Source organism: Malus domestica, chromosome 10 (assembly GCF_042453785.1).
Source record: "Malus domestica chromosome 10, GDT2T_hap1".
Lineage (NCBI taxonomy): Eukaryota > Viridiplantae > Streptophyta > Magnoliopsida > Rosales > Rosaceae > Malus > Malus domestica.
In genome coordinates this window covers 35,942,564-36,065,683 of record NC_091670.1, presented here as the reverse complement: position 1 = coordinate 36,065,683, position 123,120 = coordinate 35,942,564, and the positions used below count along the sequence as shown (strand labels likewise).

At 38.6% G+C, this 123,120-nt stretch overlaps 13 protein-coding genes and 1 pseudogene across 21 annotated transcripts; 8 read left to right on the top strand and 6 right to left on the bottom strand.

Annotated features, from left to right (window-relative positions):
- Nucleotides 1–21,475: 21,475 nt before the first annotated feature.
- On the bottom strand, nt 21,476–23,173 carry LOC103446162 (protein ALTERED PHOSPHATE STARVATION RESPONSE 1-like). Its single transcript, XM_008385235.3, has one exon. It carries the CDS (start codon nt 23,171–23,173, stop codon nt 21,476–21,478), a length of 1,698 nt encoding a protein of 565 aa, XP_008383457.1.
- Nucleotides 23,174–35,610: 12,437 nt separating this feature from the next.
- Nucleotides 35,611–36,722, bottom strand: LOC139188846 (putative germin-like protein 2-1). The gene is made up of 2 exons (XM_070806802.1): nt 36,482–36,722; nt 35,611–36,357 (listed from the first exon to the last, which is right to left on the bottom strand). Exons 1-2 carry the CDS (start codon nt 36,591–36,593, stop codon nt 35,822–35,824), a joined length of 648 nt encoding a protein of 215 aa, XP_070662903.1. The 5' UTR covers nt 36,594–36,722; the 3' UTR covers nt 35,611–35,821.
- A 2,514-nt stretch (nt 36,723–39,236) lies between these two features.
- On the top strand, nt 39,237–41,502 carry LOC139189003 (uncharacterized). Its single transcript, XM_070807190.1, has one exon. The coding sequence runs from the start codon at nt 39,447–39,449 to the stop codon at nt 39,759–39,761; it is 315 nt and encodes a 104-aa protein (XP_070663291.1). The 5' UTR covers nt 39,237–39,446; the 3' UTR covers nt 39,762–41,502.
- A 5,773-nt stretch (nt 41,503–47,275) lies between these two features.
- Nucleotides 47,276–48,047, bottom strand: LOC103446098 (putative germin-like protein 2-1; annotated as a pseudogene).
- Nucleotides 48,048–59,662: 11,615 nt separating this feature from the next.
- Nucleotides 59,663–61,589, top strand: LOC114827751 (uncharacterized). The gene has a single exon (XM_029110215.2). The coding sequence runs from the start codon at nt 59,950–59,952 to the stop codon at nt 61,447–61,449; it is 1,500 nt and encodes a 499-aa protein (XP_028966048.1). The 5' UTR covers nt 59,663–59,949; the 3' UTR covers nt 61,450–61,589.
- Nucleotides 61,590–70,835: 9,246 nt separating this feature from the next.
- Nucleotides 70,836–71,620, bottom strand: LOC103446094 (putative germin-like protein 2-1). Its single transcript, XM_070807050.1, has 2 exons — nt 71,502–71,620; nt 70,836–71,367 (listed from the first exon to the last, which is right to left on the bottom strand). The coding sequence occupies exons 1-2, from the start codon at nt 71,618–71,620 to the stop codon at nt 70,836–70,838; spliced, it is 651 nt and encodes a 216-aa protein (XP_070663151.1).
- Nucleotides 71,621–73,457: 1,837 nt separating this feature from the next.
- LOC103446097 (putative germin-like protein 2-1) lies at nt 73,458–74,484 on the top strand. Its single transcript, XM_029110213.2, has 2 exons — nt 73,458–73,621; nt 73,745–74,484. The coding sequence occupies exons 1-2, from the start codon at nt 73,510–73,512 to the stop codon at nt 74,278–74,280; spliced, it is 648 nt and encodes a 215-aa protein (XP_028966046.1). The 5' UTR covers nt 73,458–73,509; the 3' UTR covers nt 74,281–74,484.
- A 1,556-nt stretch (nt 74,485–76,040) lies between these two features.
- On the top strand, nt 76,041–82,237 carry LOC103446158 (retrovirus-related Pol polyprotein from transposon RE1). The gene is given in 11 exon segments (XM_070806378.1): nt 76,041–76,362; nt 76,686–76,716; nt 77,170–79,498; nt 80,648–80,731; nt 80,809–80,901; nt 81,165–81,315; nt 81,318–81,360; nt 81,453–81,514; nt 81,517–81,557; nt 81,855–82,001; nt 82,121–82,237. Coding segments are annotated over 11 exon segments (3,420 nt in total).
- Nucleotides 82,238–84,574: 2,337 nt separating this feature from the next.
- Nucleotides 84,575–87,753, top strand: LOC103446090 (V-type proton ATPase 16 kDa proteolipid subunit-like). Of its 7 annotated transcripts, none has more exons than XR_011572429.1 (6): nt 84,596–84,737; nt 84,826–84,941; nt 85,824–85,856; nt 86,199–86,276; nt 87,371–87,476; nt 87,619–87,753. XR_011572429.1 is itself a non-coding variant. In XM_070807147.1 (4 exons), exons 1-3 carry the CDS (start codon nt 84,827–84,829, stop codon nt 87,412–87,414), a joined length of 237 nt encoding a protein of 78 aa, XP_070663248.1. In that variant the 5' UTR covers nt 84,575–84,826; the 3' UTR covers nt 87,415–87,476; nt 87,619–87,753. The 7 variants fall into 7 exon arrangements, 3 of the variants coding, with proteins under 3 accessions (XP_070663248.1, XP_028966045.1, XP_017190765.1); XR_011572427.1 differs by lacking the exon at nt 84,596–84,737 and adding an exon at nt 86,368–86,493 and having other exon boundaries at nt 84,757–84,941; XR_011572426.1 differs by lacking the exons at nt 87,371–87,476; nt 87,619–87,753 and adding an exon at nt 86,368–86,812.
- A 1,042-nt stretch (nt 87,754–88,795) lies between these two features.
- On the top strand, nt 88,796–92,961 carry LOC103446091 (dihydroceramide fatty acyl 2-hydroxylase FAH1-like). 2 transcript variants are annotated; one of them, XM_029110210.2, is made up of 7 exons: nt 88,796–89,844; nt 90,811–90,880; nt 91,285–91,377; nt 91,518–91,714; nt 91,822–91,927; nt 92,257–92,403; nt 92,572–92,961. In XM_029110210.2, exons 2-7 carry the CDS (start codon nt 90,830–90,832, stop codon nt 92,689–92,691), a joined length of 714 nt encoding a protein of 237 aa, XP_028966043.1. In that variant the 5' UTR covers nt 88,796–89,844; nt 90,811–90,829; the 3' UTR covers nt 92,692–92,961. The 2 variants fall into 2 exon arrangements, with proteins under 2 accessions (XP_028966043.1, XP_028966044.1); XM_029110211.2 differs by having other exon boundaries at nt 89,425–89,844; nt 90,814–90,880.
- Nucleotides 92,962–94,026: 1,065 nt separating this feature from the next.
- On the top strand, nt 94,027–101,554 carry LOC103446093 (uncharacterized). Of its 2 annotated transcripts, none has more exons than XM_008385151.4 (9): nt 94,027–94,260; nt 94,363–94,418; nt 94,530–94,644; nt 95,123–96,627; nt 98,137–99,500; nt 99,693–99,820; nt 99,928–100,568; nt 100,696–100,808; nt 100,965–101,554. In XM_008385151.4, exons 2-9 carry the CDS (start codon nt 94,365–94,367, stop codon nt 101,272–101,274), a joined length of 4,230 nt encoding a protein of 1,409 aa, XP_008383373.2. In that variant the 5' UTR covers nt 94,027–94,260; nt 94,363–94,364; the 3' UTR covers nt 101,275–101,554. The 2 variants fall into 2 exon arrangements, with proteins under 2 accessions (XP_008383373.2, XP_017190687.2); XM_017335198.3 differs by having other exon boundaries at nt 94,039–94,260; nt 94,335–94,418.
- Nucleotides 101,555–110,295: 8,741 nt separating this feature from the next.
- LOC103446157 (probable protein phosphatase 2C 62) lies at nt 110,296–111,164 on the top strand. The gene is made up of 4 exons (XM_029109288.2): nt 110,296–110,301; nt 110,476–110,551; nt 110,795–110,949; nt 111,063–111,164. Exons 1-4 carry the CDS (start codon nt 110,296–110,298, stop codon nt 111,162–111,164), a joined length of 339 nt encoding a protein of 112 aa, XP_028965121.2.
- Nucleotides 111,165–111,899: 735 nt separating this feature from the next.
- LOC103446156 (berberine bridge enzyme-like 22) lies at nt 111,900–113,483 on the bottom strand. Its single transcript, XM_008385231.3, has one exon. The coding sequence runs from the start codon at nt 113,481–113,483 to the stop codon at nt 111,900–111,902; it is 1,584 nt and encodes a 527-aa protein (XP_008383453.1).
- Nucleotides 113,484–114,845: 1,362 nt separating this feature from the next.
- On the bottom strand, nt 114,846–116,153 carry LOC103446155 (berberine bridge enzyme-like 22). Its single transcript, XM_029109287.2, has one exon. The coding sequence runs from the start codon at nt 116,145–116,147 to the stop codon at nt 114,846–114,848; it is 1,302 nt and encodes a 433-aa protein (XP_028965120.2). The 5' UTR covers nt 116,148–116,153.
- Nucleotides 116,154–123,120: the final 6,967 nt, after the last annotated feature.

Sequence of the window (123,120 nt, the reverse complement as noted above, 5' to 3'; positions counted from 1 at the left end):
TTAGAGCAATGGCAGACTTGTTGTCACAATAGATCACAGGGGAAGAATTGAATACCACAACCATATCTTTTAACAAATGTCTTATCCAAGCTATATTAGCAGCTGTATGAGCTAAGGCGTTATACCCAGCTTCTGTAGAGCTTCTTGACACAAAGTTCTGTTTCTTTGATTGCCAAGAAATTGGATTGCTTCCAATGTAAACTACATATCCAGTGACAGACCTTCTTGTATTTAAGTCTGCAGCCCAATTTGCATCACTAAATGCATTAATCCCAACTTCTGTATTAGCTGAAAATGTGATTCCATGCTGCATAGTTCCTTTTAAAAATCTTAATATCCTTTTAACTGCCCCAAAATGAACCTTAGTTGGTTTAGCCATGAATTAACACACTTTTATATAAACTGGGATCTAACGATGTATCTCCTTCAGTATGACAATATCATTTTCACACTGTTTGACAAATAAACTGGAATCTGATGTTGAAGATTTAAATCCCATTGCAAGTAAATAGCTTGTGAACTTAGAGTTCCAAGCTCTTGGAGCCTGTTTAAGCCCATAGAGAGATTTAATCAGTTTGCAGACATGTTTTAGCTTAGTTATATCCACAAAACCCTGAGGTTGTTTCATGTAGATATCTTATTGCAATTCACCATGTAGGAATGCATTTTTAATATCAAGTTGTCTCAAATCTCAATGGTTAATTGCAGCCAATGCTAAGACAATTCTAACTGTGGTATGTCTCACCACTGGACTAAAGGTTTCTAAATAATCAACACCTTGCTCCTGGGAAAAACCTTGTGCCACCAGCCTTGTTTTATACCTTGAAACAGTGCCATCTGGATTCTTTTTTATTTTGTATACCCATTTGCTGCCAATAATAGACCTATCACTAGGTGGTGGAACTAATTCCCAAGTTCCTTGAGCCCTAAGAGAGTCATACTTTTCTTGCATTGCACTTTGCCATTGTGGCATTGTAGTAGCTTTCCTAAACGTTGATGGTTCATCAGCATCACTGTTAACAACCAAAAAGGAAAAACCTCCACTAGAGTGTCTTCAGTTAATTAAAGTGACTGAAGTTCAGGCAAGGTAGCTAAATATCCCTTATAAGTCCTATGTGGTATTATACCACTCTTCAATCTAGTGACCATTGGATGAACAGAAACATTACTTGATTCACCAAGAGTAGATGATATGGAAGATGAGAAGGGTAAAATTATCTCAAGTTGTGTGTCATTATGGACATGCAACATTTTTGATACATCATGAGAGCTAGGAGTGATGGGATGAAGATCTTGAGTTGATGAAGCACCCTGTGATAGTGATGGATGTTCTGAAATAGATACTGAATCCAATGAGTTCAATTTACCAACAGAATAAGCATTATTTTTAGATAAAGACAATGACATATCATGGGCAACCTCACTATGATTGTCTCTATGAATACCTAGAGCTTCTATAACATTCTGGATAGGAACTTGAATCACAATGGGTCTCTGATTGCTACATGAGAACTGTGAATCTTTACTGAACTTGGTACTAACCAGAACTTTATAGGGAAACACTGATTCATCATGAATGACATGCCTTGATAAAATCATTTTCCTTGTTTCAATGTTGTAACATATAACTCCCTTATACCCTAGAGCATAACCAAGGAAAACACACTAAACAAACCTTGCTTGTAGCTTATTTGCATTATAAGGCCTGAGAAATGGATACACAGCTGTCCCAAACACTTTTAAATTATGAATGTCAGGGATCTTACCAAACAGCATTTGATATGGAGACTGCATTTGTAACACTTTACTTGGCATTTTATTAATAAAAAAGGTTGCATATGAACAAGCATGAAACCAGAAAGATGGAGACAAGTTTGCTTCAGAAATTAAAGTCAATGCAGTCTCTATCAAATGTCTATGTTTCCTCTCAGAAATGCCATTTTGTTAAGGAGTATATGAACATGATATTCTATGAACAATCCCCTTTGATTCCAAAAATTTGACAAACACTTTACTCATATACTCACTTCCTCCATCAGTTTGCAAACATTTAATCTTAGTGTTGAATTGATTTAATACAAACACATGGAACTTTATAAATGCAGAGACTACTTTAGATTTATTAACCAAAGGAAATATCCACAAGAACATTGAATGTTCATCAATAAAACTGATGTCATATCTATATCCTTCAATTGATATCTTTGGAGAAGACCCCCATACATCTGAATGTAATGTTTCAAACATAAAGGTAGCATTACTTTGTTTTACAGGAAAAGATTGCCTACACATTTTACTTGAAATACATGAAGTGCATATTGACTGAGAAGAATCTATACTAACTGGTACTTTTGCTGGTTTCAACATAGCTGTCAATACATCTTCAGAAGGATGACCTAGCCTCTTATGCCAAATTGCAGTCTTTATCTTCTTTCCCATAAAGCCAACTTTCACATCTTTTGTCTTCTCATTCGCAGACCAAGATCTTGAAAACATTGTCACAGGTATTGTAAAAAGATCCCCATCACTCATTCCTTGGTAGTGTATCACATTGGTTGCCTTGTCCTGTATGAAAAACACATTATCATCATATAAACTAGCAGCCATTATCATAACACAATTTCTTAACTGACAGAAGATTCACAGTGATATGTGGTACATGTAAAACATTTTACAAGAATAAGCAGTGATCTTGAGTAATGAGTTTAGTGGAACCAATATGTTTCACATCCAAACCTTGACCATTTCCAATGATTATCTTCTCATCACCGTTGTATGCAGTGACTTGATTCATATTGTTGACATTTGTTGTCATATGATGTGTAGCACCAGTATCTAGGACCCATGTATCAGTAGCAGAAAACCCATGTGGATGAGACTCATTTGGTACTTGAGAGAAACTCTGTGGACCTTGTGCAGACATGGCAGTGAGTGTTGGAGATGGTGGAGCCCCTTGATAGACATAAGTGTTCCTATGAAAACACTCCAATGCATTGTGACCTTTCTTTCCATAGATCTGACATACCAAGAGTTGATATTGATTGTTATTAGTAGTACTCCTAAAATGACAATTAGGCGTAGTGTGACCTCTTCTTGAGCATATTTGACATTCAGGAGTAATAGATGATCTATAGGTAGTATTCCCATTCCAACTCTACCAATTTGAACCATTCTTTGATCCACCAATAGATGACTGACCATTGAAACTTGACTGTGAACTCTTGGCTTGATCAGAAAAACTGCCATTTTATCCCTTATTTTTGTTGCCAAAGTAAGGTTTTGAAAGGTTATGTCTATAGGAATTCCTGTTAGAACCGAATGCCCCTCGATTCTGAGTATTGAAAGGCCTTTGATTACTGCCAGTAAAACCATATCCTCCTTGATAGCCATGTGCCCCCACATTAGAACTTTCACCTCCTTGATAACCATTTGCCCCCATGGTTGAACTTTCACCTTGATAACTACCATTTGCTTGATAGGAACCAGTGTGACCATTGCTATTATCATCACTCATATATATTGCAAACATTGAACCTGTAAGAGCTGTGACTCTGGATTTTATGGTAAGTTCATCACTGAGAAGTGTGCACGAAAGTCTTTCAAAGAGATTGGTGTTTCCCTTGCCAATATCACAGTTTTGATCATATCAAATTCCTATGGTAATCCAGTTCAAACAGTAATAACCAGATCATTTTCAGATACCCTTTCTCCAACAGAGATTAATTAATCTCTTATAGCCTTTAATTTCAATAGAAATTTGTCAATCGAATCCCTTTCTTTTTGTGCAGTATGGAACTCAGTCTTCAACTGATTAATCCTGGATATTGAGACAGAAGAAAAACGATTTTGTAAAGCACTCCATGCTTCCTGTGAGGTTTTACATCTAATAACATGCTGCATAGCATCATCAGATAAGATAACAATAAGCAAACTAAGTAAAGCCACATCCTTTTTCACCCAATTCTTATAGGCAGTAGTTATCTCTTTTTTTCACACCAGTCTCAGTATGTATCACATATTTAGGTGGACATGGATTATCTCCCGTAAAGAAATCCAACAAATCATAACCACGCAAGACTGATTGAAACTGAAAATTCCATTTAACAAAATTATCATCTTGCAACTTCACAGTAAGAATTCCCAAAAGATTTTCAATCTTCTCAGATTATGTAATATTCTCAGACATGGTGACAATTAACACAAGAATTCGACTATTCCCAACAAAGTTCAAGAAACTATCAATCAAGATTTGTATACAACTTGCAATTAAGAGCAACTCACAAAACCCTCTCTGGCAATTGGCCTTTAACAAAGAGGATATAGCAGAAAGACTTCAAGATTCAACACTCCGGCATTTGGCCTTCAAGGAGTAGAAATTATACAAACCAAGAAAAAGATGGCAATCGGCCTTTGCAAACATTCATATCTTCGAAAAACACTTCAACTAGCTATCGGCCTTGTAAAAAACAAAGAAAAGAGTAACAAAGAACTCACTGACACAAAACAACGAACAGCTAGAGGGCACAAAACTTTCTCGGCAAAAAACCCACCATTGACGAGCACCAAGAACATCAAATCTTCATCTACCTTTCGCATAAAACAGTAGTTGGTCAGAAATAGTGCAGCAGAAAACAGACGATCACCACTGGCTATGATACCATATTAACACTATACTATGAATCGAAGAAGAAGAGCAAAGTAAGACAAGATTGCAGAGAAATGTAGAGAGAGAAGAAGAGAGAGAATGAAATAATGCTTTGTATATTGCAGAATGAAATCAGATACAAGTCACAGAGAGAAGTTCTTTATTTATACATGCTCTTTGCTTTCGTAGTAAGTTTCTAACAAACTAATAACCACCTTATAGCTTCCTACAATCCTAACTGTCTGACTAACTGACTCGCTGATGTGGATAACAACCTTGATGATGTGGTACGTTGCTTATGTGTATATCAATCAACATAAACAACCATAAGTCACAAGTTTTGATTATTATTTTACTAATTTGCTATTTTTTAAATATAATCACACCATCCATGTTGATATGAACAGTCCATGATCAGGGCCGGTCCTGAGGGTAGTCCAAGTAGGCACCCGCCTAGGGCCGCCACTTTGGAAGGGCCCCCAAAAAAAATACTATATCCTGTAATTAACTTATAAATACAAAAAAAAAGTAAGAAATATCATAATTCATGGATGAAGTGGAAGAGTGCATCCGGCGAGTTGTGTGACCGCTGTATGCCACTGAAGCTCAAGGGAAAATTTTATAGGACGGTAATAAGGCCGGCGATGCTGTATGGCACAGAATGTTGGGCGGTGAAGCATCAACACGTACACAAAATGGGTGTAGCGGAGATGAGGATGCTTCGTTGGATATGTGGGCTCACAAGAAAGGATAAGATTAGGAATGAGGATATCCGAGGTAAAGTAGGAGTAGCCGAAATTGAAGGAAAGATGAGAGAAAATCGGTTACGGTGGTTTGGACATGTGCAAAGAAGGCCTACTGAAGCTCCGATTAGAAGATGCGACTATGGGACAGAGGTTCAGGGCCGAAGGGGTAGAGGAAGACCTAGGAAAACTTTGGAAGAGACTATAAGAAAAGACTTAAAGTACTTGGATCTAACGGAGGACATGACACAGGACCGAGCACAATGGCGTTCAAAGATTCATATAGCCGATCCCACTCAGTGACTTGGATTTTCCAAGTCTCCAACCGAGAAGTTTTCCTCACTCGGGAAATTAAGGGAATACTACCTCAACCTACATGCTCCACTCACAAAGCTTCAACATACAAGCTTCAACAAAAGAAAATTCAGAGAACTTAGCGAAGAAGACTTTGGTGTATTCAACACAATACGTTGAAATGAAGGAAAGCTATTTATTGATATCCCCGATAAGTCACAAATATGTACATATACATGAGTCAAAATAAACAAACAAGAGGGAGCCTTCACAAAGGTTACTTAGGAGAAGTCTCAGCAGTCGGTAGAGCCCCAGAAAGAGCAGGCACTGGAGGGGGATCATTTGGAGCCTCAGTACTGGACAGAACCCTAGAAGGAGGAGGCAGCAGAGGTTGATCATTTGGAGCTTCATTACGCGGTACAGCCCCAGAAGACGAAGGCAATAAATGCCTTTGGAACAAACCCACAAATCTCTGATGATCAAGTAAAACCTGACCAGCAGATTCCTTCATCTGGTCAAGCTTCCTCTTCATGTTTGTAGCATAGTCATGTGCGAGCCGGTGCAACTGTTTATTCTCATGCTTGAGCCCTCTAATCTCCTGTTTGAGACTCATCACTTCAGCCGCCAATGATTCAACTTGGCGGGTTCGAGCAAATAGGCGTTGGGCCATGTTAGACACAGAACCTGCACACTGAACACTGAGAGCCAGAGAATCCTTAACAGCCAACTCATCAGACCGTTTGGAAAGTAGTCTGTTATCTTTGGGAGTGAGAAGGTTCCTGGCCACTACCGCAGCGGTCATATCATTCTTCATCACGGAATCCCCAACAGTAAGAGGACCAGTAGGGAGACGAAGGATGGGCGCCATATGTTGTCTGGAAAAGGCGTGGCTGCCTCTTCAACAAGGTTCAAGTCAAAACGACGGTCGGAGGGGCCAGACATTTTCAAAGGTGTTGAAGAGAGAAGAGGTCGGACAAATCAAGATCTTAGAAGTGCAAGAATTGAGCTTCTACTGGTGGAGATTCAAGTGTGCTTTGGAACTTAATGCCAGCCTCTATAAAAATCTGCACTCGACGGAACTTCAGAAATCGAAGAGGCGTTTGCTTTCTCAAAAGCTGGGCTGCTCAGAGACCACGAGACGTTTGCTTTCTCAAAAGTTGGGCTGCTCAAAGACCACGAAGGCCGATCTCAGAAATCGAAGAGGCGCTTGCTTTCTCAAAAGCTGGGCTCCTCAGAGACCACGAGGGCCGATCTCAGAAATCGAAGAGCCACCTACTTTTCCAGCCTTGTCAGCACCTGTCAGCTTTGCGGAAATTATGGGCATTATGTCGAAGATTTCTGGTGAAGTAGAAAGCACATGAATCTTACTGTTCAATCACCCACTTCCCACACGCAACATTAGCTCATGGGTACCACAGATAACTTTGCCAAAGTTCTTTGACAAAGTTGAGACACGTGAAGCTTGCAGCTCCCACTACACCACTCTGACCAAGAAGGGTAAAAGAATAGCAAAGAAACAGCACTAACAAAGTTTAGACACATAAATTTTGAAGGTCTAGCTACCATATTATTACCCACAAGGGTAAAGGAGCAGTACCACTGCTGGATAATTGGAAAGTCCCTGTGTGTCAACCTCTGTGCTTCGTGGCATGATAGACTAGCAAACATGCCCAACCTTTTCTCACATTCGAGAAAACACTCCCAACAAGATTACTTGCTCCAAAATCGAAGAGGCACCGCCCTTCGAATCTCGAGAGCCAGACTCCCAACATGATTACTTTCTCAAAAATCGAAGAGACACCGCTCTCCGAATCTCGAGAGTCAGACCCCTAGCAGGATTGTTTTCTCAAAAATCGAAAAGGCATCGTTCTCCGAATCTCGAGAGCCAGATCTCCGACAGGATTTCTTGTTCGAAAATCGAAGAGGCACCACTTTCCCAACTTCAAGAGCCGGATCTCCTTGGATAAAGCTTGTCTGTAATCTTTACACGCAACATCAGCTTTCCAGATACCACAGACCACTTTTTCAAAGTGCTTTGACAAAGTTAAAACATGTGAAGCTGGCAGCTCCCACTACCGTGTTATGACCAAGCAGGGTAAAGGAATAACATTACTACTTGTTGTTAGGGAGACTCCTATATATGTTGACCTCTATCCCCAACAGACAGGCAGACCTGCAAAAATGCTCAACCCTTCCTCATATCTGAGAGGGCACTCTCAAAGAAGCCTTTCGAAATATTCAGCTTTCTTTCCCCCCGATAATACCTCTGCAAACAAGCTATACTAGAGCAAGAATATCTCATATCATCAGGGTTAAAAGCAAGAGTATCCCATATCATGTTTTTTTCCCTGTCTTTTCCTTTGACCTTGTTCTTACCTGCAAGACAAGGAGAAAGAGAGCAATTAGTCAGCACTTGGAATCAAGCTTCCAGTCAGGAACTGACTGCCTGGAACCCCTTACTTGATTACTTACCTGGCATTTCTCTCGAGTACTCATCTTCAACATCTTATGCTTCCAGAGAAGATACCGCATTTGCCTGAGGAACATATAGGGAAAGTGAGAAGGATACAAGGAAGCATGTGGAGACAAGCGTAATAGCACACGTGCCGATACATCCACTACTCTGTCAAAAGCAAAAGTATCCCATATCAGTAGGGTCGAACGTACTATAGATTTGATGGACTTGTTTTGACCCTCAAATTCTTCAGTCGACCTTATACTCTGGAGGAAACCAGAAAACCCTCCAGCCCAGTTCAAGAATAAGCCTGTGGAAAGTTACTTCTTCAAAAGCAAAAGTATCCCATATCATCTCTTCTTATTTTTCTTCTCTTTATCCTTCATGCTGCCTGCAAGATAGGGAGAATGTGAACAATCAGCCGAAACTCGAAATCAAAGTTCTGATCTGGGACTGATTGCTTGGAGCTCTGATTGCTTACCTTGTCTGTCACCTCTTTCAGCAGATCCCCTAGCTCAGCGACTTGGAGGACTCCTACTACATGGTTTGTATCGCGCTTGACCAAGCCTGAAACTACAAGTAAGCTTCAAGTGAAATTGATACATTACCTTGTGCATCTCCACCAGTTAAAGATACCACCCCTGGATGGAGGAAGAGTACTTCCAGAGAAGATGCCACATCTACCTACGAGACAGATAAGGCAAGTCAAGACGATACCACACTCCAGAACTTAGAAGTTTCGTGATTACGAGATCATTCTCCCACAATATTTCCTAATGTCATTTGTACTAAATCATTCACTTGTACTCACTAAAAGAGAGCTTGAACCTATGTACTTGTGTAAACCCTTCACAATTAATGAGAACTCCTCTATTTCGTGGACGTAGCCAATATGGGTGAACCACGTACATCTGGTGTTTGCTTTCCTATCTCTATCCATTTATATACTTATCCACACTAATGACCGGAGCAATCTAGCGACGATCACAAAAAGCGACTGTTTTCGCTACCTAGGATCTATCTTGCAAGAGAACGGAGAATTAGATAGAGATCTCAACCATAGAATACAAGCTGGATGGATGAAGTGTAAGAGTGCATCCGGCGTGTTGTGTGATCGTCGTAGGTCACTTAAGCTCAAGGGAAAATTTTATAGGACGGCAATAAGGCCAGCGATGTTATATGGCACAGAATGTTGGGCGGTGAAGCATCAACACGTACACAAAATGGGTGTAGCGGAGATAAGGATGCTTCGTGGGATGCTTCGTAGGATGTGTGGGCACACGAGAAAGGAGAAGATTGTGAATGAGGATATCCGAGGTAAAGTAGGAGTAGCCGAAGTTGAAGGAAAGATGAGAGAAAATCGGTTATGGTGGTTTGGACATGTGCAAAGAAGGCCTACTGACGCTCCGGTTCGAAGATGTGACTACGGAACAGAGGTTCGGGGCCGAAGGGGTAGAGGAAGACCTAGGAAAACTTTGGAAGAGACCCTAAAAAAAGACTTAAAGTACTTGGATCTAACGGAGGACATGACACAAAACCGAGCGCAATGGTGTTCTAGGATTCATATAGCCGACCCCACTTAGTGGGAAAAGGCTTTGTTGTTGTTGTTGTTGTTGAGTTTGAAACAAGAAGCTGCCTTTTAGTCACTAGATTTTTCTTGTTTTTCAAATTTACTGCCAATATATATGTCCAACTACCAATCCATCTGTCCAAATGCATATAAAGTTATAAAACTCAAGTCTCTTTGCAATCTTTTTTCTTTCAACTTCTCATTTTCTCCATTTCTATCGAATGTTTAAACCAACTTCCCATTCTCTCAATTTCTATTGAATGTTTAAACCATCATATGGTCTTAAAGATTGTACTTTAAGGTAATCAAAACTTTGAATTTATATTTTTCTTTTCAATAACTTTTTATTCAATGGATTATTTTAATATTCAATTCGTTAGTGTGATGTTGATTTTAGAAGAAAAAAAAAACACGAGAAACAATTGGTGTTGAATTTATTATACTTGTCAATCAAGTTTTATTGTTCTTCACTCTCAATCTTAGACACTTCACTGCAAACATTTAGTACATTTGTGTCTAAAAACATGAATCGTGTAATGTTTAAATAATATTTGTATATTTATCTTCTTTTGATATTAATTTTTAAATAATATTTGATGTGAAAATAAAACTTTTTATGTATTTAGCGAATTTTTTTTAATACAAATCAATATATAAAGAATCGGAGATCAAAGAATTTTAGGACCCCACTTCGAAGGCTCGCCTAGGGCCCATAAATTCTCAGGGCCGGCCCTGTCCATGATGTGTTTAATGTGTTGAAAGATGTGAAAAAAAATGGAAAAATTGGGGTGACTTTGTTGTGTTTTGGTTTAATCGTTTGGGGGATGTGCATGGATTACTTCAAAATTGAAATTGAATGGTAGTTTATTGGTATAAATTACATTACTCTCAATAATTTTTCTGTTGTTTTTTACAATGCCTTTTTTTTGGTTGTTGCTTAGCTTAGATAAAGATTGAGGCTTTGAGTATAGAGTGAGCTTAATTATTGTTCAGTGTTTATTCTGTTTGGTGCATTTATGGTCTTTGTGGCTAACGGAATCGCTTCTGAAGTCGCATGTGAGGATTGTAAGGTTTTTTCGTTTCTCTGGTATTGATTCATCGAGTTTGCATGTGGCTGAAAATGGTGTTTCAGTTGCGAGGAACAACACATTTACAAAGTATATTCAAGAATGCGTGGTCGGTTGTTTATGATGTTATGATTTTGTTATCAATTTAAAAAATGTGGTTTGTATTTTTTAGTATTATTTTGGCATTTTGGTGCAATGGGTTTTTTTTTGTACCTAATTGCATACCTTTCGTTTGCTCATGATTCAGTAGTTGACTAAGTATCCATGTTTATACATACGTTAATCTTTTTTTTGGCAACATGTTCATTTGGCTAAAATTTTGTGATTAGTTTTCTTCCCTGAAAATTTTCCAATATGTTTAATTCTATTTAATTATGTATTATTTCTTTGTTCAACATAGATTTGTTGGTGAGGCATTTCGAGTGTTTATCAGTTATGTTTGTACCCTACTTGACCAGCCCCGAAACTACTAAGCACCGTCAACATTATACCGCCAAGGACCCACAAGAGTCTCCCTCCAACCAGGAGGTCAATCACAACGCGACACATGTCAACATCAGAGGCCAATCATAACGCGACACGTGTCGACATCAGAGGCCAATCATAGCATGACACGTGTCAATGTCAGAATGAAACTAGAAAATCTCTTCTATAAATAGAGATCATTCTCCCACAATATTCCCTAATGTCATTTGTATTAAATCATTCACTAGTACTCACAAAATGAGAGCTTGAACTTATGTATTTGTGTAAACCCTTCACAACTAATGAGAACTCCTCTACTCCGTGGACGTAGCCATTTTGGGTGAACCATGTACATCTTGTGTTTGCTTCCCTGTCTCTATCCATTTACATACTTATCCACACCAGTGTCCGGAGCAATCTAGCGAAGGTCACAAACTTAACACTTTCTGTTGTACCAAAATCCTCGCTGATTTTGTGCATCAACAAGTTATTTACTAAAGGTGGTTTTATTGGAACTATTTGAACTTCTTGGGATGCCTGTCTTAAAAGCAAATGGATAGGGTGTAGCACTGTGTATGCAGTTAAATGACGATGTTGTATCTCATATGCACGAAATGATTTCATCAATTGTGTTGTATCTACTATATATGCTAAATATATTGCTAGCTAATCTTATTGTTATTAACTCTTCCTTCTACCTTTCGATTTTTGTTATGATGTGCATGCTATTGAATTTGGGAGAAAGCTTGCATGCAAACTCTTTTTTGCATAATGTTCTTGAGTGAGTCCCTTGAACTTTGCCTTGAAGTTTCTTTATATTCTCATTCACTTTGTTTTATTGCTAGGAAATTCTGAGTGGAAAGAAGTTCAAAGAAAAATACTCTAAGCAAAATGACATTTGATCTACAAATGGTTGGACTGACATATTTCTTAAACAATGAAGGTGTGAAATATAAGTGGACAATTACAATTATTGTTTTCATGTCAAACCAACTTGTGTCACATATATTATGCCATTGCTGACATATTTTCTTCAGTTGTTTTCAACAATGCTTTTATGTTGCACCAGGAAAAATCTATTTGAGGATGGTAACCACATGTATTGGTTCTCGGATGATGATCCAATTGTATCTTTCAGAATAGGAAGGGATACCGAGTTGAGTTCATCTATTAGAGTAGGTCGGGTTAATTATGCTTTAGTAGATGCTTTCTTTGACGTAATGTCAATTAATTGACGTTTATCCTAGTGTGCATGTGCAGATGTTTTTTATTTTTTCAACTGATGCTTTAGTAGTTTCTATTATCTACTTTTTGGGGTATAAATCGTATCTATAATTTCAAAATACATGTTAGAGTAATTTTTTTTCCCTTTCTCTTCACTGTAATCCCGGCGAAAAGCAGTTGCAGACTTGCAGCAGATGCACTATGCACGTAAGTAAAACATTTTACTATCATGTCTTTCTTGGTTAGTAATTCTGGTATAGCTGATTGATGTGAATGTCAATTGTGTGGTTTTTGTTCCTGGCTTTATGCTTAGTGCAGTGTATTTTCTATATATACAATTTTCTCCTTCAGTTTCTATTGTTTTTTGTTTTTTTTTTCCGAGTTATGTATACTATTGATGTTTTTATTGTAGCTTGAGAAGCTGAGCGATATGGAGTGCCAACTTGAGTCACATCTGAAGTTCATTACAGAGGCCTGGCTATAGTTACACCACAAATTACCACACTTTTCTACCAAGAGTATTGCCTTTTTTTTTTTAAAATTAAATTCTCTATCTCCAGATAGTTGAATGTAGGCGAGTACTAAAATTGACATACGTGTTGTGCTAGGATAGCACCAAACCCGTTGGAACCAACTCAAGCTAACCCACAGGAAATTTATCAAATGAAAATGCAAGAACAAAATATAAAAGACACCAAGATTTTAACGAGGTTCCTCAACAGTCAGTGTAACTGGAGTACGTCCTCGGAGCAGTAGGAGCTCACCCAATAATCCACTATCAACCAAATGGGAGTTTACAAAGTGTTGGCAATCTCACAACCCAAAACTCCAATACAACCAATAGCTTTCACACACCAAAGAAACAAATAGAGAAAGAAATATAGTGATTAATTTCTTCTCTATACAAAGCTCAAAGCTATTACAACAACAACTGCCTTGGTGAGTGATTACTAACCAAAGAGAAGAGCACCTTCTTCTTCTTTTCTGCTCTCAGTTTTCTGCTCACTCCAGCTCACTTTGCTCTCTCAAAGATAGGCTACTCAAACAGAAAATGGTGCACTCTACCTCTCTCTTGCTTCCGTATGCATACATTCATCCATTCTAAACACCCAATAAACAAAACCAAAGTAAAGACATAATGATTACTTTACAAACATCATCATGACGTCTCCTCATCATGATGTTCCCTCATCATTTTGTCTTTCACCTTTTTTTTTCTTTTGGTTTGTTTATTAGGAAAGGTGATGGCCACTTGGCCACAATTCAACAATATCCACCTTGGCCAAGTTCCCAAAACGCCATGATAAGCCAACCAACACAATTGACCCAAAAAATCACTCCCAAACACTAGCAAGAGAACAATTCATGCCGAGCCAAATGCTCCAAAACTCATACTGCTCAATGTCTTCTTTATATAGGCATAATGTGAGCCAAGTTCAAGCAATGAACAAACTTGGCTACACCAACAACCTTAGTCAACATATCAGCGGGATTGTCTTTAGTTGGAATCTTCTGGAGAATGATTTCTCCTTCACCAACGATTTCACGAACAAAGTGATAGCGCACATCTATGTGCTTGGTCCTCGCATGATGAACCTGATACTTAGCCAAATAAATGGCACTCTGACTATCACAATGTACCTCCACCTGCTTCTGATCAACCCCCAAATCTCTAATCAGCCCATGTATCCAAATGGCCTCCTTTATAGCTTCAGCAACTGCCATATATTCAGCATCTGTAGTAGACAAGGCAACAGACGACTGCAAAATGGACCTCCAACAAACTGGTCATTTAGCCATAGTAAACACATAGCCTGTAGTAGACTTCCTTCCATCCAGATCACCTGCATAATCTGAATCAACATAACCAACTGCAAAATGACCAATACCAGAGTCATCCCTCTCAAAGCATAAACCAACATCTCGAGTACCATGGAGATACCTCAATATCCACTTAGCTGCTTGCCAATGCTCTTTACCTGGATTATGCATATATCGACTCACCATGCCAACTGCATGAGCAATATCCGGTCTAGAGCATACCATTGCATACATCAAACTACCAACCAAATTTGCATATGGTATATTTTTCATTTGCAGCTTCTCTTTATCAATTTTAGGACATTGTAGAGAACTCAATTTAAAATGAGAAGCCAAAGGGGTACTAACCGGTTTGGTTGAATCATGAACTCCAAACTTCTGAATCAATTTCTCAAGGTATTGTCTTTGATTCAAACTGACCAAACCCTTCTCTCTATCTCTAGTGATCTCCATGCCAAGGATCTTCTTTGCTTCACCAAGATCCTTCATCTCAAACTCATTCTTCATTTGTTTCTTCAATTTCTCAATCTCTTCAACATTCTTTGAGGCAATCAACGTATCATCAACATATATCAATAAATAAATGAAAGACCCATCTTGCAACTTCTTGAAGTACACACAATGATCATATTGACTTCTAGAATAATTTTGGCCTCTCATAAATTTATCAAACCTCAAATACCATTGCCTTGGAAATTGCTTCAAGCCATAAAGTGATTTCTTCAATTTGCAAAACAAATTTTCCTTCCCTTTCACTATATACCCATCCGGTTGACACATATAGATCTCTTCATTCAAATCACCATGTAGGAAAACCGTATTCACATCGAGTTGCACAAGCTCAAGATCATATTGTGCAACAAGAGCTAACATAATACGAATTGAGGAGTGCTTCACAACCGGAGAAAATATTTCATTGTAGTCAATGCCCTCCTTTTGTGCATACCCTTTAGCAACTAATCTTGCTTTAAATCTCACATTGCTTTTCTCATCAGCATCTTCCTTCTTGGCATACACCCATTTGCAACCGATAGCTTTCTTGCCCTTAGGCAATTTAGCTAATTCCCAAGTCTTGTTCTTCAAGAGAGAATTCATCTCATCACCCATGGCATTGCACCACCTATTCTTCTCCTCACTCTCAATAGCTTTCTCAAAATTGGATGGAATCTCTTCAGTGATAATAGGAAGAGCAAAAGCAACATAATCACTATACCGAGCTGGCTTGGTAATTTGTCTCTTTCCTCTGTTCTTGGCAATAGACTCTTGAGGTGAAACTTGCTCTTCAACATGAATAGAATCTTCAAGTTCAACTTCTTCAACATCCTTATGGTCTCCAACTTCTTCACTTGTAATGGCTTCGACATCAGCGGAAATAGGATTTGAAGTACCAGAGGCAACTTTCTCAAGTTCCACCTGTTGGACATCTTTCACATTCTTCTCAGAGACTTTGTACATACTTTCTTCATCAAATGTCACATCTCTGCTGATTACAAGTTTTTTCATTTCTGGGCACCACAACCTGTAACCTTTGACACCACTACTAAAACCAAGAAAGATAGCCTTTTTGGCTCTAGGATCAAGTTTATTTTCAGTCACATGAAAATAAGCAGGTGAACCAAAAATACGGATATAGTCATAATCAGAAGAAGGTTTTCCAGTCCATACCTCCATTGGTGTCTTACCCTGAACAGCAGCTGAGGGTAAACGGTTGGTGATGTGACATGCATAATTAACTGCTTTTGCCCAAAATGACTTGCTTAAACCCGACTAAGACAACATACATCTAACCTTCTCAAGCAAGGTTTGATTCAATCTTTCTGCAACTCCATTTTGTTGTGGAGTTCCCCAAACACTAAAATGTCTTACAATCCCTTCTTTGCAAACTTTCAAGAAAGGGTCGGATGTGTATTCACCACCATTATCCGATCTCAAAATCTTAATCTTTCTCCCAGTCTGGTTCTCAACCATTTTCTTCCAACCCAAGAAAATGCTTAATACCTCACTCTTGTGCTTCATAGTGTAGACCCAAGACCTTCTTGAATAATCATCAGCAAAGGTCACGAACCAATGTCTACCACTCAAAGAGGGAGTCTTTGTAGGACCCCAAACATCTGAATGCACATAATCAAGAATGTCATTCGTCTGATGTACAGCAGTACCAAACTTCACTCTAGTTTGCTTCCCCAAGACACAATGCTCGCAAAAATCAAGCTTACAAGTCGTGGCACCTTTTAGAAGACATTGTTTCACAAGCCCTTGTAGAGCTTTCTCACCGGCATGGCCTAATCTCATATGCCACAATCTAGTAGTATCTGAATCAGATGTGCCCATATTTTCAGAGACTACAGATGCTTCACCTGTCACAGTGCTTCCCTGCAATAAATACAAATGGCCACATCGAGGAGCTTCCATCACAATAAGTGCACCATAAGTAACTTTCAATGTCTGTCCATCTGAATGAAACCTGAAGCCCTTGGATTCCAAAGTACCCAAAGAAATAAGATTTTTCTTCAAATTCGGTACATACCAAACACCTGTCAACTCTTTAACCATGCCATCATGCAACTTCAAACGAACTGTACCAATCCCTTTTGTTGTGCAAGGATTGTCATCTCCCATGAACACAACGCCACCATCAAACTCTTTCAAGCTTGAAAACCAATCCTTGTGAGGAGTCATATGATGAGTACAAGCCGTATCCAACACCCACTTAGTAGCACAATCAAATGATGAGGAAGTGGTTAAAGCAAAATCAGAAAAAATCTGTTTCAACCTCATCAACATTAGCTTCAGAATTTTCTTTACCTTTGGTCTTCAATGTAGGACAATCTTTCTTCCAATGGCCCTTATTACGACAAAAGGCACATTCATCCATTTCCAAAGGTTTTCTACCTTTAGAGTTTCCTCTAAGTCGAGACTGTGATTTTTTCCTACTAGAAGATGATATTCTCTCTGATGATCTACCTCTAACAAATAAAGCTTCAGAGGTACTATCATGATTTTTATCTCTATGCCTCATTTCATAATTCATCAAGGCATTTGACACATCTTCAAATTTCACAGTTTCTTTACCATGCATAATAGTGGTAACAAAATGCTCATAAGAGTCCGGCAAGGAATTCAACAATATTAAGGCCTTATCTTCATCCTTAATATCCTCATCTAAATTTAATAAGTCGGTAATCAACTTATTAAATGCATCAGGTGTCTAATCATTTTTGTACCTTCTTTGTATTGGAAGCGGTAGAGCTTTTTCTTCAAGTGTAGCCAATTCTCTGCACTCTTTGTCATATACTTGTCTTCCAATTTTTGCCACAACACACTTGCTAATGTCTCCCGCATCACAAAATACTTCTGAGTTTTTGCAAGGCACAACTGAATTGAAGAGCAAGCCCACAAATTTAATTTCTCCCATTCCGGCTTCGACATAGCTTCCGGCTTCTCTCCCAAAGCGACAAGTAGATCTTGTTGAGCCAACACATCTTTGACCTCACATTGCCACATCCCGAAGTTGTTTGTGCCATCAAACGTTTCCACTTCGAATTTTGCATTTTGCACCATAGTTCTTGCAAACCCAGAGCTGCTTCCAAAAGGATTTTCATCTTGCCCGTCTGACATCTTTGGCAACTAGACAGTACCCAAGAGCAACCAATACTCTGATACCAATTGTTGTGCTAGGATAGCACCAAACCCGTTGGAACCAACTCAAGCTAACCCATAGAAATTTTATCAAATGAAAATGCAAGAACAAAATATAAAAGACACCAAGATTTTAACGAGGTTCCTCAACAGTCAGTGTAACTGGAGTACGTCCTCGGAGCAGTAGGAGCTCACCCAATAATCCACTATCAACCAAATGGGAGTTTACAAAGTGTTGGCAATCTCACAACCCAAAACTCCAATACAACCAATAGCTTTCACACACCAAAGAAACAAATAGAGAAAGAAATATAGTGATTAATTTCTTCTCTATACAAAGCTCAAAGCTATTACAACAACAACTGCCTTGGTGAGTGATTACTAACCAAAGAGAAGAGCACCTTCTTCTTCTTTTCTGCTCTCAGTTTTCTGCTCTCTGCAGCTCACTTTGCTCTCTCAAAGATAGGCTACTCAAACAGAAAATGGTGCACTCTACCTCTCTCTTGCTTCCGTATGCACACATTCATCCATTCTAAACACCCAATAAACAAAACCAAAGTAAAGACATAATGATTACTTTACAAACATCATCATGACGTCTCCTCATCATGATGTTCCCTCATCATTTTGTCTTTCACCTTTTTTTTTTCTTTTGGTTTGTTTATTAGGAAAGGTGATGGCCACTTGGCCACAATTCAACAATATGCTGATGGATGTTATGTGGTGGAGCATGAACATGCCAATTTGTTTTGAGTACTTGCAGGGTATGTCATTTTCTCAAGCTCAAAGAGAGACAATGCATCATATTGCTTTGTCCTAGTTTACTTCTGTTTCTGCAGGTGAAGCTGAGTTTGGGTTGGAACGACTTCATCAATGTGCAGAAAATGAGCTACAAGTTTACCTCAATGATAAGGACATCAAAAGATTTCAATGAGTTTCGCACAAAACTTGTTGGATTGACCAGGTTATATTCCACTAAAGATATTACACTACTTTTCTGATTGGATTAGTTGACTCGGGTTACAATGATATAGCTTTTCAGTTTATTCATACTAAGATTAGTTTTGCTAAGTGGGAATGCCATGCTTGAAATTTTATAGAAATGATGAATGGGCCAATCTGAAATACCAAATTTCAGCTGATGAACTCACTCTTATATGACTGTTACTGCATATACTCCTTTTTTATTTAGTTGGGTTTTATTTTGGTTTCGCAAAGAACTGAATTTTATCTTATCTATAGCTCTACACGCATGTAGTTTTTCTCTTTTTTGGTCTCAAGTATTTGGTTGGTTTTATTTAACAATCTTTTGGAATATAGAGAATCTTTGCACCAATGTCTTATTCCTGGATTTCCTGATGTTTGGCATTGAGATGTTAAGCAAAGGTAGACATGGGAACCGCAGATTGCTCGAAACTATCTCAAAGAAGTGGAGAGATTTGTTACGTAGCTCCAAACTATGCCAATTATGAAGCTCTAGAAAAATGGTGCGGAAATTGGCTGTTTGTCATTGACGAGGTATAATCCAATAGCTAATAAGTATGCTCCTATATTCGACACTTCAAATATGTCTAGAACTGATGTTATTATTTACTATTTTCATTTTTATAGAAGGAAAGGTTTTTCGTTCTTCATTTCTTGCTAAATCATCTTGGGTTGTGCAAACTATTCATTATAGGGGATCCCTTCATACATATAGTTAATTCTTGCTAAGATTTTTGCAAACTGTTTTTGTTATGTCGAAGTTGAAACCTTTTTTTTGGGGTTGGGTTTGTAAATAGATTTCAGATGTATGTAAATAGAATATATACACATTATAACCTTCTATATATTTTTATACGATTTTAAAACCCGCAGCACCGCGTGGGCACTTTTGCTAGTCCTTTCTAAACAAAAACAACAAAGCCTTATCATACTAAGTGGGATCAAATATATGAATCTTAAAACGTCATTGCGCTCAGTTTTGTGTCATGTATTCTGTTAGATTTAGGTAGTAGAAATCTTTTCATAGAATCTTTGTCCAAGTCTTCTTAGGTCTTCCTCTATCCCTTGGGCCCTGAGCCTCTGTCTTGTAATCGCAACTTCTTATCGGAGCGTCGTAGGTTTTCATTTCACATGTCCAAACCATCTTAACTGATTTTCTCTCATCTTACTTTCAACTTTAGCTATTCCTAATTTACCTCAGATATCCTCATTCTTAATCTTGTCATTTATCGTGTGCCTATACATCCAACGAACCTTTCTAAAGATTAAAAAATAAATAAAAATCAACTATAAATTTGAAACAAACCAAAAACCCATGATTAACGTGAACTAATGGGATTTGCCAAAAAAATATGAAGTAAGGGAAAACTTTGACCTTCACTAAATTAATATTTTATCTAACAATATAAAATTTGCAAGGAACACCGTCGCATCATCTGAATGTGAGATCTTCCCAAATTATTAAGTAAAAGCATTCTCACCCTTGGTCGTTTCATCCGAATTGGTCATTTTAATAGATTATTTCAGTAAAAATTTGTCTAAATCGGAAGTTATTTATCTATTTGATTGTTATTGTGAACATTTCATTTTGTTTTTAGCAACACTATGCTTGTCTAGTTTTACTGTCAAAATTTTTTTTCAATAGAACAATAATGTCAAATTTACTCCAATATTATTATCATGGAAAGACATTATTGTGAATATATTGATAAAATAAAAATCTTAAGGTATATTAAGTTAGGGAAGCAAAAAATCCAACCATCACTATCAAAAAACCATTAGAAACAACAATAAATGAAAATGGTAGAGCTGGAAACATGATCGACCACTCATAACTAAGCATAAGAAAATCATTACAACAACTCCTAAGAGAAGGCTGAAGTTCGGAAGCCTCTAAAGATCATGAACAATAGGTCCCGCACACGGAGGACAAGAATACCACCAATTAATCCCAACATTATCTACACAAAAGTTGGCTAAACAATTAGCCAACTAAATAGATCTATTGAAAAGATATGCACTGTCAAAGCAGAATCACACTCAATCCAAAAAATGAACACATATTAAGGATAAATTTTTGTAAGAATGATTTATGAATGAGAATCTAAGAAATGAACGATTTTGGTCATGAAAAAATATTGTGAAATGAGACCAAAGATGTGGTTAACGCGGTATCGAGTACTACTAGCTGGTTGCGATTGAATGCACACCTTCTCAAAACAGGAGCGACACAAAATTTTATGCAGCAAAAACGAAAATATCCAAATTACAGCACAACATAAAGCAAAGCATATATGTGAATGTTATCAGAATATAGGTAAACCAATATAAGAGGTAGATTTTCAGTGTGAGAATTGAGAAAAGAAAACTTGCCCTTGTAAATTATAATACCACCAGCAACAATTAGTTTATCTTCATATCACAAATCGAAAATTTCAGTACAAGCAGAGCAATTTTAATTGTAAATGTTCCATATGTAATATACTTTAAATTAAGACAAACAAACAAACAAAAATTACATATTATTCATCACCAAAAGGAATAAAAATAAAAGATTCTGAACGCCTATCATATGAAATTGCCTGTAACATGTTCTGATGAGTTGCTGTTACTTTCGTCATCAATCCCCACGCATGCATCTCCGTCGAATGCTATAAGGCCATCATACATTTCCGTAGCACCACTTGAATAATTAGCCAGGTATTCGAAAACCTTGGAGAATCCTTCCTGAAATCCACTCTCAGCGAAATGACGCGTTTTCAACTTTTCTGCCTTTAGCTTCTTTTCCACTTGCCTCTTCTCCTCAATCAACTGCTCCTTCTTCCCTTCATCTACCTTCTTTTTCAAATGCTCCTTCTTTGAGTTTTCATGTATTTTTCTGGAAAGTTTGTCAACCGTTTTCTGTAGCTTATGCTCCTCGCCTTGTTGAATCATCAGCTCTCGGACATCATTCCCAAACTCTGTCATGGCAGACGTCACATCTTTATATGGAAGTTTATTCAAACAAACTAACCAATGATGATATAGCGAAGGCTTGTCGTTGTTAGCAGCAGCAAACTTGAATAGCCCGTCATTAAGAGATTCAACATAGGCCTTCAATGAAGAGACATATGATGTAAAGCAAGCACACCATTTTGGAATTTCTGCTTCAAGCTTAGAGTAGGTAGTAAGCTGGTGTGAGTCACTGCAGAACACTCCGTCGGGCACTTTTACTGTCTTCATGATTCTGGTTTGGGCATCATGATATTCCGACACGATTCTCATATTTCTCATTAGGCAGTGAAACAAGGCAACAAGTTGTGGCTTCATCTCTTTATCTGTTAGCCTATGAATTTCAGAGTACTGTACTTCTTCTTCTTTTTCAAAAACCTTGATTCTGGCCTCCAACTTCGCAATTCCAGCTCCTGTACTATCCCTAGTACCCTTGAGCACACCTTCTCTTTTCTTTTCCTTTTGCAATTCCTTCAATTCTTTCCTGGATTCCTCTGTAGCCATCATCGTTTTATGAAGTATTTTAACTTGCTCATGCAGTTCCCTCAGCGTGAACGAATGGCCCATGAATGTCTTTGCTCCATTGCCTTCAGAAATACCACTGTTGAAATAATATTTTGAAGAAGCTCTGGAGCTTGATTTGTGGACGCTTTTGGAGGAACATCTATATGAGGTGGAGCGTTTTAGTGGAAGTGAACGCATAAGCTTGTTTGGGTGGTTTCGTGTCGTCAATGAACGCTCGAGCTTGTTTGATTTTTCTTCAATTTCCTCCACAGAAGATTGTATTTGATCCATATTGGCATCAAGCATCTTAGAAACCTCCAAACCAGATTCATAGGCTTTAATGAAATATTCCTCAACATCTTTCAATGCTTCCACCAATTCCCTCCCTTGACCCACATCATAATCACTCAAATTTCCCTCTCTTTTTTCACTACTCTCATCACCAGAACGCCTTTGAGTCTCAACATTGCCTTCTTCTTCTTTGAGATGTCGGGTTTCTTCTCCTACTTTCTCTCTATTTACCTTTGCAGAGCTCATCGAACTTATGGAATCCGAAGACGAGCAATCTTTGGTTTGAGAATGGACGTTTGCAATCCTTAGAGCGATTGCTACTTCATAAAGCGATCGGTTATACTTGCATAATGCATCCACAAACAGAGACCTTCTCTTTATGGCCAATTCCAGCGCGTCTTTTCTCTGTCCACAAAGCCATAGCGGATCGTTTTGTTCGCTAACACCCGTTACCTTGGATGTGGAGGCAGTACCACCCATGTCTCCAAAATCTAACGCCAAAAATCTGTGTGGGAGGCTTGCAACAAGGTTTGTACGGGTTAGAGCTCTCAAAAGTATAATTGTTTTCTTCTGTTTTTTGTGATTCGTTCATGGGGAGGGCATATATTATATACTGGTACACAAGTCCCTGTTTGAATGGGTAATGTAAACTTACTCGTTTGTATTAATCCCATGAGTACGAGGAATATTGGTTTAGGCAGGCCGCAGGTCCCTCTTGTGTTAGCCGTTTCGTCCATGTTCGAACCTTCCTCTCCTTGTAAGCATAGGAGAGGTTCGAACTTTCCTCTCTTTGGAATACCGAGGAATATTGGTTTAGGCAGGCCGCAGGTCCCTCTTGTTATTAGCCGTTTCGTCCCTGTTCGGACCTTCCTGATCTCCCTGTAAGCATAGGAGAGATTTGAATCTTCCTCTCCTTGGAATAGTGGTCTGGGGGTCGAAGCAGGAAACCTCTTTCCATGTTCAAAGTGGATATTTTGTTTCCTTTTTCCCAGTGATTGAGCATTGGAATTGAGGATGGATGCTTGGGAGTCTGATAAGAATGTAACAAAGAAGATAGTTATGCAACGGAGCTGCGAATGCGATGGCATCATCACTATGTGGCATCGTAAGTGTACGAAGACCTATTTTCGAGTACCGAATTCTTCATGGAGTATGTACGATCATCACACAATCATGTCCGAAAATTCAAAAGGAAAGCTGGGACTCCAATTGCACGACCCCGATGCTGGAGGCAGCCATACGGGTTTTGTATAAGTCTTCTCCGAGTCAATTATTCCTAGTGTTGGTGAGTTGTACGATTTATCTTGATTTATAGTTGTTTTTTTTCTTTCTAAGTTTGGTTTATGTTCTGATACTGTTGTTTATTTTGGTTTAGTAATTTGTTTTATATCTTTGGTGTAGGTTTCTTAATTACTATCTTCTGTGGTTTGGAGTTAACCTTGAACATATTGTTACTAAAGTGTCGCGGTTATGGAAATGATGGAGGTGGTGAACGCCATATATATACAGAAGTTGGTCTATGTTGAAGTTGGTTTTCTTCAAGAAGGTTTTTACCAAGGCCCACATCATTCGAGCACACATTTTAGCTTCGTGTCCTTGTTTTTGGCAGAATTCTGTACTTTATAGTTAATTACATTGGAATTTGTTAGACTTTTTTATTTTATGCTCCGTGATGTTAATTAGGCATGCGTGTCTTTTAATTAAAACGCAATTTTAGTTCCTGATCTTCACGTTTGAATTTTGATAGATTTGTTACCCTATTACTATCTTATGGTGTTTAATAAAACATCTAATTCAAAAAATAAATCACATCTTAGTATACAACCCAATGTAGTTTTGTGCATATTCACATGATCAATGTGTACTGGGCCTAGCTGGTAGAATTATTTCTTTGTCAGGGCCTCCGTGTAGGTTTGGTGTGAAACCCACCCCTAATTTTAAATTGTAATTTCACTTTATCCCTAACAGTTTTTGAAATGTACAATTTGGTCCCCTTATCCTTAGCCAATTCGAACTTCCCCTTTTAGTTTTCCTTTCTCTCTCCGTTTACCACGTGGCACCACCCTAACTCATTCCCTATCTCTCTCTCTTTCCCCGAGTCTCTCGGCTCACTCACTTTTCTCTCTCTCACACCTTTCTTACCCTCCCTCGGATCTCCCTCTTCAGCGACACACATACACACCCACCCTCACACTCACGACACCACCATCACCTCTGGAACCTCATCCTTTCTCTCCCCTATCTCTGCAAAGCTCTGGGACACCTAGAGGAAACCCAAATCTCTCCGGTGAGCCCGTGCCTCTCAAGTAGGATTCCGACCAACTCCGACCACCCCACGACGTGAAATAGGTATGAAACTCTTCCCCTTGTCTCACTTGTCATTTTGGTTCCTAGATCGGAGTCTAGGGTGATGTTTTGCCGTTGATCGGAGCACAGAAGGCTCCGACCTCCTTCCTCGGTGAGAAACCAACCTAGGCTTTCAGGCCTTCCTTTGGGCTGGGCTTCCAAGCCCAAGGCCAGTGAAATCCCAAAACCTAAACCCCTTTGATTATAGGCTCTTCGGGCCGTGACCAACCTTGGGCCCTTGGCCTGCAAAACCCTCAACGCAAACCCTTTTTATTTTTAGTTAGTCAAAACCCCAAAACCCTTTTAGTTTGGGACGGGCCTTCAAGCCTAGAGGCATAATACCTTTAAGCCCAAAGACCCAAGAGCCCAAGCCCAAGAACCCAAAGCCCAACCCGGTCTAACCCTAACCGGTTGACCTGTTGGCCTTATTTAACCAAACTCGGTTTGACCGACCCGTTGACCGTCAGCGTTGACTTTGATCGTTGATCGTCCGAGACCCCTTCTAGGCTAATTTTGACGTCCTTGATCCGTTTATGATGTCCGTTTCCAAAATTCAATTGTTTTAATAGAGTTTTTTTAATTGGTACCTTTATATGCTTAGGTGCAATTATTTGTGGTGTTTCGACTTCGCTAGTTTGCATGGCTCTTCGGCGGTGAAGTATCTATGAGTAGACCCCTTCTAAAATGCATGTTTAAATAGTAGAAATCCATACATGAAAAACATGATTTAATGAGCACGCTTTATGAAACGTTTGATTTAGTACATTGGATTTGCCTTATATGATTATCATGCTTACTTAGAATATTTTGGAATACGATATTTTCTATCGAACCCATGTTCTTTGTAGGATATCTAATGAATGACGATATACTATTTAGAACATGTTTTTACACACTTCTTTATAGTACAGATGATGGATGACTTTATACTATGAAGATGTTTTTGAGATATATGTACCTATGTTTGGAAAGCTTATATTCAATGTTTTTGTGCATATCTAGTGGTCACTATTATGCCTACAGGCGATGATACTTATATTGGCTTCAGCCGGGTGTAGGTTGGTGGCTTCGGTCGGAAAATACTTATATTGGCTCCGGCCGAGCGTAGGTTGGTGGCTTCGGCCATATGATACTGATACTGATATTGATACTGATACCACTAGCTAGCACACTATATACGAGATATGTTTTATGAAGGTTTTATGGTATGCTAAGGTTTTCGGAAAACCTACTACATATTATACTATTGAATTTCCATAAAAGTTTGGGGGTTAGTATGTTGATAACTGTTTTTATTATATATATCAACTTGGTACACTCATGTCTGTTTTCCGTCCCTTTAGGATCTAGATTCGAGGCGTACAATTCCAGCATCAAGACACTTCCGCATCGGCATCTTTGTGTCCTCTCTGTGTAGGACCCATCCTTTCATTCATTCAATTTTATATTATTTCTTTTTAGTGTTTTAAATTAGTTGTATACTCTGGACACGTTCCTCTTTCATATATTAATTATATTTAAATTTAGGGGTGTGATATCCACACACTCCAATTTACTTCTCACATACCTTTTTAATTTTCGACCGTCGGATCGGATGAATTGAAGAAGATCAACGGATAGAAATTATCAAAGGGTGTGTGAGAAGTAAAATGGGTTGTGTGGATAGCACACCCCTGAATTTATAAGTCATATTTATTCTTGTTCTCATGTTTTCAATAAATGACTTTCGTCACCCTCGGGTGTCGGTCAGCACGTACCTACCCTAGTGTTCGAGAACATCAGGATCGGAGCGTGTCATTTGGGCACCGACAGTAACCATCAATATATGCTGCAGCATTGCAGCCCCAACGGCCAAGAACTTGTTTTTGGAATCGGATATGGTGAAAGGATTGGGCAGGGAGAGTCTACTTTCCTTCCAATTTTTGTTACCACATTTACGGGCTATAGGTTGCAAAATGTGCAACTCACCATCAAGAGATATGTTAGTAACCCTCACTAGACTGTCTTTAGCCCTGATCAGAGGTATTGGCCCTATTGAGGGTTCGTGGACATTAACATTAATGTCGGCAGGAGTAGTAGAAGTACAATTGATAAAGAATTCTGGTCCGCGGTAACAACCTTCAGCCATGCCAAATGGATAGGGAATTGTGACATTACCGCAGTGGTCGGAGCAGCCAGGCAGGGCTTGAGGAGGCAGGAGGAATTGACGATGATCTCCTCCTGATGTTGTTGTTGATGTAGTTGATAATACAAACACCAGTTCCAGTACTAGCAATGAGATTAGACTCAGATTTAGCATTCCATATTGTAAGAGTTGAAAGGATTGAAAGCAAACCCCTTCCATATCTTGTATGGTACTTTTGTTTTGGCTGTGGGAGTAGAATTGGAAGTTGAGTTTTAAAACCTAGGGAGCTGTTGGGGAAGGAAGACTGACAAAAGAAAAAAAATTAGGGCAAAAAAATGAAGAAAATGCGGTGAGAATGAAAGGGACTTTATGTCAGCCCCTAATTTATCTCCTATTTGACGGAAGAGTAACTCTTTCTTCATCTGGTTCTAAGACTGACCAGATAAATCACAGATCTTTTATGCATGTATGGCAACTTTAATCATCTTAATTAGTAATTTAAGAAAAAGATCTTTACCATTTGAAGACCTTGAAATCTCAATCAAATTGCAATTCCATTGGCATGGGCTTTCCTTGAAGATCTTAATTTAACCAATAAACACATGGTTTATTTTTCCTTCTCAATTTAGCCCAATTATTCCTTTATTTCAAACCACGTAACATTAGAGAGTAGGCATATAATTGAGTTAGGCTAATTGGTCATGGCAGTACCCGCTTCCTTGCAACCAAATTCAATCTCCCTCCTTGTAAGTTAGAGACTATTTTGAAATTTGAATAAAATAAAAGTATCATACAAGGTAAATTCACCTAATTTTTAATTCACCAAGGTAAATTGGGCTATTCTCACATTGTGAATTGGTTTTATGGTAAAATCTCAGCTTTGTTTATGGTACCAGAGCATGTTGTCTCATGTGTGAAGCCCAACGGCCACACAGGCTTTACATCACCCAATTTGTCTAGTCCGCTTGTTAAGCTAGAAAATTTATCACATTGAGGGGGCGTGTTAAGAGCATAAATCTCACATCGGGGAAGAAGGGACCTTGCATGTGTTTATAAGTAATTGAACTATTCTCCACATTGCCAATTAATTTTGTGATAGAACCTCAATTTTCTTCAATCAGTATCTTGCATGTTTCTCTTCTTGATCACGGTACAAAATAATTTAATAGCGGGGAAGAATTTAAAATATTTAGAATACGGGAATGGAGGTAATTGACAACACCTTTATCAACATAATACCTTCACAAGAATGTCATTGACAATGCTAGGACTGGGCCCAAAAACAGAACCGGCAAGTATCACCACACCAGGATTTTGGCTGCTGAGAGCTGCAATAGCCACAGCATTACCAGAACCTACATTTCTCTGATAGTGCACAAGTCCAATTCGAAAAACAAACACATCACCCTTCTGCAACACTGGGAGCAAAAAATTACTCATATAAGGAGTGGAGCTACAATCAAGCAATATAATGCCAACCCTTCCGGATGGGTAAAATACCCGCGGTTACCCGCTCATTTAAACTTCACGGTTACGGTTATGGGTAACCATTTATAAAAATAAACGGTTATGGGTATAACCGTTTACCCGTGAAATTTAAATGGGTGGTTATGGGTATTAACCGCGGTTATAAACGGGTAACCGTTTACCTATTTATTTTATATATGTAATGTTGAATATTTTAAAAATTATTTATTTATATATATGCAGCTGTTTAACAGGGGATGGGAAGTTGTGTTATTAACCCAACGATCACATCTCTTCAATTTGAATGTTGCATCTTTTGATTGTTGCCGAAAAGACATGATTCATGGTCAACAAGTGTAATCCTTCTCCTAACCATGTTCTCTATCGGACAAAACTTAGATCAATGCTATTGACTATAGTGCATGGTTTATATAGCTAATTATAATATAATGTAGCTCATTATATGTATTATGTTAATACTTTACATTATGGGTTAAATAACTCAATAATACTATCTTCTAAACAGTTTTTGTAACCCAAGAATACTTAGCAAATATTATATTACCTTCATTGGTAACAGTTAAAAATATCGTCCGTAAACTATTATTTCAATTATTGGAATGGTATAAGGACTTAAAAAATTAAAATACGGAAATGTATGATGAATGTACCTATAACGGTGTTTAATTGTCCAAAAAAAAATTATGACAATTTTTTTTTTTAATTTTCAAGTTGTTAAAAAACATCTAGACGGGTGAAAAATGGATAATGGTAAAAAATAAAAGATAAACGGGTTAAAAAGGGTAAATGGGTAAATGGGTATTAAACGGTTACAGTTAAATGGGTATGCGGTTATGGGTATGGTTAACCGTTTATAAACGGGTATGGGTATGGGTATAACCGTTTAGGCAATTACCCAACGGGTAAATGGTTATGCCGGTATGAGCATAAACGGTTATGGGTAAATAACCGCGGTTATCCACCCGCTCTAGCCATTGCCCATCCCTGGTCAACCCCATGGAACATGTAAAAATAGAAGGAAAGTGGGACTTGAAGCCCAAAACTTGAATGCCAAGGCCTAGAATCCCACCCTAACGGGGGGAAAGAAGAGCTATCGTTCTATATTTTACAAGCGTCTTGAACAAATACTGACTTGATGGTCAAAGTGTTTTCTTGCAAGAGCGCTCCCATTGAATATCCCACCGTAACGGGGAAAGAAGAGGGAGGTATGAGATCGTTCTATATTTTACAAGCGTCTTGAACCAATACTGACTTGACAGTCAGAGTGTTTTCTTGCAGGTCCCCCCTACACGCTCTCATTGAAGACAAGCGAAGATGGTATTTAAAGCTTCTGAATGTATCCAAAATTACTTGTTCGTGGAGAATTGGAATACCTGAAACTTTCCGTTCCAATAGTCATTGAGTTGACTTATATTATTGTTCTTATTTTTCCTTTTGGAGAATAGCAAATCGAAGCAATGCAGAGTTGAATCCCAAGCGTAGCAGGCTGGCAGCTAGTGTTATTGGGGACTTGATGTTGATACAGAAATGAACAATGAACGAAGGAAAGGGTAAAAAAAGAAGAATACAACATAGAAAAGGCCTAAAATAGCAGTAAAAAGTTCAACACTACAAGACCAGGCCACAAAATGTAAGGAAACTAATCAAACAAAACAACATATCAACTTGGAGTACAACGCTAATTGGGCATGAATAAATTATCATGTAACAAGTCAAGCAAATTAAACTAAATAATTTATCTGGTTACATATACGTCATAACATTATAGTTGGTTCTGTTGGAAATTCAAATAAAACCAGGTTGTAAATGGTTGCTGCTAGCTGTTAGTTGCTTTACAGGTTATATTCACATTTCCAGTAACTACAAACATGCTTGCTGCCATGTGATGGCCAAAATGTGGTGATTGCAAGCTGGAAGGATGCAAAGCATGTGTGTGAAAGTGTCTAGTAGCTGGTGCATGTGTGAAATGGTGTAAAGATGGTGAACACCATCATTCATTGCATGTTGTTGTATTGTTAATCAATTTCTGTTTTGTATAAATAGGCCTTCTTGCTAGGCTTTAGTATATCATTCCAATTCCCATTCCATTTCAGCAATTGAGTTTGGAAACTCTTTGAAATATATCAAAGTGCATTGTTTGCCGAAGCTTGTTGCTTCCCTCCTTTCTTTTTTCTTTTTGTCCAATTTTTTTTAGAGTGCAAAGTGAGAGGTGTGATAGAGTTTGTAAACTTATCACCCACATATTTTGGTATTGAGTTAGTAAACTTTGAATACCAACAATTGGTATTAGAGCCAAAATACCATTCTGGCAGGTGCAGCAGTTATGGCATCCAACTTAGTGCAGCTTCAGGTTCCCACATTGAAGAAAGAAAATTATGAAAGATGGTGCATCCAATTCAAGGCATTGTTTGGATCACAAGAGCTATGGGAAGTTGTCGGTAGTGGGTATGTTGTACCCACTACCGAGAAAGAAGCCACATATACTGCAGATCAAAGGAACACTCTCAAGGATTTACGAAAAAATGACCAGAAGGCGCTGTATCTTCTCTATCAAGGATTAGAAGATTCAACGTTCGAGAAGGTTGCAGAAGCAACAACCAGCAAACAAGTTTGGGACACTCTGAGCATAATTTACCAAAGAGTATATCGAGTAAAAAGAGTCCGGCTTCAATCATTAAGAGCAGATTTTGAAGCTGCTCATATGAAAGAATGAGAAAACACTTCAGACTACTATTCTCTACTACTTATAATTATGAATCAAATGAAAATGAATGGCGAGAGGCTTGACTATGTTTGTATCATGGAGAAAATCCTTCGATCACTCACATGCAACTTTGAGCATGTGGTGACTGCCATTGAGGAATCTAAGGATTTGGAGAAAATGAGCGCAGATGAACTGCTAGGATCCCTCAGGGTTCATGAGCAACGCATTCAGAATAATGCAAGACCCACAATGCTAGAGCAAGCTTTGGAGTCAAAGTTGAATTTTGACAAACTAAATGGAGGTCGTGGGCAGTGGAACTCACGTCGTGGGAGTTCATCCAACCATAGCCGAGGACAAGCTCGAGGAAGAGGTCGAGGCTATGCACAAAACCGAGGTCAATCTCAAGAGTGGAGATCTACTTGAGGAAAGGCGCATATCCAATGTCACAGTTGCAAGCAATATGGACATTATGCCAATGAATGTTCATATAAAAATGGTGAGCATGTCAACATGGAAAAATCAAGTGGAAATGCTGTGAGGAATTTACAGTCTTACTAGCACACCATGATATCAGTAGCCAACAAGATGTTTGGTATTTGGACTCTGGTGCAAGCAATCACATGTGTGGAAAGAAAGAGTTTTTTGCCGAACTCAAATATGGGCCTTATGGATCTGTGAGTCTTGGTGACTCCTCAAAGTTGTCAGTTGAAGGCAAAGGAAAGATCAAAATCATCCAGAAGGATGGTAGAGAAGAATACATCTCCGATACTTATTACATACCAGGTATGAAGAGCAACATTCTGAGCATTGGTCAACTACTCCAGAAAGGGTATGTTATACATATGGAGGATATGTTTCTCACTCTCAGGAATGCAAGGAGAAAGCTTATTGCACGTGTTCAAATGTAAAAAAACCGAATGTTCCCGTTGAAGTTGAACACAAAGATTAGGAGTTGCAACATCGGTGTAATGGAAGATGAGTCATGGAAATGGCATCTTCAGTTTGGCCATCTTCATTTCAATGGCCTAAAGTTGCTATCAAGTGGAGGAATGGTTCGTGGTCTACCCCAGATTGAAGCCACACGCCAAGTATGTGAAGGTTGTGTGCTTGGCAAGCAAGCACGACTATCATTTCCTGTTGGTGATACATGGAGAGCAAAGGCACCAATGCAGTTGGTACACACGGATATATGTGGTTCATTGGATCCTATGTCTTATGGAGGTAATAGGTATTTTATTACTTTCATTGATGATTTTAGTAGGAAGACTTGGGTTTATTTTCTCAAGGAGAAGTCGGTTGCCCTAAGAATCTTCAGGGAGTTCAAGGCACTCACAGAGGCTAAAAGCAACCATAAGCTTCTGGCTGTGAAATCAGACAGAAGTGGAGAGTACACCTCTAATGCTTTCCAAGCGTACTGCAAGGAGTAAGGAATTAGGCATCAACTGACTGCTGTATATACCCCATAACAAAATGGGATAGCCGAAAGAAAGAATCTAACCATCCTTGACATGACAAGGTCTATGCTTAAAGAGAAGAATTTGCCAAAAGAATTATGGGCAGAAGCTGTAGCTTGTTCAATTTATTTGTTAAATCGATGTCTAACAAAGAGTGTCAAGAGGATGACACCACAAGAGGCTTAGAGCAGATACAAGTCGAATGTTGCACACCTAAAAGTTTTTAGGTGTGTTGCATATGCTCAAGTTCCAGAAGCCAAGAGGAGGAAACTCGATGATCAAGGTGAGAAGTGAGTGTTTGTGGGCTATAGTGAAGAGTCCAAGGCATACAAGCTCTACAACCCTCTAACTGGCAAACTAGTGGTTAGTAAAGATGTCATCTTCAGTGAGGAAGAGGCATAAAAGTGGAACAACAAATAAGTCAGTAAAGAGAATATTGTCTCCACTGATTTTGAAGAACCAGAAGTTGTACCACCTGTTGAGCAACAACTTGCTCAAACAAACACAACAACTCCATTACACATAACTGCAAGGAGTGGTCATACATCCAGTGAAAAAAGCAGCTCTTCAACTCCAGTGAGGCTAAGAATTCTCATCGAGATATATGGACAAGAAGAGGAAGAAGAAACCAACCTTTTATGCTTGTATGCAGACCACGAGCCTCTCTCATTCAATAAAGTTGTGGAAGAAGATCGTTGGAGAATAGCCATGGAGGAAGAAATCCATGCCATCGAGAAGAATGACACTTGAGAGTTGACAAAGCTCCCACCAAATCAGAAGGCTATTGGTGTCAAGTGGGTGTATAAGATCAAACGCACTGCAGATGGGAGTGTGGATCGATACAAATCAAGGCTTGTAGCAAAGGGCTACAAACAGAAGTATGGAATGGACTATGATGAAGTCTATGCTCCAGTTGCAAGACTTGACACGGTAAGATTGCTAATCTCTCTTGCTGCTCATCATAAATGGAAAATTTATCAACTAGATGTCAAGTCAACCTTCCTTAATGGAGTTCTTGAGGAAGACGTGTACGTGAAACAACCGGAAGGCTTCCAAGTACAAGAAGAAGAAGATAAGGTGTATCGTTTGAATAAGGCTTTGTATGGCCTCAAGCAAGTACCACGAGCTTGGAACTCAAGGATTGATAACTACCTTCACCAAAATGGATTTTAGAAATGTCCATACAAGCATTCAGTTTACATGAAGAACGGTGAAAATGGGAGTTCTTAATTATTTGTCTCTATGTAGATGACTTGTTGTTTACTAGAAACAATGAAGCAATGTTCTGTGAGTTCAAGTAATCCATGTTCAGTGAATTCAAGATGACTGACAATGGATTAATGTCATACTTTCTTGGCGTAGGGTGAAGCAAGAAAGTGACGGTATCTACATCTTTCAACAAAAGTATATGAGAGATATATTGGAGAAATTCAATATGGACAAGTGCAATATTGTCAACACTTCAGTTGCAAATGGATTGAAGCTGTCCAAGGAAGGAGAATGTGAGTTTGTAAACTCAACCGTGTACAAAAGCTTGGTTGGAAACCTAAGGTACCTTACAATCACAATACCTAATATAGTTTATGGTGTTGGACTCGTGAGTCGATACATGGAAACACCAAGGGAGTCTCATTGGCTGGCCGCCAAGAGAATTTTGAGGTACATAAGAGGTACTTTAAACTATGGTCTGTTTTATAATTTTGGTGAAGATGCAAAATTATTTGGTTATTCAAATAGTGATTGGGGAGGTGACCAAGATGAAAGGAAAAGCACAACTGGCTATGTGTTTTTTCTAGGATCAACAGCATCTCATGGACTTCAAAGAAGCAATCAATTGTTGCTTTGTCATCGTGTGAAGCCAAATACGTTGGTGTAGCCTTAACTGTGTGTGAGCCAATTTGGTTAAGAAATCTGTTGAAGTCAATATGTCATCCATAAGTGGAATCGACTGTGATTTATGTGGATAACATCTCAGCTATCAAGCTTGCTAGGAATCCAATCCAACATGGAAGGAGCAAGCATATTGATACCAGGTTCCATTTTCTGAGGGACCATGTGAAACAAAAGACAATTGAACTTGTATATTGTCACACCAAGGAACAAGTGGCTGACATCTTCACAAAGCCCCTGCCAGTTGAATCATTCCGGCTACTACGTGAAATGCTAGGAATGAAGACGTTTTGATTTGAGGAGTTGTGTTGGAAATTCAAATAAAACCAGGTTGTAAATGGTTGCTGCTAGCTGTTAGTTGCTTTACAGGTTGTATTCACATTTCCAGCAACTACAAACAAGCTTGATGCCATGTGATGGCCAAAATGTGGTGATTGCAAGTTGGAAGGATGCAAAGCATGTGTGTGAAAGTGTCTAGCAGTTGGTGCATGTGTGAAAGGGTGTAAAGATGGTGAACACCACCATTCATTGCATGTTGTTGTATTGTTAATCAATTTCTGTTTTGTATAAATAGGCCTTCTTGCTAGGCTTTAGTATATCATTCCAATTCCCATTCCATTTCAGCAATTGAGTTTGGAAACTCTTTGAAATATATCAAAGTGCATTGTTTGCCGAAGCTTGTTGCTTCCCTCCTTTCTTTTTTCTTTTTGTCCAATTTTATTGAGAGTGCAAAGTGAGAGGTGTGATAGAGTTTGTAAACTTATCACCCACATATTTTGGTATTGAGTTAGTAAACTTTGAATACCAACAGGTTCAAGATTATGGAGTCCAAAATTTAGACTGGAAAGTGTAGATTATGAAGATAGAAAAAGTTTCCCAAACTCAAAGCACTGATGTTTTACTCAACATATGGAACTTCCACTTTTATAATAGAATAATGAAACAAAGTAACAACTTGATCACGTTTCCAATGAACATAGACATATTATCTTCTGAATCAAACAAAACAATAGATCAACATGACATGCGATGAAAAACAAACTGTAACAATTTTCTAAAGACACTTCAAATGAACTATGAAATTCTTTGATTGAACCAGAAGTTCCAAATCGGAATCTATTCTAAAACTTTGACTGAAGACCGTAGATTGCGTTCGTATCCACTTGGAAAGCCTTTGCAAGAATATCAGCAGGGATATCAGGGTTTGATCCAAATACAGCATTTGCAATGGCAATCACACCTGGATTTTGGCCGCTGAGAGCTACAATGGCAACTGCATTTCCGTGTCCAACATTTTGTTGGAAATGCACAAGGCCTACTGGGAAAACAAACACATCACCTTTCTGAAGCACCTTGCTGATGAGGCGGTTTTCAGGGTTGGAGGTGACAAAACCAACTTTGAGGCTCCCTTCCAGGACTGTCAAAATTTCAGTAGCTCTAGGGTGTGTATGTGGAGGGTTAAGACCCCATGGGGCAAAATCAATACGCGCAACGGAGATGCCAAGGGTATTAAGTCCTCCAATTTGGGCTACACTAACAGGAGTCACACGTGAACCAACTGCATTTGATGTGTTGCCTGCTAGGTGAAGCCCACTGAAGAAGAAATCGTTGCCTTCAACAAGCTTAGGGTCCTTGCAAACACGACCATTCACCAGTACTGAAACCATGATGAGAAAAATTAATATCAGCATATATAATTATTAATTGATACGGTGCATGTATTTGGTTTTTTGGAAACACGTACTACGGAAAAAAAAAACAAAAAAAACGATTCTTGGCACCTGAGCTCGTTGCATCAGCCACGCAGAAGTCCTGAAGAGAACTCGGGTCAGATGCCAAAGCAATGGAAGAAGTTACGGCAAGGAATGCGAAAAATAGAAGCTGAGAGGCCATCTGATAAGGCAGTAAACAGAGAGAGATTGGCCAACTTGGTTTAAACTTTGCAAGCGAGGATGAGTTTGAATTGTGGATTGAAACCCTACCTATGTCTCTGCTTTTATAGAGAGAAGTATCTCTGCATGTGTTGTTTCCCATGAACTGAAAAAGTCCAGTCTTAATTTGTAACCGCGTATTGTACAAATTTTTCATGGGAAGGTGCTGCTTGTGTATATGTCATCACGTATCTGATAACTTTATTTTTCAGGTGCCGGCGTTGGTGCTGGGCCTGCTGGCATCGAGGAATGTTTCCTTTCTCTAGAATTTGAATTGGATTTCTAGGAATAAAATGTACTATTACTAATTAACACCTATTTCTCTGCTCGTTCTCTAACAAAAAGAATATATATTTCAAACAATTATATACATGTATTTTACTCAGACAATCTTATTTTATCAATATGGTTAATGTATTCTATTATTCTATATGCAGCTGGAAGCATTAAATAGAATATTATGGACGATTCATATATTGGAGGTTTATTTTTGTTTTCAAGCAAATTTTGGTTTAAAAGTTAGTTGTCTTGCTTTGACTAAAACAAATTAAGAGTTTTAGAGAATACATTGTATGGTTTATAAAATATGGTATAAATAAATAGTCTAATATTATTCTAAAATAAAATTTGGAGTAGATGGAGACATGTAATTTGCATACAAAAGTAAACCTTAAAAAAATGTTAAACTTAGATTACTATTATTTTATGATGATATTTTGGAACCACCTAGTACTTAGATTACTATTCTTTTTGTTATTAAATGAAAGGGGTTTTTGAACTTTAATCCTTAAAGAAGATTAAAATTTAATAACAACTTGGTGTTAGATTGGATATTGATTTTAGTCCCTTAATGTGTACTTAATTCAAGTTCATATTATATTTTTGTTTTAATATTTAATAATATCTTATTTAATGTCATTACATTAAATTTTAAATTTATTATTATATACACTTTAATTCATTAATTTTATTAACTTCCTCTAATTAGTATACCTAAACGTCCATATCATAATATATTTTACCAAATTAGTGCACCGAAATGTCCGTACCTAAATATATTGTGGTGAATTAGTGGTACATAAGAAAATATGCAAAAACATAACTGTACTGAAAATTACGTACCTAAATATATGATACTAGCTAGTGTACCGAAATGTCGGTACCTAAATATATTATACAAAACTAGTGTACCAAAATATCCATACCTAAACTTATTATACTAACCTAGTGTATCGAAATGTTTATACCTAAATATATTGTAATGGATTAGTGGCACATAATAAAATATGCAAAAACATAAGTGTACCGAAAAATTTCTACGAAAATATTTTCTTATATAAGATACTTACCATAATGTGAATTAAAATTTATAATATTTTCATGGAATTTAATTTATGAACATCATAAAATTATAAATAAAAAAAGAGAGATATTAATAGAGTCTAGGGACTAAAATCAATTTTTAATCTTGTATGAGACATAATGCCCACTCCATGGAACATGGAGAAATAGAAGGAAAGTGGGACTTGGAGCCCAAGACTTAATGCCTATAAAAGGCCTAGAATTCCACCATAACGGGGGAAGAAGAGGGAGGTATGAGATTGTTCTATATTTTACAAGCGTCTTGAACGAACACTAACTTGAGCGTTAAAGTGTTTTCTTGCAGGTCCCCCGCCCCCATGCTCTCACTAAAGACAAGTGAAGATGATGTCTAAAACTTCTCAATGTGTTCAAAATTACTTGTTGGTGGAGAATGGAAACACCCAAAATTTTCCGCTCCAACGGTCATTGAGTTGGCTTATATTATTGTTATTGTTTTTTCTTTTGGAGAATACTAAATCGAAGCAATATAGAGTTGAATCTCAAGCGTAGCAGGCTGGCAGCTACTGTTATTTGGGACTTGGACGTTGAGTATTGAACTGAACAATGAACGAGGGAAAGGCTAAAAAAAGCAGAATACAACAGAGCAAATGCCTAAAATAGCAGCAAAAAGTTCAACACTACAAGACCAGGCCACAAAATGTAAGGAAAATAATCAAACAAAACAACATATCAACTTGGAGTACAACGCTAATTGGGCATGAATAAATTATCATGTAACAGGTCAAGCAAATTAAACTAAATAATTTATCTGGTTACATATACCTCATAACTTTATATTTGGTTCAAGATTATGGAGTCTAAAATTAAGACAGATTATGAAGATAGAAAAAATTTCCCAAACTCAACAGTGATGTTTTACACAACATGTGGAACTTCCACTTTTATAATAGAATTATGAAACAAGTAACAACTTGATCACGTTTTCAGTGAACATAGTGTTGAATTATAATCTTGTCTTGGCCCAAAGATAATGGATCTAGCCCATGCACAAAGAAAGATTCATGCACATGCTAGAGAATTCTAGCAAAGTCCAAGTTGGTGGAAGAGTCTAGAAGAATGGTGAGGATTCCACCAACATACAAGATTAGTGTAGATAATTCTAGCATAGGAAGGTAGTGGAATTATCTAGATATATCTAGCATGATGTCTCCAAGGTTCCATCCATGCCTATAAAAGGAGAAGGCATCCACACCATTTGCAACAACCAAGAGAGCAAGTAGTGAGAAGTGAGATGAAGCAACAAAGCTTCTAAGAGTGTTTGAGTGTTTCCTCTTGTACTAAGTTTGTGAGTGAATAAAAATCTTGTGTAATACATTGAGTGTTCTTTCTTTCTCTTGCCTATCAATTCCGCTGCATTACATTCTTCTTTGTGAGATAAGCATATCCAAAGTAGTGAAGTCTTTTTAAGCCCCAACAAAGTGGTATTAGAGCTATGGCTAGCAACGCTATGGCAGCTTTCCAAGTTCCAGTGCTCGACAACAACAATTTCGATAATTGGAGTATCAAAATGAAGGCCCTTTTGGGAGCACACGATGTATGGGAAGTCGTGGAGAAAGGCTACACTGAGCCAGAAGATGAAGCTACTATGTCCCAACCCCAGAATGAGAGTTTGAAAGATTCAAGAAAGAGAGACAAGAAGGCTCTCTACCTCATCTACCAAGCATTAGATGACAATGGCTTTGAGAAGGTCTCGAGTGCAACCTCTGCCAAGCAAGCATGGGAGAAGCTTCAAACCTCTTACAAATGAGCCAAACAAGTGAAAAAGGTTTGTCTTCAAGTATTAAGAGGTGAGTTCGAATCTCTACATATGAAAGGGTCTGAATCAATCTTTGATTATTTCTCAAGAGTCCTAGCTGTTTCTAATCAATTAAAAAGAAATGGTGAAAAGTTGGATGATATTAGAATTATGGAGAAGATACTACGCTTGTTGGACCCCAAGTTTGAGCACATTGTCGTGACGATTGAAGAAACTAAAAACTTGGAAGAAATTAGTATAGAGCAATTAATGGGTTCGCTACAAGCATATGAAGAGAAACATAAGAAGAGGCAAGGGAATGATGAGCAGCTCCTCAAGACGCATGTTCAGCCAAAGAAGAAAGAAGAAAGCTTTGATAACGAGAGAATCTAGTATGGAAGAAGTCGTGGTCGAGGTCGCGGACGTGGATGTGGTTGGAACTTCAACAACCATAGCAACTACGAAAGAGGAGAAAGCTCAACAAAAGGTCGTGGAAGAGGACGCTCAAACTTGAGGTATGAAAAATCTCAAGTTCAATGCTACCACTGTCAAAAGTTTGGGCATTATGCTTGGGAATGTAGAGCTCCAAGCAACAGGCTTGATGAGAAGGTCAATTATGTGAAAGAAGAGAAAGAAGGTAATGGCATTGCATTACTAGCATGCAAGAACAATGATGGAGACCAAGACTATACATGGTACCTTGACACCGGCGCCAGCAACCACATGTGCGGAAGAAGAAGCATATTCGTAGAGCTCAATGAATCGGTGAGTGGCAACGTTTCTTTTGGAGACGAATCCAAAATACCCATCAAAGGAAAAGGTAACATCCTAATTCCCCTGAAAAATGGCGGTCACCAATTAATTTCAAATGTCTACCACGTGCCCAATATGAAAAGCAACATTTTATGCTTGGGACAACTTTTAGAAAAAGGTTATGATATTCACATGAAAAATTATAGCCTTTTTCTTAGAGATGACAAAGGAAGATTAATTGCCAAGATGAAAATGTCAAAGAATAGGATGTTTCCCATGAACATTCAAAACAATGTTGCAAAGTGTCTCAAGATATGTTACAAAGACACACCCTGGCTTTGGCATCTTCATTTTGGGCATCTTAACTTTAGGGGACTAGAGTTATTGTCTAAGAAGGAGATGGTGAGAGGCTTACCATGCATCAGTTGCCCTAATCAAGCTTGCAAATGATGTTTACTTGGGAAAACAGTTCAGGAAAAGCTTTCCAAAGGAGTCGACCACAAGAGCCTAGAAGCCACTCGAGCTCATTCACATTGTATGTGCGGTTCAATAAAACCAAGCTCTTTGGGTAAAAATAATTATTTCCTTCTCTTCATTGATGATTTTTCAAGGAAAACCTGGGTGTATTTCTTAAAGCAGAAATCAGAGGTATTTGGAGCATTCAAGAAGTTCAAAGTCGCCGTAGAAAAAGAAAGTGGTTGCAAGATCAAAGCCATGGGATCTGATTAAGGAGAAGAATTCACTTCGAAGGAATTTCAAGAATTTTGTGAAGCCAATGGAATTCGTCGACCTTTGACAGTTCCAAGATCCCCTCAACAAAATGGTGTGGAGGAAAGAAAAAATCGAACCATCATCGACATGGCTCGAAGCATGCTCAAAAGTAAGAGATTGCCTAAGGAGCTGTGGGCAGAAGCTGTAGCATGTGCTATCTACCTATCAAATCGGTCTCCAATAAGGAGTGTGTGGGGAAAGACTCCGCAAGAAGCATGGAGTGGAAGAAAGCCAGGTATCTCTCATCTAAGAGTTTTTTTAAGCATAGCCCATGTACATGTACCAGACGAGAGGAGAATCAAACTCGACGATAAAAGTGAAAAGTTCATCTTTATCGGCTATGACTCAAATTCAAAAGGTTATAAACTGTATAATCCAAACAATGGGAAGACGTGACGTGACGTTCGATGAAGAAGGAGAATGGGATTTTGGCTCTCATGCAGGTGATCTTCACTTCTTTCCTTAGTTTGAAGAAGAGAATGAACAAGGGATGATGGAGCAAGCAAGAGAGGTTCAACAAGAATCTACTACTTCACCTGCTTCACCAACATCAATCAATCATGGTAATTCACAAGCATCAGCATCATCAAGTGGGAGTCTAAATGAAAGAGAAGTACCATGCACAAGAAGTCTACGAGATCTCTATGAGGTAGCTGAAAGACTTGATAATCCTACATTTTTCTGTCTCTTTGCTGATTGTGAACCAGTTGACTTCCAAGAAGCAATGCAAAATACTAAGTGGAGGAAAGCAATGGATGAAGAAATTGAAGCAATCCAGAAGAACGATACATGGGAACTCGTTATTCTTCCAAAAAGACACAAAGCCATCAGAGTCAAGTGGGTGTATAAGACAAAGAAGAATGCCAACGAAGAGGTTGAAAGATACAAGGCAAGACTAGTGGCGAAGGGCTATAGTCAAAGAGCTGGAATCGACTATGATGAGGTATTTGCACCCGTTGCTCGGTTGGAAACTAAACGATTACTAATTTCTTTGGCAGCTCAAAACAAATGGAAGATTCAACAAATGGATGTGAAGTCCGCTTTCCTAAATGGAGTCCTTGAAGAAGAAGTCTACATTCAGCAACCGACAGGCTATGAAATCAAAGGGCATGAAGACAAAGTTCTGAAGCTGAAGAAAGCCCTCTTGAATTGTATGAGTTCTCTCCCTCTAAAAGTATGAGAGCTTTGAGCCTTGTAGGATGGCTTGGCTATTTGCCTCCTTTAGAATGAGGGGAGGAGTCCCCTTTTATAGAATAAGGGGTTCCTCCTCTTTTACAAAGTATGGGCTTTAGTGTGAGGCCCAAATATACGAGGCCCAATATATGGTACCAACAGGAGTCCCCCAAGTCTTCAGTCAAAGGAGTCTTTTGGCTGGAGACTTCAAATCCAATCCATGTACGGGCCGAAGTGGCTAGATGTCTTGAACCAGTATCAACCCAAGGTAATGCTCAACATAAAGCAATACTCGGCTAGAGGTATCACACGTTACGAGACTGCTCGGCTGGAGGCGATATTCGTTGCGAGGCTGCTCGGCTAGAGGCTATGCTCGTTGCGAGACGGCTCGGCTCGTGGTATTCCTCATTGCAAGTATCTACTTTATGTCGACATGCACTCAGTATGAGTTGATTCTCGACATGACTCGGGTCTGCTTGTCGGGTTCGCATATTGGGTCTATGTGTCGGATCCGCGGATCGGGTCCGCAAGTCGGATCTTTGAATCGGGGCCATACGTAGGGGCATCGAGTTGGGACTATCTGTAGGGTCATCGAGTTGGGTCCAGGCACATAGGTGTCCCAATAAGCGAATGTCCGAGCAAGTGGGTGTCCGGTCAGACAAGAGATCACCACAAGCACGTGGCTCATCAGTCTATAAGTTGGTAGACCTCGTTAATCAGCAACAATGTTGATCAGTGGACCTAGTTGCTCAATAATTCCTGACAATAAATGACAGTATAATCATGAGCGTATAATGAATAAATATAATAAATACGTAAAAGAAATATGGTAACAACAATTATTTAATATGTATATTTCTTATAAGTGTAAAACCTTGCCATGCGTATTATAGCATAGTTTTAGGTTATAAAAGTGGATTAGTTCTTTTGGATTTGAGCTGATAATTTCAACATAATTTAAAATGCATGGGTGTGGCAACCCACATCCACTTTCAGCATCTGTTGTAAACCCACCATCAGTTAGTGGAAAACATTCAAAAAATAAAATAAAGATATCATCATTGTTCCACCATCACACAATAACCTGTACCATTTGATAAATATTAAATAATAAAAAGATATCATCATTGTTCCACCATCACACAATAACCTGTACCATTTGATAAATATTAAATAATAAAAAGATATCATCATTGTTCCACCATCACACAATAACCTGTACCATTTGATAAATATTAAATAATAAAAACAATTGAATTAGGTGAATGACTTATCTTTTTTCACGTGTGGATCTGACCGACAGGGCTCTTCCCTTATCTTATCTTTTTCAAAATTATCATGAGTGGAAAAACACAGATGGGTATGGAAATGATGTTGTTGGAGACTTTCTTCCCCACTGAGTCAAAAGATAAACAGCATGCCTGGCTCTTTCGGCCATTTTCTTCCCCGAGAGCTTGCTACCCTTACTCCGGTTGCATCCGTATTATTCCATCTGCCTGGAAAACCATGGTCAGAGTGTCGGAGGGCAAAACGGGAACTGAAATGGGCTGCTCCGGCTGCTCGCTGCTGAAGAGCACTCATGTCACGGTGCTGATGGCTGACTGTTCCCGTTGGATGGTCTGTGTCTGGAGCAACCAATGCTCTGGGCATATATGGTTTAAGAAGTTTGGTTTCCAAGTCACTCCTGACTCTCCTCTAAAAAATGACAGGAGCATATGGAGCTTGTGTGGTCAGTGCTTCATTCTCCGTCACAGCACTCGCAGCCATAATTGATACGGTTTTCTGCGATATTCTCTGACCTTCTTGCTCTCTCTCTCTCTCTCTTTAGACGAGGGGTGGATGAGAGAGAAACTGTGGTGCTCGATCTTGGTGACGGTGTTGTTTCAGGTGAGCACAGTGAGCTCCAGAGAATGATCAGACGGCGGAGAGTCTTGAGGTGGGTACTCCACTTCTGTCGAGAACCGTCTCGCCAAAATTGTGTGAGGATGGTGGTTGTCTTTTGGGAAAAGTGGAATTGGACAAGTGTGCCAGTCGGCGGTCGAGACGGTACTCTCCGGAGACGGTCTTTTGGGTTTTGCCGACGTGTCGCAAGGACCACGACGCTCACTGAAGCACTTGGGTATGGCGGCAAGTTTACATTGATGCACTTAGGAGTCTTAACCAGGTACATAATCTCCAGATCCAAGCAATTGGAGATGGTGGCGAATCTTTTACCTCTCGCTCATCTTATCCGATTCCTCTGCGTCGATTTTTTCAGATTGTACGAAAAAATTATCGTTCAAGAGATATGTGCAGATCGGACAAGTTATTCTCGTCACCCACGGCAGGCTCGTCGTCATCGTCGATGAATAGACCAAAACAGGGCTCTGGTTGATGCACCTGGTAGCTTCTGAAGTGATCTTGAAGTGAAAAGAGGGCCTGAATCCGACGGGCCTTCGTCAGTCTCGTGGATCGTGCTACTGCTTCTGGCGGTGCATGCTTGCTGCTGAGGAAGAGAGCAAGGGACTGACCTCCAACTTTCAGTCTCATCAGTCTTGTTGAGAGACGCTTGTTTTCTAACAGAGTGGAATTCATTTGATGAAACATGGTCAGAGAGAGAGAGAACTCTGTGTCTGTTTGAGATTTAGATCTTTTCAGTTTCTGGATTTTTGCAGATTCACGACGGAGATGAAAAAATGATAGAGAACCGACACAACTTTTCGTATCGTTTCCCACAGACGGCGCCAAATGTTGATGCACAAAACCGGATGGTCTTGGAACAACGTAAATCCGACCGTGAATCTGCACAAACGCTCAAGAACACGAAGAACACAAAGAACACAAGGATTTTATCGTGGTTCACCCCAATGTTTGGGCTACGTCCACACTGTAGTTGATTGTGTTTCTCTGTATGTGTATGGATACAAGTGTTTGGGGGAAGTCCCCCGGAGAAAGGAGGGTGAGGGAGAAGGAAGGAGAGCCTCTTGAATTGTATGAGTTCTCTCCCTCTAAAAGTATGAGAGCTTTGAGCCTTGTAGGATGGCTTGGCTATTTGCCTCCTTTAGAATGAGGGGAGGAGTCCCCTTTTATAGAATAAGGGGTTCCTCCTCTTTTACAAAGTATGGGCTTTAGTGTGAGGCCCAAATATACGAGGCCCAATATATGGTACCAACAGACAAGTACTTCCAAGAAAACAACTTCACCAAGTGCCCTCATGAACATGCTCTCTACGTCAAAGTCAAAGATGGAGATATTCTAATTGTGTGCATATATGTGGATGATCTAATCTTCACCGGAAGTAATCCAAGCATGTATGAAGAGTTCAAGAGAGTGATGACAAAGAATTCGAGATGACCGACATCGGGTTGATGGCATACTACCTAGGCATTGAAGTCAAGTAGATCGAGAAGGCATTTTCATCTCCCAAGAAAGCTACACAAAGGAGATACTAGAAAAGTTCAAAATGGATGACTGCAAGCTCATAGGCACGCCAGTGGAGTGTGGAGTCAAATTAACCAAGCATGACAAAGGAGAAAGTGTAGATCCAACATTTTTCAAGAGTTTAGTTGGAAGCTTGCGTTACTTAACTTGCACAAGACCAGACATTCTCTATGCCGTCAGATTAGTCAGTCGCTACATGGAGAATCCCACAACTACACATTTGAAAACAGCCAAAAGAATTCTTCGATACCTTAAAGGTACTGTTAACTTTGGCTTGTTCTATTCAAGTTCTGATGACTAAAAACTTGTTGGGTATAGCGACAGTGATTGGGCAGGAGATTCCGACGACAGAAAAAACACTATTGGATTTGTGTTCTTCATGGGAGACACTGCATTCACATAGATGTCGAAGGAGCAACCAATTGTCACTCTCTCTACCTGCAAAGCTGAATACGTAGCTGCTACCTCATGCAATCTGGCTGAGAAACTTGCTAAAAGAATTAAGCATGCCACAAGAAGAGCCAACAGAGATCTATGTCGACAACAAGTCTGCAATAGCTCTAGCAAAGAATCCAATATTCCATGACAGGAGCAAACACATAGATACCCGCTATCATTACATAAGAGATTATATTGCAAGAAAGGATGTGCAAGTGGAATACGTGAAGTCACAAGACCAAGTCGCCGACATATTCACCAAACCACTCAGGCAAGAAGACTTTGTCAGATTGAGGAACGCAATCGGCATCACAAGACAAGATTAAGGGGGGATGTTGAATTGTAATCTTGTCTTGGCCCAAAGATAATGGATCTAGCCAATGCACAAAGAAAGATCCATGCACATGCTAGAGAATTCTAGCAAAGTCCAAGTTGGTGGAAGAGTCTAGAAGAATGGTGAGGATTCCACCAACATACAAGATTAGTGTAGATAATTCTAGCATAGGAAGGTAGTGGAATTATCTAAATATATCTAGCATGATGTTTCCATGCTTCTCCAAGGTTCCATCCATGTCTATAAAAGGAGAAGGCATCCACACCATTTGCAACAACCAAGAGAGCAAGTAGTGGGAAGTGAGAAGAAGCAACAAAGCTTCTAAGAGTGTTTGAGTGTTTCCTCTTATACTAAGTTTGTGAGTGAATAAAAATCTTGTGTAATACATTGAGTGTTCTTTCTTTCTCTTGCCTATCAATTCCGCTGCATTACATTCTTCTTTGTGAGATAAACATCTCCAAAGTAGTGATGTCTTTTTAAGCCCCAACACATAGACATATTATCTTCTGAATCAAACAAAACAATAGATCAACATGACATGCGATGAAAAACAAACTGTAACAATTTTCTAAAGACACTTCAAATGAACTATGAATCTGTCTTTGATTGAATCAGAAGTTCCAAATCGGAACCTATTCTAAAATTTGGACTGAAGACCGTAGATTGCGTTTGTATCCACTTGGAAAGCCTTGGCAAGAATATCAGCAGGGATATCAGGGTTTGATCCAAATACAGCATTTGCAATGGCAATCACACCTGGATTTTGGCTGCTGAGAGCTACAATGGCAACTGCATTTCCGTGTCCAACATTTTGTTGGAAATGCACAAGGCCTACTGGGAAAACAAACACATCACCCTTCTGAAGTACCTTGCTGATGAGGCGGTTTTCGGGATTGGAGGTGACAAAACCAACTTTGAGGCTCCCTTCCAGGACTGTCAAAATTTCAGTAGCTCTAGGGTGTGTATGTGGAGGGTTAAGACCCCATGGGACAAAATCAATACGCGCAACGGAGATGCCAAGGGTATTAAGTCCTCCAATTTGGGCTACACTAACAGGAGTCACACGTGAACCAACTGCATTTGATGTGTTGCCTGCTAGGTGAAGCCCACTGAAGAAAAAATCGTTGGCTTCAACAAGCTTAGGGTCCTTGCAAACACGACCATTCACCAGTACTGAAACCATGATGAGAAAAATTATTATCAGCATATATGATTATTAATATATACGATGCATGTATTTGTTCTTTTGGAAATACGTACTATGAAAAATAAACAAAAGAAAAAAAAAAAAAAAACGATTCTAGGTACCTGAGCTCGTTGCATCAGCCACGAAGAGAACTCGGGTCAGATGCCAAAGCAATGGAAGAAGTTACAGCAAGGAATGCGAAAAGCGGAAGCTGAGAGGCCATTTAATCAAGGCTGTAAGCAGAGGGAGATTAGCGAACTTGGTTTAAACTTTGTGAGCGAGGATAAGTTTGAATTGTGGATTGAAACCCTATACCTATGTGTCTGCTTTTATAGAGAGAAGTATCTCTGCATGTGTTGTTTCCTATGAACTGAAAAAGTCTAGTCTTAATTTGTAATCGCGTATTGTACAAATTTTCCATGGGAAGGTGCTGCTTGTGTATATGTCATCACGTATCTATTAACTTTAATTTTCAGGTGCCGGCATTGGTCCTGGGCCTGCTGGCATTGAGGAATGTTTCCATTCTCTAGAATTTGAATTGGATTTCTGGGAAAAAAAAATGTACTACTACTAATTAACACCTATTTCTTTACACGTTCTCTAACGAAAAGAATATATATTTTGTTGATGCACAAAATCTGGAGGATCTTGAACCAACGTAAATCCGACCGTGAATCACACAAACGCACAAGAACACAAAGATGTATTGTGGTTCACCTCAATGTTTAGGCTACGTCCACACTGATGTTAATTCCATTTCACTGTATGCTGTATGGATTACAATAGATCGGAAAGGGAACTCTCTGTGGATGCAGCCTTTGCCATTTTGCTCTCTGTTTGGCTGAGAGGGTATTGCCCTCTATTGTTGTGAGGCTCTCTTGTTCTTCCTCCCTTAGTGAAGGTGGGGAGGATCCCTTTTATAGAGTAAAGGTTTCCTCCTCTTACATGGGTTATGGGCTTAGTCATGAGGCCCAAAGACGAGGCCCAATATATAGTGCCAACATATTTCAAACAATTATATACATGTATTGTACTCAGACAATCTTATTTTATCAATATGGTTAATATATTCTATTATTTAATATGCAGCTGGAAGCATTAAATAGAATATTATGGACGACTCATATATTGGAGGTTTCATTTTGTTTTCAAGCAAATCTTGGTTTAAAAGTTGGTAGTCTTGCTTTGAATAAAGCGTTTTTAGAGAAACACGTCGTATGATTTACAAAATATGGTTTAAATAGATAGTCTATTTAGCATTATCTTAAAATAAAATCTGGAGTAGATGGAGATATGTAATTTGCATACAAAAGTAAACCTTATAAAAATGTTAAACTTAGGTTACTATTATTTTATGATCATGTTTTGGAACCACCTGGTACTTACATTACTATTCTTTTTGTTCTTAAATGAAATCATATATACATCATTCAGCCATGCAGATAAACCCTAAGTATATCAGACATCAGAAATGCATTAATCTAGGCTGCCGACCATCCTAACAAAATAGATACGCATCCATTTCTCATAGCAAGGGTAATCCCGTGTTAATTATGCTCAATGGCCACACGCTCCGCACAAGAGGAGGCTTGTTGAGAGTATGGGTTTTGGTTCCGCTGATTATTATATGGTGCAGTTTGCAGACTTGCAATTGTTAAGAGCAACTCCAGCGGATGCTGGTTGCTCGGGCGACAGGGGAGGAGAAAGGGCCTGAGGGCCGGTGGGAGCAGCTCCAGCGGGGAAGGGCCCAAGTGAGGGTGGGAGGCCGAGCAAAGGGGGGGTGGGAAGTCGACTGGCCTGTGGCCCGAGGGCTTTGTAATTGTTTTTTTTTTTTTTTGTGTCAGAGAGAGTGAGAGAGAGAGAGGGGGGTTTTTTATTATTTAAACAAACAAAAAAACTATTATTTTAATTGCTTATTGCCAGGGGGAGGGTTGCAAGGGTGGAGATGTAAATGGTAATTACTGTTCATTAATGGTAGTTACTATTCATTTAAGGCAGTTACTGTTTAATAGGATGGATTGAATAGTGGATTGCCAGGGGGAAGGGCTCCATGGGTGGAATTGCTCTAACTTCCAGGCTTCCACCATTTATTTTGGGCTCAAGGTTTATTATTCGACTCTCAGTGGGTAGAGAGTTGAACCCCTAAAGACTGAGGACCAAGTTATGTGGAAAACTCAATGTGACGTACAGATTTATGTATATGTACTTCCTACATATAGTGTGAGACACAAAAAGGAGAAGCTTTGCATGGGAGATGATCGTTCCATATAAATTGTATATGTACATTTGTTGCCTAGCTAACCATTCTTTATAAACAAGCTCAAGCAGCATGAATATCGAAAAGAGTATGGCAGATTCCTTGAACTATATTCACAAAAGAAAGGATACCAAACAAATCTGCCAGCATTTCGATATACATTACTGCTTTGGAAACTAGCTAGCGGCAACCATGCACTTTCAATTGCTTAGGGTTGCTTGGTATTCATTTTGAAAATAATTTGCAGTTTTGAAAAATGATGAATGTAAGAAGTTGGAGGTGTCACATCTTTATAGGTCCTGTTAGGCCAAGCGAGGTGGAGGAGGTTTACTGCAAGTGTGCAACTAATCATTTGATTAAAGGAGGTTTGACGTTTGCAAGAATGAATTCAGAATCGTTTCTTGGAGGAACACACTCTTCAGTGGTTACTCTGTTGCTTGGCCTCTGCATGATAGGTACTAGCAGGATTGATAATTTGATACCACCGGTTCCATCCTTGGCTCAAAATTGGACGCCATGACAGTTAGGCAATAGTATGAAGCACATTGAGCAGAGCCTTGTCGACTGACGTGAATATTTAGGGATTGAAGGACGCCGATATACTTCAGAGCAGTTATTCTCCTTGGATTGGGTTTTGCTCCTCTAAATGAAGTCCACTTTGCAAGCTTAAAAGGAAATGAAAAGCCCTTTCATTTTTGGCCTAAACACAGAAACAGTTTTCCAAACTCAAAGCACTCATGTTCACTACAAAAAAAATGGGCACTGCACACAATAAATTATATGTGCCCTATGAGGTCAAAGAGCACCAACATATGTGCCCATAGACCAATAGCAACAGTGCAGCAACTATATTTGTATATGTGCCCTCTATGGGCGTTGCCTTTGATTAGGGGGCACGATATGGCTATTGGTGCTCAAAGGGTTGAGCACAGATAAGGGTTTTTTTGTGCCCCTATTCTGACATCTCTGTCAGATGACACTTCAAATTCATGTTAGCACAATTTTTGTAATTGTGCCCTATGAGTTAAATATAAAAAAAAAATAACAACATCGTAACACCTTACAACCTGAAACAAACATTTGAAAACACCAGATCGGAATAGGAAAATATTGCTCAATTTCTCTTCTTAACAGATCAAACTCAACCAAGTAATCAACATTATACATTAAAGAAAAAAAACAAGTTAACGATTTCAAACGTATATTCTTCCTTTTAGCCATTCATCCTTCAGTGGAGGCGTATGTGCTCCACGCGCCATCCTTAGTAGTACCACGCACAGCTCCACGTGCGCGATTACAATCGCCGCCTGCAACTACACCAGGGGTTTTAGAATCCGTTTTTGGTCCAAAACAAAATCATTTTCAGTAATTCAAAAGCCCAAAAAAAGCTACGAAGGTAAGGATTCAAAATATACCTTCCTCAGGGCCATTGGGCGGCCGGTGATAGCCTAAAATCAGCCTGAAACTAGCGGGCCTCACCGGAAATCTAGGGAAATTCTCTCGAGTTGAAACTACATCCAACCTTAAACAAATCAGGCATGTAGTGCACGAAAACGTCTCTAAACAGCCTAAAGAACCTAACTAAGGTGTTTTCGAGACTCACCTATACTAGATTTGACAAAAAATCTCACTGGGAAGTCAGGCCGCGATGGAGCTCGTCACTTCACCGCGTCGATTTTGGTTTCCAAAAAGCAAAGAGTAATAGGAGTCCGTGGTGACGAGAGGAAGAAAGCTGGTGGTTGCCTCGCCAGAGAACGACAGTTCCCCTGCTGTGTGTCAAGGAAGAAGCTGAGAGGGAGAGAAATGAGAGAGAGAGAGTGTGGCAATGTGGTGTTTGGGTCGTGGCAAGGTTCACCAGACTGGCGAATAAGGTGGAGATGGTGCTGCAATTTTCTGTGCAGTGAGCACAGAGATGATGAAGGATATGACAAAGAATAGAGTGGAGAAGTAGAGAGAATTAGTGAGAGAAGGATTGAGCGAAAGAGAGACGGAAGAGTGATGTAGTGAAAAAAATAGTGAGTGCACAGGGAAGCATGGAGACTCACGTGGGGGCTCCAACGGGACACCAAAAACCCATAAAAATATTAGTAAAATACCCACATAAAACTCTGGTGCGATGATGATTGTTGATTTTTTTTTTTCTTGGCTTAGTTTCAAATAATTAAGAGTATAAAGGAGTTAGGAATAGGGAAAAAGTAAATGTAAAGGACACAAAAACATTTTTTTTTTAAATATATTCAATTAGAGGCCACAAATGCCTTTATTGTGTGTGTGTAAATTAATAAAAAATAATATATCTCTCTAACATTTAAAAGGACAATTCAAATTTTTGTAGGCACAATTACATGACACAAACTAATGTGCTTATTTGTTAGAGGGCACATTTGAGATATTTTGGTGCTCAATGGAACTTAAAAAGCACAAATATGTCTTTGTGCTCAATGAAAATGCAAAGGGCACATATCAATTGTGTTCTTAGCCCATTTTCTTGTAGTGGTTTTACTTGAAATTCTATGGGCACAAAATATGGTAGTGAACATTTCCTTTTATTATTTCTTGGAGCAATAGAGTAAACAAAAGATCAAATTGATAGAGTAAACAAAATAACAAATTGATCATAACTTATGAGCATAAGCAAATAAATCTTTTGAATCAAACACAACAGTAGACCAACATGACTGCGATGAAAAACAAACTGTAACAATATGTCTCTGTTTTTATAGGGAGAAGTATCCCTGCACGCATGTATTGTTTCCTATGAACTGAAAAAAGTCTAGTCTTAATTTGTAACCGCGTAGTACAAGTTTTTCATAGGAAGCTGCTACTTGTGCATGTATATGTCATCACTTATCTGATTAACTTTGTTGTTCAGGTGCCGGCATTGTTGCTGGGCCGGCTGGTATTGAGGAATGTTTCCTCTCTTTATGTCGAGAAATTTTTATGTCATAGCTGAAACACTTGCCGCATGTACTTTTTCACGTATTATTATGAATAAACGAAATAGTTAATATGCTCCATTTTTTAGCTATATTAATATAATAATAAAATACAAGTGTTACAATCTGAATGGAATTATAGCATAATGTTCCAGGTACAAAAAAACAATGTAACAGAACTTACTTGCCAGGTCAAATTTGATAAAGAAATATCATATTACTCACAAATTTGAATTGGCTTTCTAGAATAAAATTTATAAAAACTCTAATTAGCATCTATATTACTCTGCTCTTTCTCTAATTAATAGAGTGTATAGATTCATACATATTCAGACAATCATATTCTATCAACATGGTTAATATTCTATTCTATATGCGGCTGGAAGCATTAAACAGAATATTGACAATTCATGATATTGGAGGTTTCTTTTTCGTCTTCAAGAAACTTTGGTTTGAAAGCGGGTTGTCTTGCTTTGACTTGATCTAGGAAATAGAACCAATGGATGAGAGAAAAAGCTATTAGGATTCTACTTTAAGGTTTAAATATGAAATTGACACCCGATCTTCATCCCTAATTCATTTCTTTTTTAAGATATTGTTTAAATACCAGCGATATTTTTACATTAAACTACATGAAAATGTTTGACATCAAAATTCAGTGAGTTTAAAAAAAAAAGATCATAATCACCAAGACAAATTCACTTCTTAAGATTTCTTTCTTTTTATCCTAACATATTCTCAAAATAAAGCTCAATTTCAATCGTTGTGGGTAACTGCCTTAAAGACTTATTGGGGTTGGAAGCTTGGGCATATAGCACATCAGTCCATGTTAATGTCGGGCTAAATGGGTACTCGGACAGAGTTTTGGACTTCAATGTTGGGCTAATATTGCGATTTTGATATGATTAAATAAAATACTTCTTAGTCAAAATGATCTTTGAGATTTGCATAACTTATCACTTTGGTCTTTAAGATTTAAAATCAATAAAAGTGATCCTTGAGTTTGTCTACCATCAATCATTTTGGTCATTCCATGAAAAATCATATTAAATAAGGACCAAAATGATAAAAATATCCTTAATTTAATAAACCTTATTTAATGGAGATTTTTCATGAAATGACCAAAATGATTGATAGTAGACAAACTCATGAACTACTTCTATTAATTTCAAATCTCATAAACCAAAGTAAGAAGTTATACAAATCTTAAGGACAATTTTGGCTAAAAATGGAATTCGTGTTGTTCGTCAACGTTCAATGATCAATGGTGAGTAGCAAATAATATTCCTTCCCTCTTTTATGAAATTTAGCTCTTCTCCACTCCTTATGGAACAAAATCAAAAGGTCCAAATCAAAATGGAGATATCCAATTAAATTAAACACGTGCGCTGTAACATGAGTAAATTGATGTTTAATAATTGGAGTACTACAACATCAAATTACTCGTGCTGCAGCATACAAACCGATTGTCAATATGATATTTAAACTTGTTAAGTTGTCAACCACCTAATCGATTATGTATCATACTAGTACTTTTCCATCAGTTATGAATGCAAGTCGAGTAACTTGCATGGGATAGGTAAACCTTTACCAAAGCGCGAGTATATAAATTAAATTCCATCTAAATCATGTTTAAAACAAAGCTCAACCCTAATTGAATTCATATTTGGTATGAATGATTAAAACATATGTTATAATAGGGTTAGATGAAGGAACAAAAATTTGGACAAAATTTTTTACTCCTTTTTAGCCATTAAATTTTATAACATTCAACGGTCTTTATTAAGTAAAACGACTTTTAAAGAGTAAATAATGTGGACGATGGCGTGCGTAACTAATGAAAATAAATAAAGATTAAAACATAGAGATATAAAATTGAGAGGAATTAAAAAAGGAAAAAAAATCACCCACGCTTTGGAGGGAAGGAGAGGAAGACTCGCTTTGGCTAGCTTTATGTGATCAAAGAGAAAGATGTAAATTTGAGGGTTTATCACCCAAACCTGTAAACCCTACACGCACTGATCTTGCCTCACGCAAACAAAGATGAGAATCTGATTTAATGTGTTGCCCCACGCTGCTCTTGCCTTTTGGCCAACAAGGGAAGATTTTTTTTTTCAGTCTAATTTGACCTAGTTTGGGAGTGAGGTGCTTAAAAAAAAAGCACCTATGAAAAAAAGCTGTGAGGGTTTTAGGTGTTTGGTAAACTGAAAAAAAAGGGCTTATTTTGGAAGCTGCTGTGAGAATAAGCTGAAATCAAAGGAAAAAGCTGAAGCTGCTATTTGCAGCTTTGGAAAACTGGCTTTTTTTCAAAGCACACAGAGCTACAGTGCTCCTTTAATGAAAGGACCCACTATCATACTACTTTTTTTTTCAAAAGCTTTTTTACAAAAAAGTTTACCAAACGCTCTGCTGATTTATTTCACAGCCGCTTATTTTCACAGCACAGCCGCTTATTCTCACAGCAGCTTTTTTTCAAAGCACAGCAATACCAAACCAGCCCTTTATCAGCCATATATAGTGAAAGCGCTGGAATTTTCTCTACACCTTCTTCTCATGTTCGTCGCTAGTCCTCCTCCCTAGGTTCCAACGTTAGATTGATTTGCTTTTTTCTTTCAGTTTTATTCTATTTTAATTATAATCCATGCGATTAAAATCCTCCACGTCACTTAAGCAAGATCGTTAGATGCTATAAAATCTAATGGTTAAAAGGAGTGTAGAAGTGTCTAAAATATTTGTCCTTTAATCCTAACCCATTATAATTTGTGATGCAACCTTGTAAGTTACAACTCTAAGCACAAATATATATATATATATATATATATATATGACAGTCACACTTAAAAATCTCTCATTTATCTACCTACGCTTGTTAAACTAAAATCTTCGTACGATTTCAAAGTTTCAACCTTTGCTTTCATGTACAAGCATATTCAACTTTGCTTTTGTACTGATGTTTGAACTTTGAAGTAGTAAAGAAGCAAACTATAACAGCTCTCTCAAAAAACCATGTGACCATATTGAATAAAAACAAAAGAAAAATGCAGTCAATCATCATCAGTCCATGTGTTTCTCATTCGAGTTTTCCTATAACCTAACACCCCTGCGTTTTACACCAGCATTTTCTGGTCTTTTACATGTAAGAAAAAAGGTACACCAACTTCATGGGGATGGGGCCTTCCTTTTGGTTCCCTGTAACCTCTCCATAATTAAATACACGTTTAGAAAATCATTAAAGAATCGTACGGTCTTTTCTTCGCGGAGCCTCACGATAGTTTTTGGGTTTTCAATGTTTTAATTCTCGTGATTGGGGTTTAGTGAACTAAATGTCCTCCCTGATTAAAGAAACGTATTCGGTTGTTGATGTTGGAAAATATTAGTATTTAGATTTATTTTAGTATTTGGGTTTTGCTTGTTAGTTTAGGATTTGAACCTAACCCATCCGAGTTAGGGTTTCTTAGGTTTAGTTCTCTATAAATATTGCTTGTAATTTAGTTTGAGAAAAGTTAGTCATAATGTAGCCTCTTAGGGTTTTGTAGCCGTTTCAGCATTCTCGTTTATTTAATAATATTCCTATTATTTTGTTAATCTTGTTCGTTGCGCACTCTGATATTCAACTTCGTATCAGAGCAGGTTTGATCCTTCCGGATTTAATCTGCTTCAGGTTGGTATCTGTTTGCTTGTTTCCATTGTCGTTCATATTCAGATTGTTAGTTGGTATTGATTGTTTACAAGAAGAAAAAAATTGTTCGTTTGTTTTTTGTCCCGTGACTCTGCTTCTGCACCTTTGAACGCCACAGCCTGCAGGAGTATCCGCAAGTCTGTATTGCTGCAAAGGAAAAAAGAAGGAAAAACAGGGGAGTAAAAAAAAAGGAAGAAACAAGAAAAAATTGGTTGCTTGTTTGAGGCCCATGCGGGCAAAGGGAAAGAAATTTTGGTTGGATTTTTTGTTTGTTTGTTCAGAAGTTGGCATGGGCATTGGCATCGTCATCGACATCGGCATCAGAATTTGGAGTTTTGCATCCACATCTACTTTGGCAAACCCATGTCGTGTACCGCCATGAGTTTGAAGGGGGGGGGGTGTTGGAAAATATTAGTATTTAGATTTATTTTAGTATTTGGGTTTTGCTTGTTAGTTTAGGATTTTGACCTAGCCCATCCGAGTTAGGGTTTCTTAGGTTTAGTTCTCTATAAATATTGCTTGTAATTTAGTTTGAGAAAAGTTAGTCACAATGTAGCCTCTTAGGGTTTTGTAGCCGTTTTGGCATTCTCGTTTATTTAATAATATTCCTATTATTTTGTTAGTTTTGTTCGTTGCGCACTCTGATATTTAACTGTTGATGTGTTTGTAATTATAGATTTATGATGGTCATTTAACATGTGTAGTCTTTTGAGTTGTTTTAAGAGGCACGTTAACATGTATATTATATGTACGTCTTTAATGATTTTTAATAGAATCTCTTTCGCTGGACAAAAAAAATTACACGTATTACATGAGTTCAATGAGCAAAACCTTTTTAATTAATTTTTTTAAAAATTGCGCACTTGATAAAGTTGCAATTACTTACTCTTGTAAAAATAGAATATATTCCACCAAGACTCTATTAAATTTACCCGTATATTACAAGATAATCTGCTACCAATTGAGATGTTTTAGCTTTCCTTGGTGCAAGGAGAGATTAAACCTTTTTGCAAAGGGTCTACAGCTTTATGTGAAAAGCACGACAAAGTCATGCATGCATTATTTGTTTTGTTTTCTTTTGTTTTTTTTCAACCATCATCTTTATTTGATGGTTACATGCAACACTATTTAAATAAATAATGTTTGAAGTATGTGATGAGTTATTGTTAGTCAAAAGTGCAGATTCAAGATTTGAACAATTGGGGGCTCAGTGTTAAAAGTTAATTTTTTTAATAAAAATAGAGTGAAGGGCGCAAAAAATTCAGTTTATTCACTAAGATATTTCGTCGAACACTTGTAAAGTTTATATGCGTCATCTAAACCATGTTGCGAAGATGTCAACAAATATTGACATATACCAAAATAATCTGATGAGTATTATCAACATATTAGATATCAAGCCAAATATTGGTGTTTCGGTCTATTATATATTCTTTTTCTTGAAAATAAGAGAATTAGAAAATATATTTGGAATAAAAACGAGCAATCCAAATCGAAAATCTGGATAAATTTAGACCTAAACCGAATCAATTCTAACCGTATATTTCCCCTCGAAAAGGGCTGTGATATTCTACGTGCTTAGTTCTTAAGCCAACATGTTTCATTTCTTCTTTCCCTTCTCACATTAATTAACTCAGATATTTGTGTACATATTATATTTATTTAGTTTTCCATCTTTATGTGATAAAAGCATTAGCAGCCATCGGATTCGAAATTTTCTAATCACATCATGGTAAAGATTGGGTCCCATCCAAGAAATATCCTAACTTGGTCCAATAATATTGGTATTGATCGAGTGGTTTTCAGTGTGGAGTGGGAGTGGGGGATATCTTACACACGAAAGGCTGAAAGTGGATTTGTTGGTGACATTTATTCTTACATATGCCAGTTTATGCATGATCTGATGTGTGTTACTTGCTTATTAGAGTTGAGTTAGTTATGATTTCTTTATAATTTTATACAGTAATAAGTTAGTCAAAATGTTGCTTTAATTTGTAACCATAAATAATCTTTGTAGTTTGTTTGTGTATTCGTTAGCTTACTGTGATTTTAAACGTGTTTTTATTTTTTTAAACATCCAATAAAGGCGAGACATTGAGTTGCGACGTCTTCTAAGTTGTTGGATCAAATTCAACAATCAACCATGCAAATGATACTCGATGATTTAGGTGTCGAACAAAAAATTGCGATGAAAGAGTTGTTGATAATTTTGTGGCACCATTCATTTTGAGCACTAGATTAGCAAAGGTGCTCACTCTTGGAAATCAACTTGAAAGAGAATAATATCTATTATTTTCATGCATAATAAGTTTAATTGGATGGGATACTTGCACTAGGATATTAGCAAGGGTGCTCACTGTTTCAAGAGCTACTTTGTGTAAATTCTTTTAGGGTTGTTTCAAGTGTTATTTCAAGAGCTACGTTGGTTTATATAAGCATGGCTTCCAACTAATCATGCATGTTGATATGATTAGTGTTAAGCGGTGAATATAAGTTATAGATTACAATTTCAATACTTTATAGAACCAAAACTACGTCAATTGTCTAAGAATTGTTTGCATAATTACTGTAAACTTGTGTTTATATAATTAGAAAATGAAGTTTATACAGCTCATAAGAGTTAGTTTACGCATTATCCCTTGCATGACAAATCCTATTTTTTATTATTTTCTTCTTAAATATCGCTTGTATAAATATAAATTTACGTAAAAAAACTTGAGATTTAGACAAAGACTGAATCAAATCAATGTAGTAAGCCTCACCATAACTAACATCAATTTCAAAACCGTTTCTTTGTTTTAGTTAAATTAGTTATTTTTCCTCTTCCTCACTTATCTCCTCCCAAAAACGCTATATCTTCTATTTATTCCAAAAAAAAACAAATCCAACAAAAAACCGAAACAAAAACGTTACCAAACGGACCCTTTATAACAAACAATTTCCGACACGACAAAAACAATACAAAATTTTCTGGACCCTGAAACCGAGTAACAAAAAGACACCAAAGGAATTTTCAACCTGCCGCGTTCAACGATCCAACCTTTTCATCCCCATCTGACTTCCTCTCGCTTTCCCAAAACCCTTTTATTTTTCTGTAATTTTTTAAAATTAATTTCTAATCGAAATAGTAGACGACGGCTGCTATAAATTAAAACCCAGTAATTTATTTTTCTCAGAAATTGAGTTTCCTGTCGAAACCAATTTTTCTCTGCTCCGCTTTTTTTTTTTTGTTGCCCCCAAATTTTTAGTGACTATGCCGCTTCCGTGGAAGAAGACCAGAGCGACACGGATTTCCCAATTCGTCGCCGATCTCCAATCGCCGAAACGCGGCGGTTCGCTTTTCGTCCAGACCGGGTTTCCCGCCTCTCTCATCGACCTCTTCGTCAAGAACCGGGATCACTTAAAGAAACCGTCGAAAAAGCATAAGAACAAGAGCAAGAAGAAAGGGAATCGGGTTGATGACCGGGTCGACGATCGGATCGCTCCGAATTGTGACCTGGGTTCGAGCGATTTGCCGGTTTTGGTAAAACCCAGTTCGCCAGATTCGTCAAATGTCGAGAATTTGAAGCCCACAGAAGCTGATCATGGCGTTGAGGCTACTGATTTTGAAAATCGTGCGGAGAATTGTGTCGTCGGTGGTGGAGAATGCGTCGGCGGGATTTGGGGGGTGATTCTGATGACGTTGATGAAGATTATTGTGGTGGTGGTTTTGGCTTTGAGCACCAAGAAGCTCGTGGTTGGGATCACATTGTCCGCTTTTCTCCTTCTGCTTCTGGAATACGCGGGTAAGCACTTGGCTTTGTTTTTGAAACCATGTTCGAATGCGAAATCTGTTATGGCTCAGAGATTGTCTGCGTTTTTATTGTTTTCGAATGGTTTCGATTCGAGTGATGATATGAAGGGAGTGGCTGCGAGGGAAAAGACTGTGATTTTAGATTCTGCCATTGAAGAGATTGAGATTGTTGATGTTAACAAGAAGGGAAGATTGATTGAGTTGCTTGGTATGGAATGTGAGGAGACGAAGCCCGCGGAGAAGGGAAGTGTTGGCGTTGATAAAACCGCCGGTGAAAAAAGTTTGGTTGAGTTGCTTGGGATGGAATGTGAGAAGAAGAGGGGGGTGGTGGATAAGAGAAGGGTTTGTGCCAATAAGACTGTCGGTGATGTGTCGTTGGTTAAGTTATTGGGGAAGGATTATCAAAAGATAAAGCTCGTGGAGGATGGCGAAGACGAAGGTGAATTTGTTGGGGATAAGAAGAGTAAGAGTATGAAAAATTCTAAGATTAAAGCTAAACTTATCAAGAAATTCGTGCCTAAGAAGTTGCGTCGAAAGGGTAAGCAAAACGAGCAGGAGCTGGAGCCTGTGCTGTACAGTGGCGATTCTAGTTTCCTCGGAGATGATAAGGTAGAAGGATGTGAAGAACAAGAAGACCGTGAAGATGAGAAACAAGAGGAACAAGAAAGTGAAAACAGATCGGTGTTCTCACTAGATGCAGAGGAGAAGTCTAAAATCCAAGGCTCCGACGGAGTTTCTGATAACGGTGAAGGATCATTGGCTGGCGAAGTAACACCACTGGTTGTTGAAAAGAAGGGAAGAGAAGGAAAAGAAGGTGGTTTTGGGTATCTGGTTCCCTTTCTTATAGTTCTTGCCGGACTTTTTGGAGGTCGGCTTGTTGCCCTTTTTCTTACAATCACTTTCTTTTTTTTGTCGAAGTTGATCGGAACTCTAAGGAGACTGGTAAAAGTATGTCCATGACAAGGTATTCTGTCCCAATCTCAAGTTAAGACTTTCTAGTTTTGCTTCAAATATAGTGTTCTTCAGGTCTCGAATTGTAGTCTGAATGTGAAAAGCTTAGTGTGATAGAAAGAAATTCCAACATTTTCGTTGGCAACCCAGCTTGAGGTGTTGTACTCTAAACTGTAAAATTGTTACAGATACATAATATTAGTACATAGTTCTCGTTTTCTTGTATCGATTTTGTTTCTTTGCGATATCCGATTCACTTTTTCGTTATATCTGTTGTTCTGCTGTAGACTCGGCGTGCTGAAAATACCGGCCATTAGCCGCTCGTTTACACACCAAAAATATTGAGCAATATTGTTACTAGATGGTGAGAAACTTCTGCAGTCATAGTTAACCATCGGATTTACAGAAACATTGTCTTGTATTTCACAGGAATTTTAACGAGGGGTTTCGCCTATCAGAACTCAGTTCCTTTCAATGATTAAAGAATAATAGAAAAAGATGGAACCAGCACCTGGAAGCGTCTCAAAAACCCTGGATCTATTCTCCGCCTTCTTTCACTTACAATATTGTCACCAACTTGCCTTCTATTTACCGATTTCTTAATTTCTGGCTAGTTTCTCTTGCTCATCATTTGACGACCTTCTCTCTGCAAATCTCAGTTACTTACCGGCTTTTCCACAGTTGTCGGACAGCAGGGCATACGCCCGATGAGTTGAGAGCACCTGACATTTTGTTTCGTTTTTTCCACCTGAACTAGGCTGCATTTGCCTACTTTCCACCATCTCCTGCATTTGGAAGCCCTTAGTTAACTTCACTTGGCATTCTCCAAACTCCCATACTTCAGGTACATGTAGATTACTGCTGCTCCCAGTATTCCTTTTGTTGTCAAATGTAGATGGCACACGCGCGCCCGAAAGTTTTCACCGAGTAGCAGTTAATATCATTGACTGAGTTCTGTGGTTACCGCTAATGTTATCGGTGGTATTCAGAGGTAAAACTCATATAGACACACATACATTTTTGCATATTATACTATTGAGAAAACTCCGGCTGTGTAAGTTTATCTTACATTACCGGTCACAAGCCCGGATAAAGAAGGAGGGGGAGGACGTCAGGTAGTCGATAGCCGGCGCTCCACAGTTACGTCGAATCCTTATGACAATGAATCCAGAACGAAATCGCGCTAAAGCTAGGACGTCACCCGTAAGTGGCGCGCTGTGTGGCTTGAGCACAGTGATAAGTGAGCAAGGGTCGCTGTATCTCCATCGGCACCCGGATGCAGTGTTAAATGAGCAAGGGGGCCATAGAAACTTCTTTTCGAACGACTCCACTCAAAGTTGTTTGGGAGCATATGCTCCTATCAACTTTACACAGGACACACAAAAGAAGTACTTTGATCCTATTAGACGGGGGATGGTGAAGAAGCTAGGACAGAAGGGTAGAGTTCAAGAGAGTAGAATGCGTTTAGGAACGTGGAATATAGGAACCTTAACGGGAAAATCTATGGAAGTAGTGGAAGTTATGGTGAGGAGAAGGATAAATATTATGTGCCTACAAGAAACTAAGTGGGTTGGTCTTAAGGCAAAGGATCTAGAAAACTCAGGGTTTAAGCTTTGGTATTCGGGCACAAATAGAACGAGAAACGGTGTTGACATCATTGTGGACAAGACCTTGACACAAGATGTTGTAGATGTCAAGAGGGTAGGAGATAGAATCATGGCAATCAAGATTGTAATAGGACAAGAACTCATCAATGTGATTAGTGCGTACGCACCTCAAGTAGGGTTGGATACGAGTTCGAAGGAGAAATTTTGGGAAGACCTTGGAGACTTGGTGCAAGGAATTGCTCAGACGGAGAAGTTATTTATAGGAGGAGATTTAAATGGACACGTGGGTAGGGAGACAGGCAACTATGGAGGTTTTCATGGTGGCCATGGTTTTGGGGAGAGAAATGAGGATGGGGAAGCTATCTTGGATTTTGCAATGGCATATGATCTCTTCTTAGCCAACACTTTCTTTAAGAAGAGAGAAGAACATGTGATCACCTACAAGAGTAGGTCGTCAAAAACATAAATAGATTTTCTTCTAATGAGGAAAAGGGATCGTATAACTTGTAAGGATTGCAAAGTTATACCGGGGGAGAGCTTGGCTAATCAACATCGCTTGTTGGTGATGGATGTACATATCAAAAGAGTGAGAAAAAAGAACAAGACTTGGAAGTGCCCAAGGACTAGATGGTGGAATCTAAAAGGAGAAAAACAAGTCATTTTCAAAGAGCAAGTAATCACCCAGTGTGTGTGGGATAGAGAGGGGGAAGCTAGCCAAAGGTGGGATTCCATGGCTAGCTATATCCGAAAAGTAGCAAAAGAGGTATTAGGAGAGTCCAAGGGCTTTGCTCCACACCAAAAGGAATCTTGGTGGTGGAATGAGGAGGTACAAACAAAAGTGAAGGCTAAGAAGGAATGTTGTAAAGCCTTATACAAGGATAGAACCGATGAAAATGGTGAAAGGTATAGAAGAGCGAAGCAAGAGGCGAAGAAAGCTGTGAGAGAAGCTAAGTTAGCAGCTTATGACGATATGTATAAGCGACTAGATACCAAAGAAGGAGAGTTGGATATCTATAAACTAGCTAGAGCAAGGGAAAAGAAGACAAGTGACCTAAACCAAGTGAGGTGCATCAAGGATGAGGATGGAAAGGTTCTTGCTACAGAGAACGCGGTTAAAGACAGATGGAGAGGTTATTTTCATAATCTTTTCAATGAAAGACATGAAAGGAGTACTCATTTAGGGGTGTTGAGTAACTACTCCTTTTATCGTCGAATCAGGAAGGAAGAAGTGGTTGTAGCTTTGAAGAAGATGAAGCATAGAAAAGCAGTGGGCCCAGACGATATACCGATTGAAGTGTGGAAAGCCTTGGGAGAGACAGGTATAGCATGGCTCACTGACCTTTTCAATAGGATTTTGAAAACGAAGAAGATGCCAAACGAGTGGCGAAAGAGCACCTTGGTGCCTATTTACAAGAATAAGGGCGGTATTAAGCTAATGAGTCATACAATGAAGCTCTGGGAGAGAGTCATTGAGCATAGATTAAGGCAAGAGACACGGGTTTCGGACAACCAATTCGGGTTCATGCCAGGGCGCTCAACCATGGAGGCAATCTATCTCTTACGAAGATTGATGGAAAGATATAGAGATGGGAAAAAGGATTTACACATGGTCTTTATAGATTTGGAAAAAGCGTATGATAGGGTCCCAAGAGACATTCTTTGGAGGATTTTAGAGAAGAAAGGAGTACGAGTAGCATATATCCAAGCTATAAAGGATATGTATGAAGGAGCAAAGACTGCCGTAAGAACTCATGAAGGACAAACGGAAAGCTTCCCCATAACTGTAGGATTACATCAAGGCTCATCCTTAAGTCCTTACCTTTTTGCGTTGGTAATGGATGAGTTAACATGACATATTCAAGATGATATTCCTTGGTGTATGCTTTTCGCAGACGATATAGTGTTGATAGATGAAACTCAGGAAGGGGTAAATGCGAAGCTTAACCTTTGGAGAGAAGTGTTGGAATCTAAAGGTCTTCGCCTAAGCCGATCAAAGACAGAATATATGGAGTGCAAGTTCAGTGCAAATGGAGGCCAAAATGAGTTAGGGGTGAGGATTGGAGATCAGGAAATACCAAAGAGCCACCGTTTTCGCTACCTAGGATCTATCTTGCAAAAGAACGGCGAATTAGATGGAGATCTTAACCATAGAATACAAGCTGGATGGATGAAGTGGAAGAGTGCATTCGGCGTGTTGTGTGATCGTCGTATGCCACTGAAGCTTAAGGGAAAATTTTATAGGACGGTAATAAGGCTGGCGATGCTGTATGGCACAGAATGTTGGGCGGTGAAGCATCAACACGTACACAAAATGGGTGTAGCGGAGATGAGGATGCTTCGTTGGATGTGTGGGCACACGAGAAAGGATAAGATTAGGAATGAGGATATCCGAGGTAAAGTAGGAGTAGCCGAAATTGAAGGAAAACTGAGAGAAAATCAGTTATGGTGGTTTGGACATGTGCAAAGAAGGCCTACTGATGCTCTAGTTAGAAGATGCGACTACGGGACAGAGGTTCAGGGCCGAAGGGGTAAAGGAAGACCTAGGAAAACTTTGGAAGAGACTCTAAGAAAAGACTTAGAGTACTTGGATCTAACAGAGGACATGACACAGGATCGAGCACAATGGCGTTCTAAGATTCATATAGCCGACCCGACTCAGTGACTTGGATTTTTCATGTCTCCAATCGAGAAGTTTTCCCCACTCGGGAAATTAAGGGAACACTACCTCAACCTACATGCTCCACTCACAAAGCTTCGACATACAAGCTTCAACAAAAGAAAAATTCAAAGAACTTAGTGAAGAAGGATTTGGTGTATTTAACACAATACGTTGAAATGAAACAAAGCTTATTTATTGATATCTCTAAGAAGTTACAAATATGTACATATACACGAGTCAAAATAAACACACAAGAGGGAGCCTTCACAAAGGTTGCTTAGGAGAAGTCTCAGTAGTCGGCAGAGCCCCAGAAAGAGAAGGCACCGGAGGGGGATCATTCGGAGCCTCAGTACTGGACAGCACCCTAGAAGGAGGAGGCATCGGAGGTTGATCATTTGGAGCTTCATTACGCGGTACAGCCCCAGAAGATGAAGGCAATAAATGCCTTTGGAACAAACCCACAAACCTCTGATGATCATGTAAAATCTGACCATCAGATTCCTTCATCTGGTCAAGCTTCCTCTTCATGTTTGTAGCATAGTCATGTGCGAGCCGGTGCAACTGTTTATTCTCATGCTTGAGCCCTCTAATCTCCTGTTTGAGACCCATCACTTCAGCCGCCAATGATTCAACTTGGCGGGTTCGAGCAAATAGGCGTTGGGCCATATTAGACACAGAACCTGCACACTGAACATTGAGAGCCAGAGAATCCTTAACAGCCAACTCATCAGACCGTTTGGAAAGTAGTCTGTTATCTTTGGGAGTAAGAAGGTTCCTGGCCACCACCGCAGCGGTCATATCATTCTTCATCACAGAATCCCCAACGGTAAAATGACCAGTAGGGGATAAGAAGGATGGGCGCCATATGTTGTCTGGAGAAGGCGTGGCTGCCTCTTCAACAAGGTTCAAGTCAAAACGACGATCGAAGGGGCCAGACATTTTCAAATGTGTTGAAGAGAAAAGAGGTCGGACAAATCAAGATCTTAGAAATGCAAGAAGGGAGCTTCTACTGGTGGAGATTCAAGTGTGCTTTGGAACTTAATACCAGCCTCTATAAAAATCTGCACTCGATGGAGCTTCAGAAATCGAAAAGGCGCCTGCTCAGAATCGAAAAGGCGTTTGCTTTCTCAAAAGCTGGGCTGCTCAGAGACCACGAGGGCCGATCTCAGGAATCGAAGAGGCGTTCGCTTTCTCAAAAGCTGGGCTGCTCAAAGACCACGAAGGTCGATCGCAGAAATCGAAGAGGCGCTTGCTTTCTCAAAAGCTGGGCTGCTCAGAGACCACGAGGGCCGATCTCAGAAATCGAAGAGGCACCTGCTTTTTTAGCCTTGTCAGCACCTGTCACATGCACACTCAACTTTGCGGAAATTACGGGCATTCTGTCGAAGATTTCTGGTGAAGTAGAAAGCACGTGAATGTTACTGTTCCATCATTCACTTTCCACACACAATATCAGCTCACGGGTACCACAGATAACTTTGCCAAAAATCTCTGACAAAGTTTAAACACGTGAAGCTTGCAGCTCCCATTACATCGCTATGACCAAGAAGGGTAAAAGAATAGCAAAGAAACAGCACTAACAAAGTTTAGACACATAAATTTTGAAGGTCTAGCTACCATATTATTACCCACAAGGGTAAAGGAACATGACCACTGCTGGATAATTGGAAAGTCCCTGTGTGTCAACCTCTGTGCTCCGTGGCAAGGTAGACTAGCAAACAGGCCTAACCTTTACTCACATTCGAGAAAACACTCCCAACAAGATTGCTTGCTTCAAGATCGAAGAGGCACCGTCCTCCTAATCTCGAGAGCCAGACTCCCAACATGATTACTTTCTCAAAAAGCGACGAGACACCGCTCTCCGAATCTCGAGAGCCAGACTCCTAGCAGGATTGCTTTCTCAAAAATTGAAGAGGCACCGTTCTCCGAATCTCGAGAGACAGATCCCCGACAGGATTGCTTGTTCGAAAACCGAAGAGGCACCGCTTTCTCAACTTCGAGAGCCCCTTAGATAAAGCTTGGCTGTAATCCTCACACCGCTTTCTCAACTTCGAGAGCCAAATCTCCTTGGATAAAGCTTGTCTGTAATCTTCACACGTAACATCAGCTTTCCAGATACCACAGACCACTTTTTCAAAGTGCTCTGACAGAGTTAAAACACGTGAAGCTGGCAGCTCCCACTACCGTGCTATGACCAAGTAGGGTAAAAGAATAGTATTACTCCTTCTTGTTAGGGAGACTCCTATATATGTCGACCTCCATCCTCAACGGATAGGCAGACCTGCAAAAATGCTCAACCCTTCCTCATATCTGAGAGGGCACTCCCAACGAAGCCTCTCGAAATACTCAGCTTTCTTTCCCCCCGAGAATACCTCTGCAAACAAGCTACACCAGAGCAAGAATATCTCATATCATCAGGGTTAAAAGCAAGAGTATCCCATATCATGCTTTTTCCCTGTCTTTTCCTTTGGCCTTGTTCTTACTTGCAAGACAAGGAGAAAGAGAGCAATCAGTCAGTACTTGGAATCAAGCTTCCAGTCCGAAACTGACTGCCTGGAACCCCATTGCTCTCGAGTACTCATCTTCAACATTTTATGCTTCCCGAGAAGATACCACATCTGCCTGAGGAACAAATAGGGCAAGTGAGAAGGATACAAGGAAGCATGTGGAGACAAGCGCAACAGAACACGTGCCGATACATCCACTACTTTGTCAACAGCAAAAGTATCCCATATCAGCAGAGTCGAACGTACTCTAGATTTGATGGACTTGTTTTGACCCTCAAATTCTTCAGTCGGCCTTATACTCTGGCGGAAACAAGAAAACCTTCTAGCCCAGTTCAAGAATAAGCCTGTGGAAAGTTACTTCTTTAAAAGCAAAAGATCTCATATCACCTTTTCTCCTTTTCTTCTCTTTATCATTCATGCTACCTGCAAGATAAGGAGAAGGATAACAATCAGCTGGAACTCGAAATCAAACTTCTGATCTGGGACTGATTGCTTGGAGCTCTGATTGCTTACCTTGTCTGTCACCTATTTCAGCAGATCCCCTAGCTCGGCGACTTGGGGGACTCCTACTACATGGTTTGTATCGCGCTTGACCAAGCCTGAAACTACAAGTAAGCGTCAAGTGAAATTGATACATTACCTTGTGCATCTCCACCAGTTAAAGATACCACCCCTGGAGGGAGGAAGAGTACTTCCAAAGAAGATGCCACATCTACCTATGAGACAGATAAGGCAAGTGAAGACGATACCAAACTTCGGTACTTAAAAGTTTCGTGATTACGAGATCATTCTTCCACAATATTTCCTAATGTCATTTGTATTAAATCATTCACTTGTACTCACTAAAGGAGAGCTTGAACCTATATACTGTGTAAACCCTTCACAATTAATGAGAACTCCTTTACTCCGTGGACGTAGCCAATCTGGATAAACCACGTACATCTTGTGTTTGCTTCTTGTCTCTATCCATTTACATACTTATCCACACTAATGACCGAAGCAATCTAGCGAAGATCACAAACTTAATATTTAAGATGATATTCTTTGGTGTATGCTTTTCGCAAACGATATAGTGTTGATAGATGAAACGCAGGAAGGGGTAAACGCGAAGCTTAACCTTTAGAGAGAAGTGTTGGAATCTAAAGGTCTTCGCCTAAGCCGATCAAAGACAGAATATATGGAGTGCAAGTTCAGTACAAATGGAGGTCAAAATGAGTTAGGGGTGAGGATCGAAGATCAGGAAATACCAAAGAGCGACCGTTTTCGCTACCTATGATCTATCTTGCAAAAGAACGGAGAATTTGATGGACATCTCACCCATAGAATACAAGCTGGATGGATGAAGTGGAAGAGTGCATCCGGCGTGTTGTGTGACCGTCGTAGGCCACTGAAGCTCAAGGAAAAATTTTATAGGACGGCAATAAGGCCGGCAATGCTGTATGGCATAGAATGTTGGGCGGTTAAGCATCAACACGTAGGTGTAGTGGAGATGAGGATGCTTCGTTGGATGTGTGGGCACACGAGAAAGGATAAGATTAGGAATGAGGATATCCGAGGTAAAGTAGGAGTAGCCGAAATTGAAGGAAAGAGGAGAGAAAATCGGTTACGGTGGTTTGGACATGTGCAAAGAAGGCCTACTGACGCTCCGGTTCGAAGATGTGACCATGGGACAGAGGTTTAGGGCCGAAGGGGTAGAGGAAGACCTAGGAAAACTTTGGAAGAGACCCTAAGAAAATACTTAGAGTACTTGGATCTAACGGAGGACATGACACAAAACCGAGCGCAATGGCGTTCTAGGATTCATATAGCCGACCCCACTTAGTGGGAAAAGGCTTTGTTGTTGTTGTTGTTGATACTATTGAGAAGATGGTTGATCTTGTACGTTTAACTTCCGAGCACACGATGAAGCAACCGAGTTATTACATAATCTGCTCTCATCATGTCTGTCATAACCACAGCTAATTTCCTTAAACTGCTCCGATTTAAAGACCGTTGCATTCCACGAAACAATTCCATTGGTAAACAAGTTATGAAATAGAGTTGAAGCCAACTAATGCAGTTACGTTCGAGTCGTTGAACAATGAATCAAAATGCAGTGCACAAAAGTTCTTGCCTTCATCAGGAAGTAAAATGAAATGCTGCCAGAGTTCTACATAACCAAAATGTGTTTTGTTTTAACATATTTATTGCCTAAAAAAAGATGAAACGCTAGGTTTATAGCTGGATTATTGTGTGAGGAAATCATAGCTGGTTTGTTGCTGGTTTTCCACTAAACTCCAAAGAACACTCGGGTTGCCGGTTCAATGTTGCGTTGGCGTGGCAAGGTAATCGGAAGAAATTTCAAGCAGAACCAAATTTTCAATGAAAAATCACAAAATTGTGCTTCTTGGAGAGTATTTTCACAAGATGTAAACATTAATTTCATTGTTTCACTAGTTCTGCTACTGTAAGAAAGATGATATCTTCCACAAGAGGGACTCAACCGAATAATTTCACACAAAATCATTCGATTTCATTGAGATTTTAGTACACTTAAACAAACCTAACTCGCAATACGCGAAAATGACAAGACAAACGGAGAGATGATGTGAATTATTGGATACTATTTTCCACGGAAAACATCTAAAATTTGGCCTGAATACTAGTAATAACGGATTTGTCAACCTGGAAAGACTTGGCGAGGACATCTTCTGAAATTGGGGGATTGGATCCGAACACAGCATTAGCAATGGTGTTGACTCCAGGGTTTTGGCTGCTCAAAGAAGAGAGTGAAACGGCCATTCCAGTGCCCACATTTTTCTGATAGTGAATGAGTCCGACAGGGAACACAAACGCATCGCCCTTGTTAAGGACCTTTGAGATGAGCTTGTTGTCGGGGTTTGAGGTCACGAAGCCAACATCGAGGCTGCCTTCTAAGACGGTTAAAATCTCAGTGGCACGGGGGTGAGTGTGGGGTGGGATGACACCCATTGGTGCGTAGTCAATGCGAGCGAGTGAGATGCCGAGGGTGTTGAGTCCTGGAATTTGAGCCACATTGACAGGGGTGACTTTTCCACCAACAGGGTTTGAGGTGTTGCCCGGGATGTGAAGTCCACTGAAGAAGAAATGCTCAGCTGTTGCTAGCTTGGAGTCCAAGCAAGGTAGCCCATTCACTCTTGTTGCTGTTACAATTAATAAACCAGCATAAAAATTAAAGTCATTTTAGGATTAAGTAGAATCAGAGGTATACATCTTAATGTAATTAAACTAAACATCATCTTAGCAAAACTTAACCAAACGATTCAAGACGAACCTGAGCTAGTAGCGTCAGCAACACAGAAATCCTGCAACGGACTAGGCTCGAAAGCAACAACCAAAGAACATGTCATGGCTAGGAAAGTAGTCAATAGCAGGATTTGGTTTGCCATCTTAATTTTTCAACTTCTTCAATGGGATTGTATGTGAAGTTTATTGCAAGTGAAAAATGGAAAGGATTGAGAGAGATGTGAAGCAATTGATGTACGAGGTTGGTTATTTATAGAGAAGGCAGAAAAACAAACTTAATTTAGAAAAAAAGACGCTGGATAAGTCTTAAACGTCCACTTAAGCTAAAGTTTAAGAACAAACACATACATTAAATCCAAAGTTTGTTCAAAGATTTGTTCTTCAATTAATTTTCTATCCCTTGTGATTTCCCTTACGATCAAGCATTATGTTATGCATACCAAGACAAAGCATGCGGCTAAATTATCTGGGTCCAATTGGAAGAATATATACTAACTTGTAAAATAAATTAAAAATTAGAAAACCATGAAAAGCAGAACTATAATAATAACTAAATAATCAAAGGCATATTTTTCTGTGTGTTTCTGCTCCGGCAGAGGCTGATTTGGTCAGATTATCGAGCTATATTGCCTTGTATATCTTTGTCCAGATGCAAATTCTGGACACTTTCTCCCCAAGACTAAGTCACAGTGTGAAAAGAATGATTGTAAAGGAATGAAAGTTACGTTCATTTTCTTTGATAATTAATAGTGATTGAATAAAGTTGAGGTTCAACTGCAAAACAAATTGACAACAAAGGGAGTAATCTAATTCCTTGCCAGTTTTTGCAAGGTTTCTTGACTTTTTGACGTGGTACTATTCTCTACATCCTGGCAGTGCCAACCCCTTTCAAAGGAGATAGACTTATATGGAATGGGTTCACCGCTATCATGATGTCCCATTCGAACCAAACAATGACATGTGTAAATTTTTAAACACATGACATTGTATTATTAGATCGAGATGCCATGAGACAGTAAATTCATTTCATGTAAGTTTCCCTCATTTCAAAGGCAAATTCAAACAAACATCCATTATACTAATAGTGCAATGTTCGTTTGAAAAAAAATACAGAAATGGCATAGGCTCTTATTTTTCTCCACTGATCCTGCAATCTTGGAATGGATATATATACACTACCATACGAGAGACTAATTAACTTTGATTTGAAAATAACTCTCCTTATCTTGTTGAGATGCAAAAATAGTGACTGCTGGAGAAGCCCTAGTCAATTTCCTTCTGTATATTTGATACTTCAGATAATTAATTAATCGTTCTTCAATGTTTCAAGCTAAAAGTTTGGAGAGAGAAACGTTTACTGCATGGATTTTGCCCCCTTAACCTACTGGGAAATGGCAATAGGGGGAGTGCCCAAAGGGAGAGTGGCCAAATTCCTCCATGCGAGGTTTTTAATTCTCCGATGCGAGACAACAACACTCCACATCTTGGTAAGTATATTAAATTATATTAAATTATTTAATTTACTTTTACTGGATAAAGAAAATTTGTCATTCCTGAATGAATCCTTATACTTATTATAGGATATATCTATGTACATCTATTATAATAAGTATATATACTAAATAGGAAATTTTGAAAAATAACCAATTTTCGTTAGAGAATGTGTAAAGAAATAGGTGTTAATTAGTAGTAGTACATTTTTTTTTTCCCAGAAATCCACTTCAAATTCTAGAGAATGGAAACATTCCTCAATGCCAGCAGGCCCAGCACCAAAGCCGGCACCCGAAAATTAAAGTTAATAGATACGTGATGACATATACACAAGCAGCACCTTCCCATGAAAAATTTGTACAATACGCGGTTACAAATTAAGACTGGACTTTTTCAGTTCATAGGAAACAACACATGCAGAGATACTTCTCTCTATAAAAGCAGAGACATAGGTAGGGTTTCAATCCACAATTCAAACTCATCCTCGATTACAAAGTTTAAACCAAGTTGGCCAATCTCTCTCTGCTTACTGCCTTATCAGATGGCCTCTCAGCTTCTATTTTTCGCATTCCTTGCCGTAACTTCTTCCATTGCTTTGGCATCTGACCCAAGTTCTCTTCAGGACTTCTGCGTGGCTGATGCAACGAGCCCAGGTACCAAGAATCGTTTTTTTTGTTTTTTTTTTCGTAGTACGTATTTCCAAAAAACCAAATACATGCACCGTATCAATTAATAATTATATATGCTGATATTAATTTTTCTCATCATGGTTTCAGTACTGGTGAATGGTCGTGTTTGCAAGGACCCTAAGCTTGTTGAAGCCAACGATTTCTTCTTCAGTGGGCTTCACCTAGCAGGCAACACATCAAATGCAGTTGGTTCACGTGTGACTCCTGTTAGTGTAGCCCAAATTGGAGGACTTAATACCCTTGGCATCTCCGTTGCGCGTATTGATTTTGCCCCATGGGGTCTTAACCCTCCACATACACACCCTAGAGCTACTGAAATTTTGACAGTACTGGAAGGGAGCCTCAAAGTTGGTTTTGTCACCTCCAATCCTGAAAACCGCCTCATCAGCAAGGTGCTTCAGAAGGGTGATGTGTTTGTTTTCCCAGTAGGCCTTGTGCATTTCCAACAAAATGTTGGACACGGAAATGCAGTTGCCATTGTAGCTCTCAGCAGCCAAAATCCAGGTGTCATTGCCATTGCAAATGCTGTATTTGGATCAAACCCTGATATCCCTGCTGATATTCTTGCAAAGGCTTTCCAAGTGGATACGAACGCAATCTACGGTCTTCAGTCCAAATTTTAGAATAGGTTCCGATTTGGAACTTCTGATCCAATCAAAGAGATTCATAGTTCATTTGAAGTGTCTTTAGAAAATTGTTACAGTTTGTTTTTCATCGCATGTCATGTTGGTCTATTGTTTTGTTTGATTCAGAAGATAATATGTCTATGTTCATTGGAAACGTGATCAAGTTGTTACTTGTTTCATAATTCTATTATAAAAGTGGAAGTTCCATATGTTGTGTAAAACATCACTGTTGAGTTTGGGAAACTTTTTCTATCTTCATAATCTGTCTTAATTTTAGACTCCATAATCTTGAACCAACTAAAATGTTATGAGGTATATGTAACCAGATAAATTATTTAGTTTAATTTGCTTGACCTGTTACATGATAATTTATTCATGCCCAATTAGCGTTGTACTCCAAGTTGATATGTTGTTTTGTTTGATTATTTTCCTTACATTTTGTGGCTTGGTCTTGTAGTGTAGAACTTTTTACTGCTATTTTAGGCATTTTCTCTGTTGTATTCTGCTTTTTTTAGCCTTTCCCTCGTTCATTGTTCAGTTCAATACTCAACGTCAAGTCCCAAATAACAGTAGCTGCCAGCCTGCTACGCTTGAGATTCAACTCTATATTGCTTCACAATTTAACATCAATTCTTGTACAGATTGGGCAAGCGTCCTCTCAAACTGTTAAAGGTGCTCTACTCACACGCTGGACAGAAGGAATATGGACAGAAGGAATATGATCATTCCTTCACAGCTAGGTTAGCATGTGTGGATGCACTATTAACGTGGACAGCAAGGCCACTGCATGTGGTTGCTGACTGCTTCAACAAGGACAACATGGATGCCACTTTCTGTCCTTTGTTTATTGCATGCGTCTGTAATAATCTTGTATATAAGTTCTGCTGCAATTGTAGCAGAACATTCATTCAAATATATTGGATCCAAATATTTTATATGGTATCAGAGCACCGATCTTGGTGACTCTGGAAGGCTCATTTTTGCTTCCGCCACAAACACAACCAGTTTCTCTTCATCAAACCCAGCCACCATGGGCGACCAGATGATACCTCATGTATCTGATCCTCTCATTCTACATCATTCAGACTCACCAAGTCTTGTTTTAGTCTCACAACTTCTCGATGGACACAACTATGGACAATGGCGCCGCTCCATGCGAATTGCTCTCATCGCCAAAAATAAACTAGGGTTTGTTGATGGTTCAATCAAGAACCCTGCAACCACTGATGCTAAATATTCAATTTGGCAGAGATGCAACGACATGGTCTTATCTTGGATTTGGCAATCTGTACAAGGCAACATTGCTCACAGTATACTCTACTGCAAAACTGCGACAGCAGCATGGAGGGATCTTGAGGATCGATTCTCGCAAGGCAACGATTCCAGGATCTATCAAATCCGACAAGAGATTGTCGAACACCGACAAGGACAGCTATCTGTTTCAGATTATTACACAAAATTAAAAGCTCTTTGGGATGAATTAGCATCATACCATGAGCCCATTGCTTGTGGATGCGAAGGATCCAAGGCGCATGCAGACAGGGAAGAAAAAGAGAGAGTCATGCAATTCTTAATGGGACTGAACGAGAACTACTCCACCATACGAGGCTCTATATTGATGATGAGCCCACTCCCGGATACACGACGAGTCCATGGATTGGTTCTCCAACACGAACGCCAATTGAATGTGGTGAATCGTCGTGAACCCACTGCCCATGCAATGCAATCCAGTCGTTCAACAGCACCAAAATGAGGCTATGGCACCCACAACCCTAGTTCACGAAAGATTTTCAAATGCAGCTACTGTGACGGAGGACATCCAGTTGAACGTTGTTTTTTTTCTTATTGGCTTCCCTGAAGGACACAAATGGCACGGAAAGAATGTGCAGCCCAGAAATAGGCATACACCTCCAGCCTCCAACAATGTTGAAACGCTCCCATTGACAACTGCTCAGATTGACGCAACCAAAGTACCCATCTCCAGCAATCAACCAACGTTCACAACCGAGGAATATCATCAACTCATGGCCCTCCTTCGCAATAAGAATGGTACCAATCTGCCGCTTGCACATGCAACAGGTATCTATACGTCCAACTGCAACTTTACACAACATTCTCCGCATTCAACAACCTGTTGGATCGTAGATAGCGGAGCCACATATCATATTTCTCACTCATCACCCATCCATAATCACACTAGACCCCAACATGATTTTGTTGGGTTACCAAATGGTGGACAGGCTGCGATTGAATCCATTGGGTCTATTAAACTGTCACCCAAGATCACCCTTCATAGAGTTTTGCATGTACCACAATTTCGTGTGAACCTATTGTCTGTGAGTAAATTAACTTGGGCATTGAAATGTATTGTGATTTTCTACCCGGGTTTTTGTGTTGTGCAGGACATGGCTACGAAGAAGATGATTGGCTTGGGCAAGCAGTTTAATGGCCTCTACTACCTCACTCCAACACAAAACCCTCATCTCGCCAACCATGTCAACCATACCTCGACACTGTGGCACCAACGTCTTGGGCACCCATCCTCGGCTCCTCTTCACTCTTTATCCCAGACCATTCCAGAAATTATTTTTCATTCTCCACATGTTTGTGATATTTGTCCCTTAGCAAAGCAAACTCGTTCATCATTTGTTTCCAGTTCAATAAAATCAATTGCACCTTTTGATTTGATCCACTGTGATATTTGGGGGCCGCACCAAACACATACACCCTCTGGAGCACGTTACTTCCTCACCATTGTAGACGACTTCACTCGATTCACATGGGTTCATCTCATGCGATTTAAATCTGACACACAAACCATAATCCACTCGTTCTTTTCTTGGGTGAAAACACAGTTTAACCGTGACATTAAAATTCTTCGTGCAGACAATGGGGGGAATTCATATCTCTACGATCCTTCTTAGATACTCATGGCACTCTTTTTCAACACACATGTGCTCACACCCCTCAACAGAACGGAGTCGTTGAACGCAAACACCGTCACCTTTTAAATGTTGCCCGAGCCTTACGATTACAAGCTAACCTACCCTTAAAATTCTGGGGGGAGAGTGTACAAACTGCCTGTTACCTTATCAACCGCCTCCCAACACCTCTGCTTTCCCATCAATCTCCCTATAAACTTTTGCATGGGACACTACCTGTCTACACTCATCTCCGAGTTTTTGGGTGTTTATGCTATGCTACCAACCTCACTCCCTCACACAAATTTGATGCTCGTGCTCGTCGCTACATTTTCCTGAGATATCCCCTTGGTCAGAAGGGCTATCGCGTTTACGACCTTGATAGCAAGCGCATCTTTACCTCTCGAGATATTATCTTCCATGAACATCTTTTCCCTCTTGCTAACTTACCACCAGAACCTGCCCACCCTACCCCGGTCTTACCTGTTCCCCATGACGACCCTACTCCTGCACCTTCAGACCCCATTCCCACTATTGATCTACCTACCTTATCAACTGCCTCATCCGCTCCCTCCCTTCCTGACGACCCTACTCCTAACATACTTCCTCCAACCCCAGACACTCCTACCTCGCCACCGCCTGCACCATCGTCTCCTTCGTTGCCCCTAATTCCCCTTCGTCGATCCGCCCGCATTAAACAACCCCCTGCCCACCTTCGTGACTATCAGACCCATCATGCTGCTTTGCTTCAGTCCAGCGCCATCTCTTCCACCATGTCCGGCACACGATATCCTCTTCACAGGTATGTTTCTTATGCTCGACTCTCTCATGCTCATCGTTCCTTTGTTCACAATGTCTCTCACTTAGTTGAACCAGCCTCCTATGAGCAGGCACGCCATGACCCTCAATGGCTTGCAGCTATGCATTCTGAGCTTGAAGCACTTGAAGCCAATCACACCTGGACTTTGGTTTCTTTACCCCTCCACCAACGCCCCATTGGATGTAAATGGGTCTTCAAAATCAAGTATCATTCCGACGGTACCATCGAACGCTACAAGGCTCGCCTTGTCGCCAAAGGGTTCACGCAGCGCGAAGGTATTGATTACAAAGAGACGTTCGCCCCCGTTGCTAAGCTTATTACTGTCCGCTGTCTCTTGACCATTGCTGCTGTTCGCAGCTGGTCTCTTCACCAAATGGATGTCCAAAACGCTTTCCTTCACGGTGCACTCCATGAGGAAGTATATATGTTACCACCTCCTGGTTATCGTCGACAGGGGGAGACTATGGTTTGTCGACTTCACAAGTCATTATACGGACTCAAGCAGGCATCTCGCAGTTGGTTCCAACGTTTTTCATCAACCATTCAAGAAGTTGGCTTTCAACAGTCTCATGCAGATTACTCATTATTCACTAAAGTTTGTGGACACTCCATTACTGTAGTATTGCTCTACGTTGACGACATGATCATTGCAGGAAATAATGAGGAAGCCATCAGTCAACTCAAGCAATTTCTTAGTGGATGTTTTCGAATTAAAGACCTCGGACCATTAAAATATTTTCTGGGTGTCGAAGTTGCACGGTCCAAAGCTGGGATCTCCATTTGCCAACGAAAGTATACTCTGGACATATTGGAGGAAGCTGGCTTGCTTGGCGTAAAACCTGCCAAGGTACCTACGGAACCCGATTTAGTGTTGACAACAACAGGTGGTGATGCCCTCAAGGATCCGACTCGATATCGACGTTTGGTTGGAAAATTAATATACCTTACCATCACCAGGCCAGATATTACGTATGCAGTGAATAATCTCAGTCAGTTCATGCAAGAACCAACACTCCATCACCTTAAAGCAGCACATCGTCTCCTCCAATATCTGAAAGAAGCACCAGGACAAGGGTTACTATTTCCTACGGAGAACCAACTTAATTTGATTGGCTACTGTGATGCGGATTGGGCTAGATGTCCGATCACACGACGATCAGTGACAGATTTTTGCATCTTCCTTGGTAAATCACTTGTATCGTGGAAAAGTAAAAAGCAAGTCACGGTGGCAAGATCTTCAGCAGAAGCCGAGTATCGCTCCATGGCTGCAACCACTTGTGAGCTTACTTGGCTGAGGAATTTGTTGAATGATTTGCGTGTAAATCATCCTGAGCCGGCAAGGTTGTTTTGTGACAATCAAGTTGCTCTACATATTGCAGCGAACCCTGTGTATCATGAACGAACCAAACACATAGAGCTGGATTGTCATACTGTCCGTGAAAGGATTCAGATGGGAGAGATCGAGACGTCTCATGTGCAGACGGGACGTCAAATAGCAGACATGTTTACAAAGCCACTGAGAGCACCTACCTTCCATTCACATCTTGGCAAGTTGGGTGTTATTGATATCCACACTCCAACTTGAGGGGGAGTGTTAAAGGTGCTCTACTCACACGCTGGACAAAAGGAATATGGACAGAAGGAATATGATCATTCCTTCACAGCTAGGTTAGCATGTGTGGATGCACTATTAACGTGGACAGCAAGGCCACTACATGTGGTTGCTGACTGCTTCAACAAGGACAGCATGGATGCCACTTTCTGTCCTTTGTTTATTGCATGCGTCTGTAATAATCTTGTATATAAGTTCTGCTGCAATTGTAGCAGAACATTCATTCAAATATATTGGATCCAAATATTTTATACAAACTAGTCTCTATTACCTCACAATTTAACATTAATTCTTGTACAAATATAATAAAACATTGTGCAAAAAACATGATGTGACAGAGAGTCTATACAGAGTCCCACTTTTGAAAAATTTCTTAGCATTCCTCTATTAATTGACCACGTTTTCTTCTCACTCACTCACCTTTCTATTACGACTTGGAGTTTGCCTGAGCTTGAAAGGAGGAGCTCGCAGTGTTCCCATCTTTTCCCCAAAAATGTCAGTTTTTTTCCTTCATTTTTCACATTTTTTGCTTGGTATACTCAGATATATTGTGAACTTGTGTTTCAAATTGTTCGTGTCAATGTTTGAACTGGGATTTGTGACACCATAATGTTTGGTTAACTTTGAACTGGGTTTTAGTTTCTTTTTGCTTTGCTGCATATTAATGGATTTTTGTTAATATGTTTCTGAAGTTATACAAGTGCATTGCTTCCTTAAGCTTCATATCTTCTTATTGAATATGAAGTTAGGCGCTCTAGCCAACTCGGCTACATCCATGTCTGCTGCTTCCTTGATATTTGATTTCAGTTTTCTTTGTAAAAAATAATCTTGTTTCTTTCCGAATCGTTGACGTTCAAGATAAAATTGTGGTAACCGGATAAAATTTTATGCATCAATTTCAGACAATATATGTACAAGCCTTGTGGTAACAGGGTGAACTTCCATTGATCAATTTGCTACATTTTTTATATATCTACTTCTGTTTCTGAATGAGTTTTATTGCAACTTCAGATGGCAAATAAATCTTTTGCTGTGGACTTGAATAAGCCTCTTCTTCCAGGTCAGATTTGCTTAGATTTGATATACAACATAAGGGTTAGTTTTGAATTAATTTCAATGTGTTTTCGGTCAATTTTCTTATTCGACTTGTCACAATGGTGAAACTTTTACAGGTTGGCTATCTCGGGGAAGCTTATGAGGAATGGGTTTACCAACCTATTCTTAGCAAAGGAAGCCCCAGATGTTTCCACAATGACACTATAGAGGTGTTGTTAAGATCTTGCATTCAAAAGGGTTTCCAATATTGGATGAAATTTACTGTTGTGTTGGAACTAAAGAGCATCAAAACCTAAAGCTGAAACAAGTTGAAGAGGAAAACAAATTCTGGAACAGATTCCACATACCTGTTACAAAATGTAATTTTCTTCTTAGTTCCATTAGTTTTCAGGTTTAGAATTTAAATATTGGTAAACATTTCCTGGATATGAATTAATGTGGTGTTCGTCTGACTCAATAAAACCTGAAACAGTTCTTGAGCCACACGCCGTGGTGGATTGTTCCGCTTGTTTGGCTGCCAGTAGTTTACTGGGCTGTTTCCGTTTCTCTTCAAGCGGGACTTACTGCTCCTCATCTTGCTCTAACAGTGGTCGGTGGAATCTTTATTTGGACACTGGTCGAGTACGTTTTCATCGCTTCCTTATGCACACAAGAACAACAAGCTATTGGTTGGTTCTATATCCTTCAATTCTCCCAACTCTCTCTCCCTCTTTGCTGTATATATTGGTACCATCAAATTTTTCATCACTTTTTTTTTCAGGGTAAACACCATACACTATCTTGTTCATGGCTGCCATCACAAGCACCCTATGGATTCAATGAGACAAAAACCCCCGCTGCAGCGGTAGCTATTGTTTGTCTGCTGGTATGTCCCATTTCACTACCTCAACCACTACTCTCTATTATAACAGGTCCGAATTTCGGAACTAAATTTTTCTCCGAAAAGGAAATGTTCATCTCAGAGAAATACACCATTAATTTTTAACAGAAAAACAAACAATCCATTCACTTTGGCAATTGACTCGAAAAGAATCACAAGTATCAAGTGTTGATAAACTGTTTTGTGCATAAAATTTGTGCTAGTTCCTATTTGGTATTATAATTGTTGAAATTTTTAGTAGAAGTGGATTTTTACATGTCATGGTCTGTACGTATGTGCTAGTTTTGGAACCTGTTTCAACTTTTATCGCCTCCATCATTTGCTCCGGTTTTGTTTGGAGGGACCTTGTTGGGATATGTAACATATGAAGTCACTCACTCCTACATGCACCATGGGGATCCTTCTAAAGGATTAGCTCAAACTCTGAAGGTAGCAAATTTTCGAGGCCTTTTTTATTTTTTTATCTTGTCCTCTCTTTCTGTAAACAATTTGAGAGGATTGTCTGCATTCCAATGCCTTCACAATGTACTTGTGTTCGTACCTGACAGAAATATCACTTGAACCATCACTTCACAACTCAAAGCAAGGGATTTGGCATCAATCTCTCCGTATTTTGGGACAACGTTTTCGGAACACTACTTCCCCTACCAAAAGCAGCTGAGTAAAACAGGTAACTAGTATAGCCTTGCAGGCTGTCTATTTTCTTCGCTGTATTAATCAGTAAGCCTCGCTGGCTGTATCATTTGTTACTCTTGTCTTATTTTCTCTCTCTTAAAGATGTATAAATAAATTCTAGCCACTTGCAAGTTTGATAGGTTGCTGGATTCATGTGTTCACTTCTTTCCGAAATCGAACACTGATTCAGAAATTATAATTATGAAGGAAGCTACTTATATGTATTTTTATTAAAATAGAGAATTCGGCGATATTAATTAGCTAATCAGAGTAGGACGCAAAACGTCCACCCTATGTGAAATTATGAAGGAAGTTTTTTAACTACAATTTTCTATAATTACTTGCGCGAAATTTCGTCATGATAATCAACTGATGAATAGTTTGTTTGGATGACTACAATGATGCTTGAATGGATGCTTAAAAAGTTAAAATTTAGGTGGTCATTCTAGATCATTGAACTACAGTACGAAGTTGGCATATCATACAGATCCTTATATGTTTATATTCTTCATTAAAAGGCCCCAACATATATTTATAACTCATCTTCAACTTGGCTGGGAACCATTGCAAAACACCGAACGTAGCCATGATCATCAATGCATCATATTGATTATTGGTGGTGATGGCAAAAAACCAAGCTTACACAATATATAGCCGGCAAGGCTTGCTAGAGAGTCGTTTGATAATTATTTTGTTTCTTTCAGTTTTTATTTTTTATGTAACTAATAATAGTTTTTAGTTAAAAAAAAACTCAAAATGAAAGAAATTTTGAAAACTCAAGAAGTAGTTTTGATTTTTTTTTTTTAAATTACCAAACGAATCATTTCAAAGAAATGAATAATGAAAAAGAATGATTACCACACAACTTAGGGTATTAAAACTAAACAGACAGGACATGGTTTACGCCACATACGATATAAAACTACGAGTTAATATACCTGGGGTAAATTTTAAAATAGGCCACGAAGTTTTAATTTTCTCATATCGCACTTTAAGGTATTGAAATTGTAGCAATTTAAGCTTTTGGTCTGGTTTTTGACATGATGAAAACTTGAGATCCTTATATGAGCTAACTTAATTGTAAGTCACATTTGCACCACAATGACAAATTACACTCTTCAATTTAATGGATAATTAAACATTCAAAGAGACAAAACTAAAAAATTGATACAATTTTAAAACCTTAATGTATAATATGAGAAAATTGAGACCTCATAAATCATTTAAAAATCACCCAAAATCCAAAGTGGATGCCAAATCTTAGCTGGAATTCCAAAGTCATTTTTAACTGCAAAATTGCTCCAACTGAACAATCTTTTAGGTAACCTGGATTGGTTTTTTATAGTGTCAATTTTGACGTTGCTCTTCTACCTTCAGTTGCTATTTTATTTAATTATTAATTTATATAGGTTCCACCATCCACTAGGATATAAAGTTTTAAAAATGATTTTACTGTTTATTTTATTTTAACGTGGTCCTATATGATAATAAAATAATAATTAACATACTGGTTGGAATATAATAAAACTTGACAGCATGCTTTAAAAGGGTAGTGCTATAGAGAGATTATATTTAGAAATTTTGTAAACCAAATTATGTAGATGTTAATAATTGGATCATTACTTAAGTATTGATTAACGTGTTTATTTTCTATTGATGACGTACATCATTTAATTTACAAGTTTGGTTTAAAAATTTGGTCTTCCTAGCATTATCCGCTTTAAAATGCAACATCAACCATCAATTAAGAATTTGACAAAAAATTTTGACATACCCATTGTAAATGCTTTGAAGGGTGCAAAATGTAGTTAGCTACAAAATTATTATAATTAAAGTAGTAAGGAACTTCATAAGGAGATATCGTTGCAACGTAGTAAAAAGGGGATAGGTTATAAGTTATAACCCACATATTGTGGCCTTAAAAGTTAAAACCCTAGAAGTGATTGTGAGTGTTTGCATATAGGAGGACCACTACTAGAATTATGCTCATAGGACACCATTTTTTGCACACCATTTGTAATTGGTGGCCATAGATATAAAGCACTCACTCTTACTATTTTTTGGTGTCTTTAGAGTGGGATGCCTCTGATATCGATGGCCTTCAAAATTGTTGGCGTCTGTCAAATAACTTTATTTCTTAAAATTACTTTTCTTCTACATTTTTATTTTATTATTTATTTTGTAGGCACTGAAGTGGTGCTGGTTATTTGTTTTTTTTTTTGGATACCCACCGAAATGAGTGAGACAAGTCATGGAGTGGAGTCCATATTATAAGAATTTCTTGTGGTTTTAAAGGTGGACGAAACTAAAATGGTTATCCTCTCTTTCCCCTTTCACAAATATCTCTCCTCTCTCTCCCCTCCACTCTTTCTCCTCCTTCCCCCTTCACTCTCTCTACTTCCCGCATCCTTTCTCTCCCTTTTTTTACAGGCAACAGACCGTCAAATTATACCTTCATAATCTTCTTCCCATCCTCTTTCCTATCCTCAAGTTAGTGTCTACAAATTCGTAGCCAAATTTCTTCAATTTCATATCTACGAAACATATGATTTTGTTTGGGTTTTGTGTGTTTTTCAAGTATGGGAGCGGCGTACTTGATGGCCAAGAGCGGATTAGCAGTGGCGTCGATGAGTGTGATGAGGCCAGAGCTGGTGATGAAGTCGATCGTGTCTGTGGTTATGGCGGGATTGTTGGGTATTTTCGCATTTTTAAACTAGATTTTACACTGCTTTAATTTTTAGTTTTTAATGTTTGATAGTTTTGGTCCTTGAACATCACTGAAAATATGTTTCGATATCATATCTTTTGGAAAGGATTTGACCTTACTCTTGTATTCATTGGCATCTACTGAAGCTGATGACGTCAAAAGCATAGAGATTAGGTTACCACTAGTTGCTAAAAGCTTAGATTTCAGAGGCCTTTATTTATTCGATGATGGGTTTCTACATGTTCTATTGTTTGGTAGAGTTCTTCCACGCTTTTATTAGATGCTACTTCACACTGAGTTGATTAGATTCGAAATGCTTGTGCTCTAAGATTATCCCCGCTGACCTCTCTTTTACAAAACATTTAAGCCAATTAGATGCCTCATCTGTAGAGTGGTTGGGCATTATTTACCGTGAAAAAAGAAGAGTAACGGAGCATTATTTTGAATTCAGCCATAGGAGCATCCCCTGCTCTAGAATCGAGGATTTTTGGATGATTTGGTACTTCATCATCACATGATGGATTAATCAAAGGAGATGTAATGTAGTCATATAATCTCGAGTCGTTGTCGTCATCATGTTAGGAAGAAACACGCGTAAATGTTTTGTATGTGAAATTTTTTTTTTCTTTTTAACTTGTTAGCAGTTTCCCTGCTCTCTTGGAAAGGATTTGGCCTTATTCTTGCTAAGGGTGTTGATATCATATCTCTTCAATTGTTTCTTAATTTAAGTTTTATTTTTTTAATGGGTTAAACATCTAATGATGAGAACGATGAGAATTGAATCTTTAAGTAGAGTATATGAAACATGGTCTTAGAGAAAATTGTAGTAAATTCAAATTCATTATTGTTATTTTCCTTTGTTTTCACAGGTTCCTGACCTTATGATTAGCCTCTCTTCTCATGTATTGATTTATCGTCAATTTAATAAAATGTGATGCTTTAATTAGAGATTGTTTTGGTTGAACAATTTTTGTGTGCATGCTATAAAAATTGTATCAATTGGCAGTAGTGGCATTTCAACACATTTATCTGTATCTAATGATTGCATTCCTGAAAGGATGATTATACGTTGAAATCATTGCATTGTTTTTTCTTGAATTGATAATGTTGATTTCTTGTTTGAGATGCGCCTCATTGGTAAGGAATTTCGGCTTCGTAGAATTAAGACCTACTAAATACAAAGTTAATCGTTTAATTCAGTCTCGGTTGTAGTTTGGTGTTGTGAACTTTTTGTACATTTGCAGGTGGAATGAAGGTGGAAGCTGACAGAGACGAGTCTTCCACATATGCTGTCATGCTTGCTTCAGATGTTTCACAAAGATGTAAGCTCTTGGTCTGTTTTCAATATATTGTTCTTAGTTCATTGTGTTTTATTTTTACCATGTTTTGTAAAAGATTTATTTTTCAATTCAGAAAAAATTGTGGGACTCTCAAGAAGGGAATGTGGTTAAGTGAGCTTCATTGCATGATGAACTTAGGTCTGACGCCTGTAGCTTGTAGTGGGAGGATGGAATTCTGAAAAAGGCTTAGTTGTAACTTGTAAGTTATGTAGGATTTGTTGTGAATAGCTGAAATTCAATAAGTGAAAAGTTAACTATGATACTTTTTGTGAATTTTACTTGATGTATATACTAGAAATGCCATAGGGAAGGCATATAACCAATTGGGTGGATTTTGTTAGTTATCGGTTTGCTGTTGGTGGATGTGCATAGGTACATAGGTGTTATAAAATGTAACGTTGTCACCCTTGGGTACTTGGTTGTGTTGGACAACATCGTTGAATGTAATATGCTTTCTTATGTAGCACAAACCTTGTTATTGATAAATCTATTGGATATAAAGTGTGGTTGGTTGGAAATGTGAATCCTTTTACAAATTTAAATTTCATGTGAATTTTATATTAAGAAGCTGAGTTTTAATATAGTACAGAGTTATTACTAAAATGCATGTAATACAATTTGAACATATTGGCCATTTGGAATGCTGTAGATTCACACCAACTTTGGTGCCTATATCTTAAAAGCCACTGCTCCTAATATAGACACATATGATTGGTGTGTGTACGAGTATGAAAGGCACCAATGGTAGTCTCAAATCTAGCCACTAATAAGAGGGACAATGAGATATTTTGAATTTTAGAAATAATTATAAAATATAAAAATGTTGTACTGTTCACATACACACCAATGCAATATTGGTAGCCATTGTTACAATAGAGTCCTCTATATAGGACATGTTCTCTAGTTTAGTGGCTGCTTAGTGGTCATTGAGGTTTACCACCAATGTGAGTGTCCACACTTAACAATAGACACCAATAAAAAGGATGGCTGTTAGCCAAATTTCTAGCAGTGGGCCTTCATAAATCGTGTAGTTGATATGGATGCAGTGAACTGCTTTTTCTAATCACTTTTTGTAGGGGAAACACGATGCATTATCTTCTGCATGGATACCACCACATGAACCCTATGGATGCAATGCGACTTGTTTTTCCTCCTGAAGCTGCCGCTGTTTTAAGCCTTCTGGTATGTTACGTACATTTTCACTACCTCATCAGGTCCTCAACTTAACACACACACACACACACATATATAAATGTATGTATAATACGCTGCTTCTGATATATCAATCTACATGTTCTGCTCGTTCTCGATTCTGTCTGTTTAGGGTTTTATTCCCTCCATCAGTTGCTCCTGCTTTGTTTGGTGGGGGCGTGTTGGGATACACAGCATATGATCTCACTCATTAGTACCTGCACCATGGGAAGCCTTCTAAAAGTTCGTCTCTGAATCTCAAGGTAACAATAATTTTTAATTTTAATTTTAATTTGGAGACAAATTTATGGTTCTATTTCATCAAATAATCCTCACTTGATCTCTAATATTCATGACTTAATTAACAAGTAATACTTGGTCGTACGTGTATGTATGTTTAACTGCAGACGTCTCACTTGAACCATCCCTTCAGAATTCAAAACAAGGGACTTGGGGTCACTCCCTCCATAAATATACCTAGAATTTAACCAGTAGTCAGCCTTGCTGGCTGGTTGGATTCTTTCTTTGTTTTCGCTAAATTATATATGTTTTTCTTACTAGGACCATGTCAATGTGGGCCTCAGTTGGCCGAATTGACCAAACCGTAGTGGCCAGTTTCGCTTTTCTATTTTTTTTTTTAACAAAAGAAATTTCAAAGGTTCAAAACAAACTGGACCGTAATGGTTTGGTTCCGTTATAGTTTTGAATTTTTCTAAATTGAATTGCAGTGACATTACTTAATTAAGCTTGTTAGTGGAGATATATATTAGAAAACTTTAACGAAAAACTTATAGTATTGTTCACTTTAACGAAAAACCACATTTTTACATTAAAAAGTCAATCATGTTACTATTCACTTTACCCTTTATTTTGTCCTTATCGTTAAAATTCAAAGTTTTTAAGACATTTTCATTAGTTTTCCTTATATATTACTAGACCAAATAATGTAGCGATGACACTAAAATATCTTATATGTTAGAAAAGATTTATAACATGTTTACTTACTTGAAATGAGAGAAGAATATGTGGTAAAGTAGCTTCGTAATCAATATATATAATTTATGATTTTTCATGTATTATCTTGACTATATTTGTACTGGTCTGAAGGCTTTTTGATGTAATTAATTTAAGTTTTCCCTTAAACCTTGAATAAACGAAACTAAGAGATTTGAGTTAAACTATACAATGAAATTGTTACAACTATATACTGAACTTTTCATCTATGTGAATTGAACTTAAAACCTTTATATTATAGAGGAAAATACAATTATATTTTTACACTTTAAATATCGTTAAAACTTTGTGAGAATAATTTACGTTTTATGAAATATCAATAGCATTAAGGTCTTGTATATAAAAGCTTATATATATTACTATAATATTAACACAAGACGTTACGATAGTTGGGCATCAACAACACATAAAAACCATCTATACATTCATCATATGAGCAAAAGAGAATGTGTCCCAGTTGGGAGAAAACGAGAGCAATGTGCCTTTACTAGAAGTTAGCCAACTGTTGACGCTGACCGGCAGTTGAGGCAACCGATCGGAATGAATTTGCCGTTCTCCTACAAAAATATTTCATGTATGCCCAACCAAATTCCCCTAATTAACAAAGGGAATTTTCGAACAATAAAAAAAAAAAAAAGGGAATTAGATCCCTCTGGACCCTAATGTCCGGAGTAAAAATAAAAAAAATCTGAACTTTTGATTTCTATGGAAAAGAAATTAAAATCATTAATTTGTGTGAAATAAATCGACAAAATAAGTTAATTAAGAACAGTCAAATTTAATTTGTGTGGTTAATATTTTGATCTCTAGACTCTGAATCCTAATGTCCGCAATGAATCAAATTCCTTAACAAAGTTATCATAGGGGGACCCACAAGACTTTTTTTTTCCCAACTACGTCATTGAAAAGAAAAACGAACTCAGACAACAGACACCGTCTCAGCTTCTACACGGTAAATTAACCCACCGCACTCCGCTGTAAAAATATTTGTTAAAAGAACTTGAAAAGTTGCGAGACTGGCCACCGTTAGAAACTTGGAATCCAACGTGACGAGTGCTGGCTATGCGCATACAAAAATCGACGGCCCAAATCGTCCCATATCTTAAAATCATCTGCCACAGTACGACTTGTTTTCCACAGACGCGGAGAGAGAGAGAGAGAGAGAGAGAGAGAGAGAGAGAGAGAGAGTCAGATATTCCTCTGCCACCGCACCACTTGACGCTCAACGCGGAAACCTCTTCTAGTGGTGGTGCTGGTGGTTCATATTCTGTGGAGAGAGAGAGGAACAAAGGGTGGTCGTGTTCCGTCGTTCTCTTGCGTTGGATCCGACCCGGGTTCTCAGTAGGTAACCCATTGCTCTCCCTCGTCTGATTTTTTAATTTTTGTGTGGTTTTCGTGCGATTTGTAGATCTGGGTTTGGTGTTTTGGTTTGGAAAATTGTGGGTTTTGAATTTGGGTTCGATAGGTGCATTGTGGGATTCCTTTTTCTTGTCGAACCGTGTGATTTTTTGAATTTCATGATGCTAAATGCTGTTTGGTTGGTGAGAAATCATGGAAGAAAAGGGGAAGAAATCATGGGGTTTGAGAATAAAGCATGAGTCTTGAGACTTTGTGTGATATTGTGTGGGGCCGTTTCTGCAGAGCGACATTATCTGTTTGGTAGCTGGGAAAGTAGAGGTAAAAGGGAAAACTGGATTATCATTTTTGCAAGAAAAAATGGATCTCCTGTGAATTGATTAATTTCAAATTAGGCATTTGAGTGGAAATTTCGTTTCTGCATCATGTTATGGATACTGTGTTTCGTTTTTGTTGTCAAGATTCATCTTTTTTCTCATGGATGCATGTTAAAATTGATGAAGAAAATTCCAGATTTAGATCATAGTGCAAATGAGTCCGATAAATTCTTAGCTATCAAATGTCGTCATTTACTTGATAAATTCTTAGCTATCTTTTTTCTCTGGTGCTGATTACTGCTTCACCTTGATTAGTTTATCTTTTGATAATCTTCAAAGAAAGTTTTGTGGCCTATAGGCAGGTATTAGTCGGTTTCACGGAATAGTTTAAGGAAGTCAAAGAGAACTTTCCTTTAAATTGTCGTTGGCAGGGAGACTTAGTCCATAAGATTAAACCAGTGATCAATTACTGATATTATAATCAGATGTAATATCAGATACTAACTCATCACATGTTACAATTTTTTATCTCTAATATCTGAATGCTTATTGCAACTATGTAATTAGATCTTTTTGGTTCTTGTCCTCTATGGATCCGCATCATTGAACTTAATGTATTAGTTTTGCTGTTTCTCCAGCAGTGTTATACGTAACAAGATGGTTGCACAGGACTTCAAAGTTGATTTGGATAAAGCCCTTGTATTTCAGGTAAGGCTTGCCTAATGTTTTTTCTTTGTTCGTATATGGACTTGAATATGTATAACCATTTAGATCCGAGGCTCTTCATTCGTAAGTATTCGAAGTGCCATCTTTCTAGATTTTCAATGATGATTTTCAATTTATTTCTCCAAATATATCTTTTATTTTTGGATAGATGCTGAGAAATTTGCCAAACAGTCTCTTTGCACAGGGACATTTACCGCTTATATTTGGTGCCTCCTTTTCCTTCTCTGAGAGTTCATAGCATGTCACATTTTTCTCTAGAATTGCTTTTTCCTTTTTTATAAATCTATGAGCATTGTGATCTCTCTTGCGACCCCGTCTCTCTTTATTGTATTTGATGATTGTATTGAATTTTAGTGTAACTTTTGGCTTTTCGCAATCTTTCACAGGTTGGCCATCTTGGAGAAGCATACCAAGAGTGGGTTCACCAGCCGATTGTTAGCAAAGAAGGCCCTCGATTTTTTGAAAGTGAATTTTGGGAGGTACTGCCTCCCCCTTTAGTTAATCCGTTACAAATTTAATTCACATATGCTCACATGGTAGCACAGTGCACATGCAGCTAAATTTCTTTCTTGAGAATTTGCAGAGCTCTACTTCTGACTCATTTTTCTACTTGAATTAGTTCTTGACCCGCACGGTGTGGTGGGCAGTTCCTGTCATATGGCTGCCAGTTGTGTTCTATTCCATCTCAGTGTCTGTACGGATGGGCCATACATTCCCTGAAATAGTTCTGATGGTTGTTTTTGGCATTTTTGTCTGGACATTGCTTGAATACACGTTGCACCGCTTTCTTTTCCACATTGAAACAAAGAGCTACTGGTTTGTTTCTTATAACTCTCTCCCCACTTTTTATGTTTTTGTTTACGCATGCATAACTTCTGAATGTCACCGAGACTAATGCAATTGTACTGCTGTAACTGCTTCAGGTGGAACACCTTACATTATCTCCTTCATGGCTGCCACCATAAGCACCCAATGGACGGCCTGCGACTTGTTTTCCCTCCTGCTGCGACAGCTGTTTTATGCATTCCAGTATGTCTATTCTTCCATATCTCTTATTGTCCTGCCTTCCTGTCATTATGTGTGGTTCAAGAATACTGTGGTTAATGGTTATTCTGAAGGGTCAAACTAATTATTTTTCTAATGGAAGCAAAATTACATGTCCTAGGGCCATGATACATTGTTTTGAATTTGATTAGATAGGATATCTGGTTACTATTATGTGTATTAAGATTGCATAATTTTGGTCTTGAGGTTTACTTAAACCTTAACAGTATTACCATTAAATAAATTTGTCTAGGATTGTTTTATATGAAAAAGAATTTCATTACCAATCATAACGCAATTGTCATTTGTGCCAGTTCTTTAACTTGGTGAAGCTGATGGCCTCTCCTACTGTTGCTCCTGCTTTGTTTGGAGGCGGTTTATTGGGCTACGTGATGTATGATTGCACCCATTACTATCTTCATCACGGCCAGCCATCAAGTGAGGTACCCCGAAATCTGAAGGTAAAGATCACTACGCTTTTCATCCTTGCAGGAATTTTACCCATTAGACCTAATATCTCTGTTTGCATTGTAATCATGATCAGAACTTACAAATCTTTTACACCTTCTGCTTGACGGGAACTGGTCAATGCCCAACAAGAATAACACGGTGTTTGCTTGTGTTTGCAGAAATACCACCTGAATCATCACTTCAGGATCCAAGATAAGGGCTTCGGAATAACTTCAAGCTTATGGGACAGGGTGTTCGGAACACTTCCAGAATCGAAAGCAGCCAAGAAAGTCAGATAACTTTGGAAGAAGAAGGGATTAGCACCCGGCATTGGGTTAGGATAAGCAAGTGAAAGTGAATTTCAACATTAATATTCTTTAATTTGCTGTCTCCTAAATGTCTCCTAAATTTGCTGTACACGTAATTTATCGACGTCTTCGGGTTGGCATGGCATGTGGGATGGAGGTGTCAATTTTTGTGGTGCTGTCATGTAGAAATTAACATAACATGGATTATTGTCGTCGGATTCATTGCTTGTTTATGGGAGGAGGCTGTCTCCAAGTTGTCTATATTTTGCCTTGGCTCTTAAGCTATCTTGTTGCATGTTTTCCTCGAGAGTGGACTTTTCAATGGTCTGCAATCAATTGTTTGATTATTTAAAATCATGAATTAGATTAATTATGTGGATGGTTGATCTGATTCCCTTTGTTGACTTTAGCTATAGCATTGAGAATATAAATTTGAATTTGAATATTTGAATTGAGGGTAAGACTTATTTATCAATTTTTTGAATCTATTTTTTCAATAAATCGTGAATTTGTCTGGACATTATTAAATTAAAGATATCATCGAAAACCATACTCAGGTAGGAGATAATTTGCTACATGATCGGAGAATACTCTTGTGGTACGACGTTCATCATAATTATCAAAAAACAACCTTCCAATGTGAGGTTGTGTGTACGAGGCTTATCATAATTACTAAAAAAGACATTCTGGCTTGAGGTTGTAAATATGTCTTGACGCTAAACTTTTATGGTCCAATTAAAAACAACCTTCGTAATTTTCTTTTGAAGGGTGGGTTTCTTCTTAAAATCCGTAGTTGAGTATTTAAAATCATGAATTAGATTAATTATGAGGATAGTTTATCTGATTCCATTTCCTTACTTTCTATAATCCTAGGTTACCTGATTTAGTATTCTCTCATACTTTGCTAAGTGAACATCGCATCGAGTGTCTTAATTACATTAGTGAAAATAAGTCTCGAAATGTATACTGGAAAAAAATGTATTAAAAGGACAATACTTAGGTCTTGACTGCTTGAAGAAAATCAGAGGAGTTGTAGCATGAAACATGGGCACCCCTGACGATAATCGCCACGGGTATTCGCTAGCGCCCTTGAAGGCAGTCTGAAGACTTGCCAACGCTCGTTTCTGTATCTAATGACATGAACCAATAATACTGCAACACTTGTTCGCCCAGTTTTGAAACATACATCCACCACACATATTTGATTTTTCATTCCATATTGGGCTGGGCTAATTGCTGGTTTGAAATGGACTTGGATCTGAATGTGGGCCGAGGCCAGAATGCAGTCTGATTGTGTATTTTTGGTTTTCAAATGGTCGACAGAGTGAAATTTTTTTTGAGGATTGTGGGGTTTAAGGATCCGATTAGGAATCGGGTTTACCGACCCAAACCACATAGGGTTCCTTCCTCTCACTGCCGGTATTCAATGGTCAGTTGTAATTTGTGTTGGATTCTCGCTCTCTTTTGCGTTGAGAGATTCATCAACAATTTGGGGATTTAGGGTTTTTGCTGCTTGTTAATGGGCCACTTCAACTCCTTCGTCCCACTGCAATAGAACCAGTACGACTCTCTCTCTCTCTCTCTCGCTCTCTCTATATATCAATTCGTTAACTTTTCACCTTTCATTTCTAAAGCTTCTTTGATTTGGCGACATGATTGCAGCAATGGCGGCAGACGGGCCAGTGAATCCCCAGGTGGTCAATTCGTGCTGTGCTACGGTAAGGGTTCAATTTTTCAAATTTTCAATTTTTTTTTTTTCTGAAGTTTTAATATTTTGAATTTATTGGTATTCGATTTCATTGTCACCCAATTTTTTGCTTGCTATGCAGTGGAAACATAAGTACTCGAAGCTCGAAAAGGGACGGAATGCACTGCGGGAAGCTGTGCAATTACTTCAACAGGAGGTTGAAAGAGCTCAATCCGAGAATTCCAATCTCAAGAAAGGTAAATTTTATAGGATCTTTCAGACATTAAAAATTTCGTATTGTTAAGTAAGCTATTGAAATGTTAATAATTTCTGAACATGACTCACTTGGATTGTGGGTTTGTTAACGAAATTCACATCTGAAGCTCCATTCAAGTAGCTGTAAATTGGGTACCTGTTTGTTTTATGTCGAAAAGTTTTAAAGTTCAGTTAGTTGTCAAAGCAGGTTATACTTTTTTAGTTCCCTACCTGTTCAAATTTATGCTTTAATGTTATTAGTTTACCCGTGAGATTTGTTTGTTTCATGTTAAACACAATGTCACTTTATGTGTAAAAATCTAGAACCAGATGCAAAACTAGGTTAAAATGAAATGCTTTTCTGAAGCTTTCCGGTTAAAATGCAATGTTAGTTTGTAAATAGTTATGATAGAGAGTGTGCTAATAACTTTTCCAAGTGACTAACCTCCTTTTCTTGCTTTTCTAACTCTGTACTTGCAGCACTAGAGGAAGAGCGAGCACGGGTAGATATTGAGAAAAAGGAGAAAGAAAACGCATCTGCTGCTAGAATATCTTTGGAGAAAGAAATTTCTGGGTTGAAATCTGATATTTCCCTAAAGCCGAGAGGAAATGTAGATGCTCAATATAGAAGTGAACTAAACCTTCTCAAAGCACAAGTTTCTGACCGGGACAAGGAAATTTATCGTCTCAATGTTCATATTGAAAGAGAGAAGAAAAGGGCAGACTCAGCATGTAAGAATGCCGATGTTGAGAAAGAGGAGAAAGTAAAAGAATCTGCTGCTAGGGCATCTCTGGAGAACGATATTTCTGGGTTGAAATCTGAGATATATTCTCTAAAGCAGAGAGAAAATGCAGATGCTGAAGATAAAAGTGAAGTAAACCTTCTTAAAGCTCAAGTTGCTGACTATGAAAAGGAAATTAATCATCTCAAGGAGCTTATTGAGAGAGAGAAGAAAAGGGCAGACTCAGAAAGTAAGAATGTTGACGTGGAGAAGAAGAAGGCTTCTGAAGCACGAAAAGCTGCTAAAGCTGAAAAAAGTAAGGTTGATGACGAAAGGAAGCGTGCCAATACTGAAAGAGAGAAGGCTGAGAATTATGAGCTTCAGTTGGAGGTACTGAAGAAAGAAGCTCATAAAGCACGTTCTGATTTGGCTTCTGAGACATTGAAGCTTGTTGAGGCAAACAAGAAGATTGAGGGAGAAAAACAGAAGGTGGTCAAGGAGAGAGAGATTGCAAATTCAGAGAAGGCCAAGGCTGAAGAGCAAAGGAAGTTTGCTGAAGCCAATAGGAAGATGACTATGGAAGAAAAATGTCATGTTGAAAGATTGTCTTTGGAATTGGTAGAGTGTAGTAAAAAGATTGATGAGTTACAGAAAGAGATAAATGAAATTAGGCGTTTAAGAGAATTGGATGAGGCTCCAAACGCCCAATCTGATAACAATAGAAGTGGGGTAACTTTCCAAGAGAGTAAATCAGATGAATTGAAGTTGGTTTTGGAGCATCCATATTTTGAGGAAGTGAACAAAAGGTACGAAATTGAAAAACAGAAGGTAATAAAGGAGAAAAAAGGGGCAGAATCAGAGAGGGTGAAAGCTGAAAAGCAGAAAAAGATTGTGGAAGTGAATTGGAAGAAGGCTATGGAAGAAAAATCTCGTGCTGATCATCTGTCTAGGCAGTTGGACGACGCTAAGAAGAAAATTGTGGAATTATCCTCCAGAAAATTGATTGATGCATCTGCTGTAGAACTTCAAAAAGATAGGGGTGCTGAAAGTGTAGAAGTGAATTATTTGAAGAAACAACTTAAGTTTGAGAAAAAGCAGAAAAAGCATGCTAAAGAAGTGGTCAAGCTGGAAAGAAGTCGGAACAGTATCTTGCAACGAGAACTAGGTCGCTTGCAAGTGGAGTTTGATCAATTTTCACAGCGCCTGGGTATGCTAAATAAAGCTTTCTCACGTAGTGCTGAAGGTATAGATGACCCAAAAAAGGTTCGTTTTCTTCAGCCTAATCTCTATTACTACCATATTTCAATTTGATTTTGTAGATAATTAGTATTGTTAGTTTTCATGATAGTGTTTAGGAATCTATACTCGGAGCATAACATATATGTTTTAGCATTTGCTACAGCTACTGTTGATTTATTTTCTTTTTTCAGGCGTTGTTGATGACAAATGAACCTTATTCATCTGATGGCTTTTAGTGCTGTAATCTGGTTCAATGATTGGAAAGTTATAGAATAATACCAGAATAACACTAATAAGGTTCAAACTTCAAAAAGGTGTCTTAAGTTGGTGAGTCATATGTTTGAACTCTTTAGTCTAGCCCTGAAACATTTCTTTTACCTCCAAGTACAAGTAGAAACATAGGAAAGAAAATAGGGAACTTTCATGAAAGGGGCTTTGACAAAGTTTATTTTAATAAAAAAACCATGCTATAACTTTATTTAATGAAAAAAACTTAAATTTTAATAAAAGGGATAAAAAACTTAAATTTTAATGAAAAGACATAATTTTAATATTAAAAATAAATAAATAAATAACTGACGGGCGGACCCGTGCGCCCCACACAAATTGTTTATGAAATTTAACGGTATGACACTGTTTATGAAATTTAACGGTATGACACTGTTTATGAAACTTAATGGTACTACACTGTTTATGAAACTTAACGGTAGATGCTCGTCCCAGATTTTCAAGTTCTTTCACTAGAATGCAATAAAAAGACAAAAAAAAAAAAATGATACAGATCAACGTCCACGCCGTTAAAGTCATGCATGGCTAATAGCTCAATACCATTACTAGAAAAATGGGTGATGAGTCCAACGATGTTGTCAATGATGTTGCCCCACCCCTACCCCCAACCATCCCAACCCACAACTGACCGACTCCCTCCCAACCATACTGGCCCAGATGTGGTTTTGAATTGAACGGAACCCACTTCAATTTGAAATCTTAATTTTAGAGGAATAAAATATGCTTGGATTATGTCAAAGGGTTATGCAACTGAAGGATTGGTTGGGTGCTCTTTGCACGCACCTTTAGTTATGTTTTTTTTTGTTTTTTTGTTTTTTGTTTCTTTCTCTTGTCCTTATCATTAAATAAAGTTATAGGATGGTTTTTGGTTAAAACTCAAAAGTTTTGAAGCCCTTTTCATTAGTTTTCCTAAGAAAAACACTCAGCTCCTCTTTTGTTCTTTTCTTAGAAATGGGGAGAACGTGATAATTTTACTCTCACACCTACTTTGTAGTTGTAGTTTTGTGTCAGAGAGTTGCATGTTTCCTTTTACATGTGACTTATGCCAGTTAACCTTTCAAATATTTAGTTTTGCTTCCAATGCATGGGTTTTTATTTAATATTTTTGGGTATGTCTTGTCTTTAACAAGCATAATCTTTCTTTCTTGGACTTTTACATTATTTACCCGAATATTATCAGTAATTTGAATTTCACAACATTGTAGTTCTTTTCTGTTTACTGAAATGGAGTCATGCAATTTGTAGATGAACCTTCAAAGTGGAGTTAAGCGTCTCAGGCCTGGCAGCCCAGTTTTGGATGCAAGGGAAGCCATGCAACATACTGCACCATTTCTTCTTTTATCTGGAGGAAACTGCACTGATTCTATCTCAGGTATTGATTCTATATTGGAGTCTCCAGTCAGAGGCTCTAACCGAAAAATGTTAGAGAGTTGTGCAATACATTCCAGTATGGAATCTTTTTCTGATAGACAGTTGGTGGGCTCACAGGAAAAATTGGTTGAAGAGAATGTGCAACCAACAGTATCCAACTTGTCTGCTGAGGTTACTAAAATAAATTGCAATGAAAATGCTGCTGTGGTTGCTGAAAACAGTGTCAGAAGTCCTGTTAGAACTGATGGGGTTGGAAGAGTTAATGAGCATAGCAGGAAAAGAAAGAGGATACTTCAGGTAGTTGAATCAATTGAGAATTTATATACAGAGGGTAAGCAGTTGCACCTTCGGGTAGAGGAAAACCTTTCTGTTTTGCATTTTTTGTTGGACAAGCAAATGAAAATACCTTATGAAGAAGGGAGATATCTCCTTCCTAGTCTGCAGGGTAATGCAATGCATGGAATGCTATATGAAAAGGGAAATGAAGGTATTGAAGATAAACTGGCAATGCAGAAATATGCTGACAGTAATGAGCAAAATACGGCCGATAAATTTGAAAATGAAGTCTTTGGATGTGCAAATGTTTGCAGACAAGTTCCATTAAATGCTAATGAGCTGATAGGGGTTGCTCAAGCAAGCAGAAAAGGCATAAATGGTTCTGCTACAAGTGATTTTGAAACTTTGCCAAGTTTTGATGAAGTAACTGATGGGGACTACCTGAAACTGTTAGACTTGGACAATGCTTCTGATGAGGAATGCTACAGGATGGCAATGGAAATGCCACTGTCTCCTACACTTCCCGAGATTGAGGTTCAAGGCCTTGAAGCATCCAGTGCAGATAAGATTAAACCTTCATTAAAGGAATCCTACTGTGAAGGATTGTCAAGTAAAGAAAAACGGCCACCCTCTTGTGGAGTTGAAGTTGATGCTCTTGACATACTAGGGAAGAGCGGGAACGTTTTGGGTAATTCTGCAGTTACAAAAGCTTGTGATCTCGAGGACTCTGGTGCTGAACTGATGTCTGATGCTCCGTTTGCAAGAAATGTGGAGGCTGTGTTCCCCCTTGGAAGTGAACTTGGATATGTGGTGTTATCTAATTTTAAAGACAGCAGCAGCATTTCTAGGATACGTTATGCCTTCAGAGCTTGTATTACACAATGCCCTTTGGTTACTGATACAGATTGGAGGGTGCTAGAAATTCTGCTTGCTCTCAAGACTGAAGAAAAACTATTTCCCAAGTAAATACTCTCTCTCTCTCTCTCTCTCTCTCTCTCTCTCTCTCTCTCTCTCTCTCTCTCTTATGGTCCTTATATTGATCTTAATCTTGTTTTATTTTCGAACTGCCAAGTTGGTATATATAAAGAGGTCTTATGCTTAGTTTACTAGTGGATATATGTGCTAATTGATTTATTTTTGGTGATCCTGTATAGGGAAAAGGTTTGCGTATTGTTTTCATTGTTGCTGCTTAACTTCTCCACTGCTGCTTTGAGTAAATTTGGGAGCTTGAATTGGACGTCAACCCCCTGCTTGGATTCTTATGTTGGACACATGTGCTCAGGTCTGTTGATTTTTTTCCTTGATCATGTTTGTTATAATTTAGAAAGCCATTATTGGTTTCATCCTGGATTTTGTTCATTAATCATACTGTTTTTTCCCTTTGTGCAGTGATGTCTGATTGGGAAGGGAGAAGCATATTTGCAGAATTTGGTAGTTTGGAGGAATCACTTAATATCATGGAGGAATTCCTAATAAATGGAAGATTTGTGGTGTGTAAGGATGAATCTTCAGAGACCCTGATTGATGGGGTTCATATATCCCCTCGACCAGCATCAGCCGATGAGTTGGTAGCAGGGAGCATTGTATTAGCATCAATATGTGCAGCAATTGACCACAATGGTTTTATTTGTGAAATGTCTTACAATATTTTGCGGATTAGCAGGTCCAATCATTCATTGATTCTGACTATCCTACATGTTTTTGCTTATCTGGGTGGAGAGAAGTTTTTTAACTTTGGCAATTCCAATTTAGTGATTATCTTGAAATCCATTGTTACATACCTTGAGGGAGTAAGCTCATCAGATACTGCTAGTTCTTTTATTCCATCTGCGAGCAATTCTCGAACCATGTTCAGTCCATGTATCAATTGCCCATTTTTTGATGATGCTGTTTCTATGGATGCTGCTATATCATTGCTTTTAGAAGGGCTCCAAATGAATGCTTCTATTCAATCAAACACTCCTACCAATTTCTTGGATTGTGATCTCAGTGACCTCCTATCATTGGTGGAGTTGGTTGCAATCAAGATGGTATGTGTTAATATCCTTCTGAGTATGAATTTTCTCAATTTGTTGTTGTCTTTTCAGTTTGATAATTTATTGGTTTATTAGGTACTAATTTTTGGACTTGCTGCTTGTTTTTCTCTTTTGAATGCAGAGTTGGGAATGGACAAGTGCTAATATTATCCCGCGGCTATTAAAAGTTATGGAATCATGCATGGCTGAGAATGTGATTGCTGGAATTGTTGTTCTCCTTGGTCAGCTTGGGAGGTATGTCTTTGATTACTTTCCCTTGCATTTTTCTTTTTCTTTTTTCTGCTGGAATTATTGTTCTTCTTTACTTTCTTCTAATCTTTATATAAAGCCAAATGTTGTAATGCTACTAGTGCCAGTACTTGAGTTTAACGATATGTTACTTGTTTTCAGGATCGGAGTTAATGACCTTGGATATGGAGATAAAGAAGTTGAAATCTTGAGGGGGGAATTATCTGCATTTTTATGTCTGGACTCTGCAATGAGTGTCGGTCTTCCTACCCAAATTGCCACTGTTACGGCATTGTTGGGGCTTCTCTCTTGTGATTTCAAAACAATTATTCAGAATAATGCGAACTCTGCAGCCATTGCAAGTCAGTCCGGTCCGGCTGAGTCTATAAGAAAGTGGTTTTCTTTGCTGCCGAAGAAGCAACAAGATGTTTCATTCGACCTTCTACAAACACCTGGTGTAAATAAGACCTGAGCCTGAGACAGTATCTTGCAAAGCTTGACGTGCTTGGACTGCAAGGGTTCTCTGATGTGTTGAACTGTACACGGATTGTTGTGAGAATCGTTGAAATTTTCTTCTCGTTGGGGAGAATTGAGGTTAATCTGGAGTAGGAAATTTTGTTGAGTGTGAAATAAGTTATATTCTTTTCCTAAACATCTTATTGGCATATTGTCAAGTAGGAGCAAATTGCAAAAATTTATCGGGACAAAAGGACACTTTACAATTTGAAGTAAAGAGGTATCATAGCAACCAATTCCCAACGAGTAGATTATTACACTATGCAATTAGCATTTTAGTACCACATAATAATTTGTTCAAAAATATATAGTGAGGTTAAAATTTGCGGAAATTTTATTATATTATAATGTATGACCTACACCTCATGAATAAAATGTTAGAATGTGTGGTCAAGTATCCAACAGCAAAGGATCTAATTGTTCAAACCTCAGGTATTCATTCTTCAATACCACACTAATTTCTCCGAAAATTATATAGGAACAATAACTATATTATAACGTGGGCATACACCAAATGAATGAAAGGTCAAAATGTGTGGTCAAAGTATCGAATGGCCAAGGATCTAATCGCTTAAATCTCAGCATATCCCATACAGCATACTAGAGAAACCCTAAAATTTGTATTCTAAGAGTTAAATTGGTGGGTAAAGGAAAGAAAGGAAAAGGGAAGAAAAAACTCCTTTGTTAGGGTTTCTGTATCATATATGCTTGAACAGTGTGCTGCAAATCAAAACTGAGCACCAAAACAAGGGAGGCCACTTGTACTCTCTCACTCAAGCAGTGTGGGATAGGGAAGACCCCTTTCTGCGTGTCCTTTTTTTCCCATTTCTCTTTGACACGTCGACGCAACAAAACACCAAGCTTCCTCTCTTTGCACACACATATACAACAACAACAACAACAACAACAACAAAGCCTTTTCCCACTAAGTGGGGTCGGCTATATGAATCCTAGAACGCCATTGCGCTCGGTTTTGTGTCATGTCTTCCGTTAGATCCAAGTACTCTAAGTCTTTTCTTAGGGTCTCTTCCAAAGTTTTCCTAGGTCTTCCTCTACCCCTTCGGCCCCGAACCTCTGTTCCGTAGTCACATCTTCGAACCGGAGCGTCAGTAGGCCTTCTTTGCACATGTCCAAACCACCGTAACCGATTTTCTCTCATCTTTCCTTCAACTTCGGCTACTCCTACTTTACCTCGGATATCCTCATTCACAATCTTCTCCTTTCTCGTGTGCCCACACATCCCACGAATCATCCCACAAAGCATCCTTATCTCCGCTACACCCATTTTGTGTACGTGTTGATGCTTCACCGCCCAACATTCTGTGCCATACAACATCGCTGGCCTTATTGCCGTCCTATAAAATTTTCCCTTGAGCTTCAGTGACCTACGACGATCACACAACACGCCGGATGCACTCTTACACTTCATCCATCCAGCTTGTATTCTATGGTTGAGATCTCCATCTAATTCTCCGTTCTCTTGCAAGATAGATCCTAGGTAGCAAAAACGGTCGCTTTTTGTGATCGTCGCTAGATTGCTCCGGTCATTAACTCGAAACACACTTAGAATGACTCAAAATAATGAAAACAATCAAATTAGACACTAGGAACTGAAATGGACGGAAATTGAATTAAAAGACTAACAACAATGAAAACTAACTAAATAATATAATTTAATAATGGGGGGGTTTGGTTTTGACGAGAAGTAAATTAAACTTAAATAAATTACAAAATTGACAAAAGCATGAAATTAAGGTAAAAGGATAGATGACGGACTAGCTAGAGGGTTTTTCTCCACACATGACACATATGCAACCTAAATTGATTTTCAGTTGTTCTTTCAATAAATTGTGAATGACAATGTTCCAAGTTAATTAGGTCCGCTTAAATTAACTCTTAGATTTCCCTAGATTCATTGGATTGAATGGAATACGCATTACAACCAAATTATTCCTCATCAAAATCCCTAACTATGGAATACGCATGATAGAGACATTCAACAAAGATCATTAAGTTCAACGGAAATCATAAACATTGACTAGGCATTCATAACTATAGAATACGCATGTTAATCCAGCCTAGAATTCACTTAACACGATTGTGGATAACAACCTTCACTACTTGTGAATATAAGTTCATAACGATTAGGTGAAACTCCCTTATATTCTAGCATCAAATTCATGCATGAAAATTAAGCGTGCACTCTTAATCGACATACACAAATTAGTTATCAATCAAGCAGTTAAGCAAATTAAATCACAACTCAGAAATCACAATTGAAGGTAATCAATTCATATTACAAATATATTCATGGCTTTGAATTAACCTCTAGCCAAAATAAATTTAGTTACACATTATTAACAAATTAAACCAAAAGTAAAACATGGGTTTGAGAAGATAAAACCAAGAAAAATGGAGTGAAACTTTGCTCTCTGTGTTGTTCCCGTCAGTTTCTCCTTGCCTTTGCCTTCTCTCCCCTCTGTCCTGCCTCTGCGCCTCACTCTCCTTCAATGGTGGCGGCACAAGGTGGTTATGGTGGTTGAATGGTTGGTTATATGGAGGAATGGATGGGGAAGGTTTAGATATGTAAGGAGAGGCAAGGGAAAGCTTGGAGAATGGTTAATTTCTGGATGATTTGAATGAGGTTGCTGCCATGGTATTTATAGGAAAAGGATGGACTTGTTTAACACAAAATTCTGGTGGAATTGAGTAGGTGAGCAAGGCAAAGAGTGGGAATTGTTGGTGGGTTAGGTATTGAGTCATCCATTCACATGTCATGGTGAGTTAAGCATTGCATCATCCACTCACATGTCATGGTGATTTAAGCATTGCATCATCACTCAAATTTCTGGTGAAAGTGAATCAATGCCCACGGCATTGAAGAATTTCTTGGTTTTGAGTGAAGTTTTGGTCAATCCTTCTAGAAATTTATCCCTTCTTGCAACTTGTATTTGTTTCACCAGATTTTTAGCATGTTCATAGCCTCTTTTGTCTTCAAATTCGTCCATCCTCATGCCTCCATGCTTGCACAATCCAATCTTGGCCCAAAAATGCTCTAGAATGTTCCAAATTGCTTCTTTTTGCATACTTTGACACTAAAACCTGAAATTGCACGAAAATAACTTTAAACACTATAATTATCATAGTTTAGCTAATTAAAAGCAAGAAAACAAGCTAACTAAGTCGTATAAATATGCTCCTATCAATTTCCCCCACACTTAGCTTTTGCTAGTCCTCGAGCAAAACAAAGAAAACAAGAACAAGAAGTAACAAGAAAAACATTAGCTTCCCCCTATGTGACCCTCATAGAATTTCATTCGAGAACACAAATCAACAAGAACCATAGCTGGCACCAAACAAGCTAATCCAAGTTCATCTTCCTTATTCAAATATTAGCAGTAATCTTTGAATCATCCTTGAAGTGTAATGTGTGAGATAGCCATGCTAATGCAATTTCAAAATTTTTATATTTTTAAAATCATCATATGCAAACTAGCAACCTTCTCACGGGATATACACTCAATCACACATGTGTTTAGTTTAAATGTGTTTCGCTCAAAGAATCAAATGTGAAAGTTCTACCATAAGCTTGCATAAAGATCACTTCTCCACAGTCATAATTGCAAAACTTAAATCAAGAGGACTTTTATTGGATGTAATGAGGTTTAGGGAGAGGGTTATTAAAATGAAAGAATAGGTAAACACAAGTTCCAAGCTACATTGCAAGCAATTCTTTTCTTTAGATTTATAAGAACTCAACCTTTCCAACGATTCTTTTAGCACCTCCAACCACACCCTTAAACTGAAACTTTAAAAACTTTTTATTTTCTTTGTATACAATCCTTCTTTTTCTTTTCTTTTTTTCTTTTTTTTTTTTTTTATTTTTATTTTTATTTTTTTTTTAAATACAAACATGAAATACCCACACACTTATTCTTTTGCCAAACACCTTCAAAGTACTTCACAAACATTTCTCATAAGACAATCTCACATTGCTCACTAGCTTGCTTGGAAAGGGTAAGGAAAAATGTTTCAGGTATAAGGGTAGACATATCTGGTGATAAGAAATAAAAGGCTCAACATACACGGCTCAAATTGGCAATCTAATGATATCATTTTTTCTTTGGGAAACATGGTTATTTGGGTCATAGTGGTAAACCTAATGCCTCTATCATTTCCAAATTCATGCAATTAATGACAAACATTTTGAAAGATCGTTACGCAAGTTCTAGAGATGTATCTCACATAAGTTCATCACACATGAAAGAATAGGAGTGTATGAAAAATGCACACACTTTCAATCGGCTCAAAAACTCACATAGGATGTATATGGTCACTAAATTCACATATGAAGCTTTAAGTCATACTTTAGTTTCACATTAACAAGGCTATGTGCATTTGGTTTTTCAAAGATGATCAAACATGTACAAAACTAACAAGAGAATTAGGAATTTCACAAAACACATGTTAACTAAGTTCTTGATGATCATGGTTCAAATTTGATCCAATTATATCATTGGGTCGGGAAACTAACAAAAATCTAATTCAAAACAATAAGGGAAACAAGACCATATTTTTGGATTTTTAAATTTTCCGATTTTTCTTTGAAGGTTTTTTTATTTTTTTTAAAGAAAACAACACTAATTAAGAAAACAAAAAGCAACAACACAGAAACAAATGAAATTCTAGAGATAACTACCCCCACACTTAAACTGGACATTGTCCCCAATGTCAGAAAACACTATAATGCAAATAAAAATGAAATAAATAAATAATAAGAAACAAAATAAAGCAATTGGAGTGAAAACTTCCCTAGTTTGCAGTAAAATCAAGCGATGACCCCCCAAGCTAAAATTCTGCAATCAACTTCAAGGGTGGAAATAACCAAAAATTCCTGCAAAGAAAATAAATCATTCAGTTAAGTAACGCAAGAAAATGTAAAAAAAATTGCAAACGAAAAATTGAAAATCACGATAAAAGACAATGAATAGAACTAATAAGTGATCATTGGTCGTGCTTGTTGACTTTCCACAGCTTTCCTCTTGAACTGGGTGACACTTAGCTTTTTACTTGCAAGTGATGATTTGATGATATTGTACGGCGAGGCTTTGCTCTTTGGGAATGTTGCAGTTCCTTATTTGTTCTCCAAGCAGATGTGGCAGCTTCTCTAGTTCTTCATCTCAGACTCCTTATGCTGAGTTGATTGTGCAAGCTGCATTCTTCTCTGCTTGTTTCTTCTGCACGACGGGCGGGCACGAGGTAAAGGTGTTGGTCGGTTTCTTTCTTTAATCTTTCCAAGTGCCCACCTCTTGCTCTCTTTCTCATTGTCCTTAGTTGAGGATGAATCAGCACGTTGTCTCCACATGCTTCGAGGTATCATCTTCACTTCCCTTATACGTGAGAGACGAAACGAAAGCATAAGATGATGAGTACTCGAGAGCAGGTGCTGACTGGAGAAAGGACAGGGAGAAAGCATGATATGAGATACTCGTGCTCTCAACCTTTATGATATGAAATACTTGTGCTCTGGATGGGTTGTTTGCAGGGGTATCCCAGGGGATGAAAAATACAGAGTGACTTGAGAGGGTTTGTTGGAAAGCCATTTCAGAGAGGAAGAAGTGCTGAGAGGGTGTGCCTTTGCTGTGGGAAGGCGAAGGTAGATACTTATGAGACTTTTCTTCACAACCGGAACTATTCTCTCACTCATTGTCGGCAGCCGGTGGATGGATGAATGGTACAAATTACGCGCTTTCTGACAAAGCTGTCCGTAATTTTCGCAAAGCTGCTAGTTGCATGTGACGAGTGACAACACGTCTGGACAAATTGATCTTTTGAAATCCGGGGTTCGGCTCGTGGTTTCTGAGCAAGCCCAGCCTTTAAGAAATGAAACGCCTCTTTTGAGAAAAGAATCCTGCTTTTGAGAAAGGAGCCCCGACTCTTCGATTTGCGAGAGGACGCTTCTTCGATTTCTGAGGAGCGCCTCTTTGATTTCTTCTTTTTATAGAGGTGTTAATTTTGTTCCACAACACACTTGAGCTCTCTCCTGTAAACACTCCCTTCTTGCACTTCCAAAATCTTAATCTGTCCGATCTCTTCTTTCTTTACCATTCTGAAAAATGTCTGGCCCTTCCGATCGTCGTTTTGACTTGAACATTGGTGAAGAGGCAGCTATGCCTTCACCAGACAACATATGGCGCCCATCCTTCATATCCCCTACCGGTCCCCTTACCGTGGGGGATTCGGTGATGAAAAATGAAATGACAGCTGCGGTGGTGGCCCGGAACCTTGTCACCCCCAGAGATAACAGACTGCTCGCTAGACGGTCTGATGAATTGGCGGTTAAGGAGTCTCTGGCTCTTAGCGTGCAGTGTGCGGGTTCTGTGTCCAACATGGCCCAACGCCTATTTGCTCGAACCTGTCACGTCGAATCGTTGGTGGCTGAAATACAGAGTCTCAAAGAGGAGGTTAGAGGACTCAAGCATGAAAATAAACAATTGCACAAGCTTGCACACAATTATGCCACAAACATGAAGAGGAAAATTGACCAACTGCAGGAAAATGATGGTCAGATTTTACTTGATCACCGAAGGTTTGTGGGTTTGTTCCAACCGCATCTGCCTTCGTCTTCTGGGGCGGCACCGCGTAGTGAAGCTCCAACTGATCAACCTCCGATACCTCCTCCTTCCGTGGCCCCGCCGACTACTGAAGCACCACCTGACCAATGAATGCTATTAGTTTACACATCATTGTAAAATATTTTTACTTTTATGTTTTTTTTTTATTTTATTTTTTATTTTATTTTATTTATTTATTTATTTTTTAGGTGTGTTTTTTTTTTTTTTTTTTTTAAATCAATGTAAAATATGTAAATCAATGTAAAAAGACTTTGTTTAACCTTCCCCCACACTTAAACTAAATAACACAAACTCACATAAATCAACCAAATAACACAACTAACTGAACAAAACAAAATGAAAGCAGTAAAGATAAGGGTGTAAGTTGAATGCTTGGGTTGCCTCCCAAGAAGCGCTTGCTTTAACGTCCGCAGTCGGACGAATCTTTCCTTTAAACTCCCTTCGGCTCCAAAGCATGGAATTTATCTTTTAATGGGAGGTAATACTTGAAATGATTCGGCAATGGTTTAAATTCAAGAGTGGGTGCCTGAATCATCAAAATCAGAAACATGTTAGTATAAATTAAAATTAAAATTGGAGAAGATGGCTTACTTTCTTTTTCCGACACAAACTCAATGACAAACACCACATCTTTGAACATTTCCGAGACTTTGAACTTGGCCAGGTTTACTATGATGGTTGTGGCTTGTCCCGTGTTATCAAACTCAACTACTTTGGGCTTGATTGTCTCATGCACAGCCTCTTGGATGTATTCTTGATATGCTTCAACCACTTCATTTTCTTGAATCTCTTTTCTTGGTGTGCAAGGTTCTTTGAACGTTTCAATACCATTGGGAACTTGTTTTGGTGCACCAAGAATTGGGATATCACTTTGCACCTTTGGAAGAGCTTCCACAATGTCTTTTTCACTCTCTTTGATATTTGGAATCAAAAACCTACAAGGAAAAAGGACATTTGGTGAAATAATGTTAGAATGAAGTGGATTTAGAACTTCCTCACCTGAGTTGGATGACATAGGGATTTGAGGAGCTTGCAGCAAGAATTCTTCTAAACTGCCCAGGTCGTCCTCCTCCTCTTCTGCTTGCAGCAGCAATTCATCCATGTTCGGGCTGTGTTTGGATAGTTCTGGGATAGCTTCATCCTTCATGTCACCTTCCAAAGTGATAGCATCGTGGATTTCAAAATCTTCCTTCGAATTTTCAACAGTTGAGCTGGAGAGTTCACTTTGCTCTTGAATTTGTACCATGAATTCCATAATCTCTCCCATTTGACTCATCAATTTATCCAACTTCTTGTCTTGATTTTGTTGGTCCTGCGTCAAAGAGGTTAGTACTTGAAGAATTTGATCACTATCCATGGACATACTTGAATTTGATTGGAATTGTTGTGGGGTATGCGGTGGTGGCTGCATAGGCGTTAAATAAAACTCCTCAGATTGCTGCCAATATCCATCTTGTTGAGCCTCCTTGGCTTGATTTTGTGAGCCCTGCACCAAAGAATTTAATTCATCAAAAATTTGATTGTAATCTATTGACGAATCTGAGTTTGATTGGGCATATTGCACGATTTAGCTATTTTAAACTATTATGCTGTAGTGTCACTTGCATGCATGCACGGTAGCAGTTTGCGTACCTTATGCTGACGTAGTAGTCTTTACTTGCAGAGAAGGGATCCAAGCTTGAAGTTTGACGAGGACTCCCACAAAGTAAAGGTACAAAATCTTGCAGATGTCTTGAACTGCATGAATCCTCTCAATACGATGCCTTGCATGCTTAGTTGTTGCTTTTGCTGCAGAATACAAGACTTTCTCCAAAAGCGGTATTACTAAACTGTAAGTTGTGAGTGTCAAAGAACATGTGCTCACTGTTTCTTGACATACAGTAACTTGGTCAATCCGTGTTAATAGTTGAGAAAATTATGGAGCCTTATTTGGTTAGGTTAGGAGTCCTTATTTAGTGCAATTAATTATGAAAACCTTATTTAGTTGACAAAGAATTTGTTACCATTTAGGACTATAATGAAATCCTAATTGATTTGGAATATCCCTTTAATCAGTTAATAGGCCGGATTAAAGGGATGAGTGTCTATATATTAGGAGGTCCCTGCACTCACAACATTATCCTATTCTAGTGCAAAACCCTATTTCTGTGCACAAGGACTCTCGGCTGCTAGAGTGTAGAAGTTCCTCCTTGAAACCCTAGCAGTCATGGCTTCTTCTTCCTCCGCTTTGGAAGATAAGTTTATTTCCCTTTAATTGTTTGATTGGTTTATTGTAGTTATATTTGTTATATCTGTGATCCTAGTAACTTGTTGATTTTCAGATTACATCTTACATAAACAAGATGAAGGTACGTATGTCCTTCTCTATATGTGATTCAGTGCGTTTTTTGCTATGTTAATTATGCTTGAATTCGTGTTAACTACAATTACTTGACTTCATAGTGGAGGTAAAGTTTTCTTAATGAGGGTGTGTATGGTGATTAATGTTCAAAATTTTGGTAGAGATGGTTTAGCAAAAACAGATAACTGTGGATCATGATCCGCAAGGAGAGAAAGATGCTGTTGAAAGCAGAGGTGGTTTTATGTTAAAAAGGCCAGGTACTTGGTGCACAAGTTTTTACACTTCAAACAATTGGTATGGTCCTATATTTGAGTTGAAATTTTCTGTACAGGACCTCCTGGCGATAATTGTTAATGATATGTTTCAACATTTAATAGCCGACCCCACTTAGTGGGAAAAGACTTTGTTGTTGTTGTTGTTTTATATGTTTCAACATTTGCGTATATTTCGTCTGATGTATTACCAGTTGGCTAGTCTTCTAACATTCATAATGATTTTAGGAAATATTCCACGTGCTGATGGCCAATTAGATATGACAAGGGCATTTGGGGATCGAAAACTAAAGGAGCACATAACTTCAGAACCAGATATAACAGTAAAGAAGGTTGACGCTGAAACAGATTTCATCATTTTGGCAAGTGATGGATTGTGGAAAGTAAGCTTAGCATTTTCTTTAATTTCTTAAAGGTTTTAACATTTCGATAAGATAATGTATTTACTTGTACTCGTCCTTCCAAATGCTTGAAACCTTTTGTTGTGTTTATGCAGGTGATGTCAAACCAAGAGGCTTACGATTGCATTGAAGAGTTGGATGATGCTCAAGAAGCAGCTGAGGAGTTGATTAAAGAAGCCTTATCTAGGAAAAGCTGAGACGATATCTCCTGCATGGTTGTTGTCTTTCACTAAATATGTCATACTTTCAGTTGTACTGAGTTTGACATTGTCAATGTTTCCTTGTATGATGTGCAAGTATTTGAATTTTTAAACTAGGTCTGTTAGGAAGAGTAATTTCTAATTTTCTCCAGATTAGCAATGGAAGTTTTGCACCAAGTGTCGAAATTTTTTTAGGCCTTCTCCCTTGTGGTTAATTGGCGTAGTAAGCGGATATTCACATTCTAACAATGATATCATTAGACTGTCTACGTGTTAAGCCCAATGATTACACTTGGGTTGGGAAGCCCAATAGCCAACATAAATTGAATGCACGTTTGTCTATCACCTAATAAGTTGATACTTAAGGTCAAGATTTTTCAGTTTTATGATACTAACATATGTGGCTTGACATACCAGATGATTCTTAAAAGAAAATGCTAGCCACTAATCCTTCACTTTAGGAAATCTTACAAGACTTATGTTGCTCGGTACTGTTTGGTAAGAAAATATTAACTTTTCTAATGACTAACTATTCACATGCTGGTTGATCCATATAAGCTTACTGAGTGGGATTTTTTGTTTATGTTTTTTTTACTTGATATCTGCATATGAAAAAGCACTTGATTTCTTCATAGAAAGAGGACACAAAAGAGTTTTTTTGAGGTCCTTATACTCATTATGCCTGGCATTGAATAGACAGGGAATTCACCTGAACCTGAAGAAACATTTGTTTCAAACCTCTGTGATTTCAAACAAAGAAGGAAGAGGAGGGATGCTTTGTTCATTCCTGAAGAAGTTATCTGGATCGGCCTTGCTCTTCACCTGTGCCAGCCTCTTGAAGTTACCCTTGAAGTACCTTGTGCCCCAAGTACTTGCCTCCAAGTAGCTTGTGTTTTGCACGTTGGCACCCAAATCAAGGTCCTTGTAATTGATATAGGCACCCCTTGGGGACCTAGAAACATAAGGGCTCATGAATCTGTAAAGCATTCTTATCCAGTGGATATGCTTGTTGGTTTCCTCCACTCCACTTCCATCCCACTTCACTATGTACTGTATGTTGAACAAATTACCTTTTCTGTGAGGAAATGGGATTTCATGTTCTGAGATCTCATTCATTTTGCCACCATATGGATCCAAAATCATGTACACATTTTGTTCCTGCTGAAACCTCTCCCAAATCCCTTGGAGTCCCGATTCGGGTATTGGGTTCTTCACGAAGTCGGATTTAGCCTTGAAATTCATCTTCCAGAGGGGATTTCTAGATAGCAATACATCTGAGGGCTGGTCTTTTTGGAATCCAGCAAAATACTGGGCAGATTGGATCCAACTCATCTCAATGCAGTCTTTTGCCTGCAATCCCAGCTCTGGAAAACTCAGCTTAATCAGTGGGATTAATCTGTCAATTTTACCAAGAAACAGTGATTGGAAAGATGCTTGAACCGTTTTCTGATTCCCACTCCCCACTTTCTGAATTATGACTCTGATGAAAAGATCTTCATGAAATTTGTCTGCAATATATTGCCACCTGTGAACAAGGCTGGTAGCTCCTTCGGCTAGGGTTTTGTCAAATGTAAAACCCGTCACAATTTTTGGAACCTGAACCAATTTGATTTTCCATGAAACTATGATCCCAAAACTTGATCCCCCACCTCCTCTAATGGCCCAAAACAAATCCTCACCCATTGTTCTTCTGTCAAGGATTCTTCCATTCACATCAATTAACCGAGCATCTATGACATTGTCAGCTGCTAGGCCATGCTTCCTGATTTGGGTTCCAAACCCACCTCCACTGAAGTGCCCTCCAATCCCAACAGTAGGGCACAAACCTCCTGGAAATCCATGGACCTCACTTTTCATGGCAATGCTATAATAAAGCTCACCAAGTGTGGCTCCTGACTGCACCCAAGCTGTTTCATCTGCAAGGTTGACCTTGAGGGAACGGAGATTGATGAGGTCAATGATGATAAATGCGGTTTTGCAGAGGTAAGATAGGCCTTCATAGTCATGTCCTCCACTTCTAACCCTGACTTGCAGGCCAAGTTTCCTGCTGCAAAGAACAGCGGCTTGGATTTCAGACTCATGGGAAGGTGTGACAAGGAGAAGAGGCTTCGATGTGGAGTTTAACCACCTAGGGTTTTGCTGGGAAGATTGCAAAAGAGATGAATACAAAGAAGAGTTTGAGGTGTGAATGTTTTGATCAGAAATTTTGCTGTAGTCTGCCATGCACTGACTGAAAATTTCACCACTGATTGAAACAGAAGATACCGAAGGAATTGAGACCAAGAGCAAAGAAGCTAGTAGTGCAATGAACTCCATCTGTTTCAGGAATTTAGGCATTTAGATTTTGATGAGCGTGTGGTTTGGCTATATATATATATATATATATATATATATATATATTTTTTTTTTTTTTTTTTGAGTGGTATATTTTCTTGGTGAGGGTGGAATATTTAACCTAACTAGCTATTCGATATGCTGAATTCGGCTTGTTTTTACTTCTGCTCATCCGCTGCGTATATAGGAACACAACCAAAGAAAGCGATGATTCCGATGGAGTGAATTGAGAATATCTATCATCTACCACATTAAAACCAAAGTTATCCCTAGCCTATAATTTAGTCGGCACTCGGCATTTGAAGTTACTCTTGCCATTTTCTTGTGGAAATTGTAATCAATAATGTGTTGAGACGCAAGTTACCTAATTTTATTTTATAAAATATTTAACTATTTCAATGTCAAATTATGATTTGATGATAAGTAAAAAAAATAAGCATATAAAAGCTAATGACTGTTTTAATTTTTTGTCACTTTTCATAGTTAAGCACTAGTTGAAAGAGCCAACTGAATTCATTCTTAGCAATGAAGTATAGTAGCCAATTCCACTTGGTGCAAATTGGCAAAATATATGGGCTAATGCATGTGGGACTTCCATATGCTTTGAGTTCTGCATGGTTGCAAGACAACTAATTACAAAGCTCCATCTAGAACGAAATCTTCATCATATATAGTTTAATGCACCGGCTAGCTCTCATTCTCTCTTCGAGGGTGAAAATGCCTGACTCGATCCCTCTGTTCTAGGCTTCTAGGATCAACATGTGTTGAAAGGGTCATATATGCTGACATTTTCAAACGTGATGCGCCAGCATACAAGGGGTTGATAGTTGTCCACATTACTGATCCACTATTTTATATGTTTCTCATTGTTCTTCTATGTCGTACACATTTATTTAAGTGCCATGTAGGTTTTTGTTGTGATAATTTTAATTGTCTTAAATATAAGCGAGTTTCGGTAAAAAGTTATTCTCATCATCAAGTCAATTAGTCTTTTTATTTAGCGTCATTAGAGTTTTGACTGGAAAAGATTTTTAACCACATTGAATATCATGACCTAAAACTGAATCATGATTATAAGGATTGTTATCCCATTCATTAATCTTGCGGAATCGTTCCTTGTTCAAATATGTTGGTCTAATCTTCTCATTAGGCCTTGCTAGATCTGACAACTGGATTGGGCTTTGCTAAGCCCTCTCTGCCCAATGCTGAGTTAAGTGACTTGAGAGCCATATCAGGCGTGCCAATCAAACTCACCCCCTATCCCATTAAAAAAAAATACAGCAAAAAGGATGGAGGGTGGGTCTTATTAAAATTTGTCAATTTAATTCTAAAATCAAACAACTCTTAAGTTGGCACAAAATTTTGCTCACTCTTGAAGAAGTTTTCATAATCAACCTTACCTTTTATCTTGGCTAATCGCTCAAAATTTCCTTTGAAATACTTTTCACCCCAAACCTTTGCTTCCTCCAAAGTTCCTTTGATATTTCTTCCAATGTCCAAGTCCCTGTAGTTAGTATATGCAGTCCTAGGGTTTTTGGTCACAAATGGAGCCATGAAGTTGTAAACCCTATTGATCCCTTCCAAATGCTTCTTCTCAGCCAAAGCTCCCCCCTCAAACCACTTCGTGAAGTACTGAATGTTGTACAAGACTCCAGCTCTATGTGGAAATGGAGTAAAATCTTCTGAAATCTCAGCCATTTTTCCACCATAAGGATCCCAAATCATTATACCAGGAGCCTCACCGTCTTGCATCACCTTCCATATGGCTTCTAAGTGCTTTTCTGAGATGGGTTTTGTCACAAAATCACTTTTGGCTTTGAAAAAGCCCTTTTGCACATGGTTTCTGTCCAACAAAAGCTCTAATGGCTGCCCTGGGTTCTCACCATTAATGTAGAAAATAGATTGAATCCAGTTTATCTCCTTGCAGTCCTCAGGCTTCAAACCCAACTCGGGAAAGCTCTTTTTCATCAATGGGACTAGTTGATCAATGGTGCCAAGAAACAAGGCATTGAAATTGGCCTGGATTGTTTTGCCATCATTGGAACCTTTTCCCACAAAAAGAATGACTCTTATGAACAGATCTTTATGAAACTTGGATGCAATGGCTTGCCACCTGTGAACCAATTTGGTTGCGTTTTGTTCTAGGGTTCTGGGGATTGTGAAAACCGTGACCTTCGGAGGAACCGGAGCCAACTTGATCTTCCATTCAAGTACAACTCCAAAGCTTGCAGCTCCACCTCCTCTAATGGCCCAAAACAAGTCCTCCCCCATCGATTGTCTGTCAACAATACCTCCATTTGCGGTGACCACGATTGCATCCACAACATTATCACTTGAAAGCCCAAATTTCCTCATCAACACGCCCTGACCTCCGCCGCTGATATGTCCACCAACACCAATAGTAGGGCAAACACCGGCTGTGAAACCAAGTTTTCCTCTGCTCTTATTGGCAACATGGTAGTAAAGCTCACCAAGTGTTGCACCGGATTGAACCCATGCAGTGCGTTCTTTGCTATTGACTTTAACCTTATTAAGCTTGAAGAGATCGATGATGATGAAGGGTACATCAGCTTTGTAAGAGAGGGCCTCATAGTCGTGACCCCCGCTTCGAATCCTGACCTGGAAGTGTTGAGAATTAAGCTGCATTCTTGCTTTAGAAGTTACCCTGCAGAAGCTAAACCTGCAGATGAAATCAAAAAGGAGCTGTGAAATGTGAAGAAATTAAGACTTTACTAAATCAGGAGTAGCCATTGAAATTCAACGGCTAGTTTCTTTTACTAGTTTAAGAAAGTTACAGCTGGTGTTTTTCTTTCTTTTGTCTTGTTAATTGGACTGAGCCTTCCCATCTTCTTCCAAGTGGATGGATGATATCCTCCAATAACCATTTATGGTCGGAGAGGAGTTCTAGGTTCCTAGATGTAGGATCTGATTTTAGACTGGCTGTAAAAAGATATAGTCTTTTGTAATTTGTCTTTTGAGACATATGAAAAATACATCGACTCTTGCTCTTCCCTCTCTCTCTTGAAAGAAACAAATTTCTTCAAACCCTTGCTCAAAGTTTCAATCCTTTTTTATCAACCTAATCGATATGCCTGGTACCATTTCAAACATGGTATCAGAGCTATTGGTCTGATTCCGAAGAAAGGGTGTTATACTGTGAGAGAAATCCAACTCCGAAAAAAACCAGAAAACCTTAAAGGTGGTTCTTTTATTGTGACTCTTCGTATTCTAGCTCAAGAAATGGCTGGATCGAGCACATCTGGTGGTGATTTACGAACACCACAATTTAATGGATCAAACTACGATTTTTGGGCCATTAAAATGGAAACCATTCTCATAGCCTACGATCTATGGGATGTGGTTGAAGCTGGGTTACCTGAACAACAAACTCCCAGAGAAGAAGGCTCTGAGGAAGAAGGAGAAAGCGAGACGGAAAACATTCCGGTTGAAGCTCCTGTTGTTACAAAGGAGGAGAGGATCAAGAATGCCAAGGCGTTGAGTCTCATCCAAAGTGCAATCACTGATGAGCTTTTTCCCAGAATCCGAAATGAGAAGACTGCAAAGGGTGCCTGGGAAATCTTGAGAAGAGAGTTCAGAGGAGATAAAAAGGTACGAGCAGTGAAATTACAAGCCATTAGAGCAGATTTTGAATATTTAAGGATGAATGATGTTGAATCTCTGGATGACTATTTGGCTCGGTTCTTTGAGATAGTAAACAACCTGAAATCTCTAGGAGAAGATGTAACCGAAAAAAGGATTGTTCAAAAGCTGTTGATGAGTCTAAATAGGAGATATAAGTCCATAGTGTCAATCATTGAGGAAACCAGAGATCTGGACAGTATTAGAGTTGAAGAAGTCCTAGCCTCAGTGAAAGTCTATGATAAAAGAGAAGACTTGCATGATGAAAGAGATAAATACACTGGTACAGAGAGGGCCTTCAGCAGTCTCAAGGTTGGAGGAAACGGAAGCAGTAATGGAAATTTCAAAGGCTCTCAGTATAAGACAAACTCAAAATGGACTCAATATAAAAAGGGGAAGAACTGGTCTCAGAATGGGAACTGGAGCAATACCAGTGGATCAAACTGGAACAACAACTCTGGAGGAAGTTGGAACAATAAGTTCAATCCACAGAACAAGCAAGGGAGTAATAGTCAAAGTGGTGTGAAACCACAGTGTCAAGTCTGCGAGAAATACCATTTTGGTGTGTGTAGATATAAAGGAAAAGCTAAGTGTGGAAAGTGCAATAGGTTTGGTCATATGGCAAAAGACTGTGATAACAACAGACAAGTGGCTAATTGTGCCAAGGAAGAAGATGTAACCACTGGTACAATGTTCTATGCTTGTCACTCAGCATCAATAGAACAAGATAAATCTGTGTGGTTTGTGGATAGCGCTTGCAGCAATCACATGACTTCTCAAGAGTCTCTTCTATTGAATCTTGACAGATCTGTGACTTGTAGAGTTAAAATGGGGACTGGAGATTTGGTTCAAGCAACAGGCAAGGGAACACTGGTAGTAAATACAAAGCATGGGAAGAGATACATCAATGAAGTCCTGTTGGTTCCAGGATTAGATGAAAACCTGCTGAGTGTTGGTCAAATGATGGAACACGGCTACTATGTTCTGTTTGGAGGCAACATGGCTGTGATCTTCGATGACAGCAACCTTGGGAATGTGGTAGCCAAGGTAGTAATGACAGGGAACAGATGCTTTCCATTGTCTCTTGAATCTATAAATCCAGTGGCCAGAAAAGCATCAATTGAAGAAGAGTCTTGGATCTGGCATAAAAGGCTAGGTCACTTGAACTTTGCAAGTCTGAAAAGGATGCAGAAAGAAGGGTTGGTGCTTGGTTTGCCTGAACTATCTGAAATGAAAGAAATCTGTGAGAGTTGTGTGTCTGGGAAGATGCATAGGGAACCATTTGATAAAGAGAAAGCTTGGAGAGCTAGTAATCCATTAGAACTGGTACACACAGATGTTTGTGGACCAATGCAGAATGAATCCATTGGTGGCAACAGATATTTCATAACATTCATAGATGATTTCTCAAGAATGTGTTGGGTGTACTTTCTTAGAAACAAATCTGATGTGTTCAATGTGTTTAAAAAATTCAAAGTCCTTGTGGAACTACAAAGTGGTTTTAAGCTCAAGAAGCTGAGAAGTGACAGAGGAGGTGAATATACATCCCATGAATTCTCATACTTCTGTTCCAGCACTGGAATGGAGAGGCAATTGACAGTAGCATATTCTCCTCAGCAAAATGGAGTTGCTGAGAGAAGAAATAGAACCATTTGTGAAATGGCAAAATCTATGATGGCTGAGAAGAACATTCCTGTGATTTTCTGGGCTGAAGCAGTTGGAACTTCAGTATATCTGCAAAATAGATGTCCTACAATCTCAGTAAAGGGCAAGACTCCATTTGAAGCCTTCACAGGAAGAAAGCCAGGTGTAAAACACATGAGAATGTTCGGATGTATCTGTTATAGTCACATTCCATCCAAGCTTAGACAGAAGTTTGATGACAAAGCAAGCAAATGAATTTTTATGGGGTATGGCAGTTGTGAAAAAGGTTACAGAATCTATAATCTTCAAACAGAGAAGATTATTCTCTCAAGGAGTGTAGTGTTTGATGAGAATAAGACCTGGAACTGGCAAAGCAAGCAAGATGAATCTGTCTACATACCTCTCACTATTGGAAATGAAAACACTGAGATGACAGAAACTGAAGAACATTTTCATGAACCTCATAGTATTGACTCTTCAAATCCTACTCAATTAATCTCAGATGATGAACATGTTCCTGGAAGCAACATTGCCAGTACAAGTCAAAGCTCAACACCAAGCAATACACCAGTAAAGCTGAGAAGCTTGGAGGACATTTATGCAAGATGTAACATGACCATTATTGAACCTGAAACTTATCATGAAGCCATTGAAGACAATGCATGGAAGGAAGCAATGAATTCTGAGATTGAAACCATTGAGAAGAATGGAACTTGGGAGCTGGTGGAAAGACCTGCAGACAAGCCTGTCATAGGAGTCAAATGGGTGTTCAAAACCAAACTGAATCTCGATGGATCAGTTCAAAAACACAAGGCTAGACTTGTGGCAAAAGGATATGCTCAGAAACCTGGTATTGACTACAATGAAACCTTTGCCCCAGTGGCAAGGTTGGATACAATTCGAACTTTGATTGCACTTGCAGCACAAAAGGGTTGGAAATTGTTCCAACTAGATGTTAAGTCAGCCTTCTTAAATGGAGTGCTTGAGGAGGAGGTTTACACTGAGCAACCCGAGGGTTTTGAAGTAAAAAATGCAAGTCACAAGGTCTATAAGTTGAAGAAGGCTCTCTATGGTTTGAAGCAGGCTCCTAGAGCCTGGTACAGTGAGATTGACACTTATCTCACAAACTGCAATTTCAAAAGAAGCATAAGTGAGGCTACCTTATACACTAGAACTGATGATGAAGGAAATATGATCATAGTCTCTATATATGTTGATGATATAGTATACACTGGAGGTAGCAATACACTGCTCAGTGAGTTTAAAAGAGACATGATGCAGAAATATGAGATGACTGACTTAGGACTCTTACATCATTTCTTGGGAATGGGAGTTCTACAAACTGAAAGAGGGGTTTTTATTCATCAAAGCAAATATGCAAAGTCCTTACTTGTAAAGTTTGGTCTGGAGGATTGTAAGTCAGTGACAATACCTCTACCAACAGGTGAGAAACTGAAGAAAGTTGATGGAAGTGAGTTGACTGATGAAGGGTTGTTCAGGAAAATAGTTGGCAGTTTGCTATATTTAACTGCAACTAGGCCTGATATAATGTATGCAACCAGTTTGCTATCAAGGTTCATGCATGGTCCCACGAAGAAGCACATGGGAATAGCTAAAAGAGTTCTTAGATACATTCAAGGTACTCTCAGCTATGGCATTGAATTTACAAGGGACAAGGATGCTGTTTTGATTGGATTTTGTGACTCAGATTGGGCTGGCAGTGAAGATGACAGTAGGAGCACATCCGGGTATGCATTCAGTTTTGGTAGTGGTACATTTTCATGGGCCTCAGTCAAGCAAAACACAGTTGCATTGTCAACTGCAGAAGCTGAGTATGTCTCAGCAGCAGGAGCAACAGCTCAAGCCATCTGGCTAAGATTTGTTTTGGATGATTTTGGTGAATTGCAAGCTGATGCAACACCATTGTTTTGTGATAACATGTCTGCAATATCGATGGTAAAAAATCCTGTTTTTCATCAGAGAACCAGACACATAAACAGGAAATATCATTTTATTCGAGAAGCATTGCAGCAAGGATCCATTGATGTGAAGTACTGCAGAAGTGAAGAGCAGTTGGCAGATATATTTACAAAAGCTTTGCCTAAAGATCGATTCAATTACTTGAGGATGAAGTTAGGAGTAAAGCCAGTATGCAGCTTAGGAGAGGCTGTTGAGAATTAAGCTGCATTCTTGCTTTAGAAGTTACCCTGCAGAAGCTAAACCTGCAGATGAAATCAAAAAGGAGCTGTGAAATGTGAAGAAATTAAGACTTTACTAAATCAGGAGTAGCCATTGAAATTCAACGGCTAGTTTCTTTTACTAGTTTAAGAAAGTTACAGCTGGTGTTTTTCTTTCTTTTGTCTTGTTAATTGGACTGAGCCTTCCCATCTTCTTCCAAGTGGATGGATGATATCCTCCAATAACCATTTATGGTCGGAGAGGAGTTCTAGGTTCCTAGATGTAGGATCTGATTTTAGACTGGCTGTAAAAAGATATATTCTTTTGTAATTTGTCTTTTGAGACATATGAAAAATACATCGACTCTTGCTCTTCCCTCTCTCTCTTGAAAGAAACAAATTTCTTCAAACCCTTGCTCAAAGTTTCAATCCTTTTTTATCAACCTAATCGATATGCCTGGTACCATTTCAAACAGGAAGCGATGTATTTTGCTACAAATGATGGCAGCTTGCACGTGTTCGTATAGATAGGGTGTGATGATGTATTGAAGCTTCTGATTGGTGCTGTTGAATCTGAGGTTTTGGATGGAGGACTCAAAGACAGACGAAAATGAAGGGGAATGATGATCGAACAAAAATGTGCTTACGTTGGTTAAGGATCCTGTCGAATGGAAGCCAACGCAACTATAAAAATTCAATTCCGGGATGAGGTCATATGTTGCAGAAGAAACTGAGAAGAGAGACACTATTGCAAATGTTAGAAGGTGAGCCATGATTTGCTTCCCCTCCAATATTTTTACTTCTGTTAGCTGCTTCATTTATACTTTAATTTTTTGTCCTAAAATATGTAAAAACAAATTAACGGGAAGCAAATTAAAGAACATTAAAACAGAAATAAAAATTTTCCTTATTAATGATATCAGTTATAAAGAATTATGCTTGTGTCTGTATAGAACGTTTGAACATTTTCTTAAAATACAATCAATGGTCAGTGAGCAAGTTCTGCAAAGGAAAATTAAAACGACGTATTAACTTTTGTTTGCAACCCTTTGAATTAATGGGTAAAACTCTTTTGAGTGTATATATTTTTTTTCCAATAAGATAATAAAATTACAAAGAAAAGTCTCGGCAGCAAATCCACTAAAGCAGTCAAACTGCCAGGCATACAAAGTTTCATGAGGCAAAACATAGTGCTGATAAACCCAACCTATTATTTATCTCTTCACCCACTTTTTTTTTTTTTTTTTTTTTTTAAATTCATACCAATTTTACCTTCTTGTAAAATGACATCTAAGATCAAAGCAAAAAATAATAATAAAAAATAAATAAAGAAAAAGAAAAAAAAAGATTTTCTTCTTTGTTCACAATCTCTGAGCAACTATGTCAATTCTTTCAAATCAAATGGAATACCCAAAAAAGGAATTGGGCTTGAAGGGATGAGATTGGATTGTCGAGAATTTGGAAATTGGGCATACAAATGAAATTTTGGGAATGAGGCATGAGGCTTGGTCGTGAGATTTGGGAGGGAGAGGGAAGGTGGTTGCATTGGGGGTCTGAAGAGAGGAAAGGACGAACAGTTATGTTGAAGATCTAAGAAGTGACCGAACTAAAATTCTAACTGGAATAAAAATTGAGAAGTGAGGCCTTAGAGGTGAATGGAGGCTCGGCTTGACTTATCAACACTCTAATATTTATCAGCACTCTAAGCCACCCACCTTTTCGTCTAGATAAAGAATATTATTAAAATCTCAAAGAAGGATCCAAGGAGCATTAGCAGGCTGAAGATGAAGCAACTAATTCCAAAGTTGAGGTTGGTTTTCTTTTTGGGGATAAGCATACACAAAAAAGAAACCAAGGAGCACCAGCTCTCGAATCAGTGGCTACAGAATGGATGTACCGAGCATGTGAATGGAGAACAGTAATAGAAATAGAATTTGATTTTTCCATAACAAAAAAAGACCACCACTTTGTCCCCTAGTTGCCTTGGAGACCCCCTCCCATTTTATTACTGTTTCCCCCCTTTTTGAGCTTATGGATACCTACATTTTGTTGAGAATTATTTACAAATTAGTTGATGAGTATAATTAACTGTAAATTCTTCTTCTATATAACTTAACTGAATGACTAATGCCTAAAAATTAGAGAAAAGTTGGGCTAAG

Excerpts from the sequence above, each read along its gene's own strand:
- LOC103446094 (XM_070807050.1), bottom strand. The coding sequence starts at position 71,620 with ATGGCAAACCAAATCCTGCTATTGACTACTTTCCTAGCCATGACATGT. Across the intron at positions 71,368-71,501 it reads GACGCTACTAGCTCAGGTTC|AGTGAATGGGCTACCTTGCT; the intron begins GTCTTGAATCGT and ends AACAGCAACAAG.
- LOC103446097 (XM_029110213.2), top strand. The coding sequence starts at position 73,510 with ATGGCCTCTCAGCTTCTATTTTTCGCATTCCTTGCCGTAACTTCTTCC. Across the intron at positions 73,622-73,744 it reads GGCTGATGCAACGAGCCCAG|TACTGGTGAATGGTCGTGTT; the intron begins GTACCAAGAATC and ends TCATGGTTTCAG.
- LOC103446091 (XM_029110210.2), top strand. The coding sequence starts at position 90,830 with ATGGTTGCACAGGACTTCAAAGTTGATTTGGATAAAGCCCTTGTATTT. Across the intron at positions 91,928-92,256 it reads CAGCTGTTTTATGCATTCCA|TTCTTTAACTTGGTGAAGCT; the intron begins GTATGTCTATTC and ends CATTTGTGCCAG. Across the intron at positions 92,404-92,571 it reads AGGTACCCCGAAATCTGAAG|AAATACCACCTGAATCATCA; the intron begins GTAAAGATCACT and ends TTGTGTTTGCAG.
- LOC114827751 (XM_029110215.2), top strand. The coding sequence starts at position 59,950 with ATGCCGCTTCCGTGGAAGAAGACCAGAGCGACACGGATTTCCCAATTC.
- LOC139189003 (XM_070807190.1), top strand. The coding sequence starts at position 39,447 with ATGGCTAGCAACGCTATGGCAGCTTTCCAAGTTCCAGTGCTCGACAAC.
- LOC139188846 (XM_070806802.1), bottom strand. The coding sequence starts at position 36,593 with ATGGCCTCTCAGCTTCTATTTTTCGCATTCCTTGCCGTAACTTCTTCC. Across the intron at positions 36,358-36,481 it reads GGCTGATGCAACGAGCTCAG|TACTGGTGAATGGTCGTGTT; the intron begins GTGCCAAGAATC and ends TCATGGTTTCAG.
- LOC103446093 (XM_017335198.3), top strand. The coding sequence starts at position 94,353 with ATGATTGCAGCAATGGCGGCAGACGGGCCAGTGAATCCCCAGGTGGTC. Across the intron at positions 99,821-99,927 it reads TGTTGGACACATGTGCTCAG|TGATGTCTGATTGGGAAGGG; the intron begins GTCTGTTGATTT and ends CCCTTTGTGCAG. Across the intron at positions 100,569-100,695 it reads AGTTGGTTGCAATCAAGATG|AGTTGGGAATGGACAAGTGC; the intron begins GTATGTGTTAAT and ends TTTTGAATGCAG.
- LOC103446156 (XM_008385231.3), bottom strand. The coding sequence starts at position 113,483 with ATGGAGTTCATTGCACTACTAGCTTCTTTGCTCTTGGTCTCAATTCCT.
- LOC103446157 (XM_029109288.2), top strand. Across the intron at positions 110,552-110,794 it reads TTTTATGTTAAAAAGGCCAG|GAAATATTCCACGTGCTGAT; the intron begins GTACTTGGTGCA and ends TAATGATTTTAG. Across the intron at positions 110,950-111,062 it reads CAAGTGATGGATTGTGGAAA|GTGATGTCAAACCAAGAGGC; the intron begins GTAAGCTTAGCA and ends GTGTTTATGCAG.
- LOC103446090 (XM_029110212.2), top strand. The coding sequence starts at position 84,827 with ATGGGAGCGGCGTACTTGATGGCCAAGAGCGGATTAGCAGTGGCGTCG. Across the intron at positions 84,942-86,198 it reads GGTTATGGCGGGATTGTTGG|GTGGAATGAAGGTGGAAGCT; the intron begins GTATTTTCGCAT and ends GTACATTTGCAG. Across the intron at positions 86,277-86,349 it reads TTCAGATGTTTCACAAAGAT|ATTTATTTTTCAATTCAGAA; the intron begins GTAAGCTCTTGG and ends GTTTTGTAAAAG.
- LOC103446155 (XM_029109287.2), bottom strand. The coding sequence starts at position 116,147 with ATGCAGCTTAATTCTCAACACTTCCAGGTCAGGATTCGAAGCGGGGGT.
- LOC103446162 (XM_008385235.3), bottom strand. The coding sequence starts at position 23,173 with ATGGGTGGTACTGCCTCCACATCCAAGGTAACGGGTGTTAGCGAACAA.